The sequence below is a fragment of the Pituophis catenifer genome, unplaced genomic scaffold (genome assembly GCF_029215685.1).
Source record: "Pituophis catenifer annectens isolate HBS135680 unplaced genomic scaffold, rPitCat1.0.hap2 SCAF_2, whole genome shotgun sequence".
Lineage (NCBI taxonomy): Eukaryota > Metazoa > Chordata > Lepidosauria > Squamata > Colubridae > Pituophis > Pituophis catenifer.
In genome coordinates, this window is record NW_027256882.1 from 193,894,013 (window position 1) to 194,038,191 (window position 144,179).

The 144,179-nt window shown below is 40.2% G+C and overlaps 5 protein-coding genes and 1 non-coding gene across 6 annotated transcripts; 2 read left to right on the forward strand and 4 right to left on the reverse strand.

The window, feature by feature from the left end:
- Nucleotides 1–3,655: 3,655 nt before the first annotated feature.
- On the reverse strand, nucleotides 3,656–10,233 carry GAPDH (glyceraldehyde-3-phosphate dehydrogenase). The gene is made up of 12 exons (XM_070938437.1): nucleotides 10,168–10,233; nucleotides 9,291–9,336; nucleotides 6,780–6,879; nucleotides 6,500–6,606; nucleotides 6,316–6,406; nucleotides 5,671–5,786; nucleotides 5,474–5,555; nucleotides 5,140–5,291; nucleotides 4,966–5,044; nucleotides 4,465–4,548; nucleotides 4,058–4,155; nucleotides 3,656–3,882 (listed from the first exon to the last, which is right to left on the reverse strand). The coding sequence occupies exons 2-12, from the start codon at nucleotides 9,311–9,313 to the stop codon at nucleotides 3,813–3,815; spliced, it is 1,002 nt and encodes a 333-aa protein (XP_070794538.1). The 5' UTR covers nucleotides 9,314–9,336; nucleotides 10,168–10,233; the 3' UTR covers nucleotides 3,656–3,812.
- A 14,008-nt stretch (nucleotides 10,234–24,241) lies between these two features.
- Nucleotides 24,242–58,055, reverse strand: NCAPD2 (non-SMC condensin I complex subunit D2). Its single transcript, XM_070935366.1, has 31 exons — nucleotides 57,911–58,055; nucleotides 56,873–56,948; nucleotides 56,390–56,448; nucleotides 55,765–55,946; nucleotides 54,604–54,737; nucleotides 53,905–54,032; nucleotides 53,641–53,764; nucleotides 53,416–53,563; nucleotides 52,198–52,395; nucleotides 50,819–50,953; nucleotides 49,552–49,633; nucleotides 48,864–49,038; nucleotides 48,132–48,259; nucleotides 47,237–47,446; nucleotides 46,699–46,873; nucleotides 45,629–45,713; nucleotides 44,742–44,875; nucleotides 43,382–43,514; nucleotides 39,774–39,858; nucleotides 39,529–39,693; nucleotides 39,159–39,376; nucleotides 38,509–38,620; nucleotides 37,638–37,761; nucleotides 37,367–37,522; nucleotides 36,718–36,895; nucleotides 34,585–34,679; nucleotides 33,823–33,903; nucleotides 26,152–26,338; nucleotides 25,844–25,985; nucleotides 24,981–25,133; nucleotides 24,242–24,734 (listed from the first exon to the last, which is right to left on the reverse strand). The coding sequence occupies exons 1-31, from the start codon at nucleotides 58,053–58,055 to the stop codon at nucleotides 24,655–24,657; spliced, it is 4,227 nt and encodes a 1,408-aa protein (XP_070791467.1). The 3' UTR covers nucleotides 24,242–24,654.
- Nucleotides 56,023–56,341, reverse strand: LOC139313506 (small nucleolar RNA U85). The gene has a single exon (XR_011600113.1). It is a non-coding gene; the product is annotated as a small nucleolar RNA U85 (small nucleolar RNA).
- Nucleotides 58,056–59,492: 1,437 nt separating the features above from the next.
- MRPL51 (mitochondrial ribosomal protein L51) lies at nucleotides 59,493–62,082 on the forward strand. Its single transcript, XM_070935367.1, has 3 exons — nucleotides 59,493–59,667; nucleotides 60,965–61,072; nucleotides 61,548–62,082. Exons 1-3 carry the CDS (start codon nucleotides 59,571–59,573, stop codon nucleotides 61,742–61,744), a joined length of 402 nt encoding a protein of 133 aa, XP_070791468.1. The 5' UTR covers nucleotides 59,493–59,570; the 3' UTR covers nucleotides 61,745–62,082.
- A 6,856-nt stretch (nucleotides 62,083–68,938) lies between these two features.
- Nucleotides 68,939–75,421, forward strand: VAMP1 (vesicle associated membrane protein 1). Its single transcript, XM_070934473.1, has 5 exons — nucleotides 68,939–69,017; nucleotides 71,247–71,379; nucleotides 71,683–71,841; nucleotides 72,565–72,616; nucleotides 75,342–75,421. Coding segments are annotated over exons 1-5 (426 nt in total). The 5' UTR covers nucleotides 68,939–69,015.
- A 5,473-nt stretch (nucleotides 75,422–80,894) lies between these two features.
- Nucleotides 80,895–98,553, reverse strand: SCNN1A (sodium channel epithelial 1 subunit alpha). Its single transcript, XM_070935368.1, has 12 exons — nucleotides 98,159–98,553; nucleotides 95,724–95,961; nucleotides 92,494–92,681; nucleotides 88,246–88,346; nucleotides 86,819–86,982; nucleotides 84,803–84,901; nucleotides 84,541–84,658; nucleotides 84,341–84,419; nucleotides 83,892–83,949; nucleotides 83,182–83,237; nucleotides 82,354–82,429; nucleotides 80,895–81,215 (listed from the first exon to the last, which is right to left on the reverse strand). Exons 1-12 carry the CDS (start codon nucleotides 98,551–98,553, stop codon nucleotides 80,895–80,897), a joined length of 1,893 nt encoding a protein of 630 aa, XP_070791469.1.
- Nucleotides 98,554–144,179: the final 45,626 nt, after the last annotated feature.

The following is a 144,179-nucleotide window of genomic DNA, read 5'->3' on the forward strand; positions in this document are numbered from 1 at the left end:
AACTTCATTTTGAACAGGTTGGAAGCCATGTTGCAGATACAGATTTGCATTTGCTGAAGCAGCTAAAAGCTTTTTGCCAGATTTTTATACTAATCCAGTTTGTTACTGGGAGACCTCTCTGGTCTCCATATTTCATGAGTTAGCTTTGTTCAAGTGTCCAAATGTCAATTGTTGCTTGTGGCGCCCTGTGCCAGAAAGCACAGCTACATCTAAAATTGTTAACTTGGTTTTACTTAGGTCCCCCTCCCCCCCTGAATCATATTCAAAATATTTTTCACAATAATTAATCTTCACTGAGAATCATTGTTCTTCTTGGCCTGTTCAATGATTGAAAAAGAGAAACTAGTTCAATTCATACATCTAAGGAGTTTATTTAAAATCTTCTAATGCATCTAACTACAAGCTCTTGTGGTGTTTCTTAAAAGCAATAGAATCTGCAATTGTAAGCTTCCATTTCATACTGTACCAATCTTTACCTTACAATTGCAAGCATGCTGCAACCCCACAAATAGTGTCTGGTCATCTCGGGGTGTCCCAAAGGAGCTTTTCCAAGAAACAACTGGACTTTCTTGTTTTTTCTTTGAACACGTTTCGCTTCTCATCTCATCTCATCCAAGAAGCTTTTTCAGCTCTGACTGGATGGTGGGGAATGGAAGGATTTTAAAATGTCCTAAGATGAACCTGCATGTCCTTTCTTTGCAGCCATTTCTGCTCCACGTTTCTCCCTCTCCCAGCCAAAACTCACACAGAACTTCACACGTTCAACATTCTGCTGCAATATTCGCTGGGTCGGGAAATGCCATTGTTAGAGGCAAACCTGGTTTGTAGGCATAAATGATGGGCCTTTCCCTTATTTACGGGGTGGGGTGCAGGTGGAAATATATCTGTTTTGCAGAAAACAGAAAACCCCAGGAACACTGGATCCACCAGTCTTGCAATCACTGTCAGCATATTAAAGCATGTTTTATTGCCCTGGAGAGCCATCTAGAGGATTCTCAGCTGAAGCTAAAGGAATTAAAGGAACTTGGTGGAGTTCGGTGCTTACATTCCATTAAAAATTGTTAAATGGAGTAGAGGTGTGCTGGTTTCATAGGCTAGCATTGTGACTGCCTTCAAGGTTTGAAGCACAGTGATGATAACTTTACTGTCTCCCAAATGGGTAGCCAGTTATTCCTAACCAGTTAATTTAATAACTGTATTCATATACTGTTTTATTATGTCCCTTTTCCAAGGGGACAGATGCCTCCTACTGCTATTTATATAACATTTCTTGCATTCTTACAGTTCAATATAACTGCATTAATCTTGCAAGCAAGGACAAACAGAGGACGGAAGGGTGATATGATAAGTAATAGAATTTACCATTTTAAGTTTTTTGCTCATAGAAATTATTAGAGGTTTAATCTTCAACAAATCACAAGCTAGACAAAATGCCAGCTAAAGATCACAAGGGCTGCCATGGCTGAGAAAAAAAGGACAAGAGCAAAAAAAAAAAAATTAACTTCCATGGTAGTAGGCACATCAGTGTCATAGCTAAAATCTTCAGACGTCCTAAAGCAGTTATGTTTGGTAGTTACATATATTGCTTTAAAACAGAAATCGTAATGAAGGCCTGACGTTACTTGAAACTTATGATCAGGTTATTTACACATGTAGGTCAAGTATGATTACAAGGAAGGTGTGTTGGATATGTTTGCTACCTTGAGTTATTTGTAAAAATAATAAAGCTGGGAATAAATAAAAATATAATTCTTCATTGAAACAAAAAGGTCTTCTGAATCATGACACAACTCTTTACTAGGATTAGAAATACGGTAAGAAAAACTCAGAAATACAACAGAGGAATTGTTGATGAAAATGATAGAACTACCAGAGATGGCAAAATTCTTAAAGATTAGCTACAGTTATTAGTGACTGGAAACCTCTTCTGGACCTTTCTGCTGAAAAAAAGAAAAAAATGAATTGGAGATTTATGGATTTGATGATTAGAAAGGGGAGATCATGGAAAGGATATTACATTGTAAACTTAGAGAGGGTAAAATGTAATACCATGTAAGTGCTGTTAAGATCGGAAGCCGCTTTATTTTTTATTTTCTGTCTTTTTATTTCTTTTTTCTATTCTTCTCTTCAAATTTAAATTGCTTTTATACTATTTTATTAAATACTTATTTAATAAAAAACATGTTTAATAAAGAAATAGGAATAGGCTTCTCAGAAGACCATGACTTCCAAGAAAACTGTAGGGTCATGTCCAGGCAATAACTAGAGTCAATACAACACTGACTCAAAGCAAGATACCAGGTATGATGGGGTGAAAAAAGCTGAAGTTATTCTTCCCTTTTTTTCTTTTTGGTAGAAATGACCTCCAAGGCAATTAAATTCTGCATTAGAATGCATTCTACATTGTCAATGATTTAGTCCGCATGGACTAAAGGACGCATGGAATTTCAAAACTAACTTTCTCATGATTTTACAATGTCAGCAAATTTAACTGTTATCGAATTGATATTCATTTATTATTCATGAATAGATAACCAATCTTGTTTTTACTTCCAGACTCCAAATGCTCACTTTGTAATCCCTTTCTGGTATATGAAGGGACTGCAGATAGGCATGCAGATTTTTCTTTGTTCATCTTTATTGCCACCATCAGGATTTTACTCATGTTTGCAAGTTGCGCAGACTGGGGGAGGCCATCTCGCATGAGTAGATCAGAGGTAGCAGGGAAACCAACTCAGATTGTTCATTCTTCCAGAATAGAGGATAGCAGCAGAAATATTAACTAATTGATAACCAGCAGTTTTGTTATGTATCTGGGCAGGAAATGGGGCCAGGGCTACACTAGGAAGTTCAAGGCCCTTCTCACCACCCACCAGTATTGCAGCCCTCCTCTGGCAGGTCAAAGGGATCTCAGAATACAAAATTTCCTCCACAAGGATTTTTCTCAACAAAATGTGTCACTCTTGTTTGCATATGAAAATGTATATATCATTAAATCCACTGCTACAGGAAGTGTATAGTCATTTCAGCTTGCCCAAGTTCATGTAATATGAGTAGCATTTGCATTTTCTAATTTCATACAGTTCTGCAGGAACAGAATTCATTCATCATCCCATAAATCCCATTAGTTCAGTCCACAGTGGGAAGGAAGTGGGGAAAAATAAAAATTGACATGTTTTTGAGCTACAGGTAGTACAATAAAACCACTTAATGTATAGCTATTCAGGATTGTGGAAGGGACAAGCCTGGATAAGTTTCAGCTATTTTAATACTTTAGCTGAGTTTAAGAATCAGCAGCCTATTTCTAAAGTGGGAGATCATAATAACTATTCATATATTTTAGAGGAACTTAACACAAAAATATTGGGTAAATTTATGCAAGTTGAAAAGCAATGCTTTTTAAAATGGATTCTAGAAGGGATAAAATAAAGGCCTGTGCCAAATGTATTTCCCTAATGAAACCAAACTCCAGGATTAAAAAAGGATTCTTCATAATTGGAATACTAGGTAAGGTATTTTCAGATGGCAGCTGTACCCTGGAGCCTGCAAATGTACTGTGGGTGTATTGCAAAATGTAAGCCAGATCTTAACCTTTGGAAAATCTCCTTTTGTATTTACAACCTCAGTCCCAATATTGCTACACAAGAGAAGACAATTGTCTGAGACAGTGATTACTTTATTAAGAGGGGAGATGTTACTGAAACATTCATGTTTCTTCCAGCCTCACTACTTCCTCAGAGGCAGATGGAAAAAAGTGCCTCTAACTGCAAAATACAGAGCCAAGTTGTAAGAAAAAGAAAACTGCACAGTCTTTACTCCTTAGATGCCATATGAACCATCAGGTCTACCACACGATTGCTGTATCCATATTCATTATCATACCTAAGAAAGAAAGGAGGGGTTTTTTTAGTCTTGAGAAAAATAGCAGTAGCAAAAAAAGGCAGCATGAAGCCATTGCTTGCCACCACATATTAGAATATTAAACATTGCACCTCTATCTCTTCCCAAATCCAATAAGCCAACTAACAGCCATCATCTACCCCCTTCCATCTCTTACCAGGAGATCAGCTTGACAAAGTGATCATTGAGAGCAATGCCAGCAGCTGCATCAAAGATGGAAGAGTGGGTATCGCCATTGAAGTCAGAAGAGACCACCTGGGGGAGAAGAAGTAGATGTTATAATCCATGAAGATAAGCATTGAAGAGCGAAGTCTCAAAATTAAGCCTCCATGTATATTTATGAGACAAATCAAATGAACCTAGATTGAATGGTTGGCTGTACTAGAGGGCCACATTTTACATATTGAAGGCAGAACAGAAAAAGCATATTTTATGACTACATAGTTATTGTCTACAATACCTAAAAACTATTGTCAAATTTCTAATCACATTACCCAAAATTGTTACAAAGTGCTCCAATGGGCCCGATAGTTATTTTTGTATCATCAAAAATTTTCAGTTTACCTGGTCCTCTGTGTATCCCAGAATACCCTTCATTGGGCCTTCAGAAGCTGCCTTCACCATTTTCTTAATATCATCATACTTCGCCTAAGAAAGCAAGTGAGGGAGACAGAAGTATTAAATAATTGAATTCTGCCCAGATTTCTTACTGTGTAGCAAGCTGATGGTCAATTCATTCTCACCAATATCTGCTGCCATTCAAACAGTCTTGGCAAGAAGCATGTTCAAAATCTCAAGGACCACAAGTTCCCCACTCCTAACTTAAGTTACAAAGAACTTGATTGCAATACATTTAGAGCAGCATTTCCCAATCTGGCACCCATCCACCCCCACCACAAATTCCCTAAAACCTAGAAAAGTAAGGACCATCAGATTTGGACTGCTAAGCATTGGTTAACCATTACATGAATTTTCTGAATGTCTTTGCTGATCTAGATTTTTTAACCTTAGTTTTGTACAAGCAGTAAAGCAGTCTTAGAACTGCTTTACTGTAGGAATACTCACTGGTTTCTCTAAGCGGCATGTTAAGTCCACAACAGAAACATTTGGAGTTGGGACACGGAAAGCCATTCCTGTGAGCTTCCTGTGAATGTAGGAAAAGATTCAGGTTAAGATATACACAGTCCTTGTTTTGGCTTATGATGCAATCATTTGCACTTCGTGCTCAGGAAGGCTTACCCATTCAATTCAGGAATGACTTTGCCTACAGCCTTGGCTGCACCTGTGGATGCTGGGATGATATTCTGAGCTGCTCCTCTGCCATCTCTCCACAGCTTCCCAGAGGGGCCATCCACAGTCTTCTGTGTGGCTGTGATGGCATGAACTGTGGTCTGGAATAGGAAAAGCAGGATAGACCATTTATACCATCTAAAGTTGAATATTTATTCCAGGTACCACAGGAAGAATTTGCACACATGATCACCATCCCCGTTTAACATTTCACCATTATGCAACACAACTCTGAATTATTTTAAGTGTTGGAGAAGCAGTGGAACTTGTGCAATTCACATACCATAAGACCTTCCACAATGCCATAGTTGTCATGGATGACCTTGGCCAGTGGTGCCAGGCAGTTGGTAGTACAAGAAGCATTGCTGGAAAAAAAAAGGGAAGAAGCACTCAATGGATGGGCATGCACCATTTTAGAAAACTCATGTTATTCTGGCAATATAGCCCTCCCCCCCCCGCCTTGCTTTCCCCCATAGTCACCTGACAACTTTCAAAGACTTATCATATTTTTCATGATTGACACCCATCACAAACATGGGAGCATCAGCTGATGGGGCAGATATTATAACACGTTTAGCACCACCCTTCAAGTGAGCCTATAAGGAAAAAGAGTAACATTTTACCTTGTCTTTAAAAAGAATACAAATAATCCAAGACTGGACAGCAAGCAACAGTCTTAAGAAGAATCTAGTCACACATTGCTATGAAAATTCTTTTTTCTGGATTTCTCATATAGTATGATGGAAATGTTTTATCATTTTTTATTTATAAAATTTATTTGCCACCCATCTCACAGTTCAGGCGCCTAAGCAGATAAATAATTTAAGGTGGCCATGTCCAAATGCCAAAAATATTGTTTCACTTCATCAACGGATCTACTTCCTCCTCAGGAGATAGGTGTTTTGAGCATATGTACTTAACACATTCAATTCTAAAAAAATAAAATGGAATTTTGTTGTTCAGTTACAAAGTCGTGTCCCACTCTTCGCAACCCTCATAAAAATAGAATACAAAACACTTATGAATCCAGATGGCATTCAAATTTTCCATCAGTATCAGAAGTGTATACCTCTCTTTACAGCAGAAATTTGTACAATGCTCCTTCCTCCTGTAACAGATACTTACACTAGCTTTTTCTGTGGTGGTGAAAACCCCAGTTGATTCCACAACATAGTCGGCACCAGCCTCACCCCACTTAATGTTTGCAGGATCACGCCTGGCAAGAAGAGTGAAGGACCAGCTTAGATTCTTCAGGAAAGAAATAGACTACACAAGTAAAGAAAACTTGAATGGAGGGGATACTACTCACTCTTGGAAAACAGAGATGGCATGTCCATTGACGACAAGTTTTCCATTCTCAGCATGGACAGTGCCATGGAAGCGGCCATGAGTAGAGTCGTATTTAAACATGTACACCTGAAATTAAGACACATAACATTAAGTCAGTGTAGCTTATTGGGACAAGTTTCTAGAACATTGGAGGGGAGTGTTATTTGTTGACATGAAAGTTTCTATGATCGAGTGTAACTTGTTTTGCCTTAAAAAGCAGAAAAATTCAGGCCCCCAGAAGAACAACAGAGGGTTATTACCATGTAGTTCAGATCAATGAATGGGTCATTGATGGCGACGACTTGGACCTTACCACTGATGATTGCTGCTCTGGTGACCAGACGGCCAATACGGCCAAAACTAAAGGAAGAAAAATATAAAAAGCAACTGTTATCTCCAGAATGGGTGAAAACATGGGTGTTAAACTTGCAGCGTCACGTTGCTATCGCGTGACATATCATGATGTTTTTTCCCTTTGCAGAGCTGGGGTGGGCGTGGCCTGCACATGACGCATCTGGCCCATGGGCTGCCAGTTTGACACCCCTGGGTTAAGAGAACTAATTCAGCCCAACATGTATGTAAAAGCAGAAAAGCAGTTTGAGAAAGCATCAAGGGTCACTTTTTTGGATAGGAAAAGAAACAGACTGAAGTAACTACCTAAACAGGTGGCCTATACATATTGAGTGGCAAATATTAGACAAATTAACATGGTGTCCTGCAAAAGATCTGAACCATTAACATAGTTTATTAGCAGTGGCTATGCAAAATAAGGATGAAATTTGTATTACAAAACACTTAAGATACCCTATAACTATTTCTGGTTTATTCCCTAAATTTTCATCTAGTTCTGGGCAAAGGGAATTTATTCAGGGTAGACTTTCTGCTTTAACACTGAATGTCTATTTGAGCCTTCTCTCTGGTATTTTAAATTGTAGCAAAACTTCCCTAGAGACATATACTGGTAACTGTCACTGAAATATACAGGCCGAGTTCCATGTTTGATTTGTTCTACTCTTAGCAAATTACAGAATTCAAATGGAGACACTCACCAGGCTTATAAAGCAATCATCTACCAGTACCAGAATAAAGACTGGTAGGATACAGCTCAGAAAATTCTTCCCAGTTTCTTTGCAGAGGTAAGGGGCCAATGAGAAAATAAGAGGATGGGAGGAGGGCAGGGATGTCACTCTAAAAGACATACTTCAGAGCCTTAAAACAGTTTGTGGCTTTAGAGGATCATGTGACTGCTTTGTATTTGAAACAAAGAGCATCCTTGCAGGAAACTGAATAACTCCCCTCTATCCCCCAAACTTGTGGCCATCCTCCTTCAAACTCCACCTTTTTTCTTTTGCAAAATAATTCAGCATTAACACATATTGAAATTACCATATAGGTTGCAGTTTGGAAAGGATTTCCCTCTTAAATCAGCAAGATTGCTTTAAAACGTTTCAAAATCTTCAGATTTTTATGACTAACAAAAGAATAAAGGGGAACTGAAGCTTTTACAATTTTACACCTGCACAAGGCTGCTTTATGGAAAGTCTGTAAGAGTTATCTAACTAGAAAGAATGGTTTCTTACCTTGAGACTAGAGGGTTTTCAGGGAACACACCCAAACCTCTGCCAATAAATCTTTTAACCTGTCTGTCAAGCTCTAAAAATCAGTTCCTGTTATTTCATTATCAGTCTTTATACCAGTGGTGAAATCCAGGTTTTTTTACTACTGGTTCTGTGGGCGTGGTTTGGTGGGCATGGCAGGGGAAGGATACTGCAAAATCTCCATTCCCACCCCACTCTAGAGGCCAGCCAGAGGTAGTATTTGCCAGTTCTCTGAACTGCTCAAAATTTCTGCTACCAGTTCTCCAGAACCTGTCAGAACCTGCTGGATTTCACCCGTTTTATACACTGATAAGTGTGAAGTGTACACCTATACCATTGGGCAGAACTTGAGTTGCATCTTCCCATTTGTCTTTCCCAGGGAATGCTATTTGAAACTCCCTTCTTTATACAACCCCCACCCTTCTGCTACAGAAAGGTCAAACACTAACTTTAGAGCCAGTCCTCTCAGATACCCAGCTGGAGTTATCTGGTTACAGTTTTTGGCTGCTAAGGGGAGCTAGAAGGTCACATTCTTAATAGGCCCTTCAGATCGAAGGATATATAAACCTCTCTGCAGACATTATAAGATGCTCTGTATCTCAGCATGTAAAGGTATCAGGGGAAAAAGTATGTAGAATTAAAAGCAATATAGAGATGATCAGAGAACTATTGTAGCTTCCTGGCAGGAATGACTCAGCAATTAATGTTTAGGAAAATGAGTCAGTCTGGGGTTTCCTGTACCCATCGTGGCCACAAGCTTTGCTCCATGTGCTTCGGCTGCCCCCGAGCACATTGAAATAAAAAAAAAGCCAAAGATGGCAGCCTTAAAAATTTTATACAGGGTGCCACTTGAGCAAGAGAAAGAGTGCCAAGAAAGACACAAGCAGATCCTGTTGGGAGAGAAACAGCTGCTGGAAAGGGGGAGGGCCGGGATGACTTCTAGATGTCCTTGGAAAGGAAAGGAATGCTGGGGCTGGAAGCTCCCCTTGCTGCCTCCCAAGGTCTGCAAGAAGCTCAGGCTGGACAGCAATACTGGCCATCCCCGCACCAGAGTCCCCCTATTGGCCGAAAAAGTTATTCAAGCTCCCGTGCGAGGGTTGCCCCACCCTCCCTCCCTCCGTCCCTGCCATGCATAGGCAGACTCGCTGCACGTCCGCTCCCCGTCGGACTCACCCGTTGATACCAATTTTCACCATCTTCGCCGCTTGAATAACCGTTCCTAGAGAAAGAGGAGGCAAATTTCATCAACCGGTTCCAGAAACTTCCCCGTCTTTTCCCTCTGCCTCAAGAGTCACTTACAACAGGGGTCTCCAACTTTGGCAACTTTAAGCCTGGTGGACTTCAACCTCAACTTCCCAATTCTGGGAGTTGAAGTCCACCAGGCTTAAAGTTGCCAAGGTTGGAGACCCCTGACTTGCAGGCTTTAAACTATGGCGGAGCCGATAAACGCCCGTGCTAAAACCCCGTTTCTCGCCCTTCGCCCAACTTCCTTCCCCTCTCGCCCGCGAACACTTTTCCCCCTTCTGAGAGAGCCTCGCCGCCTCACGACCAACAGACGGTAGGCGAATTAAGAAACCTCAGACTCGGACGGACGGCCTGCGACCCCTTCCACTCCTGCGAAAGTTTGGGGCGGGGGCGCAGCTCCCTTTCCGGAATATTCCTTCTTTACCCATCCCTGTAAGTTTCCTCGAAACTTTGTTCCCGCCTTCCCCGCTCACGGGAGCCGAAAACGCCGCCCCGAGTCTTGCATCCTGGTTTCCGCGGCTGCGGCTCCGGCTCCCACACACCCTCCTTCCACCATGCAAGGTTCCAGTTCCAGTTCAGTCTCGGCCGGCACAGACTACACTCGTCTATAAACCGGCTCCCGTTTCCCAGCCGGCCCACAGCGACAAGGCCCAAGCCGGGTCTTTTGCATGGAACGGTAGTACTGTACCCATCCACCGCTCACCGCAGCGTTCTTGGCTTGCCTCTCTCGAACCACCCGCGCACCAAAGTTGCAATATCAGGAGTTCCCCCCCCCACAAATACCCCGTTCAAAGGGAGCGCTTACCAGAGAGGTCCTGACCTTACTCAGCTCCGAAGTGCAGTGAGGAGGTGAGAAGGCAGGGCCCCTCGGCTCTCCCCTTTATACAGCGCGGTATGGTAATAACGAGGCCCGACCTCCAGCGCCAACATCGAATCAGAGCGCGAGGAGGCGGCGGAGGGGAGGTTAATGGAGAGCCCCAAACCCGGCGCCATTTCCCTCCCGCCCTGCTTTCAGTCCGGCTCAGAGAAAGACTCTTTGTTCTCCCTCGCCACCGAACACCTCAGCCTTCGCTCGGTGGCCTCCACAACTCCTCAAAACGCTTGTTTGACCCTAATCGCCATGCCAAATCGATCCCTTTTGCTTATGGCGGCAGGGCAGCTGGTTTATCAATCGGTTATAATGAAAGTTTGGCACCTGCGGCGTTTTTGCAATCTCGACAAAGTACTTTGGAATCAAAGCCGCTTCCTAAACCTTGAATGTTTGCCAAGCTCACAGGACGAATCATGTTATCACCAGGTTCATGCAACCAACACATTAAGTTGTGGTTTGAGTTTAACTACGTAGTAAGTAAGTACTGTAACCCACTATTGATTGGGTTAACACGATATAGTAAGCCAAAGCCATTACAGTTTAGCTTGTTCTGTGAGTATATTCAGGAAAACTAGCATGAAAGAAATCACATTCCTTCATGCTCTGCTTGTTCAAAGATGCTTAGTCAACCATTGTTGAGAGAATGCTGGAATTAGAAAAACATTGTTCTCATGTAATAATTCCAATCCCTGTATTCGTTGTGATCATAAAACAGAACCCACATATTTAGAAGCAGTTTAATGCAGGAATCGGAATCTATCTCCCCTACAATCTACAAGATTCTTAGGAAGACCTGACTCTAAATAATTGCAGTAGTAACTAGAGTCACTTTTATGGAACATAGTTTGATATGTATTATTTTCCCCAAAATAGATTCATTAAACAAAACAAGCAATGAAATAACTCATATAGATCAAAATACTGTGAATCAATTCTGCTTGAAATCTTTAGCAGCCAAATGTTGGAGCTTCTGCCGAAACAGCTGAATCCCAGGAAAGTTTAGACAACTTGAAAGATGCAGTTGCATTGGGATTGGATGATTCAAGACCTCTTTTTTAAGTATAAGGACAGTATCTCAAAACACAGAAAGGCAGCCCATATCTAAGCCATAAACCATTTTTAGTAAAGTGTTAATGTCTATGTTCAAAGGATAGGCTTAAGCTAAATCATGTACATTTTGGCTGTTTGCTTATACAGTATAAACCTGGCTATCATTTGATTGTTCTAGACCTGAGTATTATGTGCAGAAAAATCATGAAGGATGTCCAAATTCTGATTCTGTAATTTCACCAACATAATTTAGCTCATTATTGGATCAACCATGCATAATTCTGTCAAAAGTACTTGCACTGAGATTAGTAGGAGAAACCACAAAATTACTTCAGTTGCAGCTCTTTTCCTTTTTCTCGGCCCAGCCCAAAGAGGAAATGTGTGTACCATAATTGAAATAGTAACAGAATTAGAGGTGAAACATAGCCTTCCAAGACAGACCGATTATAAATTGAAAAGCATATCCTTCCCTCCAACTCTTTCCCCTATCCCAAACAAAAGAATTGCCCTGGCTTTACAAGTCAAGGCATAATCTGTTATCAGAGGGAGCCTCTTACATCTCCACACAACCATCTCACAAGAGGAGATATATTTATAACTGTGCTAAAAATTACTTCTACACAAAGCTCTCTTAAAAAGCAGTCCAATGCAGAAGCATTGGGTAAGTGTCCTGTGTAACTGCAAAAGGGTTGCATTATTAGGCAAATTAGTGTAACAACTTGTATCAGACCATCTGTTACATTTTGTTTCATTTGTTTCTTCACATGCCTAAGGACCACTCAATCATGAAATACAAAGTTAGTGTGTTTAGAAGCAAATGTGTGTATTTGAAAGAACAACTCAACCCATATAAATCCTAGATATATTTATGAGTTGCAGATTAATTCTGGTCATTGCAACGTACTTCTACTCATGTTTATTCAGGACAACTCTCCCTCCCCCAACTGAGGCCCTTTCTCACTAGTTCTCTGCATTCCTCCCGCAAAGGCTATTCGCATTGCTCATTGACCCAACAAAGTTCCTCCCTTCTCCAGCCTTTTCTCTACTTAAGCGCAAGCAGCATGTCTAATAAGGAGAAAAAACTGAAGTTCCTCCTAGAATTCTACTGGAGGAACGTGACGGCGGAAATCCCGCCTTCTCATTACAATGGGCTGCGCGGATCAATTGAATCTGCAATCTTGCCCCCTTTGCACAATACAATTGGAGTTGGCTACAAAGGCCATGGATATTGCCTTAGCAGCCTCTGGCAGTCCACAGCCCAAGGAGGTATATTGCTGTGATAGAGATCACGCTATGCGGGGATGCAGGCATGTTTTATGTTAAGCAGGAGTAAGTGGTAGGAGTATCACTCTAGCAAATCACCAGAAATTATGCCTCAAAGCAAACAAGCAAAATGAGTAGAAGCCAAAGTTTATCCTGGTAATACATTACTTTTTATTACATTTTCATTAAAGAAAAGGAAAGAGAAAAATACACATAGTGAATAAACAGGGAATTTAGAAGCACTATAGAATTAGGTTACAATTTTCAATATTTCATTAGTTTTAGCCAAATATATTTTGAAAACTCCAGGTTGTTGTTAACAGCCAAACAATATATAAATATCTACAGTAATAACTACGGCAATATAATATAAACCTTAAAATAAGATTAAAAAATTACAATAAATTCTATTCAAGCTATTAAAGATCTACTATGATTTAACAAATATTTACTGAAGAATGTTAAGATTTATTTAAGAGAAACCCATATTTCATATATGGTGCAAGGTCATATATAGCATTGTAAATTATCAGGTTTACTTTTGAAATACAAAGTTATTTTGGACACTGAGTTGTACTTTCTACAACTTTGTTTGCCATTCTTCCTCAGATCAAATTGTATGCATAGAGTATCCTGGGAGCAGTTGCCATATGCAATGCTACTTCAAAATATTTAATATTTGTAATGTTTAATCAAATATTACTAATAATTCAAAATTAAATATTAGTAATATTTAATTTAAAAAATAGTGATACATTGCTGTTGTGAAATGAGCACAACTAAATGGGTTTACAGATTAGAGATAGGAGAAAGTAAATCTCCACCTCTGTGACCTATATATGATCTGTTTGGCCATAGTATAACTTTGATTTCAAAATGGTACTTAGCAGTTCTCAGGAAAAAAATTGAATATGATTCATCTCCAACTGCACTACTTACTTACCCTCTGGGTACTCCAATAAATGTCTGCACTGCAGATCAGATGTCACCTTAACTGTATAAGGATTACGCTATTTGATATTTACCGAGGCCAATAAGCATTGACAAAATGTGAAATGATACATTTTAGACTTGGAGCCTTTAAGATATACAGAGATAATGTTGTTCAGTGTTTATATATTTTGTGTGGATGCAATGATATCTGTGTTCATAGATCTGAATCATGGGCATTTATAACCTCTCTTTAAAGACTAAAAGAGTACTTCACTTATGTAGTAATGATTTTGCTCAGTGTTGTCTTTTGAGAATTCTAAATCATCAAATTTATCATTAAAAATAGATCAAACCTAATAGCAAGAATTAAGGCCTTCATTTTTTAAAATTTCTGGTCACATAAAATCCAGTCAATTTCTTACTTATGTGCTTATACTTTCAAATAGGATTCTGAGCAATGGGTGAATAAGATGAAAGGTCTTTTTAAAAATGATTACTTGAATATTTCAGCCATAATAATGGAAACTCAATTATTTTTTGTGCTATATGGAAAATAGAGAGAAAACAGCTGAAGAGCTGCTGAGGAGAAGCAGGTGGAGAGTAGATTCCAAGGGATTCTGGAGAAAGCTTATCTGTCTCAGGATGTAAGTTGATTCCTATCACCCAACCAGTATTCCCTGTATTACAGAACAACCAAGGGACTAAGTTTAGCCCTGGCTGAGTTTATAACCTTTATCAAAAGGTCAAATGGCTAGTTTATGATTTGATGCTCACAAAATGCCAAGGGGTTGGTGGGCCCTATTACCATAATCTGCATAAAATAATTTCTTGCATTGGAAATCACGGTTTAAGTAACCAAGCAGCACAACTTGTCACCCACCAGTCTACGTATAAGAATAATTTTATTGTCACTTTGAATGTACACTAATCGGCATACATTGAAATAAAATTTCACTGCATACAGCGCTCAAAAGGTCACAACCCCCAAAGTGGTGGGTTGCTACCGGTTTGCCCCGGTTCGGGCAAATTGGTAGCAGCAGTGGCGGGAGGCTCCGGCCACCCACGCGGATGTCATCAAATACAATCTGCACATGTGCGAAGTGGCGCGCATGTGAGTGAACCAGTAGCAAAGATAAGTGAAACATCCCTGCACCTCCAATCTACACTACATAAACATGGCAAAATAAATAAATAATAAATACAAAATTATGCATATACCCACATATATTTTATGACACAGAGAAACAACAGTCTAATCCAGATGTATACTTGTACATGGCGAGAAAAACGAATCTTGCAAGTTTACCAAACAGATGGCATAGGGAAGAAAGCTGTTCAGAATCTGGTATCCTTGCTAGAAATACTTCGAAGCCTCCTCCCAGAGCGGAGCAACAGAAACAGACCGTGAAGTGGGTGTGTGGGGTCTCTAATGCTTTGAGCTCTAAGCACATAGCACTTATAAGCAGTATCCTGAATGTCAGGAAGCCAGCTTCCTATAATCTTCTCGGCTGTCCTTACCACTCTCTGAATGGACTTTCTCTCTGAGGCACTGCAGCCACCAAACCAAACAGTGATGCAGTTTGTTAAAATGCTCTCAATCGTGTCTCTGTAAAAAATGGCCAGGACAGAAGGAGAAAGATGTGCTCTCCTCATCCGATGCAGGGAATACAGACACTGGTTTGCACACTTCACTAAGGATGACGTGTGGAGAGACCAGTTCAGATTGTTAGTTATCTGCACCCCCAGATAATACTGTTGACCACCTCTACAGCTGCATCCTTGATACTGAGTGGAGTATGACCATGTCAGCTCTTTCTAGAATCTACAATGACCTCCTTTGTTTTATTAAAATTTAGAACCAGATTACTTTTATTGCACCAATCGACCAGAGCCTTTACCTCTTCCTATAAGTATCTTCATTGTCGTCCCAGATAAGACCCACCACTGCCCTGTCATCCTCATACTTCACAATATGATTTGTAGCAGATTTGGCACAACAGTCGTGGGTCATCAAGGTGAACAGTAGTGGACTCGACACAGCTCTGTGGGGAACCTGTACTGAAGGAAATGGAGTTGGAGACTTTTCTTCCAACTCCACAAACAAAATGTACTGTGTGGCTTACCAAGCGTTTAACTTTTTTCTCAAATGGGCACCAAAGGAACTTTTCTAGATTGCATTCAGCCTTCTACTATAGAAAGGTCATGAAAAATTCACTCTGAAGCTTTTGGAGCTTTTACACAATCACTGCATTTTGTTTGATGAGCAAACAGTTGCCGACGAGGACTCTGTGCAGGGGCAGAGGACAAATAACAGAGGAACATTGAATTTTAGTATTCCATTGTTTATGCTGTCACTAGCATTAGAAAACTAACGAACTATCAGGAAGTGAATACAAAAAAAGGATAAAAACTTCTTTGGTTTGAATTTCACCCATTGATGAAAAATACAATGAAAAGAAGCTTTATACAGAATGAAACAATTGGTCAGTCCATTGATCACTGGATCCTAAATGATCTGAATGACAGGCAGTGGCTTTCCCTAAGGTTTTGGCAGATGCTTCCCAAGGCTTGGCAAATATGCCGCTTTGAGTCTGCAATTTTACATGCCAAAATTGTATGAGTAAACACTTTTCTGGACTGAAAGATAAAGCTGAACAATTTATAGTGCAAATTTACTTGTTTGTTTGTTTAAAACGTTTATATAGCTGTCCATTTTCTAACCAATTCTGAGCGGCTCCCACTCAAGTTAAAACAACATATAAAATCATACTAAAACTATAAAATTGAACAGATTGAAACCTTAAAAGCAACAAAGATCTGGTGCCAAGTCAACCTTCTAATGCAGTGGTCATCAAAATTTTGGTGGTCCGCGGAGAAATTTTCGTATTTTTGCATTTTTGCAGGTGGTGCAAAAGGAGCGCAGCCCTCACCATCCAGAATGAATGGTGCTGTTGTGGCGATGGGGGGGGGGCAGCACAAGTGGGAAGAAGCGGCATTTGGGATGGATGGAAGCTGCAAGAGCAAAGCACTACTTTCATTTGCACGGCAACAGCATTCCGCCTCGGTATATTTGCGCCAGCCAGTGGCGCAAGGCAGCCCTCGTCTCCTGCTGCTTGGGACTCAGAGCGGTAAATGGCGTCTGGTCCAGGGAGCAGCCGGATTTTGCTCTCCATTGCGGATGCCAGATTGGCCCCCTGCAAGCTCTCGTCTCTCGAGGAGCGCTCCCTGAAGCGGCGCTGGAAACTTTGGTTGGGCTCCTCGAGAGACGAGAGCTTGCAGGGGACCGATCTGGTGTCTGCAATGGAGAGCAAAATCCAGCTTCTTCTCTCTGCTGTAAGTGCAGGGAGAGAGGGGAAGGAGAGTGCCTGAAGGACCCCATCCCATCCATGGGAGTCCAGGTGCTTCAGCAAGCAGCGCGCTGGATTCGTATTAGTGGTCTGTGAAATTTAAAATTATGAACTTGGTTGTCCCTAATGTCCAAAAGGTTGGGGACCCCTGTTCTAATGAGCAATTATCTAATCTTGGGAGAAAATCCAGGTCTTCAAAGCTTTACAAAAGACCAAGAGGGTAAAGGCCTGCTGAACTTCAGGGAGTAGAGTGTTCCATAGGACAGGCTGCCAGACAACAATATTTAGGGGAAGGGACTAGGGGTGTGTGCCCATTCTATTTGACCTGGATGGATAGATGTCCTTGGAGAAAAGCAGTTTCACAGATAAGGACTAGAAGACTTCCAAGGTTCCTTTCAGCCCTATGATTCTATGACCCTACAACATGGCCCTGTGCAGGGGTGGGCTCCTAGGGGTTCAGCAGGGATCGGGCGATCCTGTAGCCAAGGATTGCTGGAGTTTGGTGAACCCCCAATGCTACACCTGGCTGGCCCCTCCCACCCTTCCCCACCCCTCCCAAGATTCTCAACACGACCCATTCATCATTCCAGGTAAGTGCAGGGGCTGCACGGAGGGTCTGGGAGGGCGAAAAATGGGCCTACTGGAGGTTCCAGAAGTCTGGAAATGGGGCTCCAGAGCCCGGGGGAAGCTGTTTTCGCCCTCCCGGAGGCTCAAAAAAAGCCTCCGCAGCTTGGGGAAGGTTAAAAATATCCCCCCCCCCCACCGTGGTGCAGGCAACCGACTAGGCCACGGTCACCATGGCCACACCCACCTAGCAACGGGGCAGCGAACCCATTGCTAAGAGAACTGAAGCCCACCCCTGGCCCTGTGCCGTATACTGAGTCTGGCCATTTGCTTTCCTTCGGTAATCCCCCTGTTACAAATCTAATACATAACAAAGATAATAATTAAATGAGATCTAAAATTTATTTATTTATAAAAAATTATATGGCTGGCCAACTGACTTGATAGATGGATAAAAATACCAAATCCAGTCTAAATATATGGTTAATTGTGTGACCAACCATAATAATTGTTAATAATAATAATTATTTAGATATATACTTCTGCCTTTAGATATATAACTGTAATGTGTGATGGATTCAAGCAGAACTAAAATCCTGGATAGGAAGACCAGAAAAATAATGACAATGATTCCTGCTCTTCATTCATGCACTAATGTTGACAAACTATACTTGCTGAGGAAAATAGATGGGCGTGGAATGTGGCATGTATACCACATAGTGGAAGAAAAAAGAAAATTGGAAGAATATTTGAATGATGGTGAAAAAGTTTCATTGAAACTAGTATCTCATGAAGGCTTACTAAATACTGGAGAGACTAAATTTGCCTACAAGAAAGACCAAATGACATCCAAAACCAGAAGAAAACCCCTAGCTCTTGACTGTGACTCTCACATCATTCCAGTAAGCAAAGCAGAATATGTCTCTCTTGCCATCTCCCTGATAAGTGTCCCAGGATTAGCCACTTGCAACACCACCAATATTAGGGGAGCCTGGTTTGCATCATTCCCAAGTGCCTGAATGTCATCTCACAAGCCCTGGCTGGGTGGCCTGAATCACGAACTCAGACAAGTTTATGATGCCACATTGGAAAATAGGGTTGCCATGGACTATCTGCTCTTAAAACACAACCATGGATGTGAGGCATTCAAAGAAATGTGTTGCTTCAACTTGTCCAATAATTCCCTATTAATTGAGGGAGATCCAAAAGTAAAAACCCTCATTTAGCAGATATTGAGACCTTGGAAAGTTTGCAGAGAAGAGCAACAAAGATGATAAAGGGTCTGGTGATCAAATCGTATGATGAACGGCTGAGAGAGCTAGGGATGACTAGGAGAGAAGGATTGGGGAGGATATGTTCACTGTCTTCCAGTATTATCACAGAGAAGAGGGGATTTACTTATTCTCCAAAGCACCAGAGGGCAGGACAAGAAATAATTGGTGGAGGCTTCTTAAAGAGAGAAGTAAGGAGAAATTTTGCGACAGAAATTTTCTGACAGTGAGATCAATTAATCTTTCGAGGTTGTGGATGCTCCATTATTAGAGATTTTTAAAAATAGGCTAGATAACCATTTGACTGGTAAAAGTGGTAAAAGAGTCCTGCCCAGTGGTGAAATCCACATTTTTTTACTACTGGTTCTGTGGGTGTGGCTTGGTGGGTATGGTGTGGCTTGGTGGGCGTGGCAGGAGGTTACTGAAAAATCTCCATTCCCACTCCACTCCAGGGGAAGAATACTGCAAAATCCCCATTCCCTCCCCACTCCTGGGGAAAGGATATTGCAAAATCTCCATTCCCACACCACTCTGGGGCCAGCCAGAGTGGTATTTGCCAGTTCTCCGAACTACTCAAAATTTCCACTACCAGTTCTCCAGAACCTGTCAGAACCTGCTGGATTTCACCCCTGGTCCTGCCTTGAGCAGGGAATTGGACTAGAACAGTGGCCCCCAACCTTTTGGAGCACCGGGGACTGGTTCTATGGAGAGAGGTTTTTCCATGGACTGGAGGGGATGTGGTTTTGTATGCTGCCTGCATCCCATGGATGGGGCTTCGCTTTTTTGCATGGCCTGGTTTCTAGCATGTCACAGCCCAGTGCCAGTCCATGGGCCAGAGGTTGGGGATCCCTGGATTAGAAGATCTCCAATGTTTCTTCCAAACCTATGATTCTATGTTCTTAAAAGTGAGCAGAATTGGAGCCAGCTACACCTTATTGTAAACTGTTGCCTGTAAGCCTACTAAAAAGCAATGGGAAACGGTAGGAAATGGCATTCCTACTTTTATAAAGCTACAGATGCTTCTTTGGGAGCCCAAAGATAACTAGCAACAACAATAATTATGTAAACATAAATTCCCGGTGATGATGTGGTCACAGTCATCTAGTTCTTTGGCAACAGTAGGAGTGTGAATTTGTAATTTTTAGATACTAAGATGTGGTTGATTTTGCTGCCATCTATTGCATGTCAGATCTAATAGCTTTTACCATTAAAGTAATTTAAAGTTTGTGGTAAGATGAACTAAAATTATAATTGAATTTGTGTGACTTCTGTAAATAAAAATGATGTTGATTTTGAAGTTGGGCAAAAAATAAAATACACTACTTACTTTTAATAATTAAATTTTAACCATCCTTATTGCTTATTTCTGTAGGAAGAAATATCCTTCTGGGTTCAGCTCCAAGTGGGGAAAAAGACACTGGAAACATGGAGACTGCTTGGAAAGATGGTTTAATGGTGGACAGGATCACATGGCTTGAGTTCCTGAACAGAAAAGGGGTGAGATACAGCGAGTCCCCGGGTTTTATGCTCTCTCTGGTTTTGAACTTCCTGGGGCCCCGAAAGAGTATCCTGATTGGTTGTCGGACTCTGAGTGGGTGGGGGTCTTAGCTAGCCTTGCTGACTGATGTAATCTTCCCAGGTGCCTTGTGGTCAGTTTCTGTTGCTAGATGGGTCCTATTGTGTTAGTTTCTGTTGCTAGATGGGTCCTATTGTGTTGCAGATGATGGTCCATTGACAAAGATGGGAGGGAATTGAGTTTCTGCCTCTGGCCCATTGACAAAGGGTGGGGGTGGGGGCAAGAAGATGGGAGTTGCTTTGTCTTTAAAACATGCTTCTCCATTTCTCATCCAGGGAAATATAATATTCTGCCTTTTTAATATTTCCTAAAATATTTAATTCTTCTAGAAAAGGGATGGGTGCTAACTTCCTACATTTCTAAATAAAATGTTTTATTTAAAAAGTGGAGAGATTCTATCATTGTTTCAATTATATCAAATCAATCAGATTTAAAATCATATTAAAATCAATGGACATTTTTAATATCATCCAGAAAATTAGAAATAAATAAGCCACATGTAAATATGTTGCAATTTAGTTCTTACAGCAAGGTGTACTTTAACATTTGTATACCTATATCAATATCAAGCCAAATGTGCTGTGTGGCACTGCCAATTGGTCTTCAAGCTCTCACGGAAAGTCAGGAGAAGCCAATCTCTCCTCAGGGGGTAAGATTTTCAAAGGGCCAAGTCTTTTACCACGTTTTTTTTTTTTTTTTGTTAATAAGCCTTTTTTGGGGGGTCACATTTAGCAATCACCATATTTCTTATTTTTCCCACTTTCACGATGCAGTCACATTTATCTTTTTTTCCCTGCTGGTTGTATGTTTGTATATCATTATTAAAAAATTTTAAATTCCCAAATAGAGATTGTAGACTGATTTCATTATTCAATTACTCCCAATTGTTACAGTCACATCTACATGGATTGGGGAAGAATCTTGAAGTCCTGACACCAAATTCTGAAAATTCAAAAAAGATTCTTTAGCGTTCTGTCCACCTCAAGTATGTAATAAAAATACACAAGCTGCTGTCCTGGGAAAGCAGATTTTTTAAAAATTGTAATCTTTGTCCCAGCAAAACCAAAGAGAGTATTTTTAGTTGGCATTGCTGGTATAAACACTTTTGAAGGTTATTCTCAGAATTGTTTAGTACACAGTGGGCAAAGTTTAGACTAGGATTAGGATTAGGGAGATGCAGGTTTAACTCCATTCACAGATTAGTTGACTTTTCATTTCAGTCTACTACTTCACAGGTTGTTGTATAAATAAAGTGCAGGGAAATCCCTATGAAAGCTGCCTTGAAATCATGAGCAAAAGTTGAATATATCTAAGAAACAAAACAAATAGCTATCTTGTTAATTTTGTGGTACAAATGAATTAAGGAGGGAAAAAAACAGTTGGAAACTAATTTGGAAGCTTCCCCCTCCCCTTCTTGTCTGATATCTAATCCAGGCTCCTTTCCCTAGATTTCCTTTTCCTGTTTTTTGTTAGCTGAATGGTGCTAAATGCTTTTATAGTGCTTGAAACACCTTCTTCCTGTGATAATCCTTTCCCCAAGGCAAAGCACTTTCCTTCCACATACTCTGACTTCTCTTTTTGACTTACTTTGGTTTATAGGTGGTTGATAGTTGCTTTGGTTCTTTTGAGGTGTATCTTTTGGGAAATAATACAGATTTCCCATGGTCAGGAAATAATTTGAGATGAACAAATAACTATCTCAGATGGTTGGCAGTTTCAGGCCAAAAGATTCTTGCTTTGACAGAGTAAAATAAATGTTTAACAGTATTTTCAAATTTAGGAGTCCATTGGCTAAAGCCATCTTAAAGTAATTGCAACAAATCTGATGTTTTGATTTGAATTTGGTTTCCCCATCATTTTAACTTTTATTTTTCTGTTTTTAAAATTTGTTTAAAAGTTTGCAAAGTTGAATATTGTACGGATGCTTATTATCAGCAGCATTAAGGATAATTCTGGATTTAGACTATTAATGTGTGAATGGAATAAAAACCTTAAGTGTATTCTTCAGTTTTTTGAATTTTATTCTAAACTGTATAATTCCAATTTAAAAACAGCTAAATTTGTTTTTAGAGAATGTGATACTAATTTGTGACTTCAAGAAACTATCACTAAAATTAAACCTATGAAACTGGGGAAGGTTCTTGGCCCAGCTTTGTAGGTTTGGTAAAAAAGAATATTTGATTTTAACTTTGATTTCTTATCAGTCTTTGAGTAAAAGTTTTGTATTATTTGGGGTTTCTCTAAAGTTCCATATTTCACAATAAAACAATTTATTCAATCCTTAAATCACAAGGGCTTGTGTAAAGGTAGGTTTTCCTTCTACTTTTAATCTAGTTTTAGAATCACTTGCTGTATTATTTGGTCCTAAATTCTTTAATTATTGAAGTAATGTGAATATGTTTTGTATTTTCCTAACCCAATTTTTATTACTATGAGTTTGGTATTTTCTGTAGTCATAATATAAATTGCAGCGAATCACTCTCAATACCTCTGGATTATAGGAGTAATTCCTTCTAGTATTCAAGATAATTGTGATACACATGAATGTAAAGTTGATTAACATTTTAAGAGGACACTTAATAGGAAATTTTTCCATACCTTTGGGCATTTATTTTAGCTTTAGAATAAGGAACTTCAAAATGCAACTTGCCTTTTGGCGTGGCCAGAATTATTATATGACCCTGCTCTAATCCATATTTGTGCAGGAATAATTTTCTGTACCTGTACTTCATGAAGTAACATAATGGAAGTAACATGAAAATATTGGACTAAATACAATTTGACACTTTCACTTATAAAAGTTTATAAATAGCAGGAAAATATATTTTCTGAGTAAAACAGGCCTCTTGTGATAGCATTATTTTGGATAAATTCAATTCTGAGGAAACTTAAAAAAAAAACCAACACTATGTAAAATTGTGGAATCGGAAGAAAGGAACTGCAAGGAGGAATAGGTGACTAGGGAGGATGCAGTGAGGGACCCTGATGCCTGCAGATTTAGGGAGAAAATTCCCTACTTTATGTCCAGAAAACCAAACCAGATGCCTTCAACACCTATGGCCATTCAAACTGAATGGAAGTTTCTAAGCAGTATAGAGCAAGTTAATACTGTAATGAAGTTGCCATAATACGAACCATGGAAGAATAAGAAAAAATTTCTTGGTGCTAGTTTCTATCACCTGATTTTAAATTTGTTTTATTGTTTTGTGGCGGTGTGCTGATACATCAATTTTTGGACTCTTTCAGTGAATTTTGGATACAATGGGCAACATTTAGTTCAGATGTCATGTTAAAATAATGGACAAAGTCTGGACAATTGACACATTTATTGTAATTTGCAGGAATTTATGAAAATGATATAAATTCAGCTGTAACAGACACCCTTTCTCCCCAGTTAGTCTGCAAAAATCAAGTTTTTATTGTATTTTCAACCGCTCTCCAATTTATAGATTAGGGTTTCCTAATCTTGGCAACTTTTAAGATATGTTGATTTCAACTCCCAAAATTCCCCAGCCAGCTGGGGATTTGAAGTCCATACAAGTTGCCAAGGTTGGGAAACCGTGTTTTATAGAGGCAAAGCCACCCAGAACTCAAATAGCCATCCCTTGCTTCTCCAGTGCAAGTTGTTTAGGGAGACTTTAATCTGGAAACTGGATCTCTTCTACAGGTTGAACGCCACTCCTATTCAAATGCATCTGTGCTGTGTTTGTGAGATAACATTTCTCCTTTTTTTTTTTAAACTCAGATCAAACCAAGAGTTCTAAATTTGTATTGTTTTATTTTTCATTACTGTTTTGTTGACTGATTCCTGTGTGATGGCTACATAGATCACTTCAAATTCATTTGAATCCAGCCAAGATGTACTAACTGCCATGAACTCCTATTTTTAAAAAGTTTTTTTGTGCATTGCATTTTACATTGGTTACAATTAGTTTTGTCTTATTTAACTTGCATTTTGCTCTATTTTGTTTCCCGATTTGATTACTTACTTCCATTTAAAAAAAAAAAAAAAGCATTTTGGTTACTGTATCCCCTAAAAGAACATTCCGATTCTCTGTCCTTTATGTATGTTAATGCATCTCTTTAATTAATGTATACATGGAAACTGGCTTATATTATATCAAGATATATTTTTATAGTTCTCAAAAATCTTCTGGTTAATATGCACATATAGGAATTTCAGTCATGCTCCTAAGTCAAAATACAAAAGTAATAATAATCACAGCATGTATTTACAGAAAGGCACATTTTAATCTATCAACCATGTGAGTAAGCAATCGTCACAATGCCAAGCCTTGAAATATAAAATAACCCTCTCATGTAACTTTATCAAATATAAAAAAGGGACCCAATTCATTCTGAAATCTTGGAAACTTTGGTTCCCATTAACCAACAGAATCCACAAAATGGCAGGTAATCATCGAGAGCGGTGAGACGAACGAGAAATAGGAGTTGTTTTGCTGGGGGTCTCCTCTGCTGTCAATTCAGCATCAAGCTCTGAAAGAAACAAGAAAACTTAGATGGCCTTCAGGGAACTGGCACAGACAGAAAATGTATGGCAACAGCTCATATTAATTTTATGAAAATATAAGCTCTCTAACATAACAAACAATCCACAGCTTAAATAGGGTTGATGAAATTAACACAAAAATTGCTCTTGCATTCTGGACTCCCCAAAAGATAAGTTCACAAATACATTTTGACTAGTCCAATATCTTAAATTCAGACAGAAAATATTTTCACCTTCATCTAGACTGTTCTCTTCATCACTGGAGAAAACAATGGTAACTTTGTGTTTGGAAGTCTTCCTCTTGGATCGAGTAATGCGGGGCTCAGGAGTGATAAAGGCGGAGTCAGTTTTTCTGTTGGCTGCCCGAAGAGGTCGCCGACAGGATCCTAAGAAACGAAACAAGACATTTAATTTTTCTTTAATAACTGAACATTCAAATAATTGCAAATCACATCTCATATTGTTCCAAAGACCCAAGTCATCAGGAGTCATGCTTAAATTTGGTGTTATTTGTAAAGAAAGTAAGATAATAGTGTTTCTGGATGATTTGAAGTGTTTAATATAAAATTAAATGTAAAAGTGGGAGTATTTCAACCAGTTTTTATCCCTTCAGTATGGGAAGTAGAACAAGTAAGTATAGCTGATAAGTATAACACTGGGGAGACACATGTAGCAATTTGCAGAAGTCATTATCCTATCAAATCATTGTGAAGTAAAATCTCCCACCTACAAGTAAAAAGACTAATAAGTTATGCTCTTATTCCTTCATAGGAAAGCTAGACATTTTTCTGCAAATCTGCAAAATTAGATGGGAGGATGGATGTGCTAGGCAGTGCTCTACAGCAATTGAAAAGCCACTTTCATTAATTCTCTGTATGTTTTGCTGGACCTTCCTTACATCTTTTGTTCAACATTTAACTTGGGTACCACTTTTCCTCATCCCATAAAAGATTAGAGCATGTTCTGTAATGTTACAAAACACTCTCAGTCAATAGTGAAAATTACTGCTTAATTTAGTGGTCAAATATAATATTTTTGCTACATATATTTTTTTAATATGTGAATTAGGAAGTGTTAGGATAAAGTGCAGACATACGTGACACTACTTTCTTTATTGGTTGCAACACAGATATATTATTGCCTTCTTGGTGTGTGGTCTCCTGTGGAGCTTCAGTGAAGGAATCCAGACCCTTGTTGTGGCACTTTTGGAGCTTCTGTTCGAATTCTTCAATAAGAGCCTGAGGAATATCACATACAGAGCAGAAATGTAAATTGTATATCATAGAATTAATTATTATATGTTCATGATCTAGCAATGAGATATTTTTAATTTTTCTTCCCTTCACACACAAAAAAAGATGGCATACATTATCTTGCTAGCTTGGGAAAAAAGATGACCCTCACCTTCATCTCTGGCTTAGTGGCCACCCTACGGACCCTGCCTAACACAGCCAGGAAGTGGTTGTAGACTGTCAAGTCCTGGAGTTTATCAGCAAAGCAGTCAAAGTTGTCTTGCATCTTACGGAGCCCTCGTTCTGTGAGAGGAAGTAAGGTAAGGCAGTATGCCAGATCATGGTGCTGGCGCTCTGTTCTAAAAAAGAGGAAGAAAAATAATGCAGCTTCAGTGGTCAAGGCCTGATTTCTCAATCAAACACAAAGAGCACATTAAATTGCAGGAGGGAGAAGCCTTGCTCCCAAAATGAACTGGAACAGAAAGTACGCCCGTGACCACATATCAGGAAGGACAAAACATACAAGAAAATACCCAAGAAGTGTCCTAAGATGTGATAATACAACAAAAGGAGATTAAATACAAAAGAACCTTTCTGAATAATGCTAAAACCGATCTAGCTTAGCATTTTGTGTCTCCTGCATAGCCCAATCAGATATTCATAGGAAGATACCCACATAGTGGCCACAGCTGTAGATGTCATGGTTTTTTAAAATTTCTGTAGAAAACTGTTTCATGTTTGATGTATATTATTCTAGAGCCCACAATTAATATATTTTATCTGTACAGAGTAAGTAGCCAGGTTTGTTGCACTTGGATCCTACTGATTTCCACTTCATCCTTGACTCAAGTTTAGATCCCTTGATTCTGGGATTACATATTTAACACGATCATTAATGGGCCTCTCTGCAAGGTTCAAAATAAATAACTGAAAATCACCCAAAGGAAACCAAGGAATCTCAGAATTATAAATCATCTGCCTTTATACAAGCTAAGTAGTGTAGCTGCTCCTTTCCTCATGAATAAGAAAATTAAGGTACTCTGACAGCTTGTTTAAGAGGAAGGGAAGAAAAAGGGCAGTGAAAGAGGAAGGTAACAACCGAAGGCGTGATGTTGCAAAATATTTGATCATGACTACTGGAATTCAAATAGAGTGTTGACAAAGATTAGATGGCAAAAAAAAAAAAAAAAAGAATGGTTGCCAAGATGACGAGGGAGATCTCTGATCACCCGTACTTCATTTCTGAATTGCTCTGTGAGGCTCAGAAAGTTTCCAATTCCATGCTTGGAAGTAACAAGGGAGGTGGTATCCTATTCTATTCTGGATTGAAGGAAGCTTATTCTGCCTATGTACCTTTTCTCTCTGGCCTGGAAGTTGGCATGAGGAAGAGATGTATTGAGCTTTGCAATAACTAACCAGACTTCAGAGTGTATTTTGAAACCAAGGTGATTCAGGCTTAATTTATTCAAGAGAACAAGCTGTTGAATAGTGGTTATTCAAGTGTGTTTTTCTATGTATACACACACATGGGAGGTTGCATCTGTGCAAATTAACCTTCTAGAACATTCTCTAACAGGCCTTTTAGGAGGATATGTCCCTCAAAGGCCCAGATCTCACTCCTTTAATTCCTAAATCACTAATATGCTCCAGTATAAGAAAGAAATATTTGCCATAAGGGAAGATTGTTTGGATTATGTGAATAATGCAATGTCAGCATGAATGACCAGTTACGTTCTTCTTATTTATCATGGATTCTATGTACATGTGATATACAGAACAAGTTCATAGGGCTGGCGTGGAAAAATGGAATATCCGAACTTTCGTTTCCTCTGGGCCAGGCATTTAAATGCAATTAACAATACATTTAGCCATTCTTATTCCTGGAAATAGTACTGGCATTATTATTATTACTAAACAATGGATGGTATTTAGAGGCATATTAACTGATTAAGGTAACATCATGAGCCATTGTGGCGCAGTGGTTAGAGTGCAGTACTGCAGGCTATTTCTGCTGACTGCTGGCTGCCTGCAATTTGGCAGATCAAATCTCACCAGGCTCAAGGTTGACTCAGCCTTCCATTCTCCCGAGGTGGGTAAAATGAGGACCCAAATTATTGGGGGCAATATGCTGAATCTGTAAATCGCTTAGAGAGGGGTGTAAAGCACTGTAAAGCGGTATATAAGTCTAAGTGCTATTGCTATCAACAGCCCAATAAATCTCCTGAGATCTATAACTTTTTAATCTCCCGCAGTAAAGCAAGGATTATTGTGCTTATTGAAGGGTTTTCAAATGATTTTACCTCCTTTATGTGTGTGTGTACATGTGCATGTGTGCACATATATGTGTACTATTAGCTAGCATCACCTTTACAGCTAGCATTCAAGAGCATGTACAAGAAAATGGAAATTTAAGAATCACCAGAAGTACATGTATAATCAAGTTTCCTGAGGAGCTCCCAAGCAAACTTCTGGAATTATTTATGGTTAAATTCTGGAAAATCTAGGCCCTTCTATGTCCTCCCTTTTGTCCCCTCCCCCCACATCGCACACACACAAAAGTCAAAACGCTTGGTGGTAATGAGAGGCAACATCTGGTTGAAGGCAAACAAAAGCTCCTAACATCTGCATTCAAAGACAAATGTAATGGAGCCCAAAACCATAATATGCTTGAGCCCAATGGTGATTCTGACCATTCCTCTCAGACCTTTCACAATATAGTTGCTCTATGCTGCAGGTTAAATAATTCAAAATTACCTCTATATTCGACAGCACCTACAAGGGATGAATACTGGACTTGTATGAATTATACAGAAAAAGAACACAGAAAGCACAGAGATCATATGAGGAAAAAGTATCTTTTTTTTTTCTAACAAGAATCTAGTCACTTATTGGAGCATACATTTGATTAGAAACTATTAGAAAAATTTACACATTTGACGGATCATCTTTGGGCAGTTGCAAACTTGAAGACTAGCATTCAATACTAATATAGCCATGAGTCAATCTGATTCAAAACAAAATAGTATGTGATGATGCTTGATGGTTCCAAGAAAATAAGCATCTTTTAAGTCCTGTGTGACAAACCAGTCTCCTGCCTGAAGAGAAAAGATGCTTGAAGTTGACACCATTTGGAATTTTTAGGTGTGTGTGTGATCAACCTACTTATTTAGCTTATCTGTAGACTAACCCAGCCATTTAAGACTTGGCAATAAACAAAGCAGGTGAAACAAAAGATAGCAATAACAATAATGAATAAGACTATAGTATGCATGCATACCCAAAATGAATACACACACAATCTAATTGGATCAAAAATATATTGGAATAGTAGGATAAAATTCATATCACAAGGATGTAGCATGAGAAACAGATTGCTATATTCCTTGGATACAATAAAGTACTTAGAGAATGGTGAACATTGACTGAGTTTATTGCTTAGCAACAGTAATTCGTCTCCCTTAATTCAGTGGCTGGATTACCTTTTCAGGGAGAGCAGAAGAAGAAAAAGTTTGGATGACAGTCAAAGGTGGAAGAATGCCAACTCTTAAAATGAGGACCCCCCCCCAATCTGAATCCACTCATTTGAAGTAACAATTTACCAATTGTCTTGACAGTGAAATAGTTTCTTCTAACCGAGTAGAATTCTGGGAAGAACATACAAAAAGGGGATAATAAACAGACAAACAAACAAACAAAGCATTTAGTCTTAGACATGTAGAAGGAAAACATTTAAATGGAGAAAAAGAGTTCACAGAGTTCTATTTCATGGACTGAGTAGCAGAATGTGGTTGGGAGCAAAGTATTCTGGCGGCAAAACAGAACTGATCTTTCTGAGGGACAGAAGCGATCACTGATATACCGTGTTTCCCCAAAAATAAGACAGGGTCTTATTTTATTTTGACCCCCCAAATAAGAGCTTGGCCTTATTATTGGGGGGGTCTTATTATTTTGGGCATGCAGGAGGCAACGAGCGTGGGACTGGATGTCGCCTCCCTGTTCTTCACGCCGGCTGAGCGGCCCAACGTGTCCCACCCCACCGGCAACAGCTGCTTCCGTTCCCCACCGTCTCTTTATCGAGAGGGGTGGCAGGTGGGGCAGGGGAGAAGCAAGACACGAGCGAGATGTGGCTCCCCTTGCCGTCTTTTCTTTCACCCCCTCGTTGGGCATGACAGGGTTCCTGCCCCTCGCTTAGCCACCAGCCCCCTTTAGGGATGCAATTTGGGGGTGGCAGTAGGGAGGGTGAGAAGGATACGGGTCTTACCTTTCCAGCTCTGTCGTGTTCCTCGCCGTTGTGTCCAGGGAAACATGTTGTAAAAGAAAACCTTCTCACGAGTTCAATCAAACTTCTCGAACTGCATCCCTAAAGGGGGCGGGTGGCTAAGCGAGGGGCAGGAGCCCTGCCATGCCCGGCGAGGGGGGGGGGGGGAAGAGAAGAGACAGCAAGGGGAGCCACATCTCGCTCCACAGGTCTTGATTCTCCCCCGCCCCACCTGCCACCCCTCGATAGAGAGATGGCGGGGAGGGGAAGCAGCCAAGTTGCTGTTGCCATTGGGGTGGGGTGGGACGTGTTGGGTCGATCAACCGGCGCAAAGAACAGGGAGGGGAGGGCATGTCACACCTCCTCCCTCAACTCATGTTGGTTGCGTGGCAAGCAACCAAAGGAAATGGCAAGACTGGCTGCGCATGCGTGTAAGTAGTTGGTGGGGGGGCTTATTATTATATATATTTTCAGCATGTGCTGAAAAGCCTGATTGGGTTTATTATCTGGACATGTCTTATTTTCGGGGAAACATGGTAGAAGTCAAAGCAAAGACAGAGAGCACTATTAGGAGAACCATCACAGATTTCATTTCCTATTTGCAATTCAAAGGGATGGGCTATCCTCTATCCACCCTATGCAACTGTACTGTTGGAATCACAAATAGAAGGAAAGATTGAGAAATTGATCCTGGATTTTGTTTTTAGCTCATATACTGGTAAGAGAACTATTTCAGAGAAGAAGTAGCCAAATTAAAAAATAAAACAGGAATGAGAGCCGAGATGCCGGTTGTAACTGCACTAAAAAAAGGACTAAGTTTTAGACAAGCCAGAATTAAGTCGATAGATTTGCTGGCCCTTTAAAAAATAAAAATAAAAAATAAACGCTGTAGCTCACTTACTTGAGTGAGCACTTGTGGCTTTCTGCAAGACAGAATAAATACTGCAAATGCCTCTTAAAGAAGAGAAACATTGCTGTAAATAATGCATTTTTAAAACATACTGTTTAGAATTTTATGCTATACAGTAGCACTGGTGTAGAGAAATAAATAAATGCTAATGCAAACATAACCAGAACTGAGGACTTCAGTCTGATCTGATTTTAGAAGGCAGGCTTTCTGCCAAAAGCTCAGCGAATGTTCCAGAATGCTAACTTGTGTAGAAATCACATGAATGCAAAGCCCAGAGATGATGAATATCTTGGTTTCTGATAGCTAGAATTATCTGAGTTTTTAGTTTGCTCCGTTTACAATTTTTAACCCAAGACAACATCCATGCTATTCTTTGATACAGTCTAGTGCAGTGCTTCTCAACTCCGGCAATTTTACAATGATTGGACTTCAACTGCCAGGATGCTGGTGGTGGTATTTAGGAAGTTGACATCCACTCATCCTACAGTGGTTGAGAAACTGGTCTAGAAAGATCAAGCACGATACAGGTTGATTACTTTGGACACAATGAAACAGAGTACAAAAGTACAGAAATGACCAGATATAAGATAATGTATCTAGATAAGGATCTTATGCTATATTTTCAATGAGAATCTGTGTAAAAAGAACATGGATCAGATCATGGAAGATCAGGTTTCAGTAAGATTTATCCTTAGAAATGGAGAATCCATGATGAAAAGGGCAAATGTTTGGTGTAAAGTAGTAAAACTCACTGTGTACATATATGTCTGAGGCTGAATTAGATTCACTTTGACAAAGAAAAGGTTACAAAACATTCTGGTCTATTGGCTGGTTGGTTGCCTTTTCGGTTTCTAGGGCAGCATTCATATTGGACAAATCATGCTTTTTAAAGAAACTGCTTTGGAAAGTCCACAAAATGGCTTAGGGACAAGGTTTTGAGACATGCATCTGTTTTAACATGCTAGTGAACAGACCACAAAAATGGTTGATTTTAAAATTAAGAAAACAAATGCCTGAATTTGCTTACACTGACATCACATTTTAAGTAGTCATTCTAAATCTTAAGAAAAGCATTCATAAAAGGGCAGGAGTGGAGATTCTAATAATTGCATAAATAACTTCCTTATAAGCAGGATAGCACGGTAGTCCTCATGCTCGATGACTGACTGTTCAAAATTGCGATGGTGCTGAAAAAGGAGACATCTTCAAAGTTGCAGCCATTGCAATGTCTGTTCAGTCAAGTGATAGTGATTTGGGCACCTGGCACACATATATGATTGTGGTGACAATCATGAACAAGTGATTGGCATTTGCAGCATTCATAGCCAGCTTCTGACAAACAAAGTCAATGGGGAAGCCCAGAAGAAATTATCATCACTTGACATTGCAATTAACAATTGCAGCCAGAACTGGTGATGTCGTGCTTAATAACTTAGCTACGTGACCGAGTTGCTGGTCCCAATAGCAATTAATGAGGGTTATTTATAGGCTAGAATTGTCATATAGCCCCGTCCCCTCTCCCCATTTACTACGTTGCTTCACTGGGGCTGGGGGAAGAATGCCCCAAGTATATGCTAAGCATATACAGATAGTCCTCATGTCATGATGGTAATTGGGACTGGAGTTTCCATTACTAAGCAATGCAATTGTAAATTTAGTTCTATGTCATAACCCCTTCACTAGCAAGGACAATCCTGCCACTTCCTGTTGCTGTTGTTAACCAAATCCCACTTGTTTTTAACTGAGGACCCATTCTGATCCAAGCCATTCCTGGCTTGATTCCTCCCTGCCCTGGGCATCTATTCTCCCAAAGCCAGACATTTCCTCCCCTTCAATTTCCCAAACCACCTATCCCCCCCTGCCCTTTGGGTTACTCTGTGCCATGCCTTGTGGGGCAGCAAGTAGCCTCACAACTGCATGGGCCTGCTTGTCACACCACAATTCAGAGGCTATTTGGTGGCTGTAAAATCTCCTGAGCCACAGCGGAGCAAGAACCCTTGGCCTCAGCTATCCCAGCCCAGTGGCATGGCATGACATTTCCCCAGGAAGCCCCTGCCACACCAGCACAGTGAACCTCTTTGGATACTGGCCACAGAGAAAAGAGGAAAAAAAGTGATTCCAATCCCTGGAGCCAGTCCAGCTAGATATGATATCAATGGTAGCAAAAACCACAGAGGGATCTAGGATGGACACCATTGGTACGTCAGCTGCACTCGTGCCCAGTTGCCTTCCGGGTGCAATCCAAGGTGCTGGTTATCAATTTTATACCTAAAGCTTTTCATGGCATAGGGCCAGATTATTTGAGAAACTGCCTCTCCCTGAGGATATCTTTTAGTCTAATAGACTGCATAGTGTGGAAATGCTCCAGGTCCCCTTCCTTAAATGTTGTCATCTGGTAGGATCTCATTCTAAACCTACATATAACAGGAAGCCACAGCCACTGTCCAACTACAATTGCTGACACACTATTTGCATCCTGCTAGACAGCAACAGACTAATTTTTGGTCTTCGTGGCTCTATATCATTTTACACCATGAGGAGAATGTATCCCTTCTCTCTAAATTTGTTCTACTGGGGTTCTCATTCCAGAGGCCAAACCTTCTCATTTCAAGTTCAAAAGGATTGACAGATCTTCTCATACAGAATGCTCCTTCCTTTAGCAATTCCTTACTCACCGAGCAGTTCGAAATCGTTGGCATAGTTTCTCTACCAGGCTCTCCGTTTGCTTATCCTTAGTGATAAAAGAAAAAAGTTGCCTGAGGGGCAGAGTGTGGAGGAAAAGGGAAGGAATACAAAAAAAGATTTTGAGTATTAATGTTCAGTATTTCAGATTGCAATTACAAGATTATGAGGTTTTCTGACATGTCAGTTTTTTGTTCTTCTCAGTATTATTTGAAACAGGAGGCAAGTTAAGGAATTTCTTGAAATTGGATTTCTTGATCTCATTTCTTGTTTGGTTAGCTCAAGAAATTCATTGCTAGGTCGTCCACAAGCAATATCCAAAGGCAATAATGCTTCTTTTATTGTTTCCTTCTCAAGAATTCCAGGCATTCGATATAATCCCAAACAAAAGTCTTTTTCAAAAGGCAACTGGACTTTCTTAGTTTTTTTCTTTGAAAATGTTTCACTTTTCATCCAAGAAGGTTAATCAGTTCAGTGAACTGAAGAAGCTTCTTGGATAAGAAGCAAAACATTTTCAAGGAAAAAAACTAAGAAAGTCCAGTTGCCTTTTGAAAACAACCTTTAGGACAACATGATTTGGATGATTGAGAATCTCCATAGACAATACCAAACAAACTTGCACTCCATAATCTGATATACCGTTTTGTCTTCCATTTTATATGCCAAGGAATTCTAGGCATTAAGGAAGTTCAGTACTTTAGATGTGACATGTAAAGGTGTGGAGGAGAAACAAAAACCTGAAATAAAAAAGCTACCTCATAATGGTATGGAAAGGCTGTTCCTCTATGCCAGAGTCTGCATCTGAGAGGCGGCTGATGATATCAGGGAGCAGGTTATAAACAGCATTATCCTGCATTGCAAAGAGAGTGGAACTTCTTAAACTCTTGAACCCATCCAGCCTTGGAGACAGGGATGGGCCTATATGAGATATTACTGGATAAAATACAGATGCTAACATCAAGACAATCCAGACCCATTTATCCTGAAGTTATACCTGGAAATAGATTCCATTCTACCTTGGGAAAAAGGCCATGCCAACTACAGAAAAAACTGGAAAAGGCTATTTTGAGAGAGGAAATCAAACAATGTCAGCCAACAGAGCTTTCATTTGGAACATTTTGTTCTTTTATGATTATGATCCTAACAGGATACTGTTACTCCCATTAATGAAATGCATATTACACTGAGGTTTTCTACTCAGTTAAGAGTGGTTGCTGGTAGATCTGCATCAAAATTCATTGGATGGTAGTTTGTTTCTAATTCATGGTTTTTGGGCAGGAAAGAAAGCTTTGTTTGGTTATGAGCAAAGAGACTCACAATATTCTCCAGATCAGCAAGGTGGAAAGGGTCAGGATTTAAGTACTGAATGGTGCTTATTTTAAGCAGGTTGCCTGCATACTAGGGGTGAGTAAAGGAACAAAAAAAAAAAAGAAAAAAAAAAGAGATCTTTCTAATGTTTGAAATTACTTGAATACCAGCCCTATTTTGCTAGTGAGAATGGTCTCTTTCAATCTGAACGCATCTCTTCAGAATGGAGATTAGAACTTCATGATATTTTGTAGTTGGTGAAAGGCAAGCAACAGGACGTTGGATTGGAAGGTATGTCCCGAGTTGAGATCCTAACTTTCACAGAACAGAATGAGGCTGCCTAAGGTAAAAGTGAACTCAGCTGTGCTTGTGATACATTTTGTGAACAGAATGAGGCTGCCATAGACATTTGTAGAGCTAAAATTAATGGAAAGTATGAAAAAGTATGCTTGACTAAATAGGAAGAGGCTGTAGTTTTAATTTTCAAATAACACAACCAAAGAGACGAGAAAAGTTCAACAGAAAAAAATAAAGGGTGTCTTGAAAGGAATTATTTTCATGAAAAAGAAGTTTACTACTTAAAGGGTTTCCAGCAAAGTATAGACAATTAAAAATAAAAGCAATGAAATTATTTGGGATAAAACTGAAGTGAGGGAATGATGGAGAATATTTTAGAATTCTGTAGGAGAATAATTGTATTATATTAAAGGGTGGGATTGTAGTGCATGCTACTAATCTTAACAATGTTAAAATGATGAAAAGAAAGTTATGAATAATATTAAGAATGTTGAAAATCACAGGTATAGATACATATTATTATAATACATATGTACTTTGGTAAGGGAGAGGCTCTCTAATTAATATATGTGCGAAGACTGCATATGTGTCTGAGGACTAGAAGAATGCCATTTTTTAAAATTGTAATTTTACTGTTATTAGAAATATTCATGATTTTACTGGATTTTATTGTTGTAAACCATTCAGAGTTGCCTCAAAGTGAGATGGGTGGCAAACAAATCTAATAAACAAACAAATAAATAATAAAATAAACTATTGCTCTCCCTAGACTAGTGTTTCTTAACTTTGGCATCTCCCAGAATTCCCCAGTCACCATATCCTAAAAGAGAACAGAATGATGGGAATATAAACACAATATGTATCGTTAGTAAGAGGTACACAAATGTGGCTGTAAAACCACACATTTTTTTCCTCTTAGTAAAAACTATGTTTATAGTTCTCTAAAATTATTTGGTGAAACAAATAACTAATTTAACAACTAGTTAAATTAAACCAAGATTGTGATTCAATTTAACATAAAAGTTCCACATTTGATACAGTATCTCTTGTGATCAAATTCCTTTTGTATTCTGACTTGCTTATCTGGTTGACTCGTCTCAAACAGTTACAGCCTACTCCATAAATATCGAGAGCATGTCAAGCTTCTATTTTGGACATTTAAATGGCAACCGTGCTGCTTCAATTTTGTAGTTTACAAAGCATCATTTGAAATTTAGCAGCATAGAAATGAAAAACATGGATTTTATATTTCTGAGAGTTTAGCACGAGGCCTCTTTCCTTACTTTGTTAGAGAGTTCAGTGAAAAAATTCCGAGCCAGATGAACAATCTCATCTTCAGGGTCAATGAGAAGAGCTGCCATCTCACTCACTTGCCCCTTCACCTTCACCATGTCTTTTAGGATCAGGTGAGTCATCACCATAGCCGCTGTCCGTCTGACATGTTGACAAGAGTCCCGCAACCTAAGAAGCAAAACCAAGTGACATCATGAGGTATTACGCCATCAGACCTTTCAGAGTATAAGACGCACCTTAGTTTTTGGGGAGGAAAATAAGAAAAAAGCTGATTGGCAGGTGGATTGGCCTCCCAGAATACCCCCAATCAGCTGTTCCCAGAGGTGAATTTTAGCAACAGGTTCCTTGGTTGTGAGCTCTGTGCCTTGCTTTTATTTCTGCTTCTGAAACTTCTGAAATAGCTTCAGAAAAAAAGCCTCTGAAGCTCTGTTTGGGGGCTTCTTTTCTGATGCTTCATCTTTTCAGCCTCTGAAACCTCCATTTGAGAAGCTGGGCAGGGCTACATTTGGAGTATAAGATGCACCCAGATTTTCACCCTCTTTTTTGGAGAAAAAAGGTGCGTCTTATACTCCGAAAAATACGGTATCTGGCTAGCATATTTCTTCACACTTTCCAGACCAGAGGCCACCAAAGAATTACCTGGCATAGAGGTGGGGTGTCCAAGGTTCAACCAAGTTGGGAAAGCGGATGGCCAGGTCTCCAGCTGCAATGATAAGGTTTGCACGTACACTGGAGAGTGTGGCTTTCTCCATCATTGTGAAGAAGAGCCGCAAATGTGAGTCACAAAATTCTGTACTGCATGGGAATGAAAAATGAGTAAATTTCAGTTCATCAGTTAGAAGACTTCCCAGCTGTAGGAAGAAACATAAAGCAAAAAGGATTTGGAAGAAATATTCCTCACAGATCTTACCTGATCATACAGAATTTTCCCAGGGCCAATGCGGCAGCTGCTGAGAGTGCTGGATCACTATAGAGTCCGGGATTGTTGCAAATCTTGAGTACAAGAGGAACAAAGGCCGAAAGCAGCTGTTTTCCTATAAAGGCAGGAAAACTGATCATTCTAGGGAACATTAAACTTGTACAGAGTACAAGTAAAAATCCTCAGGCATGCAATATATATATATATATATATATATATATATATATATATATATATATATATATATATATATATGTGTGTGTGTGTGTGTGTGTGTGTGTGTGTGTGTGTGTGTGTGTGTGTGTGTGTATGTATGTATGTATGTATGTATATATATATATATATATATATATATATATATATATATATATATAAATTTTCTTACTTCTTACTTACTCAGTAGATGTGATTCTACTGAGCTGGAGCTACAAAAAAACCTTGGCTACGTAGGGAAAACCTGGCTAGAAGAAAAACATATATACATACGTATGCATACATATACATATACATATACACATACACATACACACGTTAGGCAAGCATAAAGAAACAATTGTAATAAGGTAATTCATTTAAAGTAGCCCATGATAGGACATGCTTCAGCCGCTGACAAACATGCACAGCAGGAGAGAAATATTCAGTACACTCTGCCTCTGAAATTTTTAAATATTATTTCAGTATAAACTAACATTCCATATTCCCCTAATTGAGGCTGGTTACCTCACTGGGTTCATGGTGCAAACTAACTGAAAGCTAGGGATTTGTGGGTATAGTTCAATTTCTTACCCAGCAGACCACAAAAAACAATTACAAAATTCATCAATAAGAAGGGGGAAAAAATCTACTCAGCTTCCATATTTACCATCCAAGAGCTCTGTCTCACAAATGGTACGGATGAGCTCCATTTCTGTATCTTCAGCAGAAGCCCCAACCAAGCCTAGGTCCTCTTCCATGGTGGTGTCATTCCCAGTACACTGTGCAGAAGGAAGAAATCACTGAAAGCTAGCACTGTTCTATCTCTCAATGGAGCAAGGCAGCCTTAAGAGTAAGAAAAGGTTGAAGGCACTCGTGATTTTTCCCCCCAATGTATACCATGGAAAAAAAGAGCCGAGGTGATGCAGTGGTTAGAGTGCAGTACTGCAGGCTACTTCGGCTCACTGCTGGCTGCCTGCAATTTGGCAGACCGAATCTCACCAGGCTCAAGGCTGACTTAGCCTTTCATCCTTCTGAGGTCAATAAAATGAGGACCCAGATTGTTGGATATGCTGACTCTGTAAACAGCTTAGAGAGGGCTATAAAGCACTGTGAAGCAGTATATAAGTGCTATTGCTATACCACTATTCCTCGCAATTAGTTGGGAACCTCTGCAGAAGGATATGCACAGCAAAGATCCCTGTCCCAAATTATGGAAATCTGTAGCATTTAATAATCAGATGAATAACATGATCTGATGGCGAGCCATTGAAATAACTGAAGGCAAGTAGACATGTAAACGAGAATTCCAGCCCTCACCTTGCTATTCTGGACTTTTACAGTGCTGGCAGCCTGTTCCTTTGCGTCTCTTTCTTCCCCAAGGACACGACGCCTGCGTAGCTCATTGCTTACAGACAACTCCAGGTGTACAAGCTGCTGCAAGGCCACATCTCCCGCAAGGGAGAGCAGATGTGTTAACATAATGATATCAATCATGCTTGAATCACCAGTTGCTTCATTGGAAGAAGATCCAAACTCTGGAGAGCAGACAATTTTTTTTAATGGTACATTTATCCTCTTATCTTCTTCTCTCTTGCTGCCCTTTCTAGCCATGCCCCTTCTAAGTCACCTGCCTCAAGTATCCCAGACAGACTTTGCCAAAAGCAGAGCACACCTGTCTTCAACTCACCTGCTTCAGCTGCTGTACTAAACTCCTGCAACTTTTCCAGGGCTTGTTGGCTACAACACTGCAAGATCTGAGCACATATTTCCTCAGGTCCTTCTGCCAACAGGTAGATAAGGGCAACTGCTCTCTCAGTGAAGGGAATCCAATGTGTACTTGAATAAGTAAAACCTAGGGGGAAAAGGCCTACAATCAGACCAAATAGCATGCTTGTAGCTATGCCTACCTTCCTCTCAGTTTCACCAACTCACCCACAGTTATGGCCTCATGCAGACGCTTGAAAAGTAAGTGTGACTGCGGAAGTCGGAAGGGAGTAGTGTTTTTCCCAAGGTCAGACTGTGAGAAAAGAGAAAAATGTTAGTCATAACTAGCAGAATGTTTGGGTTTTCTTTACTAAAAAGCTAATTTGTGCTTTCTTAGTTCATTTTGAAGTTCCTCTATACCAGCGGTTCTCAACCTGGGGGTCGCGACCCCTTTGGGGGTCGAACGACCATTTCACAGGGGTCGCCAAAGCCCTCTCTCGCCCCCCCCACGCCTTCACTCACCCTCACCCTCTGCCTCTGCTGGATCGCCCGGTCGCCGTTCGCTTACCCCGCCCACTCCCAATCTATTGCTGCCTCCGGAGTCCCAGCTGGTGGCTAGAGGGAAAAAAAACTTTAAATTCTTGCCGCGGGGCTTCAAAGAGCTAGCTGCAAAGAGGTAAATTCCTGGAGCAGATTTTTTTTCCCTCTAGCTATGCTGAAAAAGGGAAATTGAAAGTAAGCAGGCTGCAACGTGACAAAAATGTCTGTAAAATATGCTTCTCCATTTCTCATCCAGGTAGGGAAATATAATATTCTGCCTTTTTAATATTTCCCAAAATATTTCATTCTTCTAGGAAAGGGGTGGGTGCTAACCTCCTACAACTGTTTAAATTTGTGAACCGGCCAAATACTCTGTTCAAAGAAAATACGTTGTATGTTTGTATGCGTGTTTCTAATTATTGCTATTTATTGCTATTTGTTCTCTTTTATTCTTTAAAGTTTAACAATTCATTCTTTATCTTAATATCTTAATATTTGTTTGGGGTTGGCTTTCTTCCCTTTCATCTTTTTTATTGTACAGCAATCTTTCTCCTCAAACCTACCACCTCTCTCTTTTCTTTCCTTCTTCCTTTCTCTTCCTCCCCCTCTTCTTCTCCTCCCTACTTCCTCTTCCTTTCTCTTTCTCCTCCTCTCTTCCTCCCTCTCTTACCTTCACTCCTACTCTAATTTCCCTTCCCTTCCTTCATCCCTCTCTATTGCTGTATCCTTTTATGCATATGGACTACTCAGAGGGCTGAAAAAGTTATTTTTGACTGGTCCTCGCACTTTTGACCAGTCTTCGAACTTATGACTGTCCTCACAATTTACGTTTTTGCGCTATCTTGTCACCATGGTGAAGAGAAGCAGTTGTGAAATGAGTGACACGGTTGTTAAGAATGGTACAATGGGCATAAATGATGACCAGTCATAACTGTGAAGACCGGTCAAAAGTGCGAGGACCGTCCGAAATCACATTTTTCAGCCCTCTGGGTAGTCCTTTTGTGCACAGGGACTACTCAGAGGGCTGAAAAAATTATTTTTGACTGGTCCTCGCACTTTTGACCAGTCCTCGAATTTATGACTGTCCTCACATTTTACGTTTTTTGCCCTATGTTATACCATGTTGAAGAGAAGCAGTTGTGAAATGAGTGACATGGTTGTTAAGAATGCTGCACAGGCATAAATGTGAGGATGGTCATAAGTGTGAGGACCAGTCAAAAGTGCGAGGACCTGTCAGAAATGACTTTTTTCAGCCCTCTGAGTAGTCCCTATACATATAGCCATGGCCACCCGGTCACATGACCAGCTAGCCACGCCCACCCGGTCACATGACCTCCAAGCCACACCCACAGAACCGGTAGTAAAAAAATTTAGAACCCACACCTGGTTGGGGGTCACCACAACATGAGGAACTGTATTAAAGGGTCGCGGCATTAGGAAGGTTGAGAACCACTGCTCTATACTGAAAGACGCTCCATCACTAATTAGAGAAGATCGTATTTTAGAACTCACAGTTCTGCCATATATACATGAATTTTTGGAAGAATATAAATTATCCCATTTTAAAAAACTGATCTTCTTGTTAACAAATGTAAAACTACAGACCAAGTTTCAAGGCAAGTACTATAAAAGTAGCCTAAAGTAATACCTTGTGCTGATCATTTTCATTAAATCAAAAGAAAGGGGAAATTATAAATAAGTTTTAGATTGTATGTGCCCACATTTTTGTATCCTTTAAATTTTCTTCAAATTTGAATTGGGAAGGAAAGTAAATAGGAAAGTCTGCCATTTCAAAGTTCAGGCTATCCTGCTAATATTTATTTATTTATTTATTTATTTATTATATTTCTATACCGCCTTTCTCCCGTAGGCCCCAAGGCGGTGTACAGTCAAGAAAAATAGATACACAAACATCATAAAATTGCTAATTAAAATTATTATAACATAGTTTGGCCCAATTAAATAGAACCTAAAATTAGATAACGTTTTAAAAACATTCACATGTAATATGAAGGCTGGTCATCCTCAAAAGCTCTTTGTTGAGATAATCCCAGAAAAGAATCTTGCCTTCTTTTCAAACAAACTCCCTAAATGTCTTCCTTAAACATTCGGCCCCAAATGACTCTATTCTATCAAATGTCTTATTCCCTCCTGCATTAGTAAAAAGGTGAAAGAGAAGTCTTTCTAACTCATTCAAGTATGTTCTCAAATCCAGTCAGCTATCCCAAAATGAATAAACACTTTTGGTATAAAGTATACCAATAAAAAAGCCTTTGCTTTCCTTTACCCTGCTAGGTTCCTCTTTAATAAAAGAAGGCAATTTTCTAGGCACGATCTTTTATAAATACAAATATTATTCAGAGAATTCTGCAGCATTACTGTATTGTATATGCTTATCGTATTTGATGCATACTTTATCCTCATAATTAAATTGGTTGGCTTTTTACTTCTCTTACACACACAGCCGAACACTGAACTTGCTTTAGTTCTTTTGTCATAGGAGCGCAGTGGCTAGGATGTTGGGCTGACAATTAACAGGCTCACGTTCGAGATTCAGTTGCTGCTGCAGAACAGGGTGAGCTCCCATCACATGCTTCAGATCCTGCCGACCTAGCAGTTTGAAAACAGGCAACTGCAAGTAGATAGATGGGTACCACTTGGGTGGGCATCTTAAAGGGGACGTGACAGGAGCTCCCAACTAGGTGTCCCCAGGCAACAGTGATGCTTCTGGCTGATCCTTTCACCAAGCGCTTTGATAATTCCAACATGGAAGTATTGTTCTTTTGTCTGTTTTTATGGCCGTTAAATTTTCTTTATAGAACTATGGGATTCTTTACCCTGAATGTGAACATTTATTTTAATGTTTGCAACAGATTTAACAGCTCCAAAGAAGGATAAACATATAGTGAAAACTCACCTTGATATGGTGCATTGAAACAGCTCACAAAATTATGTATAGTTAATATAACATTGTAAAAAACTGGCCATGTGTTTACAGCATAGGATTACAAACTATAGCCGCAGCAGTGTTCAAGGCAGATGTCAGTGAATCCTTTAAATATTTTTTTAAATATTTGTATTATCTGTATTTTATCTTGGCTGTTCACCGCCCTGAGTCCTTCGGGAGTAGGGCGGTATAGAAATTTGATTAATAAATAATAAATAAATAAATACTGAAAAAGACTCTGCCCTTGAAGTTATTCTCAGGTTGAAAAACTGGCATTTGTCTTGTCAGTTACAATTATCAGTCCATGAGATAAATAAATGAAATAAAATATTATTCTCATCACTCTGACCTTTTGGCTATTGGCGATTTTGGAGATAGCATTGCACACTTCCTGGGCAAGATGATAATCTTCCTGGACTCTCTCATCTAATCCCACAGAGATTAAAAGATCCAGATTACTTCCCACAATCTCCGGCTTCCCTCTGTTGACGGCAGAAAAATCCCTGATTAGATCCAAACATTATAGAAATCTCTAGTGACCTTAAGAAAGACCAAAGCAAAAACCTATTGTATTTGTCTTAGGGAAACAATGACCAATACTATTTTTTTTATAATGAATTATACATCAATTATTTACAGATAATGTAAATCAAGGATTTCACTGAGTTGCTGAAATTAAGAATACAACGTAAGATAACTGACATGACAAATGGTAACATTTATATTACCACAGTATTATTATTAGGCCAATAATATCCTGTAAAGTTCTCAAGAAACGTTCAACAAGCTAGACCTTTGTGGCTGGGGATGAGGCGAGTTACAAGGCTAGAAGGTATCAAAGCCATTCAGTCCGAGACTAAAAGTTGTCAAATTAGAAAGCAGCAAAAAATTATGTAACAAAATATCTAAAAACAAATGTCTTCATCACAGGGCCACAATACAATGCACAATCAACAATTAATATTGAGAATTTACTATCCCTTCTTGGGAAATTATAAAAACCAACGTGGAGAGGAAAATATTTCTCCTTCAAAAAGAAAAGCAAAAAGAAGGGATAGCCAAGTACCAGTCAACATTGTTTGATTGTTGGGCTAATGTATTTTGGAAAATGCTCAGTGACTGATTAATACACATGGAATGTTCTTGATGAAGGGGTCTTTTTCAAAATATGTCATATTGTTGAAATAAAGTAACTATGATAGGCACCTAAGCACCACTCCCACATTTTTGGAAGGTTTTTAAAAAATTTTGTGCCTGCCCTCCCTCCACCTGCCTCCAGAAAAACTGGCAGGTTGAGCTTCAGAAGGAAGGGGAAGGTTGCACAGGATCAGAACTCATTAAGTACTTGACAGCAGATTGCTAAGATTCCACTACAACCGAAAGAACATTTATAGAAGTAATCCCAATCAGGAAAATCTTATTTACTAAGAGACATTTACCTTTTCTCATATGTTTGGTTTTCAAAAAATACCAATGATCTAATTTCCTTGTGACTTTCACTTCCCACATACGTATCACCAAGTTGTAAACTGCTACTTCATAAATTGAAGGGTTGGGAGAGATCAACCAGATACCAAGTAAGAAAACTTCCTTGAAACTTCCCAGAGAGAAGCAGAGATCTAGATTCTTTAGAATATGTCACATACAAATACAATTGTTATACTGAATCTTCTAAATATATTACCATATAGAAACAGCTAACAACTCACTGTGCCATCATTCCAAGAAGCATAATAGCAGCATGGCGTTCCAATCTTGAACACTGCAATTTCTCAGTAAATTGTTCCCAGAGCAGTTGAATCACAATAGGTTTTATTTCATCCTTTTGCACAAACTCTGAGATCTAAGAAGCAACAAAGGTAGTCAGGAAATGAAACCAGGCAGATTTTAAAGCTAGTATAACAGTCAACCCCCATCCCCAAGCTCAAACCTAAAACTATCTCTGGCACTTTGCAGGCTCTCCTACTCATTTTTCAAGGTAACAAGCAGGTGGCCATAAAAGGTATTGCATCAGAATTAGTAAGACTGAGCGGAAATTTGATTTACACAGAGCATATGGAGAGCTTCATTCATGTAGGCTAAATTCACCCATTCAGCAGATGAAGGGATAGGAGTATATTGATAAAAACATATCAAGGGTTTACCAGAGAAGCAAATGTTTGCTCCTTCTTTTAAATGTTAATGTAGAAATGAGATTGAGGATGATACCTTTATTCTAACACACATGAAGTTAGGACAGCAGATGCAAATCCCAGATCAAAGATTTCTCTAGCTTATCATCCTGATCCAAACAATCACTAATACAGTCTAATAACATTTTGTATTCCAGTTTCATGTCTCCTTAAAACATTCAACTTACCATCATCAATTAAAGTAGCAATTTTCTGATTTAATTAATTCTGGAAACATTAGAAAGGCCCTAGTGACAATACCTCAGGCATTGCAAAAATATAAAGATTAAGGGGATAAAATAAAAATTTAGATAGGTAATCATGATGGCAGTTTGGGGGCAGAGGTTATGCTTCCAATATTCTTCAAATGAAGAATATCCATCGAATGCAACTAGATGGCTTTTTATAAGAGAATACATACTCACAATTTCTTCAAGGCACTTAATTGTCCCCAATGATGCATCAACTATTAGAAGAGAGAGAGAGTGAATCAAATTCTGGGCTTGAGTCCTGTGTAAAAAATAAGCAGGAAGAGGTAGAGTTAATTCTATTAATTCTGTCATCATGGCATTCTACCTAAAAGTTAGCTGGGTGTACCAGGTTCATTCCTAGGTGTACAGCATGCGGAAAATTCAGACTAGCTATTCTTCATTTGGTCTGCATGCCTTGATTTTACAGTCTATTTCTGTGCAACATATTTCAAATGAGAAAGTCAGCCAAGATAAAGCTTAGGTTTGACTATGCTGAGTAGTGAGCTTTGTAGTTAAGATTCTGTACAGGTAGTCCTTGACTTACAATAGTTCATTTAGTGACAGTTCAAAGTTACACCACTGAAAAAAGTGACTCATGACCGTTTTTCACACTTATGACCACTGCTGCATCCCCATGGTCATGTGATCAAAATTTAACTGGCTCATATTTATCATAAATATGCTACTATCCAGCAACTTGATTAATTAAATTAATTAAAAAAAATTAATAAAACTTTGTTGTTTTCATTGTGTTTGTCTTTTGCTTAAACTGTTCAATACAGTAGACTGTTGGCTTCCCAGCCAGTAGTCCTGTGGTAATGATATATATGTTGCCTTTCCTTCCTTCAAGGAATGTATAAAATACATTCGCATATTAATACAGAGGAGTCGGAGTCGGAAGTACAAAAAACTGAGGAGTCGGAGTCGGAACATTTATCTCCCGACTCCACAGCCCTGTATTTATGATAGTTGCAATGTCCCGTGGTCATGCAATCATCTGACAAGCGAAGTCAATGGGGAAGTTAGATTCATGTAACCACCATGTTACTAACTTAACAACCATAGTGATTCATTCAACACCTGTGGCAAGGAAAGTCATAAAATCAGATAAAACACACTTAACAAATGTCTCACTCAGCACCAGAAATTTTGGGCTCAATTGTGCTCATAAGTCGAGGACCATCTATATAAAATTTGTGTCCAGCCTTTTCTGCTGGGATGGAGAGAAATGGGTCATGCCAAACCTTTCAGAGCCCCCATTCTGGTTCAGATAGAGTCTCCTATAGGCATCCAAGACGGCTTCTCTGACTCCAGGTTCCTTAGACCATATCAGGGGGAGCATGCGACGGACTCCAAACACAGCCTGAGGTACGCCAAACTGAGAAACTATAACAAAGAACTCAATAGCTTCTTGGGCCACTGAAAAGAAAGAATAGGAAGGAGAAGACTGAGTATTGCAGTTTCAATTCAGACGTCATGCCACTAATCTAAAGTTAGGATAGCTATTTAATCTACCATGTTTCTCAGATATTTGGTTGTGAATTGTGTAACTAAATTCTAGTGAGTAGAATCAAGGAACTATTTTTTCCTGTGTCATGAGCTATGGATCTAGCTATTGATCTCCCTCTAAATCTCCAAAATTGTTTGAGAAATGTTCCAAATAACGAATGCTCCAAGTTTTCAGACCTATCTTATTACAGACACGAAGCCTTAACCCAAACTTTATGGCACACGACCCACATGGTAAACATAAACGAAAGAAGAGAAGATAATTATACCTACCAGATACTGATCTTTCATACATGAGCTTAGAGACGATGCTTAAGGCTTCAGTGATTTTTGCAGAAAAGTTGTAGGCATCCTCTAAGTATTGCACCAGCATCTCTTGCTTTACTAATGCTGCTGGCAGAGGGTCTTCCTCGGTTTGCTTTTCATTCCCTGAACTGTTAATATCATCTGTGGATTCTTGGACACCAACTGTAATTTTGGTATCTGCACAGCAGAAACAAGGACTGAATACATGAAATCCCAAACTCAAGGTGTGACTAACAACATAAAAGTCTATATTGCTATGAGTTAACTTTCATTCTCCTATTGCGATAAAATGTGGAGTTCTTAAGTGTTCTCTGAACTTGGTTGTTTGCTTGCAGACATTTCATTACCCAATTAGATAAGATCAAGATGTACTGATAATCTGACCTAGTTGGGTAATTAACTATCTGTAGGCAAAGAATCAAACTAAGAGCACCAAAGACTTCACAGTTCAACCGTCAGCTGTGTATTTTCTCTTCTATTATTACAATAAAAAAAAAAATAGGTGAAATAAATTGTTTCTCTAAAGGAGCATCTAGTGTGGAATGGAAGGGTTGTGCAAAATTTATCAGTCTAGGAATGTTGTTTTTTTTCAGTATTGGAAGTTTCCAAGGTAAATATTTTAAACAAGAAGTATATGTGGCATTCCAGATATAATGCTTGGATCCAATAGAGAAGAGAAAGAGGGACAATTTAGCTCTGCAAACATCAGTGCATCTTTAAAAAAAAAAAAAAAAAGATTTTCCTATCCACTTTATACATAGAGAAGAGAGGCATCAAACTAACAATTATTACTACCTTTACAACTGGAATCTTCTAGAATCAACCAAACAGTAAATTAAGTGGGGCAGCATTAGATGATTACCAAGATATAATGTTCTCAACACATCCAGAATAAAGTTTTTCTCATCATCCTTTGTTCCTGGACTGCCAGAGAAGGGCTCCAACCCTTGGAATCGGCGCACACCTTCTCGTGTCAGACAGATGGCATTCCTATGTTAGGAAATAAACACAGTAAAGCCAAACTTCATTTAGCTATTTTTTTACATATTCATCTAACTTTTGAAACCTGTAGTGTACCTCAAAAGTATTCACCTAATAACTATACAGGTAGTCCTCACATAATGACTGGTCGCTTATCAACTATTCAAAGTTACAATGGACTCAAAAGTTACTTACAACCTGTCTTCAAAGGTAGGGTTACCCAAACCCTCCTGCAGTCATATAATTGCATTTTGGGCACTTGGCTCGCATTATGACCAATTGCAGCATTCCACAGTCATGTGATCATGATTTGCAACAGGTTTTTTTTTTGCTGTTTTCCAGCAGAAGATGGGAAAAAACACCCATTGGATATGCTGGACTTGCTTAACAGTCATGCAGTTCACTTAACGACTACAGCGACTCACTTAATGACTGTCACAAAAACATAAAAATCAATTCAGGATACTTGGTGACCCATGTAATGACCGCAATGACTTACGACTAAAACTCCAGCCTCAGTTGTGGTGGTAAGTCGAGGGCTACCTGTAACAAGCGCCAAATGTTCGGTGTTACATTCAGAGCAGAAGCATCCATATCCCGGCAGTTTACTCACTTGTAATTGGATTTCCTCAGCAGCTGGACAATATCATTGATTAGCTGTGCTGGGTCATTTGTCTCAAGGTTGTGTTCCTCCTCTGCCAACTGCTCTGAGTCTAGGCAAGTCTTCAGAGTTGCCTGGAGCTCTGGTTGCATCGCTTCCCATTCCTCCTCAGGGGAGATCACGACCTCTGTGAGGTGAATGGAAGAATCAGCCACAGTTTTCCATTCCTACTGTGACCGTTAGTATTTAGAGAATGAATGCTGGAGAATCAAGAAGGATGAGGTTGAAACAATCCCAATTTAACTGCTTCCAGGCTAAAATACCTGGTTTCTAAAGCTATCTGTTCAAAGTGGCCGTGGGCTTTGCTGTCACTGAGACAAACTGATTACCATGAAATATAGGTGCCAAGCAGTCCTGAGGGAGCAAAGAGGAAGAACAGGGATTTAGGGTAGTGAGGCCATAAGGACTGATAGTTCAAGCATAGCTGTGAGGCATCCTTTTAGATACAGCAGCTTTTGGAGACAGAACTACAGGAGGTCGAACTATTGTGAATCCTATTAGCACCAGAGTAGGAGTCTGCCTTTCCTGTATCCTGCTGCAACTAATTTTAACTCTGCAATTCTTCTTCCCCTCCCTTTTAAAACAATGTCTATCCTTATCTGCTCTCCCTAGAGCTATGGCACAGGTGAAAGCACATTACCAATTGGGGTTCTGCATTTCTTCATTTCTTGGAGTTTTTGCTTCTCCTTTTCCAGAAGTTCAGTTAAGTCAGCGCAGCTCAGCTGTAAATGGGAGAGGTTTTATTAGCTTTGTTAATACTTCTATTTTCATATTCTCATGAGAGCTTATTTCTTTTATCACCAAATATATTAATGTTATGGGATGGCTGGTAGCAAATTCAGGGAAAATAGTCAACTTTTAAAAACCCATCTTAGAAGAAAACATGGTAGCTGCCTATTCCAGAGCAGCCCATACTGAATGCAGTCAGAGAAAATTAAGGCACCAATGTGAGCCAAGCTCCTCTTTTTTTATCAGCTGCTTAGAACTAAAAAGAGCCTTATTCAAGAGAGAGAGAGGGGGGGGGAAGGAAGGGGGGAGGGAGAGAGGGAGGGAGGGAGGGAGAGAGAGAGAGAGAGAGAGGAGGTGTAGGTAGTCCTTGACTTACAACCATTCATTTAATGACTGTTGAAAGCTACAATGACACTGAAAAAGCGACTTATGATCAGTTCTCATACTTACAACTGCTGCGGCATCCCTATGGTCATGTGGCCAAAACCAGCCACTTGGCAACTGGCAGGTATTTATGCATGTAGTCACCATTTGCGACCTTCCCAGTTGACTTCTGAGAAGCAAAATCAATGGGGAAAGCCAGACTCGCTGAACAACCACATAATTCACTTAACAACTGCAGTGATTCGCTTAACAACTGTGATGCAAAAGGTCGTAAAACTAGGGCACGACTCACTTAACTACTTTGCTTAGCAAAGGAAAAGTTGGGCTACCTGTATTATGGTAGAAAAAATGGCTTGATTGATGGCATGATGACTGGGGGAACTGCCAGCTAGGCTAGAGGGAGGAGTCAAGCAAGGGCTGAGCTTGGAATTGTTACTCTGCCATAAACAGCATAAGCATGACCTCCCCTAGAATCCACGAAGTCTTATTTGGTTCTTCTCAGGGGAAGAGTCTGGTGAGGTTCTTGTAACATAGATGACAAACAATAAAGTTTCAGCCTGAGGCTTTTCACAAGTGGTTCTGATTGCTTGTACCTGGCAACGACCCTTTTACTGATGCTTTGTTCTTGTTCAACACTATGTTCTGCTTTCCTGTATTCAAGATATTTTGGGCTATACTTTTTTTTTTTTAAGCAAACGAGGTGAGCAAAAATTCATTTGCAGATGAGAATAGGTGAGGAGTAATGAAAAATACTGCAGTGAAAAATTGCCAAGAATTAGGTTTATAAAGCTTACCTTACAAGAGAAAGGATTGTTGGAAAGGAAGGCAGAGAGCAGTTGAATAGCATTCTTAACCACTGTTACTGCTTTGTCCTGTAGCCGACCCACAGCAAGGCACACAACTGCTTGGAATCTAGTTAAGGGCAGAGCCTATAGCAAAAAGAGAAGATATTTGATACAACTGATGCAATCATGATAGTAAGGACATATTTCTTCTGCAGAACTAGTATCTCTTTCTAACAAGTTCTCAACTCTGCTCAGACATTTGCTGTGCTAAATATTTTCTGCCATCTGGAGATACACGGAAGACTTAGATATATAGTGCAAACTTTCATTTTCCCTAGCAGTGTAGGGAATGGTTTTGCTAGAGAAAAATATGGAAGGAACCGTTGTAATATATTTTCATTGCTAAATAATAACTGCTGGGAAGCAAGTAGTAAGTCCCCACCTGAAATTAGCCTGTTAGCCTTATATGAATTGCTTACAAAGTACGAACATATTGGATACAGAGAAAATGGAAGGCAAGCAGTCCCAAGAAAACTATAAAAAAACTTTTCAATATCATATTGTTACAATTTATAAAAAAAAGTAATAGTGTTTTGGAGTGTTTCTGACATAGGTAAGAGGAGCAAAACCAGTGCTGTCTTCCCTGGGAGTTGGAACTTCCAAAAATAATTCTGCAACAGGCCCCTTGATGCTGGAAAATGGGTGTGTTTACTCAGAAGTAAGTCTCAACTGCTTCACTGGAGCTTTTGCATAAATATGAAAAGATCTCCATCCCAGGACCATGCACTCACTGAAGGCTGAGAAGTACACCTTGCTTGCATAACAGTGATGTTACATGTGCCACCCTAGGGGCCTCCAAAACTGCCAATGCTGCTGGACTTCATTTATGTTCTTCATTTATGTTATAGGCAGATGATATATTTTTTTGTGGTAAACTGTTTTGCATTTGCAAGACATTAGTAGCATCTTAGTTACCCTAGTAAGTTCAAAAAGTATTTGTTGGGTAACAACTATCCCAAATGGGAGGAGGGCTTATTTATTGTTTATTTAGAAAATTTATATAGCCTCTACTTGCTCACAGCGAGCCTAGGTGGCTTACAAGCAATAAAAACACAGTATAAGGGAAAAAAATAATACCTCCACCCCACCCTCTTAAGGGAGGAATCAGCCTTGCTTCCCTATGTATATAGAAGAGGCTAGGTCTGACACCTTCCCCCCCACCCCCACCCTTGAATGCCTTACAGCCTTATCTAGTCTTTCCCAGAGGAAAGCTACCAGTTTGGGGAGATTCTTGTAGCTATACGAAGAGAACAATAAAGTAGCTAGTTTGAACTCTACAAGTGTCGGTCTGGTTATTTGCTCCTGATGGTATTTTCTCCAAAACTCACTTTCTGTTGCACAATTCGGGTAAAGAGCTGAAGCACACGACTGCGCACAAAGCTACTGATATCACATGTGTGTGCCTGCAAAGTATCCAAGAACTGATCCCTTGTATTTCTGGCAGCTTCCTCCAGTTGCTCTCCATTCAGCACTTGCAACAGCATCTCTGCCATAGCAGCCAAAATGGCATTACGCATTCCATAACTCTGCAGAATTAGAACACACTTTAGAATGACATCTGGGCTAGCCATTTCCAAAACTTGCAAACTAGAAGATATGCTCAGAAAGCAAAAATCCAAAAGAAGCTTTAAATTTAAAACAAACTTAAATGATTCATCTATGCAAGAATCTCAGGCCAAAAGCGCTTTACAATAGTAGCTCTCTGCTAGACTGGATTTACTGATAATGAATTGCCAAATGCTACAGAGAAAAGGCAACAAAAAGTGAAAATTTGCTGATGCTGAGTTTTTGGTGTGCCAAATATATACTTGCAATACTTGCTGAGAAAAACCTTTCTAGTGTGCCAGGGGGCACACTAGAGTGTGCCCCCTGGCACACTCTAGTGCCAGTTGTTCCACATGCAGCATCACTCCAATAGACTTGTATCTTGATTTAAATTATGTGTACTCAAAAAAAGATTCTAGAGTTCAACATTGCAAGCAAGAGACTTGCAATCAAATAAATATATAATTGAAATTGTCAGGCTTTTTCTCAAAGATATCAGGTAGAAGTATCCACCTGAGGAAGCCATGAAGGATTACAAGGGAAAAAACAGAAACCAGAGTGTTTATTTAACTTGGAAGAGAGGACAAGTTTGTGGGGGCAATAAGCTGACTTTGTATAAATATACAAAAGTATGAAGGCTATTGCTTAACGCATTGTAAGCCGCCCTGAGTCTCCGGAGAAGGGCGGCATATAAATTAAATAAAAAAAAAAAAAGTAATGGTTCTGAACCTATTAAGATACAACAGAGCCCACAGCAGAGACAAAATTGGATGTAAAAGCTTGAATTAACAAACAAATGAAAGATAGTTTCTTTAAAAAAGGAAAGCACCAGGTTCAGCTATTACGCATTCCATAACTCTGCAGAATTAGAACATGATTCAGAATAACATCTGGGCTGACCATTAAGCTTTTTTCAAGATCTTCAGCCAATAAAAATTGGAAGTTATTTATTTCATTCTCATATACTTTTTATATGGAAAATACGGTTTCTGTGAAACAACCTCTCCATCCAGGTGATGCAACAGGACACTCATGTTGGCCAAAACAATAGCTGGTGTTTGTTCAGTGAGTTCTGTCAGGAAGGCAGCATAGCCCTTCATCCCAGAAGCCTCTCGAGCCAGTTCTTGAGGGCATTTCTGTCCAATTTCCCTGAACAATGAATCAAAAGTCAGTGATTGATGCTGCTGAGAATTGTAAGAAAGAAAGACAGAAGAAACCTCTCTCACCTTAGTATCTCCCCCACAATACTCTTCATGCCATATTCCTTGACCCACACAGTTACAGCCTCCACAAATACTGAAGCTACATGTTCAAAGTGCTGAAGCATCTGTGTGACTTTCAGAGTGGCACCTATCAAAGAGAACTGTGGTAAGAGAAGACCTTCAGTAACTGTACAGATTAGGATGGCTCACATTTGCCATTTATGGCTCAGAAATTAGACCTATTTCAGTATTTGGCCTGCCCATGCTAAAAGAAAAGAATAGACTTACTGAGCATATGGTCATATCGAAATAGAGCAACACCTAGTAGATGAATCACTTTGTCTCTTGTGGGCCGATGCTTCTGGTGGCTAATAGTAGGATTTTCCAGGATACGGTAGCAACAGCCAGTTACCAAACTGAAAAGAAAGTCAAAACAGGAATTAGAGCAAGAGGATATTGCAATGCAATATTTTATGTACTACGATGTCAGCACTCCAAACTACATTCGTTCCAGTGCTGACATTGTAGTACATAAAATATTGTATCTTATCAGAGAGGTGCAGTGGCTTAAAAGACACCAGAGAAGGTCTGTGCTCCAGTGGTTCGAGTCCTATTATCACATGATGGAGTGAGCTCCTGTCACTTGCCTCAGCTCCTGCCAACCTAGCAGTTTGGAAGCATGTAAATGCAAGTAGGTAAACAGGTACATCTTTGGACAGTGCTGGCTCAATGGCCTAGAAACAGAAATAAGCACTGCCTCCTAAAATTGGCTATGACTAGCAGAGAAAAACCTGCAGGGACTCCTTTATCTTTTACAATCCTATGAAGATATACTTAGCACTTAAAAAGCAAACAAAGTTTTCTTCCTGGCTCACATGAATCATATCATTTTCTTCTCTTCCCATCTGATTGACCCTTTACTTTCCTCCAGCCCAATGAAGCTTTGTCTAAAAACAGCTTTCCAGTCAATCGTTTCCATTTCTATACCTTACAAACTCTTCTTCCACTACCAAGCCACTCCACAGCTGATGAAGATCCAACTGAAGTAATTGTGTGAGCAGTTGTATAATTGACTGCCTTTCTTCCTCCCAAGCAAAGCCTTTAGTCTGGCTTTTCTTGTTCTGTAAAACAAATCCAGAACATCAGTTCAAGAAAAGACATACATTGAAAGCTTATGTATGTGAAGATCATGTTCATAAATTACATTAGTTGCCTCTGTTGATTTCAGCTCTGGATGTATCCAGATTTGCTTATGTTAAATATTTACATATTCTCAACTGATTGCTTATAGATTCTTCCTGTTAGGCACAGCCTATTCAAAGGTCTGAGACTTGAGCTGCCAAATGTTTGGGATAGCAAAAATAAGAATGGAATATTTGACACCTCCACTCCCACAATTTAATATAGGTTTTAAAAATATTTATTAGAAGATTTATTAAGAACATAAAAACTAAAACTAATAAAGAGTAGAAGGAGCAAAGAAAGAAAGTGCAGAAAGAAAAAAATAGAAGCTTCTGATCAGGGTAGATTTGATTTAAATCGAGTTGATTTAAATCACAATTTAAATCATGATTTAAATCACTAGTAAAAAGGCTTGATTTAAATCAACTCGATTTAAATCATAATTTTTAAAGAGCAACTGTCATCTCTGCTACTCCTTTGACCCACTGTTGACTCACCGATAGTCCCAGTGTTGCAGAATATACAGCCTCATGCTACATAACTAAGCTCCATTTCATGCTGAATAAACTAAATTATTTATGTATCTTAAATAGAAAACTATCTTAAGATAGATGTTTACCCCCAAAGTTTTTTATTAAAATAAATTCGATAAAAATAAAAAAATCTGATTTAAATAAAAAAAATCCGATTTAAATTAAAAAAAAACTGATTTTTTTTATTTTTTTTAAAAAAATCATTTTTTTTATCAACCCTGCTTCTGATTATCTTTTACTCTATGAATACAAAATTATATTTTAAAAGATCACATAAATTTCAATATGGTACATAACATATCCTCTAACTGGCATTGCTGGAGTCACTCAAGAGAACAGTAAAACTAAAATTAATCAGATTTCAGGGCAACAGGTTAATGAGGAAAAAGCTGCCTAGAAGTAAACATCTAGCAAACAGATGCAAGCCACCTACCTTCCCTTTGGAATCCAATCCCACTAGATTGGTCTTGCCAGATTCTGTTTCAAATGCCTCCACTAGCCGTACTAGTATATAACAATTCATCTTTAGAGCATTAAGATGGAGAACCCGAAGGGAGGATGTGAGGTCTGAATCATTCAGGATGGCTGTCAGGGCATTGGATTGACTAGTCACAACTAAAAGGAGAAGTGGGAAGGTACCATCTTCAGACATGCTCTCAACAGATATTTGTTCTAAATGTGAATTCAGGACAGCTTTCAGATTACCAAAGACTTGTGCTCATGGTATCCTATCAGCATAACTCTGGAGCACCCAGCAACCCATTACCCAGGCACACTATGTTTATCCTGTATCCACCCCCTGACCACCTCTTGCAATACTATGCCAATGATGGATCTCTCATTCCAAAAAGATGGAAGACAGAAGGAATGGGATGTCCTGTTGGTCTGCCCTTACAGTGAACACACATTACTCTGCATTGACCACCAAGATTACAGACCATTATGCAAGGAACAGGCTGAGGGAGCAACCTGCCAATGAGGTCACATTTGCCTTGTTATCATCATTTAGCTGTAGTAAATAATTTGTATTTTCTATAGTATTAAGAGAACGTATTCACCTTTCATCATCAGTTCTAGGGCATCTTCCTTAACAGCAGTATCTACAGTCCTGAAGTAGCTGTAAAGCATGAATATTAAGTTAAAACACAAACATTTCTTTCAAAGCATCCCATGTATTCCTATTCATCTAAAGTTACCATTGTACATTCAGTTTGTATTAATTTTGGAAAGAGAACTTCTGGGAACATTTCAGAAATTTCCCATAACACGTCTACAATGTCCAAAGCTCAGCTACAAATTGTTTACATCATACATAATTTTCAGTCTCAACCCCCTCTCTCTGCCATTTAACAATGTGAGTACATGACATTAAATGGCTTCTTTAGCAAAACAACTAATTAGGACACACAGAATTCTCCTGTCATTTTCTGTTCTTTACATGTTTACTTCTTTCAGTGCTGTTACCACAATTATGAACAAGGCTTCTCAATCCTCAAACTAAAGCTCCCTCCAACAATACCAGTAGTTACATGCAGACTCACTGTAGAATACTGAAGAGAGTATCGAAATGCTGCAGGATAGCAAGTGCTCCTTGTGTGCGGAATGCTGTCTGAAATACTGCAAAAAGAAAGTCCATGTGTGAGAAATGCCAACTACAGATCAACTGGCAGAAGGTAGCTTTGAAACTATTTGCAGATTTCTAGATGATTTAAGCAAGGACATCATAATTGTAATTGATACAACAACGAACAGGGTAATTCTTTAAATAAAACTGCCAAAGTGAAAAAGCATGGAGGAAATTGGAATGGATTGTGTGCATTAATTTTTTGGTACTTAGAATTCTTGAGTTCAAACATCAAACTTCAGTTAGTGAACCATGACTTTATTAATTGAGATCTTGTATGCCTTATTCTCACTTAGGAAAATTTACTAGAACTGCTCCTTAATCTGTTTATACACTGCTGCAGTGTATGCAGTTACATTAAAAGAAAAATAAACCATAACAACTGCTTCATCATATGATTTGCATGCTTTTCGCAATGTGGACTTTGCTACTATGCCTTACTTAATAAACCTTAGCTCACATCTTTAAGGAACCTGACTAGATTTTGGTCTTTTCAATTTTCTGGAAAGTATACCTTGCTGAAGCTAAGGTGGATCTGTTTTGTCTATGCTTAGATCCTGTATATCCTGAAGCAGAATACAGATGCACTACATAACCAGAGTAATAAAATGCTGTTACATAATTTCAAAATAAACAAAAATTACATCCTAAAAGTGTGCTATTTGTTATATAACCATTAAATGCCACCCCATCTAAATAACGGAATTGGATGAAGACAGATCATTGATTTTACTTTGAACTCATTATAGCCCTACCCGATTCTGTTAACTTCGGGATACCCGATAGCACCGCTTAGAATCAGAGCTGCTTCGGGCGCTGCTTTGATGGAAAGGCACGACTCACATTAATTACCCGCCTTCTTCCTCCTTCCCATTTCCCAGTATTTTGACTTGCACACCAACACGAGGAATCTCCAGGGGATTCTCCATTTCCCCTTCCCGCTTCTCCCACCAACCTGCCAGGTGTCCCGGGAGCTGTCTGAGAGGCAGCACCTCCTGCACCACGTACTGCAGAGACCCCGCGCTGCGAAGCAAGTCGGTCGGAGACAGAGGCAAGTGGAACTCCCACGAGGGAGGCGAAAGCGAAGTCGGGTCAGCCATGATCCTTCCCGATCCGCAGCCTAACGGGAGGCAGATCGAGCCTCAAACATCCGCACTCCGAAGCTCGGCGCCGGGTAGAATTCAGAACATCGTAGATTTTGGAGCGCAGGACCGGCGGCTCCAACCTCTGGACCTGGCTCGGCGGCAGAACCGAGGGGGAAAAAAAAATCACACTTGGCCTACAACTCTCGCGCCACTTGCAGACCAATAGGGGAAGGAAAAATGACGCGCCAGGAATTCGAATAATATCCGCTCGCCCAATCAGATTGTTCTTTGATAGCTCGGCAGCCAATCGCTTTAAAGGCCCGATCGTTCTTTCGCAGGACAGGCGCGCTTCGGAAGGCGAAGAGTTATGAAAAAGGGTAGAGTTACATTGGTACAAAGACCTAGTTTTTTACAGCGCACTGACTGTATGGTTCTATTTTTATTTCTTTGGGTACAAAGTGAAAGCTCCCATCTTAAAAAAAATATCAAGATACGGTCTGAAATAAAGTGCTTAAGGTGCTTCATTTGCTTTGTAACCTGACAAAACAGCTTCTGAAATACTTTTAAATGCTCTCAATAGAAACAATGTTATTTATTTCTTAGGGGAAATGATGACGCTGGAAGTCAGAGTAGTTCACGTTAAGCTTGTCAATTGCTTCAACTAGTACAGTAGATCTCTGCAATTTACAGATTAACAGAGTTGGAAGGCACTTTATAAATCATCTAATCCAACCTCCCATCCAGACAGAAATGTAATTTCCAAATTGTAAGTATTTGTATTCTCAGTGCATGGAATGATCAGTTGCATTTGAATGAGTGAAACATCTATATATATTTTAAAAGTAAACTTTATACCATGGTGACTTCCATGGTAGATAAACTCTTCCTTCTAAGTGAACAAGCATAATTACACTTAGCCTCTTATTTTTCTCCATTGATCTCTGCAGGCAGGCATCTCGATGAAATAATAAATTATTTCAGCTTGAACCGGGTAATCTCTTTAATTAGAACAGTGAAGAATCTTGTTTCACATGGAAGATTTAGTTCAGTATTTTTGAAATTTGGGAACTTCAAGACGCGTACATTTCAACTCCCAGAATTCCCTAGCCAGCCATGAAGAGCAGAGTCTTTAAAGTTCCCAAGTTTAAAAATCACTGATTTAGTGATTCAGCCCCTGTCGGTGGAGCAGAATCCTGAGAAAATAACTGCTGTTGGGGGAGAAGGAAAAGAGGGGATGAATAATAAGAATAATAAGAATAATAAGAATTATACAGAATAGCTAAAAAGAATCAGCTATAATGATATTTAAAAAAACTGTGTACAAAAATGGAAGACATGACACTCTTGCCTTGAGCTCGACACGTCTACCTTTCATTGTTTTTATCTCTATGGTTGTGACTTTTTCCCTTCCCCTCGGCTGCGGGATCGAAAGTTGCGAGGCGCGGGGTGTTCTGGGAAGCGTCCCAGGTGGCTGCTTTGCGAGAAGGCTTTGTGCTGCCTTCTCTAGCCAAAGAGTCGGAGAGAAGCTCAATGGAAGCGGCGTGGCGGCTGATGATGGCCCCGCCGCGCTTATGGAGGGGCAGCAGCAGCCTTCTCGTCTCTACAGCTCGTCGGCTGTTCAGTACAGGTGGGTGGGTGGGTGGGTGGAAGGAGCCGGGGCTGTCGTAGGGGGGAGGAATCGACCTCAATCCTGCCTTGGCGTTTCAGCTGCTGATCGGCTCCCGGTTCCTTTGATTTGGCTCAAATTTGAATCAATTGATTAGATTCCTATGACTGTCATTAAGTGTTACACTTATGATTCTTGACGAATGTATTTTTTCTTTTATGCACACAGAGAGCGTATGCACCAAGACAAATTCCTTGTGTGTCCAATCACACTTGGCCAATAAAGAATTCAATTCTATCCTATCCTATCCCTAACCCTAGCATTCATTAATTATAGTGCCTTCCCCTTCTTTTTCAGAGGCAGCGAGAAAGGGGTGAGGTAGAAGGGGAGCTCTTTTTGCAGGGGTTGGGGGTTGGATTGGATTTCCTACATATGGGTATTGTAGAGTCTGTTCTAAATATTGAATTCCATGAGAAAGAAACACACACATACAACCATTGGCATGAATATTAAAATAATCATTGACACTGAAATTCAAGTGGCTAATAGTCCTTATTTTCAGCTTCAGTTAATACAGGATTTCTGAATAGGAGTGGCTTAGTTCATAAACTGCTACCTTGTACTTTATTGTGCTCTGTGAAAGGCCACTTGGTCCAGAAGTTGTTTATCTGCAGTCTTATTTGTAACTAATCTTCCAGTACAGGTTGTCCTCAGCTTATGACCATTCGCGTTTAAAGTTACACCAGCAGTGAAAAATGTGTTTTACAACTAGTTCTCGCACTTATGACTGTTGCATAATGGTCACATATGAATATGAATACACAGTGTGTATTTATGACACTTGCTGTCTTCCAGAATCACATGGCAGAGTCACTTGCAACTTTTCCAGCCAAGTTCCAATGGGGAAAGCCAGATTTGCTTAGAACAGTGTGATTCACTTAATGACCAGAATGAAAAGATCATGAAATTGGGTGAGACTCACTTAACAACTGCCTCGCTTAGAGCCAGAAGTTCTGTCGCAATTCTGGTTGGTAGCTGAGGACTACCTGTTCTACACTTATGATGATTGACGATATTCTTTATAAGTACAGTAATCAGTTGTTTAAGGACCAGTACATTTATTTTCTAAAACTGTCCAGTGATATTGTACCATTAGAGGGCTTTAAAAGAAAGGATTTAACTTTATATTTTATATAAAGGTTGGTCTGTAAATATGTTGCATAAAAGCTCCAACTGTTGACTTGTCATAATAAGATTTTCAAAGGCAATCTTTAAAGTGACATTGACTATATATTTTTTTCTTTTTTGTTTAAATCAGAAGCTCCTAAATCATTTCTGGTGAAAGAGCCTCCTCCTCCAAAAGTGGTTGACAGATGGAATGAGAAACGAGCACTCTTTGGTGTCTATGATAATATTGGAATTCTGGGTAAATATTAGTTTTCAGTACATAATATTGGAATTCTGGGTAAATATTAGTTTACAGTACATTATCCCTACCAGTAAGCTATCTTCCAACAACAGCATGTATAGGAGAGATACATGCAGTCTACCATCCCTTAAGCTCCCTGCAAACTTTTCTAGTGATTCTGGTAGGTGTTTAATGGATCTTCTTCTTTTTTTCTCCCTCCCCCCCTCCCCAATTTTGGAAGGAGGAAATTGTCATGGAAGTACCTAATCTGAGAAAAGTTCATGTGATTTCTTTTGATAAAAAAATTGAAGGGAAAGACATTTTTATTTGCTTAATAAATAAAGATGGCTACTTTATTTAAGAAGGGAATGCCTTTTGCAATTGAAGTTGTTAGTAGTCTGTGATTAAAAAAAAGGGCCAATTACTGGATAAACTTCCTTTTTGAAAATCGAAGTGATAGAATTCTAAAATGAATCTATTGTATTGTTCTTAGGGGATTTCAAGGCCCACCCCAAAAACCTGATTGTGGGGCCGATATGGGTACGTGGATGGAGGGGAAATGAGCTGCAGAGATGCATTCGCCAAAAGAAGATGGTGGGTGACCGAATGTTTGTTGACGATTACCATAATCTGAATAAGAGGATTAAATTCTTGTACAAGCGATATAATCGCTATAGACTGTATCGTTAAAAGAAGTTCTCTGTAACAACATTTATCCCCAAATATTGTGCATTACTGGAAGATATTTATTAGTCGCTCTAATATGCAGAAACTGATGGTTGTGTGAAGCCACCCAAACATCATTCTTGTTATTGTGTTCCGTCTTTTGAATTATTTTCTATTTCCAGTTATTTTTCTTTCACTTCATTAATTGAAATACTTTAGTATTTAGTTCTGATATGTCATTTCTTAGAAATATTATTCAAGCAATTTTGATTTCATGTATACTTCAGGATGAGATACATTATATGGTTATTTGCCAATCTGGTTAACATATAATTGCAAATAATAAATTTCATCTTTTTATATTGTATTGCCTCCTCATTGTATCTAACCATTTGTTTTTTTCCATATAGGTTTATGTAGAATGTCCACAACCCATATTTTTAGTTGTTACACTATAGTATTTGTTTCTTCTTATGAGACTGACTTCCAATTTTGTGGGTCTATTCAGTGAAATTGAAATACAAATGGTCCTCAACATGACACAAGTAGATACCTTGTACGTATTTTTCACAGTCTCTTCTGCTTTTTATTTGAAAAGATTTTCATTTAGTTATAAGATGCTAGTGTGCTGAAAACCAGAATGGCAGTTGGTAGGCCTTAAACTTGTTTGGATGCCTAGTTTTCCAGGGGAGAGTAGAAAGAGAGTCAAAGTGAGTGAGAGATGGCAACAGCTTCCAAGGAGCTGAATAGAATGATTAGGAGAAGCAGGATTGATGAAATAAGACCCATTTTTCATAGGCTTTGAAGAAATAAAAGAGTCAAAGTGGGTGTCTCACTCTTAAGGCACTCATATTCTTTAAAACTTACCCAGTTTCAAAAAATTGTATTCCCTAGTTGGCCTTTACTCACTATAGTGATAATATACTATCAATTATATTTCCAATGGTCTTTAGTCCCCTCCTAAAAATATTTTAAAAGTAAATGTGAGGTGTATGATTCTTAAGATTGCCCTCTCCCACATTATGAACTATCAATGTAGGAGAAAAATATGTTTTGTAGATAGCATAAAAAAACTGGTGTGTGTATAGTTTAAACACAGAATAGAAACATTTAAGCTAATGTTCTAAAACCAGAGAGAGGCAACTTGTATTTCATCAAAAAGAGCACATGATGTCTGGTTCCACCATTGAGAAGATCTTATCCTTGACATTTATTTTATTTTTTTTATTTTATTTTGAATTTGTATACCGCCCTTCTCCCTGAGGACTCAGGGCGGTGAACAGCCAAGTAAAAACATCAAGTACAAATATTAAAATACAGTTAAAATATACATATATAAATTTGGCCCCATTAATTAAAAACAATAAACAAAACACTTAAAAACACTTAAAAAATTAGGCCAGCCCGGCTTGCTGGAAAAGGAAGGTTTTAAGGGCACGGCGGAAGGCACCGAGGTCTTGGATTCTCCTTATCTCTGGAGGCAATTGATTCCAGAGGGTAGGTGCCCCCACAGAGAAGGCCCTCCCCCTGGGGGTCACCAGCCTGCACTGTTTGGCTGATGGCACCCCGAGGAGGCCCTCTCTGTGGGAGCGCACAGGTCGATGGGAGATCGTCGGTGGCAGCAGGCGGTCTCGAAGATAGCTAGGCCCTATGCCATGGAGCGCTTTAAAGGTGATGACCAACACCTTGAAGCGCACCCGGAAGACCACTGGGAGCCAGTGCAGCTCGCGCAGGAGCGGTGTTACATGGGAGCGCCAGGCTGCTCCCGTCACTACCCGCGCTGCTGCATTCTGGACCAGTGGGAGCCTCCGGGTGCTCCTCAAGGGGAGCCCCATGTAGAGAGCGTTGCAGTAGTCAAGGCGAGAGGTGACGAGGGCATGAGTGACTGTGCACAGGGAATCCCGATCAAGAAAGGGCCGCAACTGGTGGATCAGACGAACCTGACAAAAGGTCCCCCTGGTTACAGCCGTCAGATGTTCCTCCAAGGACAGCTGCCTATCCAGGAGGACTCCCAGATTGCGAGCCCTCTCTGTGGGGGCCAACGACTCGCCCCCAATAGTCAGTGATGGAGTCAACTGACTATATCGGGATGCCGGGAGCCACAGCCACTCAGTCTTGGAAGGGTTGAGCCTGAGCCTGTTCCTCCCCATCCAGATCCGCACAGCCTCCAGGCACTGGGACATCACTTCAAGGGCATTGTTGGGGTGGCCTGGGGTGGAGATGTACAGCTGGGTGTCATCAGCGTACTGGTGGTATCTCACCCCAAAGCCACGGATGATCTCGCCCAGCGGCTTCACATAAATGTTGAACAGGAGGGGCGAGAGGACCGACCCCTGAGGCACTCCACATATAAGAGGCATAAACTGTTTCAAATGAAAATGGGAAAAATTTATAAATATATATCTAGTCAAATGAGTTCGTTAAAATAATCTAGTGTTTAGCTTGGGGATTGGCTAATGTTCTGTAATTATGGGCTGTATTTTTTAAATGACAGTCTTTTCAGCATATACACCCAGAAGACCTGGGACAGCCTCAAAGAAGCCATATTGGAGCTGCTCTATGACTTCAAGATTCAGAGGGGTATTTTGCCTGGGAAGAATGTTAGTGATTTCCACAGATTTCATATACCCCCACACTGGTAATATCTGAAACTGAAATTCTTCCCAAAAGGATACAGTTGACTGCAGTATGAAAAACAATAGAAGCCTCAGAATTTCAAGTGCCAAAGTGTTATTTTTCATTAATAATAATAATAATAATAATAATAATAATAATAATAATAATAATAATTTTATTGTCATTGTACGTGTATACACAGTATACACTTAACACCCAAAGACCAGGTCCAACACACATTACAATCCCCAAACACACTCCCACCCACCACAAATTCCCCACCCCTAAACCACCCAAACATCCACACAAGTAATCCAGACCAAGTAATGCTATCCAACAGCTCACTAATGGTGCCCTTTAGTTCATTGTTGAGTGCAATTATAGCTCTGGGATAAAAACTATTCAGAAATTTTTTTATATGTTATATTCACACTATTTTTGGCGGTATTGTCTAGGAATGCATCTGAAATTAAGTGATGGGCTCACCCTTTATTATCTGAATTAATATATAACATAGTTGGTTTTATTGCTTAACATAGTATTTTGTGTTTATAATATATTCAGGTATAAAACATTTGAAATACTTGCTTTCTAAAACAAAGCTTTCCAAAAAGAAACATGTTTATTCAAAATTTACATTTCCCCAAGAATGAAAATATTTTGATTTCCCCAAGCATAATTGCTCAATACAATTTAACATCCTTGCAGTGGTTATTAAATTCTTAATCAAGGTATTTAAAACGAGTATGGTATTTAATAGTGAAGTTTCTGTAATTTGTTTCATTACAATATATTAAGATAAACAGGATTCTTGTAATTAATTTATAATTTCAAGTGTAGTTAGAGCCTAGATAAATATTGTATTAGTTTTAGGATTGATTATATTGTGTTGGCTGTGAAGGTGAACATATAATATGCCAATAATATAATTTGTAAAATATTTGATTTATGGGATTTCTGTGTTTGGGATCAAATAACAAATAAGGGGTCTTTAATCTCAAAACGGTTACAAGACCCTCTTGGTAGAAAAGTAGAATTTTCACCTTGTATTGACCAGTTAAAGGAGGTGGCATCTGAAAATTTTTGTTGAAATATTAGATGTATGGATTATGTGAAAATATGAGTTTTCTAAGAATTCCAGTCCCAAAATATAAATGGTTTTAAAAGTAACAAAAGTAACCTTTGGAATTAAGCTCTGCTTTCAGTCAGTTGCAATTTTTGAACTGCTTCCAAAGAATCTCTGAATAATATATTCAAATGTATGTTGGCTTTCTTCAGACCCTGGGTGTTTTTACTTCACCATCACTTTTGGCAACAACATACTGGTTACATATTTGTATAATGTGACTTGTGGCTTCAGAAAATTGGTTCAACAAATTCAGTTAATCATGAATAAGCTTATGTAATTATTAGAAAGTGAGGACACTTACTGCTCCTCTTTCAGTTTGGAACCTTAATTTGAAAAAGAACCGATCAGATGCCTTATAAAGCAATTGTATCTTAGCAATTTAGCTAATATTTTGCAGAATTTGCTGCTACTATATGTTGCTCTCAGCATAGTGGAGCTATCTATTCTGGCTAAAAGAATACAACATACAAGTAAGATAAGCCTCTCCGTTTCCAAAAATAGATACTTCATAATTTTGTTCAGTTTCCTATTGAAGTTGAAGTCCTATTTTATAACCTTTTTTGCCACGGTCAAAACATGGCAAAAAGTGAATCATTGCAATTATTAAGTGAATTGCACTATCATAAAATGAATCCTGCTTCTCCCACTGACTTTACTTGTCAGAAGTCAGGTGGGAAGGTCGCAAATGGAGATCATGTGACCTGGGGACAGCAATCATACATGCTGATTGCCAAATGTCCAAATTTTGATCATGTGACTAGGGGATGCTGCAATGGTCATAAATTGAAGGACTGGCTTATAAGTCACTTTTTTCAGTGCCACTGCAACTTGGAACGGTTGCTATACAAATGATTGTAAGTCGAAGGCTACCTGTAGTTAGATTTATACTTGTATGATTTCAAAGAAACTATATTGCAGCTGAACATTTTTGTTCAAACAAAATATGGTTGTAGCACAGCTAAAACAAGCTAGATTTGGGCAGAAGTACTGAAAACCTATTTAACTAAGCCAATAAATCAAAAACAAAAAAAAAGTAAAGTAAGTATTGTGTAGTGATTGAATTAACTCAAGAAGTCAACCTAAAATGTGTAGATTTTTAACTATGGTATGAAAACAAGGTTCTTAATAACAAATCAATGAGTTGGGGTTTTAAGTGGTATTTATTACGTAATATTTGTTAACCTGTTTTTATTTAATGCCACATTTAGATGATATTACTTGCTTTGGGACTCTTGGCTGTAAATAAAATTGCTATTTTAAGAGAGCCAGTTTGGTGTAGCAATTAAAGCATCAGGCAATTGAGAGACTGGACATGAAATCAGCTGGGTAACCCTGGGCCAGTCACTCTCTCTTAACCCTAGGAAAGAGACAATGACAATATATTTCCAAAGAACTTGGCAAGAAAATTGCATAGACTTTGCCCTGGAGTTTTTTTTTTTTAAAAAAAACTGACTCAAAGATGCACTGTATGCACACACCTTACCGTATTTTAAAAACATTTCAAGGATGAAACACTCCCAACTTCCCACCTGCCAATTCTGGAAGTGGCAACTCCAATGGAAATGCAGCTCTACCGATAAAGTGTAGTAGTAGTCATGGTTAGGTCTGAGGGTTTACAAGTACAGTATGAAACGACGATACCTCCCTGGTCTCTCAGAAAAAGGCAAAATATAAATGTAGAAAGAATGAAGGGAAGTTGGTAGAGCTCTGCTTGGAAGAATAAGGCTGCAGCATTGTCATTCCGATTTTCGATATAAACGAATAGAAGTCAATTTGGATTTTCCAACCAAATTCCCCACGCAATCTTTCTACAGCAAATATCAATCCCTTTAAATCAAGCTCGATCTCTCATTCTCACAAATGTCTCTCTTAGGCAAACACGTTGCTGTTTAAACCGCCCCCCAATAGAACTGGGGGTTTACCACTAAGCAGAAGAAAACCTCAGGATTTCTATATGATTTCCCCCCTCCAAGGAATATACTATGTCATCCCAGTCATAGCTTCAGTTCCGTTGGCTGTTCTTGCTTCCACCTGCAGAGAAGAATCTAAAATAGGTCACCAACCTTTCGGACCCCAGGGACCACTAAATTCATAATTTTAAATCCCGCGGACCACTAATATGATCTGCCTAATGACCGGCTGGGTGAGTGTGGCTAGGTGGTCATGTGACTGGGTGGGCATGGCCAACTCCTTGCCTCCCTGCCTGGGCTCCTTAGGGCCCCAACAGGAAGCAGTTGCTGGAGCTAAGCAGCCACCAGGAGAAAGAGTTGGCAAAACAGCTGGCTCAGTTCAATTTGGATCTGACCAAGGAGGCTCAGCAGAAGCACCTCACTGAGGACTATGAGCATAGACTTTCCAAGCAGAGAGAAGACCTGCTGGAGTGCAAGGCCAGGTGCTGGCGCTTGGAGGCTCAGTGGGATGAGATGGTCAGCAGTTCCAGGCCATGATGCAGTCCCACTGGAACAAGGTCCTCCAGCTCTTCACCACCAGCGGCAGTTCCTTCTAGCTTTCGTCCAAAGCAGTGGTGGGTTTCAAAATTTTTTACTACCGGTTCTGTGGGTGTGGCTTGATGGGCATGGCAGGGGAAGGATACTGCAAAATCTCCATTCCCTCCTCACTCCAGGGGAAGGATACTGTAAAGTCTCCATTCCCTCCCCAATCCACCGGAAGGTCACTGCAAAATTCCCATTTCCTCCGGATCAGCTGGAACTCGGGAGGTAGAGAATAGATGGGGACCGGGCCAGTAGGTTCTCCAGAACTGGTCAGAACCTGCTGAAATCCACCTCTGGCCCAAAGCCCCACACCAGGAGGCTGAAGCAGACCCCAAGTCAGAATTTCTGCCACCCTCCAACCCACACAAAAAGACCCCGAGGGGGGAGACTTTCTACAGCAACACAAAGGTTCATGCATGTATCCAGCCTAGGGACCGTAGTTTGAGGACTCCTGATTTAGTGCAATATAAAAAATGCAAATAATTTTTCTGCGGACCACTAAAATTTTCTCGCGGTCCATCAGTGGTCCACGGACCACCAGTTGGTGACCGCTGATCTAAAAGTTAAGGAACCGGGCAGGAGCGTATTATACAGCAGCAAACTGCTGACTGAAGTTATTGGGATTGTGGCTCGCGTGTTCCCAATTGCAGTCCCAGGATCTCGGAGAGGTTTGGAAGAGAGACGACCATGCAAATTTGGCCAACGTCGATTCGCTTATCGAACTGCAGCCCCTTGTTCGCTGAGGACTTCTTGTTAAGAGGCAGGCAACGCCGATTCGCTGGCTGAGTTTTGCCGGCAACAATCGGGGGCGTGTGAGGCTAGGAACGCGCTCTTCATTGGCTCGCTGCGTGACGAGGCGGGGCCGAAAAGACCGCCCCTCCCCTTGCATAAAACCCGGGAGCGGGGGCGAGGTTCCTGCTGCAGTAATTTTCGATAGCCTCCGGTGGAGCTCCTCTTGCGTGGTCGTTCCCACCGGCCGGCCGTCGGTCGACCCCTTGCGCTGCTTCGTGCATTTCCTCCTGAAAGGACGATAAGGGCTGCTAGAGCCGAGGCCGGCCATGTGAGTAGCAACGGGACGGACGCTTTCGTCGTTGCTTGCCTTCCTGTAATGCGCGGCCGGTTTTCCTGCACGGTTGCGGCGCTTGCCGAGTTGCGCATTGCAGCATCGCCTCCCCCCCCCCACTCTCCCTTTCTCTTTTTTCGGTTGTCCGGTGCCGAAGTGAGATGGAGCTGGGACGGATGCCTCATCCCATCTGATGGCTCCGCAGTTTTCCTTCTTGCAGCGGGTGCTTCGCCATCTCCCCGGCCCCTCGCTGAGATTCCTGCCCCCGGCCCCTGAATAGTTTCAGGCGAGAGGTGTACGATGGCCGGAGGCTCCAGCGGTAATACAGGTGGCAATGGAGGAGAGGGGTATTTTCACAGAACTCTAGAAGGCACCTTCGAAAATGCCTTTTTTTTTGCCTTGAGTACAAGCCGGGACAAAGTTTACGTACCGATATGTTAGCGCAGGAGATTGTCCCTGTATGAAGAGATAAAAACGCAGCAGGAGTTTTGTGTGACCAAACTCTACTTGATATGGGTTTCTGTTGGAGGTGTATGTGTGAACCCGGGTAATAAGGTAGCTGGTTAATTTAGTAGGTATTAAAGTTGGCCCCCTAATAATAACTCCGTTGAAAGAGCAATTTGATGATGGAGGATTCATCATTGAAAAAAGAAGCAAATACTGTTGTATGCGCAGGGCGCTTGCGTGCAAATGACTGCAGATATTTCTTTGCTTGGGCAGTAGAACAGAAAGCCTTAAGTTTTGTTCTCTTTCTTGGGTACTCCTTGCCTTTTCCATAAATTGCATTTCTCCTGTCTCCTCCTCCATCTATGACATAATGGCAAGATTGCTTATGGAAACATTGCCTGAAGCTTCTGATGGCATTTTTTGCCAGCCTGGCCATTAGTCTGTAACCTTCATGAGTTTTCACGACTGCCCCCATTGCTGTGTTGGAAAATGCATCCTTGTTTCTCTGAATTGATTTATTTGAGGGTTTCTTTGACCAATTCCTCCTGCTGCAGTAAAGCCAAATATATCTAGCAATGTTACTTATTGGTAAATGTTTCTGCCTCATGACACAGCAGTTCTTTTATGCTTGCAGACTTGCTTTTCATTTAACTGCTCAAGTTCTAATCATATCTGTTAATATTACTCAAGTAGTACATTCCATGAATTCAGCACACTTCATAATCAGTGTCTGATAATGAGTCAAATAAATAGTGTTTTATAGAAGAAGATGAGAGGGTTAAATAATCCTCTCCCCCCCATATCTTTCTAAAAAAATGGTTACTGAGGTAAGGGGAGAGTTGAGTGACTTCTTGAAACATGGCTGTGTCATCTTACTTGCATTCTCTCGGTGAGGAGACACTGTCATGACCTGAATTTAGCAGCTACAATGAGATGTCACAACTGTGCCATTGAACCTTCACTTGCCTTGCACTGGCTTTCCAATAAATTTGGCCTACGATGCTTGTTGTGGATTCTGCTTCAATTCTTTATATCCTTGAGCTCAGATGAGTCAGAGCAATGCTCCAATATATCTATCTCCTGACAATACTTCTGAATTGCAATACCTGAACTGCTCTAAGTGGCATATAAATTAAATAAATAAACAGTTGCTCTTGGGAGAGAGAGAGACTACGTCTGAAATATAGTTCTTCCTTTGATTTAATAGGTACTGAACCCATTCTCTTTTACATTCTCTAGTATTTTTCACTACTTCTTGCATTAATATCAGGCATTTGACATTTATTTGTTAGATCTAGAAAGTCACTGCTTCTAAATCCTCTTGATTAACAACTAATAAACAGTACAACAATGTAAGATAGTGTGAATTCTATTATTATACAAGAACATAATTGTTTGTTAGACCTAAGTCTTCCATGTTTATTATTTATTTATTTATTTATTGGTTCGATTTATATGCCGCCCTTCTCCGGAGACTTAGGGTGGCTTACAATGCGTTAAGCAATAGCCTTCATACTTTTGTATATACCTGCTTAGTAGGGTCCTCTTAAGGTGCTTTTACTTTAAAGATGAACAGTTCAAGGATCTGATTGGCCCATTTCTTTGGAAAATTTGAATATATTTCTCCTTGTCATTTCCATGTTGTAGTGCTTGGGTTTCTTGTGTGTTGATAATAAGCCTGCAGCTAAATTACAGTTGTATGTATTAATGTGCTGGTTTCTGGCTGAGTATTGGACATAGGCATCTGCATCATCTCTCGTACTTGACCTGTTTCCACAGGTCTGATCCAGCTCAGCAAGGTGCCCCAGGGACGGGACAGGAAGGAGGTGAAAATGCTGCGGGGGGCCCTGGTGCACCTCCAAATTTGACCAGTAATTGGCGCCTGCAGCAGACTCAAGCACAGGTGGAAGAAGTAAGTGATTAAAATGGTTCTTTGTGGTCCTCTGCTGTTGGTGAGAGACTGGCCATGGCAGGGGGAGGAGTCAAGTGGGGAATTAGTCTGGAATCCCTATGTAGGCACAAGACTGACTTCTCTTGAATGCCATTGAACCTTATCTAGTTTGGCCCAAGTATAAACTGGCAGTCTGAGAAGATTCTTGTGTTATAGGCATGAACTACAAAATAGCTAATTGAATTATTCAGGTGTGGATCTGATTGTTCATGCCTGACATCTGGTTTCTCTCTTGCTAGGAAGCTAATTACCCTTTTTCTTCAGGTGGTGGATATTATGCGTGTGAATGTGGATAAAGTTTTGGAGCGAGATCAGAAACTCTCAGAATTAGACGAACGAGCAGATGCTCTCCAAGCTGGTGCCCAAGTATTTGAAAGTAGCGCAGCAGCGCTCAAGAGAAAGTATTGGTGGAAGAATTGTAAGGTGAGTAAGAAGTGAGCAGCTTATTGAATGTATAGCTGCTGAGGCAATCCTACTTTTAAAAATATTTTTATTGTGAGAAAGTGTTACATAAGATTAAAAATATGGAAACAAGGACACTTAGAAAAAATATAAAGGAATAAAAGAAAAGTGAAAGATAACAAAAGAAAGAAAAAAGAAAGAAGCAACTTCTGATCTTCTTTTCAGCCCTTACATAGTAATTACTATTTCCACCCATCCCCCAAGTTACATATCATGGTTCCCTTCTTCCCATAAACAAATCTTTTTAATAAATCCCCAAATCCCCAATTCATTTTTTATCCATTTCAGCCAAAAATCTATTCAGGGTTTCCAGTCTATATAAAAGTAATTGTTCCTGAGCCAATCCTACTTTGTTATAATAAAACCACAGTGAATTTCCTGAACAGGGGAGAGAGACTGATAGATCAGAAATAGAGCCAATGTTTTGCATGCTTAAAGTTATAGGTTCAATTTGGAATGTTTCCAGGAAAATGCTGGCATGTCTGGGAAAGTATAGTTGGGAATCTGGAAATTAATGCCAGACAGAATAATGAGTACTGGGATCAATGAACATGAGCATGAATATGGACTTGGAATAAACAGTTTCAAGTGGTCCATTGTCCATCTTTCTTGGAGACCTTGATTTTGCCAAAGGAGATGATGTATGAGGGTTCTCTATGGGCTAATTGTAATTCTTCTCTTTAGATGATGATCATGCTGGGAGTGATCTGTGCCATTGTGGTCATTGCAATTGCACGTAAGTACTAAGGGGAATCAGAGTAGCTGAGTTTGTGAGTCACAAACATTGGCTAAACAGCAATGTTTGCTTTCCCCCTGACATGGAAATGGTACTGCTTTTGTCTCTCAGCACTGCTGAAGGCCAACAGATCAGTAACAGTTCTCCTTTCAGGATGATGAGATTTATCACTTGCTGTGTGAGAGGCAGGCAGTGTGGGTGGGAGGGGGGTTTCCTTCTACTGATGCTCAACCGTGTTTGTTAAATGTGGGATGCTTGGTGTAACATGCCCTCTTGTTTTCTCCTTTCTCTTCCTTCCGTTGCTTCTGTTCCTAGTTTACTTTTTTACCTGAGAATGTGCCCCTTCCCCCTTTCCCCACCCAGTCTATAGCCGCCTTACCCCATTTCCCTTTCCAGACCCAATTCTTCTTTCTCTTTCCTTTCTGGCTTTGTCATCGATTTTCTGTTAGTTTTGTTTGCTTCCATTCAAGACTGTAACACACTGTTACCAGATTTGAGTTGACCTCCTTCACAGCTGCTGCAGCCTCTGAGTGGACCAGCTCATTTTTGGAGGGTGGCAGTGGGCCTAAGGGGAAGAATTGTGGAGGACTGAAGAAGTTTGTTGATTACACCTGGGGTTTCACTTGCAGTCTGAGATATCCTTGAATCTTCTGAGATGTCTTCTCCTTTGAGTCTAGAGGAAAACATTTCCTTTAGCCACCAACAGTATTATTAAAAACTTCACCAGAATAGAGAGAAGAAAAGTTGGGTCTCATTATAATAGTGATACTGGTATTGTACCATGTAACCAGAATTTATGGAGTTTTCCCTTAGATTCTAATACAAACTCCTGTTGATGCTCTGGTGACCAAAACTCTGATTTTATGATGACTGCCAGCCATCCTTTACTATTTCATATCTTGGATTTGGTAGAAAAGTTACTGGTTTGATTCATTAACCTTGGCTCCAAGAACAAGTATGCCTTTATTCCCAATACTGCCAGAATTAGGGGTGAGATGAATAATATGGCACATGGGATTAGGATTATCCTAGTGTACTGCCTGAAGTCCTTGCTTTCAAGGGCTGGGTGGCTTATTTGACTGAATTAACAGTTAAGGGAGGGTCTCACTGAATTGGGAAGTCCCATATTGCGTGCACCTTAGTGAATAGGAAGTTTAGGAGCTATGTTCTGGAAACCTCTGCAGTATATTTAGAAGTGTTTCCTTCTAAAAGCAATGTGCTATAAAGTCATGAAACCCTTTCCGGTTTCATGACTTGGAAACAGCTATGCAGAATGCCAAGGATTCTGGAATAATGCGTGACTATTTGTTTTGATGTGCTGTTTCTCACCACATTTACTTTCAGGTCATCCCTTGGTAATAGTTGTCAGAATATACAGTGACACGTGTAGGTGAACTCATGCTCATTTAACCCCTGTTGAATAAGGTATAGGGCTCCAGGGTGGAAGGAGTTCAGAGAGTGTTGAATATAAGTTTAAATATGCTGAAGAACGGTAGTTTTCCTGATTCCAGTCTAAGGCCTTATAAAACGATGAGGCTTAGCTTGGTAAGAGGTCTTGTGCTTAGTGTCAGTGGTTGACCAAAGAATATTGTTGCAGGGGCTCAGACGCTGTAATGCTCTGACAGGATTTATCAACTAGTGGCCACTGGGCTTCATTTATTTTAACCTCAAACCAATTTTATCTGGCTCCTAAACATTTGTTCTGGCTGTGCTAGGAGTAACCCTATTCTCACCATAGCATGCTGCAGAGATGCTGATTTTTTTGCATGTTCACTGCAGTGCACCAGCATTTCATTTGCAGAGTCCATCTGTTTGCAAATCCCCATCTTGTTTCCCCTTTGTGGGGGGAATGATGGAGGAGAACAGGAATGGAGTTCCCAACTTCTTTGGACAATTCTCTTCCTATTTCGGTGGGACTGTGTTGATGGAAGTGCAACACCTGAAGAGGAGCCGGGGCACAAGGTGTGATGCTGCTGTCAGTATGAGAGGAAGCACAGTAAGGTGTACAGCCCCTTCTTGATTTCTTCTGGACAAGATCTTGGTTTAATCTGCTGCTGTATTGTTTTGAGAGAAGGCCACTAGGCTGCTTTCTTCTGCTTTTCTTGTCTGTTTTCATAGATGTTGTATGTTACGCCTCTTCCCTTTCTATCTCCCCACTTCTCCATCTTTATGCATGGGCAAACAGTACCCCCATTTCCCTAGGCCCTCTTTGCCTAAACCAAGGGACTACTTTCTCTATGCACAGGACTTCAGCCGCTTTCTCACACATGTGTGGTTTGTTCTTGTGAGGAATGCAGCCATAATGTTCTTCTGGCATGTGTAACTACCAGCTCATGTTAACAACCTCCGCTAACAAATACTTCTTGACCCACTAAAATGAGTGGGGATCATCTGTACTGGAGTACAGGAGGAAACAGGATTCTATTGGCAGGTAGTAAAGCAGAAGAATGTAGACTGAAATAAGAGTACTAAAACAGTATTGTCTGAATATGTGTAATCTGATGTGAGATAGATCACAAGTGGCCAACATGGCATCTAGATAGATAGATAGATGCAGGAGAGCTGGCAGGGGAGCTGGCTCTTCACTCATGTGGATTCTTGTTCATTGCTGCATAAAACAGGCTGCTCAGTAGTTGATATGTACAATTGCACAATGAATATCGTGCAGATGTTGCACTGAATATCGAGTAAATGAGCAGCATTTGTGCTTAATTTGGCCTTGTAGAATTTTTACAGAATCGGCTGCAGTTAACAGCAGAGGAAGGCAAGTTCTTTGGAAGAATCCTGATAGAGGGCAGCCTTTGACTAGGGCTTAAAAATATCCCTTTTTTGAGGGGGGGGTGTTGCCTAATCTGCCTCTCCTGTTTATCCCCCATTATACTGGCATAATGCATTTTCTATTTCTTTTGCCTAAACCAATTTAGCCAAATAGCTGTTACAAGCAGAATAAACAAATGTCAAAGAGAACAAAATGCTAACAGTGTAATATTCCTAATTAGTTCCAGTGTGGAAATAAACGGTATACAACTAACCTCTTGGATACAGTGGTCGAGAGCGCATGAGAATTTATTTGGATCCTTCTGCTTAAATACAAAGCTGCTCTGCAAAAGAGTTGTATGATGGTCTTGCTTCTGTAAAAGGAATTCATTAACTTGCTGACCCTGCATGAGAAAGTAGTGATGAAAGGCACACCACAATGTTGTCATGATAGGCTTTGTGCTGTTTGACAACAACTTGTGCCCAGTTTATGCATACAAGAGAAGCTAGAAGTAGTAGAAGTTCATTTGTACTCTCATATTCATAGTCTACTTTTCTATTATTTCTGTTCAAGTCAGAGTATAAGACCAAAAGAAACACAGTTCTCAGATGGCACTGCTTTTGTTATGTGTAGATGATATGGAAATGGTGCATTAAGATCTTGGCCAGCTGCTTATAAGACAAGTATATAGACTACAGCATCCTGAAATTAGAGCAATACTTGTCTGTCTTGCACTGTTAATATGGCACACAAGATTAGGATTGTTCTAGTGTACTTATACGGTATCTACCTTCAGTCACTGCCTGAAGTCCCATTATGTTACTTCATCTGCTGCATGCCAGATACATTTTCTCTACACTCCATCATATGCTGATTTGAATGCAGAGACAGTATTGGATTTGATACAGATGTACTGGAAAAAATTAACTGTCCTATTGTATATTAAATAATTCATCTTCATTTCCAACTGTAGCACATGGAATGGGAAGCTATAACTTGCTGACCGTGTATGTGTACACATGTACAATGTATATAAAAGTGTTGAGAGACGTGTTGTTTAATTCGGTGGTTCTCAATCTTTTCTTACCTATGAACCTCCTTTAAATACCTTTTGTGGCCACGGACCACCAAGACTTAACTCAAGATTTAAATCATAACATTTCTTAAAGCTGTGACAACATCGCAGCCCCCCAGGGGTCCGTGGACTACAGGGTGAGAACCACTGATTTAACTTATAGATATGGAGAGGATTCCAAACAGCAAGAACAAATAGCAATAATACATTTTTTAAAAAGACATCTCCAGAAGGCTACAAAGCAAAGGTATCTTAAATGAAACCTGAATGATTATAGAATGGCACTGGTACTCTGGGTTTCGGTCACAGTTATACTTCCCAATCAAAATCATAGGATTTTTTCCTCTTTCGTTTTCAGAAAACACATTTTTAATTTGATATCTCTAATGCTAAAAATGCAGAACAAAACCAAAACTTTTTTTTTTTTGCCAAAAAGAAAAAATGCCCAAAAGGGGACCCTTATATATGATAGCTACAATCATTTTATCTGGTTAAGTGAATATATTAGTAAACATTCAGAGAGTGTCCACTTTGGGGAAGGGAGAAGTAGCTTAGGCTGTCCTTATGCAGTTGAGGAAGAAGGACATCTTTAAGAATTCAGAGGGAAGCACTGCGAGCAAAACATGATGTTGATGGGATTCTTGCTTCATCGCCAATATGAAAATCTTCACTGCTGAAAGTATTTTCCATTTTTACAAGCTGTAATGTGCAAATAGCAAATATTTTGTGGAGAGAAGGGTTAAAGTTCTAATTTTGTAAAATTGTTAAATTAGAAGGGCTGAAGATCCATGCCTTTCCTTTTTTGTTGAAGATGGGCCTAGATTGATGGAACACTAGTGGAATCCTCATAAATTAATCTTTTCTTTGTGTAACATACAGTTATCATCCTATGTAGGTAAGTGGGTTTCTGCAGAACCTCTGGCATACAGACCAGGTACCTGTATTAAAACAACCGTACTTTCTAAAAATATAAATTAGAAAGTCTGACCTTCTAACGCCATCTTGGATTTTTTTTATACAATACTATTGAAAGGGATACTGATGTTCACATAACCATGTTTTGCTCGTGGAGGGGTATCATATTTGTTGAATGGGAAACAGCGACAATATGAAGCCCTTCCACCCATTTCAAGAATGAACCCAAGGCTAAGAATATACTGTTTTTGTAGCATTAGGTCCCAGGAGAACAAAGGAAGTGAGAAAGAGTTTAGGTCCTTGTTTAACGGAAGTCATTCACAGGGAGATACACAATATAGAAGTTGAATATTGAGTCTCTGAGTAGCGGAGCAAGACTTAACATCCATATTAAATGCATAATAAAGTATACAGTCTTCAAAGCTTGGATTTGATTTCAAAGGAAGAGAAGTGGATGAAAATCATTATTATAGCTTGCTTAAAGAAGCACTGATTGAAGTGTACCTTGGTAGTTGATGGACCCAGAATTAGGGATCTTTTACTTTTCAAAGTATGGAAGTTTATCCATGTATATGTACCCTGTTTCCCCAAAAATACGACCTACCCTCAAAATAAATTCTAGCCTGATTTTTCTGGGGGTGGGCCTACCCCCAAAATAAGCCCTAGTGAAGTGGGTGGGCATGGCCAGCACAGGAGGCAGCCCTTCCCTTTCCCGGTCACTTCATGGCTGCTGGGCCCCTTAACCGCGGCCCGTGGATCAGCTGATCCAGTGAAGGCTGGAGGTTCTGTCTCTCTGGGTGCCCGGAGATGTTTCCAGCGCATTCTTCCTAGCCCCAGCCCTGCACACGGTGCCAGGCAACCTTGCAGCCAAGGGCCCGTCTGTTCCACAGCTCACCTTGAGGCTATGGAGCAGGCAGTGACCACAGTTTGTGCTTTGCCAGGCCTGGAGCTCGGGTGTTGCTTAGGCTGCTGCTACGATGAGGCAGAAAGCCATGTGGCCCGTTGGAATCTGCTTCCCCCACACCTGGCTGCTGCTGCTTGAAAAAAGGACAGGCAAATGTGGAAGATTGTGGAAAGCACGTGCTTACGATAGAAGCAAAGCCCAGCCTATCCCTTTCAAGCGATCAAATGCCTCTCTGTGTGTGAGAGAATGAGAGAAAGACATAGAGGAGAGAGAAAGAAACAACGGAGGGGAGTAACAAGAATTGCAGGCAACATTGTTTGAAAGGGTTTCCTGTCTGCCGTTTTTCTTTCTTTCACTCACTCACATGCACATTTGATGAGAAATGGCGAAGGGCAACCGGATAAGGGGACTGACCCTCCCCGACTTTCAGATCGGCGCCTGCTCAGGGTGGCGCCCCGAGGCACGGCCTCTGTGTGGGTGACCCACGCATGGCCAACGTGAGAAATGGGCTCCCTCGCAGTGCCTCCTCTCTGGGCCTCGCCTGCCTCGGAAGCCAGGGATCCTGCAGGCATCCTGGCCACTTAAATGCTGCCTAAATCCCCAGATTTGGGGATGTCAAACCTCATGCTGCACCGGTATGTCAAACCTCATGCTGCAAGGCTTGTTGTGCCATTGCGCAAGAAAGAAAGAAAGAAAAGAAAGAAAGACGGACAGACAAGGGTCTCTGCTGCTTCTGCTTTTGGCTGGAAAGCAGAAGAAGCAGAGACCCTGGCTTGTTTCTTTCCCTCAAACTCCACGCGGGAGCGGCGGCACCGCCATGAGGTTTGTCATACTGGGGCAGCCTCTTGGAGCAGGACCCTGTAAAGTTTGTTGTGACATTGCACGCGTGAATGGCAGTACTGCCACGAGCTTCATCACACCACTGCAGCTGGCATCCTGCCGCTTGCGGCTGCACCAGTATGTTGAACCTTGCACTGAGGCTTGTTCCATTGTGCGTGCAAGCGGAGGCACCACCGTGAGGTTTGACATACCGGCGCAGTTGCGAGGGGCAGGATGCCAACTGCGCCAGGGTGATGAAGCTCACAGCAGTGCTGCCGTCAACGCGTGCAATGCCACAACAAACCTTTGCAGGGTGCTGCTCCAAGAGGCTGCGCCCTCGCAATGAGTCTCATTTCTGGTGGCATTTGGGGGAGAGAAAGAAAGACTTCTGCTGCTTCTTTTGCGTTGAGCCAAAAGTTCATAAGAGGATGGAAGGTGAAATGCCAAACTGAACCCGTACCCACACCTCATATATGGACCGCCCCTGAGCAGTGCCGGGGCTGGAGAGGCCATCGGAGGAACCCCACACAGTCTCCACCTGCTTCAGCTTTACCTTTTCCATGGCAGCGGGCATTAGAAGGGTGCTGTCCCAAAGGCAGAGAGGAAACCCTTTCAAACAGTGTTGCCTGCAATTCTTTTTGCTCCCCTCCATCCTCTTGTTCTCTCTCTCTCTCACACACACACACACAAACAGACATTTGATTGCTTGAAAGGGACAGGCTGGGTTTTGCTTCTATCGTAAACACGAGCTTCCTATAATCTTCCACAATTGCCTGTCCTTTTCTCAAGCAGCAGCAGCCGGGTAGAGGTGGGGGGTGGGGGGTGGGAAACCGATTCCGACAGGCCGCATGGCTTCCTGCCTCATCTTAGCAGCAGCCCAAGCAACACCCGAGCTCCAGGCCTGGCAGAGCACAAAGCGTGGTCACCACCTGTTCCATAGCCACAAGGTAAGCTGCGGAACAGAGGGGCCTTTGCCTGCAAGATTGCCTGGTGCGGTGGGCAGGGCTGGGGCTAGCAAGAGTGCGCTGGAAACATCTCCTGGCACCCGGAGAGACAGAATGCCCAACCCTCACTGGATCAGTTGATCCATGGGCTGTGGTTAAGGGGCCCATGAGGTGACCATGCTCGCCGCCTCCTGCACCTCAAAAAAAAAAAAAAAAAGAAAGACCTCCCCGAAAATAAGCCCAAGTGCTTATTTTCAAGCCTAAAAGAAAATAAGACCCGGTCTTATTTTTGGGGAAATACGGGTATTAGGATTGTTCTAATCTTAGGAAGCTTTCATATCCTCTTTAGCTGTTCTTGGTTTCCAGTGCATATTTTCATGCTGATACTTGGCTGCAATCAGCAAAGAGTTCTAGCTATCTCAAGGGATGGGAAAAATACCAAAAATCTTGTGTTTGTTTTTAACCTACAAGAAAGGGGTTAGATGTCTTTGTCTACTTGAGTTTAATTTGATCAGCAAGTGGCCTCAAAGAAAAGAAACGGAAAGTAACAACCAAGATCAAATGCAGAAACTTATTTCTCAAAATATAAGGGGGAAAAAATACACAGCAACCATCTTTTTAATTTTGTTTGGTGGTGGACAGATACAGACTTGAGAAATTGCACACACCAAGGACAAAATAGGAAAGAAAGGTGCTTTCATGTCACTGGATCTGTATCCCCAGAATTCTTTTAGATGAAATTCAGGCCTGTCTTCTCTGGGTGTGAGAATCCAGCTAACAAGTTAGTTCCAAGTGCTGAGTCTATAGTCAGCATTAATTAAAGTACATCATAATGTCATATCCAAAGCATCCTGGTCTGGATTTTATTCTGTTCTCCTGAAGAAAACTCTGTGTAAGTCTAATGTTTCTAAGGTGTTATAAGATGGCAGTGCAGCAATCCCAGTCTCAACAGGTATTTCTTGTGGAGTTTTGTGAGTTGAAAGTGCGTTGTGGAAGACAGAGTTATGTGAGCTGTTGGGTGTATAAAGGTCTGAAGATTGATATAAGTACAGCCGGCGGAAAACCAGGATGCTTGTGAGGATCAAAAAATCCAAAATCAGCTCAGCCAGTTCCACCACAGAAAGGACTGATGAACCAAACCAAAGACTCCACTGGTTCCCTAGCTGGGAAAGCAATGTTACCACCTGTACAAGGAAAACACAAAATTAAAAATGGTTCAAAAAGATCTCTGTGTCCAGCTGATATATTGATAGAGGTTGAAGAACTAACATATTTTGCTTTGGACTTGCCTAGATTTTAAGGGGTTTGTTGTTGGTTCTAGGAATTGGAAAATCTCTGGTTATACATAAGAATAAACATGCTGCTTTTGTCTCAAAAGCAGGATCAATCCTGTCAAAGTTGAAACTACATCTTGAAATTTAACCCAATGCTTAAAGATACAGTGCAAAAATAAATGGTTATCAAGCTTTGGCTATCATTTTGATTTGTTGAATGAAGCTAAGGTAAAGTTACTCGTGTCATTGTACTATCTATGAAACGTTTATTGCTTACTGTTACACATCAGCTGTGATATTCTGCTAATACTTGTCTTTTGCTATGTATCAACTGTACAATTACTGATACCTACAGTAAAAATACTGCAGGTCAAATGTCAATTACTGAGAAATGTTTGCAGAGTCAATTACTGAGAAATGTTTGTAGAGTACATTTAGAGAATTTTCACTATAAACATTTGCTTAAATGAACGGATAGATTGGGGCTAAGAAAAAATAGTTAAGTTTTTTCCCCCTGATCAACCTAATATGGGTAACCTTTCACAATAGTTGAAAATAATTTCAAATTTTCCTGCTAGGATTGAGGCATAGACTAAAAACTTCTCCATCAATTATTCTGAGATTAGTGAAAGAGAGATTGCTCTGTCAGGCTAAGATGTGCCTAAAAGTATTGCTCTAATTAGTATTACCATGTTTCCCCGAAAATAAGACCCTGTCTTATATTTTTTTGAACCTTGAAATAAGCGCTTGGCCTTATTGCCATGCGCTCAAAAGCCTGATTGGGCTTATTATCAGGGGATGTCTTATTTTGGAGGAAACAGGATAATAATTAACATTATCTGACACTGCATTCTGTCTTATCTCCTAAATAGCTCGCAAATTGAAAAAATGCAGTCTATTAAAAATGGAAGCATGGTTTAAAGGAAGATGCTGGAGAAGATCCTATAAAAGATAGTTCTAGAATTTGACCAACTAGAAGGATGTTAAAGATGGTGGCTCTGTGATATTTTAGGCTATTGGCAGCATGCAATCAAATGTGTGGACATACCGTGAAAGCCGGAGATTCTCCGTTGCTTTTATAATTCCATTCATTGAAAAATATATTTACTTTGGCAATTCCATCCCTGGCAACAGAAGAGAGAAGGAATGAGTCCAGTCTCGTTAGAAAGGTGCATCGGTGTAAGACTGCAATTCTAACCAGCCTCATTTAGAAAAAATCTTATCTCAGTAGGTCATCTTTGAGGAAGCATTTACTTAGAATAAATAAATGTCCTTTAGTTTAGTGAACCTTGCTGCTAGGCAAATATATCTGCAATAGGAGTCTTTAATACCCAAACATTCAAGGCAGAATCCTCAGATCTATACCAGCTTTAGTGCAGTTTTTAATAGCTACTTCGTGGGATGTCTAATTTTACTTTAAACTCCTGTTGTGATATGCAAATCATATAATGAGTCAGTTCAGATGCTGGGATTGCCGCTGATCTTTAATTTCTTCTGAACCACTCAGCAGTTTGTGGTTGGCAGTCTAAAAGAAACTAATATTTTGTGGAAGAATGGACTTCTGAATAGTTTTCTGCACTTGAAGATCTGTCCATAGGAAAAGCTGCACTTTTCAAGATTTACTTACCGTAATCTAATTTCTGAGCTCATAGCATCCTGAACCATTAACTAATGATATAACCAGGACTGCACAGATTGATACTTTACACTCCAATATTTCCAGCTGATCTTGAAGCAGTTAATATATTGTACTTTCACTCCATTTCCCTCATCTTTTTTTCCCCTCGGCACTGCTGTTTCACTCCGTTGGTTTGACTTTAATCAACACTTTTCCTCCCAGCTCTAATATTATTTCATCTGTAGGGGGAGCTCTTACCTTTTAGATATGACATTGTATTTATTCTGCCGGTTCAGCATGTGAAACACCCAAGACTGAAATGATAGATTTGCAATATCAGTTTAAACAGTTCAAGGACTATTAACAGCTCATGCATAAACATAACTATTCAAAAAATAATAATTGTGGGAAAAAAGATATTTTGAGCGCAAAAGAGCACTTTTTGCTTTCAGTATTTCTCTCCTCCAAGTGATAGGTTAGATCTGGTTTAGATTTCTCTCTCCACCCCATGCCTTTCACTTATAAAATGAGCATTAAAAGGAAGATGCTTTTGCATCCATTGGTGTGATGCATTCATTTGGTCCTTCGTAGCTTTCAAATATTTCTCATCCCTGAAACTTTTAGAGATAGATGGACTTCAATCCCCCAAATTCCCTAGCACCAAGAAGTCCACACACCTTAGAGTTGCTAAGATTAAGAAATACTTTTTTGCACTGCCTTCGAGTCAGGGTTGAATCCTGGCGACTGCTTGGTCTAGTCTCTACAATTTTTTTGGCAAGGTTTTTCGGAAGTGGTTTGCTGTTGCCTCCTTCCTGGGTCTAAGACTGATGATGAGTCGCCCAGTTGGCTTTGTGCCCAAGGCAGGACTAGAATTCACACTCTCCTGGTTTCTAGCCTGATGATTTAACAACTATACAAAATTGGTTCTTGTGAGAAACACTGCCCTACAGCAAAAATCAGCTTCTTACCTCAGAGACAGGCGAAGGCCATCTTGAATATCCGGCTGACAGCTGGTACCCTGTCACTCTAAAGAAAAGTAAAAAAACTTCAGATGCGTCACCCAGCACACTTGAGACAAGCTCTTTGGCTGGCATCTTCATTCAAAAGTGAACTTGCATGGTTGAGGGAAGTCCCATAGATGAACCTGCTGCCAGCATCTGAGCAACAAACATTTATTACTCTTCAGCTCAAATAAACTATGAGAATATTTAAACGGAGGTGCACCACCTCCTTTCTTTTTATTCCCCTGCTTGGGTGCTCCTCCTTTCAGCTAGAATTTGTTGGCCGGCCTGCATGGATGTCTCAAGGATAAAATCTGTTCGTTCCGTTTCCCTGAATATCTTCTATTGCTAAGCAAGCTCTGTGGAATTTGGCCAGACCCAGGAATGCAACTCCACAAGTTTTGAAGCCTACTTACTTGCAAGGTTTCCGGCATTTAGTGAAGCAGCCCAGGTGGTCTGCTTTAAATTCAGCTTGAAGTTTATAATAGCAGTAACCTAATAGGAAATAGAGAAGCATGTATTAATTGAACAATCTCTTATCAACAAAAAGAGCTGGGGGGGGGGTTACAGAGAGGTGATATGGATGGATTCCTCCTTGCCTTTTCTCTGTACTTACCCCAGGCTGTATGCTTAGCGGAGTTACAATACTCTGCTCCACGGGGTAAGGGATAGAAGTAATGGCCACAGCCACATTGTTCTACCATACTGGTCTGGAAACAGGAACGTATGCAGACCTAGGAGAGCAAAAGGAGGCCTTTGAATATTCAGCTGTGCATTCATGCTGCGAGATTTTTGGTGATGGGAATAATCCCAATGCAGGGAGAGGATTGGGCAGAGCCCAGATTGGGTAGGAGAATGATTCTGTTGAGGCAAGGTACCTGTTCTGTGTAACGGGATGGGAAGAGGTTCTTCACTGGCACATCACTTCCATCTTCTGTGCAGTCACTGTAGCTTCCCCCAAGACGCTGGGTGGTTTCCTGTCAGCCAATTTACAGCTTGTCAAATCAATGCAGTTTTTGTTTTCTTTTTTGCATCTGGGTGTCAGATCTTTTCTTTGCCTAATGGCTGAAGGTACTGCCTGACTCAAACTCAAATTAGAAATGTTGTTAATCTGAAGATTTTCTAAAAGCATCTGGTCCACTCCAGGTCATTGTTTCTCAACCTTGGCGATTTTGAGATGTGTGGACTTCAACTCTCAGAATTCCCCAGCCAGCCAGTAATAACTGTCAGACTGGTAGTCCTCAACTTACAACCATTCCATTACAACGGCACTGAAAAAGATGGCTTATGACTGGCTTTCACACGACTTTTGCAGCATCCCCATGGTCATGTGATCAAAATTTGGACATTTGGTAACTGGCATGTACTGCATTTATGATGGTTGCAGTGTCCTGGGGTCATGTGATCACATTTTGTGACCTTATGATGAGCAAAGTCAATGGGGAAGCCAGATTCACTTAACAACTGTGCTACTAACTTAACAATTGCAGTGATTCACTTGACAACTGTGGCAAGGAAGGTAGTAAAATGGAGCAAAACTTAACTGTTTTGCTTAGCAATGGAACTTTTGAGCTCAATTGTGGTCATAAGTCAAGGACTACCTATATTCTTATTATTATAACACACTAAGTCATAAAAGCTAAACCAGGAGCCTTCCTCTGTCTCATCTGACAGCATCCGTGTCCCCGTGGTTGGTGCCAGTCCTTTTTGTAATGCTAATAGCTGTGTGATGGGAGCCTGTGAAAATGATGGTAGGTACTCGATGGTGAAATCCAGGGGTGGGTTTTAAAATCCGCCGCCACCAGTTCGCGCGTCGGCACAATACTTCTGCGCATGCGTAGAAGCATCCGGGCGGGTGGATGGAGCCTCCCTTCACTGCCGCTGCCGGTTCACCCAATCCAGTGCGAACCGGTAACAACCCACCACTGGTGAAATCCCAAATTTAAATATCTCCTTGACATAACAATGGCACACTAAGTGGAAAGGAGAATGATATACTGTGAGAAGCTACGCATTGCACTGTTTTTCACAAACGTAGGATGGGGGATTGTATCTTTCGTATTTACCAAGTGATTCGAAAGGGCTATTTTATCTTCTTTAAGGTAAAGAATTATTTTCCCAATTTCATTCTGATAAGAACTCTGTGAAGTACTGTATATTAAGATCTGATAAAACAATTGACCATCAACTGCCAGTCACATTTTTTGATTAAGGAAAAACACAAACCCTTGGCTCATTTTTTTAAATCAATAAGGACCATGGGAGGCCACTCATTGGGAACTGTGACATCTTGTAATTTCACTGAATAGATTTCTATGTTTTGTAAGTAGTGAAGAAAAGGCTCATAGTTGCTTCTTACATTGTGGGATAGAAGCAAGTAAACACTTTTAAGACTAGATCAGTTTTTCTCCAGTAACTTTAAACCCAGTAACTTTAACCTATGTGGATTCAATTCCCAGAATGCTGGCTGGGGAATTCTGGGAATTGAATGTTCCCACAGCTTAACATTACTGGAATAGTGTTCTGTGCTGTTAAACTTTCTGTTTAACAGCACAGAACACTCTGCGAGAGCCAGTTCTTTCTTTTCTGTGCCTTGTTAAACTTTTAACATACACACACACACAAATACACACCCCTAGATAAGAAAATGGTAGGTTGACTTTATGACAATTCATTGTATTGATGGTTTGTTGATAGACTCTAGATTTACAGCACCATAATAGTTCATGTTTTCTTTTGGTAAACTATGAGTTCTAATAAACTCTGAACTGAATAAAACTGAACTGAACTGAGCCTGTTTTTCTTTAGCCATGTGCTTATATTTCCTTTCTTTGGAAGAGAAGTGATTCCACCCTCATGATCAAAGCAAGGCTTATCTTCCTCGCGTCTCTCACCTTTCTCATACTGATGGATGTTTCTATGCCAGGACGCACATTAAAACCCCCTTCGTCCATGAAGGCGGGTTCATTCTGATTGTGGACCATTACTCGGGCTCCTGTCACAGTGGACAATAGTGGGATAAAGTCATTTTGCTCTGTGCGAACAACGAGAGAAAGGCCTGCGGAGATAGAAACCAAGGGTGATTATCTCAAGAGATCAAGTGATTCAGGGAGGGAGATATAAAATTTAAAATAAATGTTGCCACTTTGAAGGAGTCCAAACAATGTTAGAAACAAATGAGAGAGCCATAGTAGCCTTCCAAAGCTTTGAATATGTTTCTGAGATGAAATTCTAATGTAGCAGTACAGTGGCCTTATGCCTGAATGTTCTGACTTTAAAAAAAAGTTTCTTAAATAGAATTTGCTAATCTTAAAAAGGATGTAAGACAACCTGAAGAGGGAAAAAATACTTGGTTGGAGTACAGTCAAGGTACAATTTGTGCTTTTGTCATTGAGTCATAGAGGCCGGGCCTGTGTTATATAAATAGGCAAACATCACTTCAAACTGGCAGGGAAAGTTCTATTGCTGGATACACCTTTTTACAAAATGTTCTCAGCATAGATAATAAAACCATCTAACAACTGCAGCCTAGCCATTGTGTATTATGGAAATAATGCACACAGACTGAAACTAAAGTTAAGAATATATATTTTGTAAAAAAAAAAATCTTGAGGCTGCTGCTTTGCATTAAATAACCCAAATATCAACTTTATATAAAAAAATAACATGTTGTGGTAGGACAGCCTCAGGTATTTAAGGCTCTGCAATTAAAAGTCTGTAGTTTGCTGTCCTTCATTTGGAAAACATGTCTCATAAGAACTTGAAATGCAAAAATCAAGAGTTAGAAGAAAAACACAACTGAATTGAGAAGGGAATTAAATGGTGGCAACTCTGAGAATATCACCAAACCAATATGATGCCTATGATGTAACGCAAAAAAAGATAAGTCACTTAGAAAAGAAAGGTAACAGTGCAGACTCCTTTTTTTAACATGCGTGAGTGTGAACACCCACCCACACTCACACTCTCTTTTGCCCATAATGATCAGTAGGTAGAGAAAGCCAGGTTATGTAAAGTTTAATTCTGGCCTTCATTTCCAATATGGCTATTTTTCTTCATGCAGAATTTTTCTGCATTCCTCACCAGTCAAAGGATGCTCTCTCCCTATTCTGTAGTTTTAAGAAATAACGGCAGTATCTCCTTAGTGCAATTAAGCCTATGCCCAGAGGAGCCTGGATACTGAAAATAGAACAAAAAACATAAAATCTTTTTTTCTGTTTGGCTTCCCTAGCATTATTTGTGTATACAAACAAGGGACTCAGCGGCTATTGTTATAAGAGCCTTTCCAGACATTCATTACCATTTTTTGGCATTTGCTCACCATTGTTGATCCCAGGCAAGGAGGACATCCACAAAGTGCTGCTGTTGTCGTTGAATGTGTAGCAGTTCCCATAAATAGGGTGATGAAAATGTGTATAGTTCCTGAAAGAACAAAAATAAAGATTGCAACTAACTGTACAACTGAGTCAAATAACTGACTTTGCAGCCCTTAGAGGAAAAAGGATACTATCTTTATTGGGATCCTCTTAACATAAATGTTCTCTTACTTGAAATTTTGCATGTTGGAAAAACAACATACAAAATTTGAACTAAGAGAACTTTTATGTTAAGATGGTTGTCTCTTTTGTGCCAGGCTAGGTTGAAATGGGGTTGTGTGGTTTGAGTTTCAAAACGTAAGAACACAGTACCAGCTTATTGTGAGAATCGGGCTATTACATAAACCATGCTGTGAGCATAACATGTTATTGAACACAACAGTTATGCATTATTAATCTGTGTCTACGGTTTAATGTATTGTGTGAACCCAACCAAATAATTCTACCACTATACATGCTGCACCTTGAGATTCTTTTTTGTATAGAAAGATTTAATAACATATCATGCCTCTTTTGTTCCATGTTAAGACTATCGTAGATACTTTTTTAAAAAAATCAAGCCAGACAATGTATTTTTTTCTTAAAGAAAAATTCAATGAACCAAAACCTTATTTGAGGTTGAAGAGCCTTGGTAGTACAAGGGTTTGAGGCACCCTGTTATTAAGCTGCTTAAGACCAGCTGCCTGCAATTACTGCAGGGTTCGAATCTCGCCAAGGCTCAAGGTTGACTCAGCCTTCCATCCTTTCTAAGGTAGGTTAAATGAGGACCCAGTTTGTGGGGGCAATAAGCTGACTTTGTATAAATATACAAAAGGATGAAGGCTATTGCTGAGCACATTGTAAGCCGCCCTGAGTCTTCGGAGAAGGGCGGCATATAAATCAAATTAAAATAAAATAAATAAATAAATAAATTTAGTTGAGTGTAGGAAAGATGTGCAAACTATTTGTGATTTTTGGTGGGAAATCCTGATAGATGTATAAATTGGCTTCTCTAGAGAAGATCAACTTCTAAAATGAGATGGATGAACTTCTTCATGTCATGTCACACTGCTTATGACCCCCGCATCAGGGGGTCATGCAGCTGGCATTTATCAATGGTCTTAAATATGTAGAAGGAAGCTTGGTGCCAGCAGCAGGTAAGCTTGGCTGAGGTGTGTGTGGAGTGTACACAAGTTGTGAAAGAAATTCCAGAGAAAGGTTAACTAACTAAGTCTGCAAACAATTGTTGGAACTAATGGTGGCTTGTCCAGGTGCCAGCTGGATCCAAAAGAGTTCAACTGCAGTGGGGGAAAAAAAGGCCATATTGTTCCTGAAAAGAGACCCAACCAATGTGGCTAATTCCAGTTTTAAGTGTGGTCACATAGTCATTATTTCATCACCATGACAAATGGAACCCACTAGGGATTTAATAAACTTCCTGGTTTTGCTGCTTTCTTGACACTGAAAAGTCAGAGAAAAGGAGAGGGGGTGGTTAATAAGTTCTTGGCCTTGAATAGCATGGCTAGTGGACTGTGTCAGCTTTGATGAGTCACAAGTTGTGACTCCCTCACCATTCCCTCCAAAAAATTCCTCCAAGGTATTTTGAAACCATTCTTTTTCAAATCTTGCCTACTTCCCTTTGTGGGGATGACTCCCATCAGAGTTAGTGGCTTCACAAACCTTATGATCTTAACTTGGAACCACTTTTTTTCTTATTTCATCTGTATCTTGTCTTTTGTCAATGCCACAGTTGCTCTAGGTCTTGATTATGATGTACATAAACTTGTGTGTGCTTATACACATCACTCTCTAAACATGGAGATATATATATCTATATCTCCACAGAAAGAGAGAACCGGAGATGTAAAGTGGTGGACAAACAGAAGCATTTTCAAAAGAAAGGTAAATAAAAAAAGTGAAATTAGTTGTTGGGCAGTTATTGAGAAGAAACAAATCTGTAAAACATTTATCCAGATGACTTTTGTTAAATGCTAATCTCCATGTTGTAAGCCTGTGATGGTGAGCCTATGGCACGTGTGCTAGAGGTGACACGCAGAGCCCTCTTTGTGGGCACGTGTGCTGTTGCCAGCTGGTCTTCTGGGTTCCATCATACGTATGCATGCCAGAGAACTGGTCCGGTGCGCATGTGCACCAGACCAGCTGCCCAGTGCACATGTGCACAATGGAACCCGGAAGAGCAGCTGGCTGCTGTGCACATGCGCATCGGTCAGCTGTTCTCTTTCAGATTCTGGTGCTCTGGCGCGCGCTCCAGTTTCTGCACTCACTGTCCTCGAACAGTGCTGGCTCAGTGGCCCTTGAAATGGAGATGAGCACTGCCCCCTATAGCTGGCAATGACTAGCAGAGTAAAATCTGCAGGAACTCCTTTTTTTTTTTAACCTTCCTGGAATAGGAAATGCTAAGGGGGAAAACGGGTAGTGCAATGAAAATGGGGCAAATATTATGAGAAAATGTCTTATTCTCCCCTCCCAAAATCTGTCCCGCCCTTCTTTTTGTAGTTCTTCAAAATGATCTTTGAAACACAGCACTTCTATTCTGTTGTGGCAGTGGTGGGTTGCCCCCGGTTCGGACCGGTTCGCAAGAACTGGTAGTAAAACCAGCGGGAGGCCCCGCCCACAGCTCCGGATATTGTCATCGGCGATCTGCGCATGCACAGAAGCTTCTGCGCATGCGCAGAAGGAAGGCATGTGCGTGAGCGAAGAGAACGCGCGCAATCCTGTTGCAAACCGGTAGTAAAGGTAAGTAGAACTCACCCCTGTGCTGTGGGTATATGATACTATTACATAATCTGATCTATTGGGTAATTGCATAAGGTCATAAATTTATGCTCAAATAATTTATTGATTACACAACTTCAATAGGTACATGTCAGCATGTCTTGGAAGCTATTTTTATATGTTTTTATGTTCAGTGAAGTAAGTCCATTGGAGCTCCCTGTGCTGTCAGGGAAGTAGATGTGAGATTAGTACAAAATACATAAGATGCTTAACAGGACTGGTGATTGAGAACCTAGCTTGTTAAAAGGGCTAACAAATTGGGAGCACATTTTAACCTACAAGTGCAACTCTTCTTAGCTTAGGATCTGGCACCATGGGAAAAATCTCCCATAACTACCCTCCTGCATGTCAAAAACCTTCAGGTATGAACACAGATGGCAGCAAGTAGAGGAAAACACAGAATTTCCCTCTCCAGGTAAGTGAGCCATGGTTGATACCTTTTGTTTTCCAGGATCCTTATCCAATAAGGAGCATATTATAAGTAAAGTTTTTATTTATTTTGCAAGACTTATAAGCCACTCCAAAGCAAACTCTGAGTGATATTCAATTCCATTTTCTTAATCAGAAGAGTATGTTATTCTGAGGATCATCTAGCTTTACCTTCATAAGATACTGCTATATGTATGTTGATTTGAGATATTACTAAGTAAAATTACATCTCCAAGCCCAAACTCAGATATTTATGTGTTCACTGGAAGGCCTGAAATGAACTATATTTCGGAACTCTACATACAGCCTTCTCCATAAGACTGGAAAGCTATTAAGGAGTCTTAGCCTGTGTAAAGATTCATTGTACTCACACCACTAAAGCAAATGAAATTCAGGCTTTGTGATGAATGAGTGATGTGTTGGTATAGACTATACCTGCTGGCTACTCCCATTAACAGTAATCTAATCACAAATAGCTCAAGGCATGATTTGTTTGTGTGTCATCCAAGCCTTGTCCTCTGAGGATCAGCCAGAGAAGGAGGCCAAGAAGGTGTTCAGATATACTGATCAGTTTTCCATTCCTGCTCATAAGAAAATTTATTGGATGCGGTTTTGGCTATAATGAAAACTGTCCCTTCTTGGGAAATTTAGAGTTTTCCTTTAGAAACTTAGTTTTACAGATGAAGTGGTAGATCTCTTACTTAACTGCAGACTATACTGCAGACTATAATCCAACTACCTCTTGACTAAATGGTGATTAAAAACATGTGTAGGTCATATCAGGACTTCCTTCCTCATGACCCAGACCTACCAGTTTGTTTTTTTGAAATAAATTTAAATGATAGTGTGAATCAGTAAATATCAATAATCAAATTATTGATAATAAAAAGGTGGGTTGCTGATAGTTTCAATAAAAGAAAATGGTGAGAACTAAGACCGGAATGGTAAGGACTTAAGTTGATCTATGGAGTAATCATTTTGGAACTCACGCTTTGTTACATGTCGCTTCGTTGAATCGGCAGGCATAGATGAAGCTTGTGAAGTTGGACTCCTCTAGGGCCTTAGTGTCAGGGAACTTTGCCAAAATGTTGATGTAATGAAAACTGTACCACTCCCGTATAGCATCCACACCGGAAGAATACATTTGCTGGAAACAATCTGTCTTGTTTTCGTTACACTGAAAAAGAAACCAATTCCATTAAATCCATTCTGGAACAAGAATGAACTCAGCAAGATGGGAAAACATTCCCAATTATAGAGGAATCAGTGGACAAGGGACACCATATGCTTCTATGAAAACCTCTTCTCCATCTATAGAATCAGATGTACGGTATGTCTGTATGATGTTTTTATCCACAAATCAACAAAACCCTCAATATTAATGTAATGAATTCAGCATTAAATCTCTTTATTCCTGAAAACTCTTTTATGTTCTCAAAAATCAGAAGATGAAGTAATTTTTTTCTATTTAGTCTAGATTTAATGACAAACTTAAGGACTGAATCAGTCCCATAGTGATATACAAGAATATGACATGGATCTTTTTAAAAAACATTTTTCTTCCTTTTATTTATTTTTTAAAATAATAATGCATGTAGTCTTTTAAAAATTATATTCTGTATTGATGGTGTTGTATTTGCTTACATTTCAGCAATATAAGAATGATGGTGATGATGCTATATAATGGATTCAGTAATCAATAGAACTGCCCTCAAATAACTTAATTACTTGTGTGATAAGACTGCCTTATTTAATTCAATGACTGTCCTCTGGGAATGGAACCGATACTATAACTTGTTCTATATGGGACTCCCTCAAAGACCATTAACAACTACAGCTAGTACAGGGATGCAGCAGCTCCCATCCTGATCGTTGTGCCTTGATATACCTGCATACATGATGATTTCCCCTAGTTGGGTCATGAAATATCTGCAAGCAAGCCATGAAGCTCAGGGAGCACCAAGGACACTACTTCTGCATGGTTGTTAGACTGCAGGAACTGCATTGGCTGCCAGTTTGCTTTCAGATTCATTTTACAATACTAATCCCTAAAATCCTAATTGGGTATTTATGAGGTTGCTTGCTCCAGGAAAAATCTGCCTCTCCGAGGCATGCCAACAGAGCATATTTGCTAAGAGTTTCTACCCCCTGAAGGATGAAGCAGGAGCGGACTTGGAGACCAACATTCTCTATGCAAATCTTGAGCAATCAGTTACGCCTTAGAAATAAAGTAGCATCCCCATTATTAGAATTTAGAAAACCTGTCAGTTTACGTGTTCATTCATGGGCTGAGGATGTGATAAGTAGGGATCTGGGATGTATATGGCGCTACAATATAGTGGCTTTATGAAGATGATGTTTTAATTCGGATTTAGTTGAGGCAACATTATTAATATATATTTTGTTGTTTGAGTGGCATAAAAGTACTTGTAAATAAATGAACAATCCTGTGAGAATTGTTTACTTAATTATGTGCTGCTCTTCCCTTCTCTCCCCTTCCACCAAAGCAAGATTTTTGTATTAGCTATCTTGTCTTAAAAACCATGAGTTGATGTTGTATTTTCCCCATCCCCAATTCCTGAACAGCTCCAGTGAATTTAAGAAGGGGCAGAATTATTCTTTGCTATCATCTCTTTCCATTGTGCAAAAGCCCATCAAGCTATTAGTCCATTACCCATTGTTGTGGTGAATTTAAAGGAATTGATTTGAAATCTTATGCTATAATTGTTATGAAACTTTATGCTATAATTGTTAAGAAACACGTTGTTATTCATTTTAACAGCAATATAGCTTTCTGATTAATGTCCTTGGGGAAAAGAGAAAGCACTATGGTTACTTTAATAAATTGATTTTAAAGATGTGTATTTCAAAACCATGACATTCATTTCTGTGAAATTTGCCTGGCTTCCTCTAACAATATTTTAAGTGCACTACACAAAAGTCATAGAAATCATAGAATAAAAGAGTTGGAAGGGACCTTGTAGGTCTTCTGGTCCATCTCTCTGCTTGAACAAGAGATGCTATACCAGTGATGACGAACTTTTTCGGCACCAAGTGCCCAAATCGAAATATGCATGGAATATCAGTGGTGGGTTTCAAATTTTTTTACTACCAGTTCTGTGGGTATGGCTTGATGGGCATGGAATGGCTTGGTGGGCATGGTTTGGTGGGTGAGGCAGGGGAAGGATACTGTAAAATCTCCATTCCCACCCCAATCCAGGGGAATGTTAATGTAAAATCTCCATTCCCTCCCGAACAGCTGGGACTCGAGAGGCAGAGAATAGATGGGGGCCAGTCAGAGGTGGTATTTACCGATTCTCTGAACTACTCAAAATTTCCACTGGTCAGAACCTGCTGAAACCCACCTTGGTGTGAATGCATGTGCATGTGCGTGCAGCCAGAGCGCCGGAAACCCAAAGACCAGCTGGCTGGCGCGCGCATGTTTTTTGGCTGGGTTTTTTGGCCATTTTCAGGCTGTTTTTCCAGGCCATTTTTGGGTCATTTTGGCCCGAAAACAGCCTAAAAATGGTCCAAAAAAAAAACAGAAAACGGCCCAGAAAATGGCCCCAAAACCGGTTTGTTTTTTGGGCATTTTTCTGGTCATTTTCAGATGGTTTTCCGGTGCTCCAGAGCACGTGAAGACCAGCTGGCACACCAGAAACCAGAAGAGCAGCTGGTGATAGCATGCGTGCCCACAGAGAGGGTTCTGCGTACCACCTCTGGCACATGTGCCATAGGTTTGCCATCATGGCGGTATACCATTCCAGACAAATGGTTGCCCAATCTCTTATGGAGAGCCTTCGGTGTTGGAGCACCAACAATTTTAGGAGGCAAGCCATTCCACTGATTAATTGTTGTCATAGGTCTGGAAATTTCTCCTTAATTCTAGGTTGGATCACTAATAATCTTCCACTCGTACTTCTTGCCTTGTCCTCAGGTGCTTTGGAGATTAAGTTGACTTCTCTATGACAGCCCCTCAAGTATTAGAAGACTGCTATCATGTCCCTCTTAAGCCTACTATTCATTATGCTAAACATACTTAGTTGTGTTCTCCCCCTCCCTCCTCTCTCACACACAGAAATATGATAGATACTGCGAGAACAATATATTCATGCTTTTGATTTATGGACACTTTTCAGATCCAGAAATTTGGTCATGAAGAAGATTGACACAGTTGTCTTGGCACAGCTTTTCAAGAAGAATCTAAACTCATGCTTACCAGGGTGAAACCAATGCTTGATTGTCTTTTGCCCACTTGAGGGTTGCTGTCCTCCATGGCTCGTATATCACGTTTGTGTCGATGCAATGGGTAGAGCTGGATATGATTGTATAGGCTCCTAGAGATGCGTTTCTGAGAGGATTTATGCTCCAAAGACATATTGTATTTGTACATCTGCAGAAGAGTCTGTCGGGTCAGTTCATCCAAATCTTCCATCTCTTTCCGAAAAGCACTGTACCTAAAAGATGGAAGAATTGGCTTCAGGGATAGTGTCCAATTGTTAATGAGTTGCTGATCTTCAGATGTGTGGGACAGTGGTGAAATCCAATTTTTTTTACTTCTGGTTCTGTGGGCGTGGCTTGGTGGGCGTGACAGGGGAAAGATACTGCAAAATCTCCATTCCCATCCCACTCCAGGGGAAGGATACTACAAAATCCCCATTCCCTCCTCCTCGGGGAAGGATATTGCAAAATCTCCATTCTCATCCCACTCGGGGGCTAGCCAGTTCTCTGAACTACTCAAAATTTCCGCTACCGGTTCTCCGGAACCTGTCAGAACTTGCTGGATTTCACCCCTGGTGTGAGACTATAAGCTCCAGAAATCTCTGTCAATATTGCCAAAATTCAACATATCCAAAGGCACAAGCTCAGGAAAGTTGAGCTTCACTTCCTTTTAATAATACAGTATATCAGAGGTAAACAGAAGATAAATTAGGATCCAGTTGTGCTGGGATTCTTACCAAGATTGTTGGACTGAAGGTATCATTTCTAGAACAGGGAAGATCTAACTATGGTATTTCATGTCCAAAATCACTTTTAGCTTTCTATAACATGTTAAGGGTTACTCCTGGAAATGGGCAGGGCCAGTGAAAAAGCAATTGGGGCCATCAAAACACAACAATACAATAATAATGTGTGCTCATTCATCTTAGTCTTGATCACCCCACCCCACTCTTCCAATCCTTGGCTTGGTCCTTGCATTCCCATCAACTTACATTTAGTCATTTTTTAATGAATTATTTTAAGCTTAAATTAATCCCTATTATAACAATTATAATTTATTTTACAGTACTGAACACTGAAGAACGTGCATCTATTTTTGAGATTACTCTCTGCTTGTATCCATTCTCATCAACTATTATAATATTTTGTTAAAAATCAGATACGATTATGAATAATTTTTAAAACAACCCATTTTTTTAATTTGATTTATATCAATTCCATTCCTTCAATTAAATTTAAATTAAATCCTAATAATTTCCCAGTCTTCATCATTTTTGTTATGCTTTCTAGCCCAAGCGCCACATAATTAAAATCAGTTCTAGAATTCTTGACTCTTGGAGCATGTCTCCCCTACAATAATGCTATTCATTCAGTCTTGTGTTGGAAGAAAATATGATAGCATGACACAGGTCCTTGTTGCTGACCCTTATCCATCTCAGTGATGTCTATGTCCCAGTCACTCTGAATCACATGACTTGTGTCAAAGCCTAACAGATTTCACACGCCTTGAGGAAGGATGTGGAGAAAATTACTGTCACCAGTGCAGCTAAGGACAACTTAAGCTGCTGCCTATCTCATTCAAAGGAGTGGGGATGAAATGAAGGGAAATATCAGGGAATATAAATGTAAAAAAGAATATTAGGACATGGTTATGCCACAGTAGGCACTACTGGGAAGGTATTTTGCAATAGTAGCCATGTCTCTCTAGGTAATTTCCACCCTTGAAGAAGAATTCAGCAATTCAACCTCTATAATCTGAACATCAGCAGAAATATTAAGGACAATTTCATTTAAAATTTAAATTTCTCCTGAAAATCCTGAAGCTTTGTTTGGGCACTAATGATTTGTCAGAGAAATTTCGTAGTAAGTAACAGTGCCTTGTGAAAATAATGTAAACATTGTAAGTAATCCTTTAGTTCTACACCGCTAAAATCTACAATGCTACAGCCACAGGTAGTCCACAACTTATGATGATGTTAAGTGACGCAGTCATAAAATGTGACATCACATGACCACATCTCTTAGCGATGGCAATCCTTGCTGTCTGGTTGTTGTTGTAACTCCAGACATATAGTTGTTAAGCATGATGGAGTAGTAGGCAAGAAGGCTGGAGGGCATAGGGAGGTGGGGGACGACGACGACTTAGGGCAGTTCATGTGCAAGATTGGTGTGTGTGTTGCAGTGTGGTACAAGTTAAAGGAAAGAATGTGTGTTTGTGTGAGTGTGGTTCAGGTGGAGTTGATTGCTAATACCTCCCTTATTGAAGGGAGTTCTGGGCCCTGTATTGAAGTTTTGAGGGGAAGGGTAACTATGCACTTCAACGGTCAATAGCTTCTCTTGTTTTATAAATCAAATGCCCTGATGGATCACAGTTCCCCAAATAGTAATGCCAGGAGAGCACAACACGCAGACCTGAAAGACCACCAGCCTTACCTATAAGGATTGAGAGTACATAGTGTGACAGCAGGAAAGGTAAGCCGATCAGAGTTCAGGTTCAAATTCAAGTTGACTGGAAAGCTGAAATAATCTTTATAAATGATTCCAAACTGCCAATACAAGAGGCCAAAAGTCAGGAAAAAAAGGACTGTCCAAAAGGCAGTCTTCATCTTATTTTTCTTAGAACAAACCAGCCGGATGGCACCATGGATGGTTGTATTGTTGCAAAAAAATTGGAAAAGGTCCTGGTAGGAACTGAAGAATTCAATGAGGCCTTCGCTTTCTTCCTTCTTCTCTTCTTCCATCTCAGTTTCCACCTTCACATTCTGTTGCTTTGTCTCCATTCTGGGCTGCTCCATCTTCTTGCCTTCTGACTGATTTTCAACCTTCATAGTTGAAAGCTGAAAAGGAATATTCAACAGTACTGTGAAGTTTTTGCTTCTGATTTTACCATTCATATATGAAAGTCCTGATATCAGATAAAAAGACTTGGCATTCTGAATGTGACATTGTGCCTTGGTATCTGTAATTGAATGGAGTACAGCCATATACCATGCACGCTTAAATCCTAATGAATTCAAAGCAACTAGATTTCCGGGTAACATTGCGACCAGAAACCTCTTCCATGTATCATTATGATGTTGGCAGGCATCACATGTAATTTTTCAGAATATATAAAGTTATGCAAAATATTAAAATATTATTTTAAACATTAGCTTGTCTATTATAACATAAATCTCTGGACTTAAAATATGGATTTTGGTGGACATTTAACATTAATGCTGGATATTACTTATAACAGGTTAACTATCATGTAAAAATAAATTAAATTTATTTGGTTCAGTACTTACTGAATGGCGAGCTCTGATTAACTTTTAATGATTTTATCCATTAGTCTAATTTGTGGTTTGCACAATAAAACAACAAACCATACTGTAAATAACTATGGACTGCATATTGTTAAATATGAACCTTTGTGCAGACTTTGTTCCTTCTGTTCAATGCTTAAAGTAACAGCAGAACAGAATATGAATGAATATGGACCAAAAATGGACTCAAACTGGGAAAGACATGCCAAAAATCCTTTTTTTCCCCTGAAGTCTTTTGCACCAGAGCTTACTCCTCATTATTTGTCAACTATCTGGACTCTGTTGAGGTGATAAATTGTACAGTATGAATGAGTGAATGAATGAATGAATGAATGAATGAATGAATGAATGAATGAATGAATGAATGAATGAATGAATGATGTGGGTAGAAGAGTAGTCTTCTCCTGTGCCCTTTTCTCTGTTTGTTTTTCTCTCCTTTATTATTAAACTTTAGCTCCTTGAGCCTCAGGATTTTTTCTTTTGCTTATGTCACTCTTTATGCAAAGTCCTATAGTAAGTACATCAATAAGTGGTGAAATAAATAATCAGTGAAAACCTGATGCAGCAGGCCAAGAAGGAAATTCCATTGTCAATGAATAAAAAAATTCCAAAATAATGGCCTCAAAGAAAAGACATAGCATCTGCTCATAACAAACAATACATTCACTCAAAAAAGTGAAAAACCAGTTGTCCTTGCTGTATGATGGTCCTTCCTTACCATTTATTTACAGAAAATTGCACTCAGTTATTTGTTAAACATATTATCAGGGTAGATCTGGGATTATAGGTATTAAATGAGAAAATAGACATTGCTGGTTCATATAATCTGAAAATCTGTTTGTGGTTGTCTCGTAAAGAAAACGAGAATCAGAAATAAAAACTTGCCAGCTTTGTTATTTCTTTACATAGACTTAAAAGTACTTATTCTTTAGTCTAAACTTTTGATTTAATCTCTGGACTGGATGTAGCAATTTGTGTTTTATTATTACTATAAACTGCTTTGTGAATTTCCTTATCTGAGAAGCAGTTTTTAAAAACATGTAATAAGTCTGAAACTAGTTCATTAGGGGTGCATTCATTAGCTAAAAATATACTGACATCAGGGCTGAATCTCTTTCTCTCTTTCTCTCTGTCTTTCCTCTGACATTGATAAAATGCTAAATCAGTGGAGTGCCAGATATAAACATGAAATATAGGGCATTGTCACAAGATTTTTGCTAGCTGGGCATTTCAGGCACATAATGGTCAAATATATCACTGCCATTTGATTTCTTGTCCTACTAAGGTCATGTAAGTGGAAAAGCTGAAATGAAAGTTGAGGCAGGCGGAGAATAAAATAGGTAAAGGTAAAGGTTCCATTCGCACATATGTGCTAGTTGTTCCCGACTCTAGGGGAATCAGAAGAGCCAGCGCTGTCCGAAGACGTCTTCGTGGTCATGTGGCCGGCATGACTAAACGCCAAAGGCACATGGAACGCTGCTATCTTCACACCAAAGGTGGTCCCTATATTTTTCTACTTGCATGTTTTACGTGCTTTCAAACTGCGAGGTTGGCAGAAGCTGGGACAAGTAACGGGAGCTCACCCTGTTACGTGGCACTAAGGATTCGAACCGCTGAACTGCCGACCTTTCGATTGACAAGCTCAGCATCTTAGCCACTGAGCCACCGCATCCCTTGTGAATAAAATAAGGAGGAGCAAATATGCACCACTTTTTACCCCTTAACTTTATGTTCATACCCAGGTTGAAGGTGCAGTTTTACATCAGATGCAAACTGATATTTCCCTGCTGTTTTTTTCCACAAGATATGGCAGAGGATGCGATGGGGAATCAACATAGCCACCCTCAAGCCAGTGACTAATTTTCACATGTCACAATCACAGCCTAGGATGCCTGTAAGGCTACGTACTCTGTTCCCAATCACTGCCCGTTACAAAATTCTGCCTAAGGAAGTTACATATTCCTGTAGAGAAATAAATTGCCTTCTGGCAAAGGCCAGGCATTCCGTTCCAATCATTGTCCGTGCTGATTAAACACTTGTGAGCACTTTGGCCCAGCAGGATCACAGCTTGAACAGCGTGGAGAACAAATAGTTGCATCATGACTTGAAGGTTCTGGACTGTCTTCAAGTGCATCCCCATGAAAAGAATAGTGCGGTATTCAAGCTGGAGCTTAAAAGTATTTATCAGCATGGCAAGCTCCTGATGTAGACAAAAAATAGACAAGCTTTCCAGTGAACTGAAATGGCAAAAGACACTTTCCACCAGAAGCTAGGATAGACACAGAATTAGGGCAAGACTTTTAAAGTGACTGAAACATATCACTCTAGATAGGCAAATTCCATATAATACCAGTACTCACTCACTCTGTCTGTCTTCTTCTTCTTCCCAGCTAATGATAGCCTCCAAACGTCTAGGATAAAGACAACTGTTCCCAAGTTCTGAGTTAAAATATGTATCCCTTAAAGTTATAGACCATCTCAGTCAAGAGGTTCATCTAGCATTGAATAGTACTATAGGATTGATAGTATTAACTATTTACTAGATAACACTATAGTATTGGAGAATGCTAGCACAATAGTAAAATAGTATTGATGATGACCTTTTGACTCCTGTGGAAGCTTACAGCAGAATTTCCAGAAATGAAAAAGGGTTTTTTATTCCTCTTCCTCTGAGTCCATTTTTTTTAAACAGGAAGAAACCCACAGGAGGGTTTTCCCTAAAACACCTGCCAAAATGTAAAAGCGTAATTTAAATAACTTGCCATTGTGTTGAAAGTTAACTTAAGCCCAGTGCTAGCAAAGAAGGGACTATCCTATTGTCTATTTCCAGAAAAAGTTAATCCACTAGAGTTGGTCAATGGGCTGTGCCAAAAATGTTCTTCTGCAACGCACCACTTTTTATTATGAATCTGTATTATGAGCTCCCTGCCTCATGGGGTTTTCTCTCCTCCCCTCTCTCTCCATCACCCATCCCTTGGCTGGATTCTGGCATTTAAAACTCCTTTTTCTGCCCAGTCCAGAAAAGAAGACAATGTTGAGACGGCTCATCACCTCTTAACCCTCAGCTCTCGTGATGCTGCACTTAGAACCTCTTCCCCAGATATATACACAAACTCAGCATCTTTGATTTTCAGGCAAGCCAAAAGAGAGAATTCCTGGCAGAAGACAAAGCAAGTGGGGAGCAGTGGGACAGCAAGCAAAGGAAAATTTACCCACCCCCAACTCTCCTTTGTGGATCAGCCTCTCCAAAGATGCTTTTTACTGTCATTGGAGTTTTAATGTATCCGCTTTGAGTGTCATCTCTATCTTGTTCTAAGAATAAATCAAAACCAGACTGCTATGACTTTTCCATGTTTTTTTTTAAAAAAACCATTGCACTGTTGACAGTTCATCATCGTGGCATGCGAAAAAGCACTGATTTTTTTTTAAACCCAGTAATTAAATCTCAGGAGATACAAGGCACAAGGTAAACCACAAAAGGAGCGGCTGGACAAACAATGCGATACAGGAATCGTGGCAGCGGGGGGGAATAAAGAGACATTCTGTTCTTGAATGTGCTACATACCATAATTGCATGGAAGCGAGGAAAGGTTTGATCTGGAAATGAGAGAGGGTGGCTACTGGCAGTTCACTACTTCAGCATCACAGCACACAATTCCTAAAAACAAAATATTCCCTTCACGAGAGGGAACAATGGGGTCATTCCATCAGGGATGATCGTACAAAGTTGGCTCTGGGGTGGCTTTAAAGCCTGGATCCAAGGCAAAAATCCCTATCTGATCAATCTACCTGTCATGACACACACACTCTCTCTCTATTTGCCTAGAAATCCTGTTCAGCTACATAGAATTTGAAACGATGGTACGATTTAATAGTCTACTGGAAAATCATTGGCATCCTTCTCTCTTCCTTCTCGCATGCATCTCACTTGTCCTTGATCACCTCCCAAAGATCTTTCCTCTCTCTCCCCCTGCGCTCTCTGTACCTGCAAGGCTACAGTAAACAGAGACCAACCTTATGCCTTTTCCTTGTGATGATGTTCTTGTCTTGGTGGCTTCTCCAGTGGAGGGCATCTGGGGGTGGTGGTGATGTCTCTCCTCCAGATGAGAAAGGTATCCTCTTCCTCCTCCTGCTTCTCCACTCTGATCAGAGAAGGTTGGCTTTGGCTTGCTGGCAGCTGCCTTTTCCTGATAGTTGGGATTAAACTGGTTCCTTTCCAGATCAATCTAGCAACTTGTCCTGTTCTCGCCCTCCCTGGCTCTCCCCGCCCATACAAGGGGCTGGGATGAAAGAAAAGTTTCTTGAGCTGCAGTGGCAAGCAGCAGCAGCGTCTCAATTCACTAGTTAGTAGATGAAGATAGAAACAATTGGTAAAACCAACAGAAAATACCAAGGATATAATTGCTCTACAATATGTTCTGCTTAAATCTGAGGATTTATGAGTTACTAAACTACAGTGCCTAATTTTAAACAGTACATGCATCAATAACTGTGCATCAAACCTGCTTCATCTTTAGCTCCAGTTTATGGCCACTGATGTATCATATTTTTTATGAGTTTAGGGGCAACAATTGGCTGTGAAATAAATCTGTGAAATGATCTCTCTTTCTTAATCAGGAGAGAAAAAGAGGCCAAGAAAATAGAGGGTGATGACTAAATGAATGGGAGGTGCAAGATGTACAATGCAAAAATTACAGGAGAATGGGCAAACATTGATGGGGTGCATTGCTGTCTGTGAATGGATGGAAAGAGAATTTAATCATGTTGTGTTTATGTGGCTAATGCCATGTTCTCTTTTGGCTTTAACTCACACATTATTTATTTATTTGATTCAGTTTCAGGGCCACCCAACACCAAACTGACTCATAAAAGTGTAATTTATTACTCTGGCAGTTAAAGATGCTTCCTGACCCTGCCCTGGAGTTATCTTTTTAAAATATCTCATGGAAGTTGCTTGTTATATACTTCTTCATTACAACCATACCAAAATAAGAGCGCAAAAAGGAACAAACAGCAGACAGAATGAGGTACATAAGGACATACATCATGTATCCTTCCCAAGCACAACACTCCAAACTCTTGACTTTTAGTCACACTCAAGGTTTTTTTCCCCTCCATTTGATACATAATTGAGTGAAATTCTGAATTTCTTAACTGGATTAATCCTAATCTCCCTCCCTCCCTCTGGATTTGAATAATTATGGGTTGGGTTCTAGCCACGGGTGCACGATTTTTGTTAAGTCAGAATAGCTTTTCAAGGAATTATGGAGGTTGCACCGCAAAAAGGGGCATGACCAGGGGTGAAATATACTTACCTTCCCTACTGGTTCAGAAGTGTACGTGCCGCGTGCATTACATGTGTGCGTGGACCTCTGCGCATATGCAGAAGGTAAAAATTAGGTTAGTTCCTGGTTAAAATCAGGAAGTAACGACGACCGGGTGGGTGGGCGGAGCCTCGCGCTGCCATTGCTACCAGTTCTCCGAACCACCCACCGCCATCACTACTGGTTTGGCTGAACTGGTACGAACAGGTAGCATTTCACCCCTGGGCATGACCACATGACTAGTGCATGAATTGGCAAATTTAATCAATTAAATCATTGTTTATAATTATTTTAAATAATTGTCAATGTGATTCTGTAAATTTATTGTTTGACAGTTAAATTTTGAGTATATCCAGACACATACTTAAGGATCATATATACAGACTGCCAGAGGTGTCAATTGTAAGGTCAAAAAAGTCAAAATGGCAGCCACAACTATAAGAGCAAATTGGATTGGTAAGCAATGGATTATTAAGCAAGGTATTCACATGACTGGACCTGATTTTATCACTCTTTTACCATGATCATTAAGCAAAACACCAGAGTCATTAAGCAAATTCAATTTCCCAAATGAACTTTACTTGGAAGCTGACTGGGAAGGTCACAAGCCACGATCATGTAAATGCAAGACTCTGCAACGGTCATAAAGGCAGGCTGTTTGACAAGCACCCAAATTGTGATCACATGACCATAAGGTGGTACAATACTCGGACCTTTGAGGATAAGTCTTAAGTAATTTGTTCTGAGGCCATAATAATTTCAAATTGTCGTTAAACAGTAATAAGTCAAGGATTACCTGAAAAGAAGCATGTGAGTGAAAACATACCAACACAGACACCAAGGACTTCTATGCATGGGGGCGCCAAATCAAGCCCCAGAGAAGTGGCCTCAGGTTGGGTTTGTGTGGAGGGGGTAAGGAAGATAACCTGAAGGGATCAAGGGGACTGTCTCTGACCTCTTGGTAATGGGATGTGCCCCTATACCCGTGATGGCGAACCTGTGGCATGCGTGCCAAAAGTGGCATGCGAGCCATCACCCTAGTTCAGCTCTGCCATGTGCGCCTCCTGCTGGCCAGCTGGTGTTCAGGTCTCTGCCATGCATGCGTGGGGGAGGGCAGAGCAAATGTGCGAGGCGGTGTGTGCACATGTGTGGGGGGCATGGGGAGGCACGCATACATGGAGAGTGGGGCACATGCATGGCATGTGTGCATGCGCGGGGACGCATTGCATTTTGGGGGCTCGGGTGCACGCTTTGGCACTCGGTCCGGAAAAGGTTAGCCATCACTGCCCTATACTATAGATATCAGTCCTGTAGGGTAGACCAGACTAAGAAGCCATTGCCATATAAGTCTGAAACTACTTTTAGTGAACAGCTATAGTAACGGAATCTTGCAACTCTACAAATGCTCCTGGCCCTCTTTGTGTGTATAGAGGTGTGGCTTGTCTGAGATGCTTTCTCAAATTAGTTCCTTGGAAACGACGCGAGTCCTATTTTTATGTCATCTATAGTATATACTGCCTTTGTTAGATTATGACCAGCTGGGCTTCCTTGCACAAATAAAACCAATCCCGGACTGTTTTCAGGTCTCACACCTATAATGAAACTGAGGAGGTAGAACTTTCAGTCTGGTGAACTGGATGTTTCTGGAATTGGGCAGAAAATATGTTCTACTGCTGGGCAGGAAACAACTGCCTCAGGTGATGGATATCAAAGAGCTGGGAACCTTGAAATAAAGGCTTTGGGTCAGCCAAGCAGTATCTGTATATGGAAAGTGGGTGGGGCTTGACTTTTCCCTTGTCTCAAGCAGTAAAATTATAATGGACAGCAGCTTTGAGGGCTGTATGCTATAGTGTGATTCAGATGATTTACTGCAAAGCACAGCAAAGATGGGCATATCGGTCTCCCATTTGTTCATATTCAGTTGAATCAGGTGGCTGAGAGAAGATGTGACTTCTCATGGATCCTCAATTTTTCTCTCTCCAGTTATTGACAGAAACGAACCTGGCAACTGGACAGTTGGACAACGAAAGCCACAAATTGTTGTAGACAAAGAAAAAGCAGTGGAATACCTTCATTTATGGATATATATCCTCCCTATGGTAACAAAAAAAAAAATGATATGGGGAAAAACAGCCTTGGATATACTGATTTTTAAAATGTCTGCCTTGCCCCAAAGAAGACTCTCTGACTGTTCATGTTCCTTTTCATTTTAATAATCTAAGTTGCAGCATGATTGCTGCTGAATTTTTTTTCTTTCAGCAGAGACCAAAGTCAAAAGTCAAAAAGTTGCTTTCCCATAGCTGTTCAATACAAGCTGTGATTACATCACATGCATTGCATCACCATGCAATTTAGATAAATCACATCTTCAGTATGACATCATTATGACTTCATGAGGCCTGAGACACCGCTTAATCCCATATTGCTCTCTCTGAATCTTCTCTTCACTCTGGTGACACGAACAACTTGCATAGCACTGACAAAAAAACCCAAAGACCATGTTTCCATGAGAACTATATTCCAATTATATGTAACCAAATTCCCTATTTTTTTAAACAAATACTATTAACAAATACTAAGAGCCCACTGTTAGTTCATATTGTTCTTCACAGTTGTGGATTCACTGTGGTGGATTCTTATTTATTTCACTTTTTTGGGGAGAATGGGTTACTCAGATTGCTTTGCTCTAACTTTCCTTGCAGGTCAGTTCTACTGGGCTTTTCTTCCTATTTTTCACCAAAACAGGAATTTGTGCAATAAATTTTATTGATCATCTATTTTATTCACAGTATTGATGTATTACTTGCCATTTTAAAACGGCAGTGGAGCAGAATGAAACAATAAATGAAGTGTGTCTGGAGGTCTCAGGATTTGTGTGTGTGTGTGTAGTCCTGGACTTTCTTTAAAAATCACTTCTTGGGTTTTAAATGCAAATTTATCACCTGGGTGAACAGGGCAGCCTAGAGAAACTCAGACCTCCTTGGCAGAATAAACTGCCCCCTCACCCAAGTCCAATTGAGTCCTTGCGAAATTACCGAACAATGAAATGTTCAGATTTATTCCCATCAATCAGCCTGGGCAGGACAAACAGACCTGACCACAACTGATAGCAGTGGTAGAATTTCTGTACCTCTAACAGCTCCATGCCAGACAGGTGAGATTTTCCCTGGCTATTTTATTCCTTGCTAGGTCAGTAAACAAACGATGGTGATCTTAACTGTTGACCGTTTTGTCCTATATCTTGCTTGACAGTCTTGCCTGGTATGATTGCAATCTCCTGGCCCTTTTCTGCCACCTGTAAAAGGGAGGATGGGAAGAAATACATTTTCTGCTCCAGGGTATAACTACAAGCTGCAGTAAAGAACACAATGTTCCTAGAAAGGGGGGCGGGGGTGAGGGCAGAGGCAGGGGTGGGGGACTAGCAGGTAAACAATGCTATTGCTTCAGAGTAAGTGAGGAAGGAAGGGAGGGAGGGAGGGGTGAGGGAAGGAAGGAAGGAAGGAAGGAAAGAAGGGAAAGAGGAAGGAGAAAAGGAGGGAAAGAAGGAAAGATTGAAGGAAGAGAGAGAGAGAGGGAAGGAAGGGAAGGAGGGAAGGAAGAGAGGGAGGGAGGGAGGGAGGAAGACCATTGGAGGCAAATCCTTACAGAAGGGAAAACTTCAGGCAATTGCCTATTTTTTTTTCTACTGTCCATGCTCAGGAGTTACACACTTTGCAGTGCCTGTGTCCCCCTTCAGAGTTAGAATGCAGAGGACAGTCCTTTCTTGAAGCAAGGGAGAGGGCTTCATCGTTCAATATCACCCATAAACAGTGAGCTGTTGGAGACCTACACGAGAAGGCGGATATTACAGCTAATTATATGCTTCTCACTATAGTGAAATTGATTGTATTTCTATTTATATTGCATTTCTCAATGTTCACTGAGGGCAGCAATACATCAGCACATGCAGATCATGTACAGATTCAATCTTTCTTTGGCCCTCTTTTTGAAAGTATGCTTCCTCCTTGAGGGGATCACTGAGGATATACAGGATCTGGCTGGCTTTGCCTGGGCTGGAAAGCTAAATAAGACCAGGCATGATTGGAGAGATGAGAAAACTGGGAAGTTAAACAACCACCCCAGAAAGTGGCAATGGCAAAACATTGTTGTCCAAAGCAGCCAGAAAAGTACATGGATGTATCCATGCAATCCTCAGGAATCAAACCCAAGGACAGTTTTTGTTCCATTGTTTGCCCTTTGGATTTGGTAGGAAGTCTAAACTGTCCATGTTGTCACAACATTGTGATATTGACTGCTTCAACCGTTCGTGAACCATGCCCCTTCTCTGAGAATGAATCTGAGCAGCTGCTCCTACTTTTTTGACCAGCAGCTTCTAATGTGTCAGAAAGAGGGTTGACTCTGCACAAAGATGACAGGGAGGATTTTTTCTTACTGATGCAGTTTCATTGGTCTCCTGCTTCCAAGTGTTTGTGGGAAAACAGGACTTTGAGAATGATTTATGAATTTTCTTCCCTTTCCCAAATATCTATTCATTCAGCCATTTCTGTGTCCAGCTGTCCAAGAATTCAGAAACATGTAAAATGTTAAGAAAATGAACCTGGAGCTCTTGGACAAGCCCTGCCAATGTGCAGGCGATTGGAGAGAATATGCTACAAAAGGTTCAAAAACAAGGAGTAAGCATATACAAGTTCTGCTAACACATAAAGATTGTGGAAATTCCATGGCCTGGAACGGTGTAGGTCTCTCTGAACGATCACATAACTGGGGCACAACAATACTGAATTGACATCAAGCGATGAGGTCATGTGGGAATGCTCCAAAATGTTATTGGTGAGATCCCAGTGCTATGGCAAACCCAGGAAAGGAGTATAATTGTAATGATGCCATTTGCTTATGACAATTTCTACCTATGTTTCCTTCAAGGAACTCAGAGGAACACGCACAAGCTTAAATCACAATGTATCTATGAGTGATAGCTATGCTTCATTAGCCCCAATTGCTTGGATTTATAAGTGTTAACGGTATAGCATGCACCCAAGTCCCATTTCTAATGTTTCTGTACAGCAGGGTTTCCCAGTCTTGGCAACTTTAAGATGCCTGGACTTCAACTCCCAGAATTCTGGAGATTGAAGTCCGCTCATCTTAAAGTTGCCAAGGTTGGAAAACCCTGCTGTAGAGGCGCACTTGACCTCTAGCTTTGATTCTAGGCAAATGTCCAGCATTTTAGTTAAGTTCACCTGCATGACTGGAAACTCTCGTAAGACAATACTCTCCAGGGTGGAAAGAGGCTTTGATTTCACTTGCCAACTCTATTCAGACTTCAGTGCTGATCAGCTGCAGAAATATTGGGGATAGTCTCATGCCTTCTTCAGCCCATTTTTTGGCACCAGTGCATATATGAAACTCACTGTTAATCTAGGATCTAAAGGCGGTTTGCCACTGCTTTTGTTCAATCGCCCAATATCCCAATCACTTTAACATTGCAACTCATTGTTTACATTGACTGTGGTTTAGACTTGCTGTATTTGCTGTCCTGGGAGAGCTCTTTCCCACTGTATGTCATCATTGCATTCCTCTGTATACTATTTAATTGCATTTGGACAGTTGCAACATTTCCTTTCAGAGTTACCCAAAAAGAAAGAAGGAAGGAAGGAAGGAAGAAAGGAAGGAAGGAAGGAAGGAAGGAAGGAAGGAAGGAAGGAAGGAAGGAAGGAAGGAAGACTAAAAGCATAAATAAAAATGGTTTTGCTGGTCTATGAAATTGGAACGACCCCCTCCCCATATAGTGAAAACTACTGAGGATTGATCTTGCTGCTGCTTATTTGTTCATTCAGATTTCATTGCCTCAGATGAGGTGGGTTCTCTTGTTCTACAAGTTATGCTGTAATAAATGTGTCCTAAGACTTCTTAATTTTGCTGCAATACTTTAGAGCAGTTCCTCTAAAACTGGCTGATTGCCTGTGGTTAAATTGATTCTTAATTTGTGCAATACTGCACAAAGTATTGCACTTAACTGGAAAACGATATAAAAAGACAGCAAATAACCACTAAGATTAGGATGCACACTGGAAATCAAGTGCCTTCCTTTATTATAAATTTCAGAGCTGCTAGGTAAAGATATCCAGATAAACTACTGCCACTCCTTCCATATCAGTGGAAACGTGAAGCACACTTCTCACTGACAGTCCATCCCAGAGGAGACCAAACCCTTGTGGATGATTTGTGTTGCATTCTACAATACAAATTACCAGTATCTGTTTATAGATGCCACAGTTTTATCTGAGCCAGAGATGTATTGAGCTACTGCAATGTCTGGTCTTGTTATTGGCTGTGTTTTCCAATCCGAGAATGTGAACAGGAGGCCTACCCTTTATCCATAAAGTTTTGTGTAATATTCCTGGATTAAGCTAAGAGTACTATTATCAGAAATGGTGACTGCTCATTATGTTAGAGTTGTCCCAATATGCATACAAATTGAAAGTACTTCTGAAAAAGCCAGATAGAAATGCTATGTTTTTGAAAAATCATAATCCAGTCACCAGTATACTAATTTAAACAAGAACCTGGAATAATGGAATAATTGACTCTAATGAATTACTTTTTAAGAACCACTCCAACCCAGTTTATGAGCTGGATTTTTAAATAAACTATTTTGGTTGTTTTGGTGGATAAGTTAAAGTGGGAAATTAATGGGAAGAGACTCAGGGCCGGATTTAGATGAAAAGAGGCCCTAGGCTATTCCACTTATGAGGCCCTTTCACCAGTGGTGGGATTCAATTTTTTTAACAACAGGTTCTGTGGGCGTGGCTTAGTTGGGGGTGTGGCTTGGCAATCATGTGACTGGGTGGGCGTGGCTAGCTGGTCACATGACTGTGTAGGCGTGGGTAGCTCGTCATGTGACTGGGTGGGCGTGGCTATGTGCATAGGGACTACTCAGAGGGCTGAAAAAAGTCATTTCTGACTGGGCCTTGCACTTTTGACCGGTCCTCACACTTATGACCATCCTCACATTTATGCCCGTGCAGCTTTCTTAACAACCATGTCACTCATTTCACAACTGCTTCTCTTCACCATGGTGACAAGATAGGGCAAAAACATAAAATGGACAGTCGTAAGTTCGAGGACTGGTCAAAAGTGTGAGGACCAGTCAAAAATAACTTTTTCAGCCCTCTGAGTAGTCCATATGCACAAAAGGACTACCCAGAGGGCTGAAAAAAGTGATTTCTGACAGGTCCTCGCACTTTTGACCGGTCTTCGCACTTATGATTGGTCATCATTTATGCCCATTGTAGCATTCTTAACAACCATGTCACTCATTTCACAACTGCTTCTCTTCACCATGGTGACAAGATAGGGCAAAAACGTAAAATGTGAGGACAGTCGTAAATTCGAGAACTGGTCAAAAGTGCGAGGACCCGTCAGAAATAACTTTTTCAGCCCTCTGAGTAGTCCATATGCATAAAAGGATACAGCAATAGAGAGGGATGAAGGAAGGGAAGGGAAATTAGAGTAGGAGGGAGGGTAAGAGAGGGAGGAAGAGAGGAGGAGAAGGAGAAAGGAAGAGGAAATAGGGAGGAGAAGAAGAGGGGGAGGAAGAGAAAGTAAGAAGGAAAGAAAAGAGAGAGGTGGTAGGTTTGAGGAGAAAGATTGCTGTACAATAAAAAAGATGAAAGGGAAGAAAGCCAACCCCAAACAAATATAAAGATATTAAGATAAAGAATGAATTGTTAAACTTTAAAGAATAAAAGAGAACAAATATGAATAAATAACAATAATTAGAAACACACATACAAAAATACAATGTATTTTCTTTGAACAGAGTATTTGGCCGGTTCACAAATTTAAACAGTGTTTAGTCATTTCAATTAAATTTACAATTTCTATATTTCCTTTTTGCCATATTTATTCCTCATCTATTTTTGTAAAAAACCAATATTACCCTTCATCCTCATCTCTAATCTTAATCAAATTCAATTTTTCCCTTCTATTCTATATTATACCCCTTCCCATTGTCATCTATTTTTATATCCATCCTCACATTGGTTAATTATGTAATATTAGTTTTTAATATAAATTCAACATTTTAATATAAATCAATTAGTTATATAACTACCTTTTTTGTATATTAATCAATATGAACATGAATATTCCAATTATTTCCATGCAATCCAATTTCTTACAAATCAATTAATTATATTTACCAATAATAATAAACCAAATAATTTCCCCCATATATTCCTCCAAACCACAACTTAACCATTTCTGCTTTCAGAAATATACAATTAATAGTATCTCAATTATTACAATTCCCTAGTTAAATAGAGCTTTTTTTCTTTTGTGTTTTAAAATCCTGAACTCTCCTCTTTTTCCCTAAATTTCCCATTGTTTGCACCTACCTTTTTTGGTGAGGAAAAAGAAAAGAATTCTGCCTCCCTAATTTTCCAACCTTGCAGCAACAGCAAAGCAGTTTCCGTTTCGTTTCTCATCATAGCTAGGGGAAAAAAAATCAGCACTCTTTGCAAGGAAGCAGAAGAGCCCTGAGCAAACAGCTGAGACAAATCAAATGAGAGCCGGGAGGCCAATTAGCCTATGCTGAAGCTCCGTGGGCCAATAAAATTACAAAAAAACCACCGAACCCTTTGTTAAATTGCTGGCTCCCCTCACCCACCACTATTTATTGGCAATAAATAGTGGTGCGGAGGGGCGGGGCAAGCCAGCAATTTAACAAAGAGTTCGGCTGCACCACTGGCTCTAGGGCGGCCCTTTGAAGCCCCGTGGCAAGAATTTGAAGTTTTTTTTTCCTCTAGCCATCGGAGGCAGCAATAGATTGGGAGTGGGCGGGGTAAGCAAACGGCCGGCAATCCAACAGAGCAGAGAGTGAGGGTGAGTGAAGGCGTGGAAGCTGCTTTCTCCATCCTGCTCTCTTGCATCCGGAGCCAGTGGGGAACCACGTGGCAGTCCACGTGGATCCCAGGCAGCAGAACTCAGGCTAGGGAAGGGGTGGGCAATTGTGGCTCTTTTACAACCTGTGGCCTTCAACTCCCAGAATTCCTGAGACAGCCAAGCTATCTCAGGAATTCTGGAAGTTGAAGTCCACAGGTTGTAAAAGAGCCACAATTGCCTACCCCTGGCTACGGTAGGCTGGCGCCGCGCGGGTGGGAGGCGAGGGGTGGGCGAGCCAGCAATTTAACAAAGGGTTCGGCCGAACCCCCTAGAACCCCCAGAATCCCACCACTGTGTAGGCCCCTCTTGATCTTGAGGCCCTAGGCTGAAGCCTAGTTAGCCTATAGGAAAATCCGGCCCTGGGAAGAGAACACCTCTGTTCATGGTCCTGGATCTCTGAATGTTTGATACTATTAACAAAACATTCTCCAAGTGGTAATGTAATTTCAGTCATATCTAGAGTGGTGGATTTGAAAGTAATAATGACCAAATAATATTCTGGTCCATAGACAATGAACCAAAGCCTATCTTATGTGAATCTTTTTAATATCGATATGTGAATCTTTTTAATATCTATATGTGCATTATGTTATCTGTTTGTGCATACACACAGCCATGTCCATTGTTTTATTATCTTCATCACTTGGAAAATAAAATGAAGTATTCTGAGAAGTACTGTGACCTGGAGATATGGAACCGATTCTATGTGGGATTGAATTGCCCCTATAGAGCCATGTCCACAATTTTCCTGGCCTTGTTGTTCATTATCCTTCTATAGTTTTGTCAGGAAGCACCCAATCAGGCTGTTGGAATATAATCAGAAGACATGATGAAAACTCTTTAGTTCCATAACACACATAGACAGACTTGACCATAGTTTTGACTGGGAAACTGTGAACATCCTAGACCAAGCTAAATCCAAACATTTTAGAGAATTGTCGGAAGCTTGGCACTCAGACAAATCAGCCATCAACAGGCACACAGAGAAAAACGTTTATACACTGTACCAAAGAGACAATAAAAAAGCTAAAAAGGAAACAAAAAGACAGAAATACCTCCAAGATAGCAATCAATACCCAGATAATCAGGGATTAGTATAGGGATAACACCAAACAATAAATCAGTAAACAACAACCTAATAAATGAACTAAGGAGAAACAAACACTCTCATCAACCCTGACAGGGCAAGCCACTTGTATATAAACAGAGAGCAAACCAGTAGTGAAATTGAGCCAGTTCTATCCGGCTCAGACAAACCGGTAGCACCGGGAGCAGGAGGCTCCGCCCACCTGCCCAGATGTCATCACGCCCCGTTTTTGACTCTCTGCGCATGCACAGAAGGCTCTGCGCATGCGTGGAGGAGGCGCACGCACTCACATTTGTGAACCAGTAGCGAAGGTAAGTAAATTTCACCCCTGGAAAAAACCCCACTTCTTTCTAGCACTGTAAATGTTACATAATTGGGAAATGAAACTTCAGCAAGCAAGTGATCTAGCTCAGAGAGTACCAGGGACTCCAGTTTTTTCAGTCAGCCATTGGGCCTTCTAGTTGGATTGCAGAGTTCAAATATTGCTTTCTTTGGCAGCACTCTCTATGCTTAATGGAGCTCCTTGAAATATCGCCCAATGCTTTACTCTCAGGAGCCCTTTCTCGAAGTAGGATGCTGAAGATCATGTGGGTGGATGGAAGATGGAATCCAGTTACAAAATTGCAACAACAGGCTAGATCAGGGGTGCCAAACTCGATTTCATTGAGGGCCACATCAGGGTTATGTTTGATCTTGGAGGGCTGGGGGGATCATGGCCAGGGTGAGCATGGCCAGCTTGATGTCACTCATTGAGGCTCTGTTTTCGGCTGCGACAGCCTCTTGCAGTCCTCTGCCAGCAAAAACGGCATCCTGCTGCCCTCTGCCAGTGAAAACGGAGCTCGGGGAGGCCGCACAGCCCGCATGGGCTCCATTTTTGCTGGCAGAGGCACCACGGACTGGTCTTTCACTATTTTCAGGGTAGGCCTGTGGGCCAGATATAAGCACCCTGTGGGCCGGATGCGGCCCGCGGGCCTTGAGTTTGACACCCCTGGGCTAGATGGTGGGGTATAATCTTTTCAGCTCTTCTATCTGCTGCTTGAAGTCCCAGAGTTTTGTTTTTTTTCAAAAGCGAACTGGATAAAAAGCAATTCTATCGGCATCTGATCAGGAGATCTTCAACAGAGTCAACACAGCAGTAGCTAAAGCTTACGTAAACCCTTTCTCTATTGTTTGGTTTTGCTGTGGAGCTTGATTTGAGTCCACATAGAGAAATAAAGCATCTTTAAATCAAAGCTGCCTAGCTTAGACTCTGGAATAACCAGTTTTTAGACTGATACAGGTAGTTCTTAATTTACAACCATCCGTTTAGTGAACATTCAAAGTTACAGTGACACTGAAAAAAGTGATTTATGACTGTTTTTCACACTTACAACTGTTGCAGCATCTCCATGATCATGTGATCAAAATTTGGACACTTGTACTTATGACTGCTGTAGTGTCCTGGGCCCATGTGATCACCTTTCATGACTTTCTGACAAGCAGACAATGAGGAAGCAAGATTCACTTAACAACTGCATTACCATCTTAACAATTGCCATGATTCACTTAACAACGGTGACAAGAAAGGTCATAAAATGGGGCAAAATTCACTTAACAACTGTCTTAGTAACAGAAATGTTGGATTCAATTGTGATCCCACTAAAAGTGGTAAAGGAGTCCCTATGGATTTGACTTCACTGATTGTTGCCAACTATAGCAGGCGGTGCTCATCTCCATTTCAAGGCCATTGAGCCAGCGATGTCCAAAGACATTTGCAAAGTAATGTGGCCAGCATGACATCACGGAGCACTGTTACCTCTCCACTGCATTTGCATGATTTCAAACTGCTAGGTTGGCAGCAGCTGGGACAAGGCTGGGAATTCAATCTATCATGTGGTGCTCAGGTCTCGAACCTGGGCTGCCAGCTTTCCAGCCGACAAGCCCAGCATCTTTTTCCCCCAAGTTTTTTATTTTATTTTACATATACATATCAATGCGTGAACAGTGTGGCACTGTTAGAGGGTAGAGATGGGAGAAACACCTAGACTGAATAGCCAGGATGTAGATGCAGATAGAGAGAAAGATCCAAGAGAGGAATATGGGAGGCAAGTTAAAAAAAGAATAAGAATCAAAGTTCTAAAGTGGACAAGAGATGATGGATAGAAAGAAAAGGATTGGGATTTTTTTGTTTTTTGTTTGTCTTGTTTTTTATTTTGTTTTTGTTTTTCTTTCCTTTCTTTTTTAGAATGGTGGCATGATTAGAAGTTAGGTAGAAATAAAAGAATGGGGGAATATTTGTATATATATATATTTATATAATGAAACAAAAGCAATAATATTGTGATTGGCATTGGAATAATATATTGAAACATTGAGCCATTAAATAATGAAAGAACATACCTTAATATAAACATGTGTTTTACTATCAGAATTATATAGACTTGATGAACGTAAAGAATATAATTAGAATAATCTTATATGTTTAAATAATATTGTGATTGGTATTAGAACTATGTATCGAAACATTGAATAATGAAATAATGAAGGATTGTATCTTAATACAAATAGATGTAAAGAGTGAAATATGGAAGGTAAGTTAAAAATGAACAGGATTCGAAGCAACAAAGTGGGCGAGAGATGTTGGAGAGAAAGAAACGTCTTTTAATATAAGGGTGACATGATTAAAAGTCAGAATAGAGACAGAAATAAAAGAGGGTGAATATTAGTATACACATTTTTACATAATAAAATAAAAGCAATAAGAAGAGGGAAGCTTAGAAATTAGATGGCAGCATTGTTATGTATGTTTAAACAATATGGTGATTGGCATTAGAACAATACATTGAAACATGGAATAATTTAATAAGGAAAGACTATAACTTAATATAAATGTGTATTATTATTAGAAACACATAAGTTGGATGAATGTAACAACTATGATTAATATCACTAGTTTTATCTGTATTAAAATATATGACACCCAAGCCCAGCATCTTAACCGCTGAGCTACCACACTGCCCTAAACAGTGGGTCTAGGTATTTTTTTATTTTATTTTTTATTTATTTATTTTATTTATTTATTTTTATATGCCGCCCTTCTCCGGAGACACAGGGCGGCTTACAATGTGTTAAGCAATAGCCTTCATACTTTTGTATATTTTATACAAAGTCAGCTTATTGCCCCCACAAACCGGGTCCTCATTTTACCCACCTTAGAAAGGATGGAAGGCTGAGTCGACCTTGAGCCTGGTAAGAATTGAACTCACAGTAATTGCAGGCAGCTGGATGTTAAATGTTGCCTTAGTAGGAGGCATTATCCTCCTACGCCACTCAGGCTCCTCTGAGTGGCGTAGAACCATTAAGATGGTTCTCAGATAAGTTTCTGAAAGAGAGGAAGTTCAAATCTGAGACTTTCTGAATGGTAAATCTAGCCCTCACATGAGCTCAAATTCTATTATTTTTAAATTTGGAGTTGCCATTCAGAAGAGTCTCAGCTGAAACAGGTGGTTGGAATCTCAGAATGTTTCCCCAATACAAGTTGACCTCATACTTTAGTCTCATTTTATGCGGATCTGCCAGATCTACCAGGCATTCTCATCCAGGTATGATCATATTTTATGATCATATTGGAGAAAGAATAAAATACAATTCTCCCTCAACCCGCTAGCCCACTTAACATCATGGTTCCACTCCCCCCCCCCCAAGAATGGTGGTTTTGACATTTGCAGTGATATAACTGTCCACATGAATTGTGCTTGGTTATATCTTGAAGTCTACCACAAAGCAGCCTTTTCATTTATCAGTCATTCACAAGGCACTTTAAAACCAAGGCATTTTGTCTACATTGTCCTCACTATTTGCAGATTTGAAATGCTTTTAATACCGCATTGTCTATATGCTTAGATACCTGGAGCTGGCAGAGAATGTCTTCATTCAGGTGCTGCTCACATTTTGATTGACAAGCTATTAGCAATTGTGCAGAATGCTAAGCAATTGCTATTGGCTCTTTTTTTCTTTCTAGATGACCAGCTACTAAAATGTCCTGCTCCAGAGCTTTCTGCCATGCATGAATTAATAAATCTCTATTAACCTTTCATTTACAGGGAGAAAAGCAGCCAATCTTTGAGCATTTCTAACGACATGCACAGTCTGTTTGGCATTATAGCAAATGGTATGAAGACTGATATCCCAGAATTGAATTTTCTTTAATACCGTAGCAAGGATCAAAGCAGGAAAAAAGTCTCTCTCTCTCTCTCTCTCTCTCTCTCTCTCTCTCTCTCTCTCTCTCTCTCTCCCTCCCTCCTTCCCTCCCTCTCTCCCTCCCTCCTTCCCTCCCTCTCTCTCTTCTAGGCAAAAAAGCTGAGGAATTGGGGGCATGGGTAGTTTTGCCTATAGTGGGAAACCAGATACCTATAAACACAGGATGTTTTTAAACTAGATTGCAGGTTTCATTTATTTCTGAAATGAGACAGAGACAATGGAAACAGGTTTTCCAAGGGGATGAGAAACCACAACTTTTGAAAACACACCTTGCAACAGTATTTACTTAGATTATGACATCAGCACAACCACGATGAATGAATGCCAGCCAAATTTAAGGATAAAGAATAGGGTAGAATTATTTTAGTATAATTTCAGATTGGTGCAATTGTATTACTTTTACGAGCACAAAAACAGTTATTTCACATCTTTTTTTTTTTAAAATAAACACATGAATTGCTGTGTTCATTTTGCAATGTTCAAGTGAAAAAAGGGGTTTCCTATCAATTCCCAGAACTGCAGGGCTAACTGGGGCTATTTAATCAAACTCACTGCTCAGTTTGGAATGCAGGTTAAAGCGACCTAAATATCCTATCTCACCTTTGTTTGACCATTCTGCTTCTCTGGATGAATCCCCACTGTCAAATAATTCCTATTAATGGGAAGGATTCTCTCTTCTACATTGAATTAGAAATGGTTTGTCCTCATATGACTTATATCTATATTACCATGTTTGCACATTGAGAATTATTGAGAACCTGTATGTTTGTATGTATGGAGAACTGTATGATATCCATTCAGGTATCTGAACAGTGCTATGGTATCACACCTCTCTCCTCTCCTCAGAGCTAAATGGATAATTATGGTGTCTCACATAATTTAGAGTACATTGTTAATGCAACAAAAACTGCATTTTTGGCTGACACCTATTGACTCATACACAGTTTTCAACCAACTATTGTTCCAAGCTCTTTTTCTTAAATATTGTTACCAAACCAGTTATCATCTATCTTATACATCAGTGGTCCCCAACCCCCGGTCCGCGGACCGGTGCCGGGCCGTGGAGTACCTGGCACCGGGCCGCGCAGCGGCCGGGGGACATGAACGCTGCAGCGCAAAGGCTCCTGGGCCGTGCGCAATGGGCCGTGCGCAAAAGCTCCTGGGCCGTGCCCCCACCCCTACGCGCGCTCAGCGGGCCGCGGCAATAAAAAGGTTGGGGACCACTGTTATACATGCATTTTGAGTTTTGTCTTTTCTGAGTGAATAATTGTGCTGTTTAATTTCTTTCCCAACCAGCCCACATAACTTGCTTGCTAGTTAACATAGCACGAATGAGGGACTTTATCAAATACTTTGCTATAATCAAGGCATATTCTCTCTATAGCATTTTCACAACCTGATAAGGAGACATCGCAACTACTCAATGAGATAAGATTAATCCAGCAAGACTTGCTCTTTATGAATCCTTGCTGCTTCTAATAATTATCGTATTATCTTTATGGAGCTTATAGATGAATCTTTTTCTGATCTGCTTTAATCCTCTTTAGCTTACCCATTAAAAAAATTCCATTAAATATGCTCTGCAAGGAAGCATCAAGTTACACATAAAATTTTTAGAAAGGCTTTAGATACTCTTACCACTCAAGTATGAAAAGTTAATTGTATTGCCGAGAGTAGGTTCTTACAAACAAGCAATGCCTGGATGGTGCTAGAAGCAGCCACTCAGGAAGGAAACATAATTTCAGAATTACAGGAGCAGCGAAGCCTTGCATGTGACCCCTAGGCAAAATGAGATCGTTATCTTGGCCAATGAATTTCAAACTGTTTCAAGACGAAAAGGGACGGGCAGAGCCATAAGACCAAGAAGCTCAAGAACAGGAGTTGGGTATGTGGTCTACTACTTGGATCTGTCACCTGAGGTCCAGCCTCCAGTTTGTCAGTTTCAGGTTGGCCTTTCGGGGCCGTCATTCCAGGAAGCTGTCTTAAGGTAGTGGTGGATTGCTCCCGGTTCTGTCCGGTTCTATAGAACCGGTAGTAAAATTGGTGGGAGGCTCCGCCCACTAACCCGGACGTCATAAATGACGATCTGCGCATGTGCAGTCCCGTTGTGAACTGGTAGTAAAGGTAGGTAGAACCCACCCCTGTCTTAAGGTCTAAAGATTACTCTTTTAATGTAGAGTAAGATTAAAGTATTCCATTTACTGGAATACTTTTGTAAATATGTCTTCCAGTCTGCACCTGCAGCCTACAAATTAGTTTAAGAGGCAGCAAATTGGGCATTTATCAAATGGTTTGCAGAGCTGAGGAAGAAGGGCCAAGAAGAGAAGTTTTTTGTGAATTCTCGGATGGGACAAATATTATCACAAGTGAACTTTTTAAAAAAATGTGTGGTTGGGGTTACAGACATATTTGGGGAATATATACCCTAAAGGATTCAGGGTTTCTGGACAACGAAGAAGGCTCAGGATTATGCTTAAATAAGCAGCATGTTTTCAACATGCTACCATCCTTTACCATCTCCATCAATTGTTCAAGGTAGGCTGGATCAAAAAATAGATATCACAATACCACGTTATTGTTGTAGGGCAGTGATGGCTAACCTTTTTGCCATCACGTGCCAAAAGCAGGGGGAGCGTGGGGGGTTGCGCATGCGTGTACCCAAACCCATAATTCAATGTCCCCTGCGCCTCCCCCCCGTACATGTGTGCGTGACCCCCTGCGCGCCTCCCGCTTTTGGCACACAATGGCATGGTGGGCCTGGTAGGCCCATTTTTCACACACCCCCAGACTCCAGAGGCTTTCTAGGAGCCTGGGGAGGGCGAAAATGGCCTTCCCCACCCCCCAGAGGCCCTCCGGAGGCTAGAAACAATCCATTTCCTGACTTCCGGTGGGCCCGGAAGGCCCAAAAATCAGATGGCCGGGGCACGCATGTGTGCTGGAGCTGAACTAGGGCAACACTCACATGCCCACAGATATGGCTCCACATGCCACCTGTGGCACACGTGCCATAAGTTCGCCATCACGGTTGTAGGGTGTAAAAACAGAATTTTGAAAGCCTGTCACTGCTCACTCTTATATCTTATGCCAGTGATAGTGAACCTTTTAGACACTGATTGCCCAAACTGAAAGGTGCGCACACGCATGAACACGCACATGCACAGACATGCACGTGCATGCACGGACATGCATGCATGCTCAGCAGAGACCCGAAGACCAGCTGGCCGGTGGGAGGCGGGGCATCCCAACATCAGCAGCATGGCAAGAGGTAAGATGTTTTTCTTTCCTGAGCTTCTGTTTCATCTTTTGCAGGGAAACAGAAGCTCACGAAAGAAACGCCATGGAGATCTGACCTGGGATGACGGTGCATGTGCCAGCAGAGAGGGCTCTGCATGCCACCTGTAGCATGCTTGCCATAGGTTCGCCATCACTGCCTTATGCAGTAAAATCAAGGCAAGGCTATCTTGAAACTCTTTTTGCTTTCCTTTCCCACGGTTAAGTTGTCACTTATTGTTTCTTTTATTTGCTAATGGCTCTTGTGTTCTTTCACCAACTTAATCTCCATTTTCCTTTAGACCGTCTCGCTGCCTTTGCAGGTTGCTTGGGACAGAGATATGGGCCCTCAAGCCAAATATTTAGGCCCCTGGCATGACATTGGACTCTCTCCTTTTCTTCCCAAGACCCTGACAACAGGCTTTCCGTTTTTTGTAAGAAGTTGACATATACTTGAAACACAAGAGCCTCTTCAGAAACATTACATTAGGTTACTTAGAAGCATCCAGTTTCAACCCTGCAAAAAAGAAGTTCATGTTCATAATGTTAGGTTTTGCAGTGAACTCTTAAGCATGGTTCTTATACATTCCAAAACAAGTTGTCAGGATTTTCTTATGGGTTCCAGTATTGGGGGAGACCATTTACAACTCATCGTAACAGTCTGCAGAGTCACTGAGCCAGCCTGGGTTGCCCTAGCAATAGCACTTAGACTTATATACTGCTTCCCAGTGCGTTACAGCCCTCTCTAAGCAGTTTACAGAGTCAGCATATTGCCCCCAGCAATCTGGCTCCTCATTTTACCGACCTCAAAAGGATGGAAGGCTGAGTCAACCTTGAACCGTTCAGAATCGAGCTGCTGGCAGTTGGCAGAATTAGCCTGCAATACTGCATTCTAACCACTGCACCACCACGGCTCTTAAGAATCTTTTTGTCCTGAAGATCACCCTGCTTAATTCATGTGGGCTTGGAGGTAGGGAGGTAGGGTGGGCTGACCAGCTACATGCAAAATGTCAAGATCTGCTCATTTCATATTTTTGTGCAACAGCTGTTAACCTTCCATGGATTTCCCTTTGGTTCTATACAGTGGAGACTAGACTATATGTTTGGTGGAACCCTACCTCAATCTGACCCTTAACAAAAGCCTGAACCTGGCAGAAAAGGGTTCCATGATCACTACCAGTAACCAGGAAGCAAACTTCTGTGGGTGCCAGGGAAATCTCAAGAGTCAAAGGCTTAGCTTCCTTAACAGTTCTGCCCCTTTTAATCCTTCCTCTGTGATAGAATGCATTGTTTAAATTAGGTCCAGGTACAATGTGAGAAGCTGCAAAAGTACATGACACCTGGTGTTTTATCTACTGTTTTGAAAACATGCTGAATTATTGAGAAGAAAGCATTGCACAGGATATGCTATTGTATTATATGCATTTGCCAAGGAAAAGTCTCATTGAATGCAAAAGGGTACCTTCTGAAAGTCTTGATTCATTGGACTAGTTTTTTCTTCTTTTTCTTTTAATTCTATTTACAAATTACAAGAAAAGTTCATCAAAACACTAAAACTCATGCAGTGAAGCAGCATTTATACAGAAAAAAAATCGAAACAAAAACAGAAAAACCCCAAATAAATTAAGAGAGAAAAAGAAAAAAAAATTACATTACCTTATATATTATCAGTAGTCATTGGTTTACTAATATGTACATACACTATTATAATATGATTAGTATAAAAATTTATTGTAAAATATTACCAAATCTTTGCCATACCGTGTTTTCCCGAAAATAAGACAGGGTCTTGTTTTCTTTTGAACCCTGAAATAAGAGCTTGGTGAGCAAGATGCTGGGCAGCCACGCCGAGGGCAGCCCCGACAGACACAGCTCGGCCGGCCCAGCCACGGCCAACGCTCCTCGCCTGCGGCAGACCTTGGCCGCAGGGGGCTTCTGGGTCTCCGCAGGTGGCGGCAGCGGCAGCAGCAACACCTGCAGCGCCTCAGCCATCCCTGCTGAAACCCACGCCCAGCTGCAGGATGTGCCAGGCCTGCCATTGTAGTCCTCCACAACTGCCCGCCACGCATTGAGGCCTCTCTGCCATTGGTGACTGCCCTGCCAAGGAAGCTCCGGGACGGCGATGCTTGCACTGGGGCTGCTATGGCAGGCACTCGGTAGCGTGGGCTATGCGGACGCGGTGCCTGGGCCCGGGGTTGAGAGCAGATGGACCACCACCATGGGGCAGGAGCAGGAGCAGGCGCTCGAGGTCTATGATGGGTGCTGTGGGAGGCGAATGGGACGGGGCGTGGCGCAGAAGTTCGCAGGGATGTGGCTGCCTTAGGAGGTTGTGGGGGTGAGGGACCTATATGTGTGTGTGTGTGTGAGAGAGAGGGGGGGCTTATTTTGGGGGGAGGGCATATATTTAGGCCCACCCCAAAAATCAGTCTTGGCCTTATTTTCAGGACATGTCCTATTTTTGGGGAAACATATTAGTAACACATATTGCTTGAGCCTTTGATTATTAGGAAATATTGCTTTTTTCAAATAGATACAGTACATTTCGCATTTCTGGAAGCTAGTCCTTAACATCACTTTTATGATTTTTCAGTATGATTTTCCTAGCCGTTTACCTGCTCACCTGCCACCATAATTCTTGATAAACAGTCAGATTCCAACACTTAAGTATATAGGTCAACATGACATTGACATCTTCAATATTTAAAGATTTTCCCTATAAATTCCCCATATATATTAACACACTATTCCCAAAAGTTATATGATCATATTTGATGATGATGATGATGACGACGTTATCCATTCAATCATGTTAAATTCTTGGCCATTCTATGGGCCAGGTCTCTCCACATGTTCAGCCTTTATAACTTTCTACATGCTGAATAGAAGAGGACAATTATCATATGAGTAGAGAACCACTTTTTAAAAGTGTAGGTTTATGATGATGGCAGCTCCAAAGCAGGGGTGAAATGCTATTGGTTCACTCCGGTTCTGCCAAACCGGTAGCAGCGGTGGCGTGTGGTTTGGCAAACCGGTAGTGGTGGCAGCGCAAGGGTCCGCCCACCCACCTGGACGTCATTACTTCCTGGTTTTAACCAGGAAGTAACCTATTTTTGACCCTCTGTGCATGCGCAGAAGGCTTTGGCCTTGCGTAGAGGGTCCAAAATCAGACGTGACAATGGCACGCAAGCAAGCGGAGCAAGTGAGCGAGCGCGGCGCACGCACTTCCAAACCGGTAGGGAAGGTAAGTAGATTTCACCCCTGCTCCAAAGGCTGGAAAGCCCTGTGGGTGGCAGGAGATCCAATGCTTAGGAGAGGCTGGTGATCAGATTTTCTTTGGACTGTCCAGCCTGGGATTAGATCAGTGATGGGTTTCAAATTTTTTTACTACTGGTTCTGTGGGCGTGGCTTGGTGGGTGTGGCATGGTTTGGTGGGCATGGCAGGGGAAGGATCCTGCAAAATCTCCATTCCCACCCCACTCCAGGGGAAGAATACTGCAAAATCTCCATTCCCATCCCACTCCAGGGGAAGGATACTGCAAAATCCCCATTCCCTCCCCATTCCTGGGGAAAGGATATTGCAAAATCTCCATTCCCACCCCACTCTGTGGTCCACCAGAAGTGGTATTTACTGGTTCTCTGAACTACTCAAAATTTCTGCTACCGGTTTTCCAGAACCTGTCAGAACCTGCTGAATAGCACCCCTGTATTAGATGGATTATCCAGCTCTTCCCGTTAGACTTATTATATCATGAGAGAGCAAAATACATTTCCTAGCCAATGCAAACACTGCTTCTAGAGTTGTAGGTGTTTTGTTTTGTTTTGTTTTTGTCATGCCCTTTTTAAAACAGTAGGAAAAGTGGAATGCACTTGAGTCTTCAAGGAGTACAAACTTGGCTTTGCAAGTCATCTGGCAAATGTAAACATCTCCTCTTAGTATTATCCTTCTTCATATGCGTCAGGTGTGCTATCCATTTCAAAATAAGAATCTTTTATTTAGATATAAGCTGAGCTTTCACTTTGCCCTGTAATATTCAAAAAATATTTGCTGATACGAAGAGAATGTATTGTTTTCCCAAAGAATTATCCTTGAATTGTATGGCTGCATGTATGGAGATGGAGATGATTTCATATCTTTACTACCTAGTATAGGAAGTTAGCGCCTGCCCCTCTCCTAGAAGAATGAAATATTTTAGGAAATATTAAAAAGGCAGAATATATTTCCCTGGATGAGAAATGGAGAAACATGTTTTAAAGACAAAGCAGCTCCCACCTTCCTGCCTCCCCCCCCTTTTGTCAATGGGCCAGAGGCAGAAACCCAATTCCCTCCCATCTTTGTCAATGGACTATCATCTGCAACACAATAGGACCCATCTAGCAACAGAAACTCATCACATGGCACCTGGGAAGATTACATCAGTCAGCAAGGCTAGCTAAGACCCCCACCCCCTGGGAGTCTGACAACCAATCAGGATACTCTTCCTGTGCTCCAGGAAGTTCAAAGCACAGAGAGTGCATAAAATCAAGGCACACTCAGCATCTCAGCCCTTTTCTGTTCAGGAACTCAAGCCATGTGATCCTGTTCACCATTAAACCATCTTTCCAAGCAGTCTCCATGTTTCCAGTGTTTTTTCCCCCACTTGAAGCTGAACCCAGAAGGATATTTCTTCCAACACTAGGATGATAGTGTATTTTAAAGGGTGCTGATTTTAATTAGGCCTCATTTTAATCAATATCATTTATTTTTGAACAAGCCCCGAATACATATACATTAGTATATTACATTTACACTTTTATGGGAGGGCCAGAATCTTCATTTGAATTTGGCAACCCCCGATAGGCAAAGTGCAGAGTTTGGGCACTACCCTTCTGTCTGTGTTGGCAATAGTTTTCTGCCTCTTCTTTCTTTGGAGGGAGGTTTGCCTTAAATTCAAGGTGTTTTCTTTTAGGGAAAAATGATGAGGAAAAGAAGTGATGAAACTGATCAAGGAAAGGATAATAAGATATACTGGTGATACAAAGGTGTTTGTCAAGCTACTATACAATAATAACTGCAAAATTAAGAATTTAGAAGAATGGGAAAAAAAGTTTGATTAGCTTCAGATATTGAACTAACCCATGGTTTGTTTAATCATGGTTGTTTTGCAACTTGCAATTGGTTGGGGTGCCCATTAACCATTTGGTTTTGAAAACCAAAATGGCTCATAACATGGAAAGGCAAAAATAGGGGTCTCCATGTGGGTGGAGGAATAAGATGGTAGCTGTGACTGTCTGACTGAACCCCACTCCTTTGTATATGTGTACTGTACAGCAGTGGTGGGTTGCCCCCGGTTCGCACCAGTTCTATGGAACCGGTAGTAAAACTGGTGGGAGGCCCCGCCCACCAACCCCGACGTCATCCAAACACTTCTGTGTATGTGCAGAAGAGCGCGCGCACGCGAAGCAAGCATATGTGTGCGGCTAGGTTGCAAATCAGTAGTAAAGGTAAGTAGAACCCACCCCTGCTGTACAGTGTCAATACATGTACAAAGGGATGAAACTTTGAAAATATGGCCAATCTGCCTCCATTTGGTCTCTTTCCCTGTCCCAAATCCAACAAGGAACCATGGCTTAATGCATTAGACAAAGTTGCCCTTGTATGTGTTAAGATTGTCCTTTAACCTGCCCAAAACAAAGCAAAGAAAATGAAATGCAAAAAGAAAAAAAATGAGATGCAAACTGCGCAGAGAATTTTTTGGGCTGCACATGAATGCCCACCCCTAATTATAAAAAACTCATATTTCTTATAATTGTATCAGAGAGAAATTGTGATAGAGGCCCACCATTTCTGAGATCCTCAGAGTGATGCCTAGATGTGGTTGCAAGGTCTTTTGAGGTCCCTGTAAGTCTGTGCCATGTAATCCTTTCCACCATACAGTACTCTTTCCTAGGCTCTGGGAAGTCCATAACATCAACCCAACAAGAAGCAGTTGAAGCCTTTCTAAGATCTCCATCACCAGCAGAACGTCTGCAGACCTCTAAGCAGCAACCTGGAGTTATCAAGATTCTGGAGGTTTTTTCCCCTACACATCTCCCTGTCATGTGTGGTTTGGGTGTTTCTGTTCCTTGAAATGTTCTGTGCATATGTGTTCATTGAATTTCTAAGTATTCATTTATTATGTTTATAGAAGATTTTTTAAAATATATTTTAGGAACAACATCTCAGGTCTATGCATCATAGTTCCACAGTGCAGCTCTACTGGGAGCCATTATTGTGGCCAGTGTTGTGAGTTTGACTGTCATCTAATATACTTGGGATTTACATAATGAAAATGGCTAAATTTCAGTTGTGGAGTGACTCCTAGTAGAGCAGTAATGAGAAATAGGAAATGTAGGTTTCAAACCTAATGCTACTTAATATAAGGTGACCAGATTTTAACATTGGTAAAGAGGGACATTGTGGGCGTGGCTTATTTTGTGGGCGTGGCTAGCTGGTCATGTGACTGGGTGGGCGTGGCTAGCCGGTCATGTGACCGGGTGGCCATGGCTATGTGTATAGGGACTACTCAGAGGGCTGAAAAGTCACTTCTGACAGGTCCTCACACTTTTGACTGGTCCTCACACTTATGACCATCCTCACATTTATGCCCGTGCAGCATTCTTAACAACCATGTCACTCATTTCACAACTGCTTCTCTTCACCATGGTGACAAGATAGGGCAAAAACGTAAAATGTGAGGACAGTCGTAAGTTCGAGGACTGGTCAAAAGTGCGAGGACCAGTCAAAAATAACTTTTTCAGCCCTCCGAGTAGTCCATATGCACAAAAGGACTAACCAGAGGGCTGAAAAAAGTCATTTCTGACAGGTCCTCGCACTTTTGACTGGTCCTCACACTTATGACCATCCTCACATTTATGCCCGTGCAGCATTCTTAACAACCATGTCACTCATTTCACAACTGCTTCTCTTCACCATGATGACAAGATAGGGCAAAAATGTAAAATGTGAGGACAGTCGTAAGTTCGAGGACTGGTCAAAAGTGTGAGGACCAGTCAAAAATAACTTTTTCAGCCCTCTGAGTAGTCCATATGCATAAAAGGATACAGTAATAGAGAAGGATGAAGGAAGGGAAGGGAAATTAGAGTAGGAGTGACGGTAAGAGAGGGAGGAAGAGAGGAGGAGAAGGAGAAAGGAAGAGGAAGTAGGGAGGAGAAGGGGGGAAGAGAAAGTAAGAAGGAAAGAAAAGAGAGAGGTGGTAGGTTTGAGGAGAAAGATTGCTGTACAATAAAAAAGATGAAAGGGAAGAAAGCCAACCCCAAACAAATATGAAGATATTAAGATAAAGAATGTTCTTTAAACTTTAAAGAATAAAAGAGAACAAATATGAATAAATAGCAATAATTAGAAACACACATACAAACATACAATGTATTTTCTTTGAACAGAATATTTGGCTGGTTCACAAATTTAAACAGTGTTTAGTCATTTCAATTAAATTTACAATTTCTATATTTCCTTTTTGCCATATTTATTCCTCATCTATTTTTTAAAAAAACCAATATTACCCTTCATCCTCATCTCTAATCTTAATCAAATTCAATTTTCCCTTCTATTCTATATTATACCCCTTCCCATTGTCATCTATTTTTATATCCATCCTCACATTGGTTAATTATGTAATTATGTAATACAGTTGTTTAATACAAATTCAACATTTTAATATAAATCAATTAGTTATATAACTATCTTTTTTGTATATTAATCAATATGAACATGAATATTCCAATTATTTCCATGCAATCCAATTTCTTACAAATCAATTAATTATATTTACCAATAATAATAAACCAAATAATTTCCCCCATATATTCCTCCAAACCACAACTTAACCATTTCTGCTTTCAACACAGTATACAATTAATAGTATCTCAATTATTACAATTCCCTAGTTAAATAGAGCTTTTTTTCTTTTGTGTTTTAAAATCTTGAACTCTCCTCTTTTGCCCTAAATAATTTCCCATTGTTTACACCTACCTTTTTTGGTGAGGAAAAGGAAAATAAATCTGCTGCCTAACTTTCCAACGTTGCAAGCAAGCAGCAAAGCCAACAGCCTGTTTTACTTTCAGTTTCGTTTTGAGCTTGGTTTGCACAAAGAGAAAAAAAAAACTGCTGAGCAATTTAGCAAGAGCAGAGCCCTGCGCAAATCAGCTGAGAGTGGGGAAGCCGAGCTAATCAACATAGGGCGGCCCTTTGAAGCCCCCCCGGCAAGAGTTTAAACAGGTTTTTTCCCTCTAGCCATCAGCTGGGACTCAGGAGGCAGCCGGGACTCAGGAGGCAGAATGAAAAATCGGGACTTTTTTAAAACGCCGCGGGACGCGGGACAAATTGCTCAAAAGAGGGACTGTCCCGCCAAAAGCGGGACGTCTGGTCACCTTAACTTAATACTGTATATCCATTTCTCCCTATAGTTCTATAGCTGGAATGTCACCTGTGGGATATAATAACTTTAGGGTTTTTTTTCCTCCTTCAATTCAGTTAACTGAACAAGCAGAAAGAGCTGGCTCACATTTTGTGGGATGAGTTTATTTCTTTCCAACTGAATTCTATTACTATTTCCCTACAGACAGGGTGTTCTTAGCAAGGTTTTTCTGGAAATATCACAGTTTTTGAAGGCCTGTAGAAGACCCTTGGTTCTCTAGCTACCTGGTGTTCATGAGAAGGAGCCATTGCTAGGAAACTGTGCCCAGGAGTCATTTCTAATTACATAAGGGCCATGTTCAAATATAAAGTTTACTTAGTATTTTTTCAACAAGAGGTTTTTTTGTTTTTTTAAAAAGGGCTTGCTTAATCTTTTATTTTCAGGATCTTATGCTCTCATGGTGACAAAAGTTTCCCAAGCACTGCAACCTTTCAACTCAACAGGAAAGAACATGCAGTATTTTTCCTTTCCTTAAGATAACTAATATTTATGCATATTGCCATCATGTCCTACACAATTTTTTAAAGTCTAACGATCTCTCCTCCCAAACATACAGACAGACCCACAGACACAGACACCCCTCTTATTTTGCTTGCTAGAATCTCAGCAGTGGCATACAACCACATTTAACTAATTGCTTCTCATGAGCATTTCTAGATGAGAGCCAACAGAAAAATAGGACTGTTGCAGTAACAGTATTCCTTTCCAAATTCTAGAGCAGTGACAGTGCAATGATTTGGATGCTACCAGTGGTGAAATCCAAATTTTTTTACTACTGGTTCTGTGGGCATGGCTTGGTGGGCATGGTTTGGCTTGGTGGGTGTGGCTTGGTGGGTGTGGCAGGGGTAGGATACTGCAAAATCTCCATTCCCCCCTCACTTTAGGGGAAGGATACTGCAAAATCTCCTTTCCCACCCCACTCTGGGGCCAGCCAGAGGTGGTATTTGCCGGTTCTCTGAACTACTCAAAATTTCCTCTACTGGTTCTCCGAACTGCTCAAATTTTCCACTACCAGTTCTCCAGTACCTGTCAGAACCTGCTGGATTTCACCCCTGGATGCTACCCTAAATCATCATAAGCTAGATGAAAGAAAATATGAAGCAATATACCAGAAGAATGCCTGAGATATGCGGATGGAAAACTTTTCCTTTTGTGAAATGACCTAACATTTATTTAGCCTAAAACTTTGGTTGGGTACTAATTGCCATCAGGTTTACTGGATCCATAGCAATAATTGGCATGACATGTTACTGTAAATTAGTTGTTTCAATCTTTAGTCTCTCCCTGCAAATGTATTAATGTTAGTCTCCTATTAAATGCTTCAATAGGCAGGAATAGAGTGCTAGGGTATCCAATCAAGAATATTCTTTTGGCTTTAACAACATATTTCTAACAGCCCAAAGCTTAGTTTTGGTTTTCAGATTCTTACTAATATATTGGCTAATATTGGCAGGAGGATGTGGTTATAAAGTATCAGTTCCTTAGATTATGTCTAGGTATCTGCAGGAAATTTTGGACAATGTTTTGGGGTAGCCCAAATATTAGTTATAGGGTGCATTGATTCCTTATTTATATGTACCATTGGTTGTAATGACATATTAAAAGCATTACATAAAAACATCACTTTTAATTGGAAAACATCACTGCTTATCTTGAAGAAGACAATCTCCCAGTGGTGAAAGTGTAGGATGTGGGATAGCACATTGTGTTTTCTGGGGGAAAGGACATGTCAACTTCTGTTCCTTGAGTCTGTTTATTCAGTGCTGATATGAATCTTCAGAGGAATAAGGAAGAAGGAACCGAGAAGCATGTTCAACCATGTATCTTTCCTGGAAATTAGGTTGACCCATTTGGGTGCTCTGGATAAGCCAAAGAACTGAAAGTGAGTTATTTCTTCCATGAATTATGTCTTGGAGAGTACCTGTTCATGTCTTGAGACATCCAGTGTCTGCACTGGACTAGAAATTGGGCAACTATGAATTCTAGTACTACTTTAGGCAGAAAGCCAGTTGGGTGACCGTGGGCCAGTCCCTCTCTCTCAGCCCTGGGAGAAAAGATGCAAGGGCAAGCCTCTTTCAAAAAAAATTGCCAAAAACCCCTGCAGCATGTCTAGGCAGCTGCCAGGAGTCAAGAATGACTTGAAGACAATTCCAATTGTTTTACCATAATAATGATATATTGAAATAAATTTAGCCATTTTTGTAATTCTTAGGAAACATGTTCTCTGGAGTGCCTTGATAAAACTCTACTGCCTGGATTTTTAATAATTTAATATCAAGAAAGATCCAGCTATAAATCCAGTTTCTATCTTCTTGCAGTGAACTTTATCTTGGGCATAACCCATTAACCCAATTTTGTGGTACATTTTTTCTCATGCTTCCATTCACTTTATGGAGCTGGTACAAGAGAACAAGATGCAGAGCTACTTTTGTGGCTTTTGAATGTGTCTCTCCCTCCCCAAACTACCAGGAGAAATCCCTTCTTTATGTTTAGTTTACAGCATATATTTGTGGGCGAACACCATGCATGGCTATGTCAAAGAGGAACATATATCCTGTTTCCCCCAAAATAAGACATCCCCTGATAATAAACCCAATAGGGCTTATTTTTGAGCACATGGCAATAAGGCCAAGCGCTTATTTCAGGGTTCAAAAAAATATAAGACAGGATCTTATTTTTGGGGAAACACCAGTGGTGGGTTTCTCCCTGTTCACAACGGTTCGCAAGAACCAGTAGTAAAAATTTGTAGTAGTTCAGAGAACCGTTAATAACATTGGCTGGCCATGCCACGAACCGGTCCCCGGTCCGGTCGCCGCTCGCTTACCCCGCCCACCTTATCAGAGGCTTTTTTAAAAAAACTTTTAAAAGCATTTTTTTTATAACCTCTTTGGCCGAAAAAATGCTTTTAAAAGTAAAAAAAAAAAGCCTCTGATGATCGCGTGGCTCAGCTGGGATCATCAGAGGCTTCTGAAAGCATTTTTTTCTGCAACCTCTTCGGCCGAAGAGGTTGTGGGGAAAAAATGCATTTAAAAGCCTCTGGCGATCCCAGCTGAGTTGCCTGATTGTCAGAGGCTCCTGAGAGCATTTTTTTCTGCAACCTCTTAAGGTTGTAGAAAAAATGCTTTCAAAAGTAAAAAAAAAAAAAAGTTGGCCATGCCCACCCAGTCACATTACCCCACCACCAAGCCATGCCCACAAAATAAGCCATGCCCACAGAACCGGTAGTAAAAAATTTTAGAACCCACCCCTGGGAAACACGGTATCTTTCTGGCATAGTCAGCTTCATAGTCATCTTCATAGTCACGGCATAGTCATCTTCATTATTTATTTTTTATTCATCAGATTTATATAGTCTCCCATTTCCCAAATTTTACTCTGAGTGTTGTAGAATAATAGTCAGTTAAAAACAATTAGACAGAAATAGAAATAAAAATAGAATAGAAAAACCAAAAGTGCAGGAGAGTGGACTAGAGTCCTGCATGCAAGATAAGCATTTCACAGGTTCCCCATTTCTCTGGAATCCTCATGCTTGCTGAAATAAACAGGTTTTCAGAGATTTCCTTAATTTGTCTTCTGTTTTATAAGCAAAACTAAAATATCAACAGTTGCTTGTTTTGGAAAGCCAATCAGATGCCATGAGTACAATGCAAAAGGAAGAAGGGGAGACTGGATTTCAATTCCCTTCTAGCCATTAGGGCAGCTCGTTCATCATTCAGTCAATGCCTGTGGTGAGAATAAAATTATGAGTGGTACCATGATCTTCTTGGAAGAAAAGTGAGATATTCATATTCTAAAAAGTATTGAACCTAAGAATATATAATGATTACATACAGGGAAGGACATTCTTCTTCTTCTTCTTCCAAACAGCTTCAGTAGTGTTTTGTTTTATATTCTTGTAATTCTATCATAAAATTTAGGAAAATATTTTGTGAGCAACCACTTAAATAGCATAAAGTCTTAGCATCCACATTTCATATGTTAAAAACTCTGCATTATTATTTGTATATGAATAACACTGGATGTAGACATTTTGGAGAAGACATGTGCCTTATTAACTTGTATTCATAGAGGTTTGAGTGAGGGTTAGACTTCCTTCCTTCCTTCCTTCCACCTAATGGTGCTTCAAGGGAAGCTATAATACAAAAATAAGATCCTGGAGTATCTTATACAGAAAATGTATTGAAATGCTTGGGAGAAGGAGAGCTGAATGAGGTGCCATTATAAAGAAAGCACCAACCTACATTCTTCATGATGGAAGAATTTGGAAGAGGGTATCCTATGATAATCTCAGTGACAGGCACTGATTGGTGTGGGAGATTTTGTGTAATATAAGCATCAGTTCTGTTTTTAAAGTAGTGGTGAGAATTATTTCTAGTTGCTGATTGAAAAAATATAGGCTCAAAATGGCAACAGCACCTCCTAGTGAGAATTAATGAAGTTAATGATAAAATGTATATTGAATTCCAAGTGTTGTGGCATATTAAAGACAACAATTTTTTTAATGGATCCATGTCTTACCCGTCATAGATAATAACTTCAGCAGCTGCATGCAATATTGTTTTGTGTCAGAAATATCATATATACTATTAGCTATTGCAAGGAAAGGAAATAGAAGAGAAAGGGGGAAAATGCCATTCTCAATTTAAGCATACAGTATTTATATTCTTAACTATTTAAACATAACAAAACCAGTGGTGAAATCCAATTTTTTTTACTACTGGTTCTGTGGGCGTGGCTTGGTGGGCATGGCAGGGGAAGGATACTGCAAAATCTCCATTCCCACCCCACTCCAGGGGAAGGATACTGCAAAATCTCCTTTCCCACCCCACTCTGGGGCCAGCCAGAGGTGGTATTTGCCAGTTCTCTGAACTACTCAAAATTTTCGCTACCGGTTCTCCGAACTGCTCAAAATTTCCACTACAGGTTCTACAGAACCTGTCAGAACCTGCTGGATTTCACCCCTGAACAAAACGTCATACATACTACTTCAGGGAATGTTCAAAGTTCTAAGGTGGTTTTCAGGTTCAATTGACGTTAGAAGCTTTGATTGATCAATGATGTGCCATCAAATAAGTGTTGACTTTTAGTGATCACATCAATGACTTCTTTTTCTTTTTGTCATGATAATCTGTTCCTAACCTAGTCTTTCAGGTCTCCCAACAGTGCACTGATTGCCACTGTAACTAAGTCCATCCACTTTGTTTCTGGTCATTCTCTTCATCTCTTACCTGCCATCCCAGCATTTAGAGCCTTCTCTACCAACCGCTTTTCTGTAGCACCCTTCTTGATTGCTTGTTCCTAGATCCTAAAAGGAATAAGTTATCTACCACTCTGATATCTTCATTGTCAATTCTAAGGCTGGTTGTTGTATCTGTTGTCATTAGTTTGGTTGTCTTCACATTTGATTTTATTCCCACTTTTTTTTTTTCATTATGCTTGACTTTTATTACTAAGGCTTGCAAATCCCTTGCAATTTTGTCTATCATCAACCTAGTGCAGCTTATTGATGTTTTTTTCCCTCCAGTTTTAAAACAACACTCATCTTCTTCCAGTTCAGCTTTCCTTAAATTCCCTATATTCAGTTTATAACCTCAATAAACAAGGAGAGAATATATAGCCTTGTCTCACTCTTTTGTCAAGCTGACACAAGACTGTTTCATCATGCAGGAACTTTAAGAAAAGGGAAAAATGTTCTGAGGTATAGATGTTTTCTCATCAGCCAATAATTCCAATGCAAAGGCCACAATGACCCGCCTTTGCATTCTGAAAGAAAAGCTAAAGACCTTGAGTTAGAAGAAATTTGACAATGAGCTTCCAGACATTTTGGAAGAAGATGCTTTGCCTAGGGCTGAGAGAGAGTGACTGGCCCAAGGTCACCCAACTAGTATTGGGTCAAAAATAATTTATTTCTTGCTCTGAATTTAAAAAAAAACTTGATGTAGTTGTTAACATTCATTGTTATCATACTAATCTTTCACATTATTTGTAAAGCAAATAATGGGGTGGTATATAAGTCTAGGTCGATGATGGCGAACCTATGGCATGCGTGCCACAGGTGGCATGCGTAGTCATATCAGTGCACACCAGTTGATTTTCGGGCCTTCTGGGCCCACCAGAAGTAGGGAAACAGGCTGTTTCCTGCCTCTGGAGGGCCTGGGGGTGGGTGGGAAAGGCCCGTTTTTGCCCTCCCCAGACTCATAGAGAGGATCTGGAGCCAGGTAAGACAGAAAAATGGGCCTACTGGGCCATACGTGCCAGGAGGGGGGGAGGGGGGTCACGTGCGCATGTGCAGGGACAGGGCACATAGAATTATGGGTGTGGGCACGCACGCATGCAACCCCCATCACAACCCCCTTTCTAGGGGTGGTGAAGTAAAGAGAGGTGCCCTGCAGGTCGCAGAGAGCCACAATTCTCCCGCTTAACCCAGGGCTTCTTGTCTCTCATCCACAACGAGGAGACGAGGCAGCCATCATGGCTGCCATGAAGCTGGGACAGCCAAGGCAACAAAGAAATGTGCCGGAGCGGTGTACATGAACAGTGACTGGAGCTTGGTGAGAAGATTCCATTTTTATTTAGACCCTAACTTTAAAAAAAAAGAGAGAATGGAAAATCCAGGAAAAGAGACTCTTAGAATTATTTCTTAAAGCAGCGAACTATCATAGAGAGAAAAATCCTAGACCCGAAAGAAAGGAACTAAAGGGAAAAAAGCTAAAGACCTTTTAAAACATAGAAAATTGGATTTTTAAACTGGGTAGGCGTTGTTTTGGAAAGGCATTATAAAATCCTGAAACTATCTACTTGAATCTACTTGAATAGCCGACTTGGACTACTTAAATTGAACTGATTAATAATCCTGAGATGTAAAGAATTATGATTATTGAACTTTCTGAGGAACAACATTGGACTTTTTTTTAAAAAAAAAAATGATTTATATGCCGCCCTTCTCCAGAGACTCAGGGCAGCTTACAATGTGTTAAGCAATAGCCTTCATACTTTTGTATATTTATACAAAGTCAGTTTATTGCCCCCATAATCTGGGTCCTCATTTTACCTACCTTAGTGAGCCAGGCTAAGATCCAATATTGGGACAAAATTCAAATATTATAATTCTAAATCTTTGGTCAAGACAGAAGTGCCTCTTCCGTGCCAAGGTGCTAAGCTGGCAAAAGGTATTTGACATAGGTACAGAATTGTAAAAGGGCAAACTGACCCTAAACAGATACATCCTGTTGTTTAATGTTTATTGCATCCCAAATGTCATGCATATCCCTGGATAAGGGGTGCTGCTTCCTTTATTGCCCTTGAGGTGTCTCCTAGCCTCTTATCTCCTTTTGTTATGTCTTGAGCTCCGGAGCAGAGAACCTGAGTATGTGAGAAGAAGATTGTTATTTCCTTTCCCAGAGATAGATGAAAGGGCAGCTTCTACATGTGAAATGTATCACTCTCTGTAATAATTTTGCCTTTAAACTATATAAATACATGGCCAGAAGAAGCCATCGGCGTTCAGACTTTTTGTTTGCCTTTGGGCTGTTTGAACCGTGCACAATAAACTTTTTCCTGCATTGAAGAGCTTGGCCTAGTCCCGTTTCTTTTCCTGCAACATTAGAAAGGATGGAAGGCTGAGTCAACCTTGTGCCTGGTGAGATTTGAACTTGCAGTAATTGCAGGCAGCAGATGTAAGTGGATGTTAATAACAGTGCTTTAGTCTGCTGAGCCACCAGAGCTCCTTAAATATATTGTTTTTGGCCTTGAGCAAGAGCGGGACTTACTAAAATAAGACAAGATGCTCCATCAGGGGGAAATGAGTGAGATTTCAAGAGAAATGGCGTTGATGTTTCAAAGCATTAGGGGTACTATGACAAAAGAATCACAGAGAGATAAAGAACCTAATGCAAGACATAAATGGGAAAATTTATGGGGGGCTTTTTGTCAGGTTCGCCTGATATGCCAGTTGCGCCCCTTTCTGGACCGGGACTCCCTCCGCACGGTCACCCAAGCACTCGTCACTTCTCGTCTGGACTATTGTAACACTCTCTACATGGGGCTCCCCTTGGGGTACACCCGGAGGCTCCAACTGGTGCAGAATGCGGCTGCGCGGGGGATTATGGGAGCGACGGGGCGCTCCCATGTGACTCCTCTCCTGCGCGAGCTGCATTGGCTTCCGGTGGACTTCCGGGTGCGCGTCAAGGTGTTGGTGATCACCTTTAAAGCGCTCCATGGCTTAGGGCCAGGGTACTTACGGGACCGCCTTCTGCCACCAATAGCCTCCCACCGGCCGGTTCGCTCCCACAGAGAGGGCCTCCTCAGGGTGCCGTCGGCCAGACAATGCCGGCTGACGACCCCCAGGAGGAGAGCCTTCTCTGTGGCGGCACCTACCCTATGGAACAATCTACCCCCAGAGATACGAGTGATCTCCGACCTCCGGATTTTTCGTTGGGCCCTAAAAACTTATTTTTTTCAGCTAGCCGGTCTGTCCTGATTTTAGGGTTAGTTTTAAAAATTTTAATATTTATTTTAATTGACAAGTTTTAAATTATGGGCCAAATTTATAAATTATTTTAACTTTATTTTTTAACTGTGATGTTTGTATAGATGTTTTTTATCTGGTTGTTCACCGCCCTGAGTCCGAAAGGAGAAGGGCGGTATAGAAATTCGAATAAATGAAAAAATGAAATGAAATGAAAATAGAAAATATGCTACAACTGATAATAAATGAAGATGAAAGAGCCCAGAAAAGAGAGGTGACAGCAGAAAGAATGGAGGAAAAGATAGAATAGACAAACCAGCAAACAAAGCAAGAAGATGAGAAGGAGAAGACAATAAAGATAATAATGACTGATGAAATAAACAAAGGGAAAAGGACTTTAAGAGGTTTAAAAATGGAATAGGATAACCTGGAAGATACTTTTGAAAGGGAGATAAGGGTTTGGGAGGACACTCTGAAGACCTGGCAGCTTAGGAGGATAGAGATGGGAGAAGTATTCGGACTGAATAGTGAAGGCACAGATGCTGATAGAGACAAAGATCCAAGAGAGGAGTATGGGAGGCAAGCCAAAAAATGAATAAACATTTAAGTATTAAAACAGGCAAGAGATGATGGATAGCAAGGAATTATTACTACTTTTCTTCTTTTTTCTAATATAATGATGGCCTGATTAAAAACTAGAATAGAGGTAGAAATAAGAATACATACCTTTATATAAAGCAATAGTTAGATGGAAAGATTAGAGATTGAAAGATGGTATTACTATGTATGTTTAATAATATCATTGGCATTAAAATGGAACATTGCAATATTGAATAACTACTCTAAAACAATCATGTATATCAATACCAGGATTATATAAATCTGATTAATGTAACAACTATTATTGTTATTATCCCTGCTGTTTGTATCAAAATGAATTATACCGAGAGGCCACACTGTTCATGTATTGATATTGATGTATATTTAAAAATAAAAAACCAATAAAACTTTTTTAAAAAGATATCTCTTTCTTTGTACACATTTTAAATATTGGGTAAGTAACTTTCAGAATATTTTATATAGACCATATTATCATAATCCAGTGCATTATAAGGCATGTTTCTGAGTTAGATTCTCCCCCACCCACCCCCATTCTATGAAGAGTAGAGGAATTCACATCTACTGTAGGCCCCAGTTGTTAATATCCTTTCACATGTCTAGTGACAGGGTCTCCCAAAGCTATACTGAAGATAAGAACACAAAGGCACTTTAAAAAAACATATTAATTAGCCACAATGGATTTCAGTGGTTAAACACGCTATCTATAGACAACATTGTTCATTTTTAGTAATAAGATCCATTGCAACTCCTTGTTATGATTGATAAGGCTGGATTATACTATGGGGGGAAACTCTGGTTCCTTAATTAAATCCACCGTGAGCTTACCACAAACAGTAACATTGCTGAAATTAATGAAGATTTCTGTATATCAGAAAGTGCAATCAAAATAGTGAAAACTAAATTCAGGATTATGTACGTGGGAGTCAGGCTTAACCTATTTTCACTCACGTGTTCTGAATGATCGTGTCTGTGCTATCTTTAGTTGTGTTTCTGTGAAATATTTTTTGAAGTGTAATTCCAGCCTGCATTTCTTGCAGTTGAAAGAAGGCTAGGGATTAAAATAGAAACAGCTGAAAAACAGAATAATTTATAAAATTAAGTTGCAGTTCCCTAGGCAATGATGATGACAACGACGATGACAATGGCACCATTGATGATGGCTGCTGGAAGCTAAGACTGAACTCTTCTAGACAGCATTGGCGATCCGATTGTTCCTCATCATTATTATGCTTTATGTTGTTACTATTACTGTGGTTTTTAAGTATAAGAATTGTTTTCTTTTTTCATGTTATTAAGGCTGTAGGTCACATTTATTACATTTGCCTTTTCTTTACCATGGAAGTTTTGTTACATTTTATTTTGCTATAAGCCACTGGGAGTCTGAATAATCTTCATGATAATGATGTAACATATTTATGTACCTGTCTGTATCTGATGATGATTGATGCAGCTACAGACAGGTACATCATTAATGTACTACAATGTGCTACAGATAGGTACATTGTTGATGTACCTGTCTGCACCTGTCTATAGTACATTGTTCATCAAACATTTCAAGGCAAAGAATTTCTTTTTCATAGGACTCAATATTTCTAGTTTCCAATATTGACAATTACTGTTACACTATTTGTCCATTAATTGACATTTTGGATGTGCATTCTAACAAACCTGAAATGGATAGGAGGTGGTGTTGCTGAATGTAAAAAAAAACCTTTGATACAGTGCATTTTTTGCCAAATATGGATTTCCCACTTTTTTATTAATTGGATTAAAGTATGGTATTAAAAGGATTGTTACAAATGGAATTATTTCCTTATATATTAACTGGTCTTATGGAACGTATCAAGGATGGTTTTTATCTCTTCCCACATTTAATTTGACAAAAGAAACATTGACCTCTTTTGTCAAGCAAGCAAGACTATTCTGGATATAAATGTAGCTGGACTCCTACATAAATTGTTATTATATGCTGATATTGTATTAAATGTTGTTCAAATATGCCAATCCTGAAGATCCAGTTTACTGTTAGTCACTGATGTACTATAATTTCCTACTAAGTTGGTAAACATCTTTTATAAGGATTACACCCAGATATTTGAAACCTGAAAATATTAAGAATCAATCTGGATGGACTACTCAACCTTTGTTGAATATGAATTGGAATATTTTTTATATTAAATCTGATTGATTGTATTTGACCCTCAATTCAAATGCTTTTTTAAAAAAGAGACATAATGTATTTAAGTATGGGTAGGAATTGTTTTCTTTCGGGAGTAAAAACACCAACATCATATGAGGTTATTTACTCTTAGCTATTGTTGATAGAAACTCTCTTTGAAATCCACTAACTGATGGCTTCCACGAAGCCAGATTGATCTGGCATATAGGAGTCATGAATCCATCATATTTATTGGCCAATATGGATGAGAATAATTTTATATCTTGTTTAAAACACGATATGACCGGAGATGGTAACTGAGTTATGCATGGCCATAACCGCAAGCCTGAAACAATGGATTGCATCTTTCTAATCAGGATAATATTGAGTGATACCATGCTGCCCAATGGGGACTCTGCTGTAAAACTAGCCATTCTTAGGGGGTTTCCCAAATTAATTTATATTTTCCTTCTCTACTCCCACATCTCCTTGTTAGAAATTGAGGCTGAATACATGAAGGAATGAGCTTATATGTTTTAAGTTAATTTTATTAAAAACTGTATTAAACCTACATGTGTTAGGACTGAAGGAATTGTAAATTGGGAAGAAAAAATGAAACGATTACAGAATATTTCCAAATACCGGAGTATCAATGGCAAAAATACCGGATTTTGCTTGAATTGAAATAACATACATATTGTACTTTTTTTTCCCAAAGTGCCTTAACTAGCATCTTGTTGCAATATTTTCAGGATCAGACTCAATAAATCTAGTAAGAGTTAAAGGTTCAAATATATCTCCTTTTATTCACATTAGGCATTCTATATTCACTGAATATTCACAGATAGAAGCAAGGAATGGGTGCGTGCAGCTCCTTATATATACAATGGGTGGAGCTAGGTGTGGGAGTGGTAAAGTATGAATACATTAAGAAGTGAAGAATAAATTAACCCCTGATACCCCGTTCATATACTATTTACATATTAGAGAATAAGGCATTTACATGTGACAAATCCCCCTCTAAATGCCGATTCGGTATGCTACACCAATTACATTCAGATTCAGGACAATACAAAACATATAACTTGGAAGTCAAGTATTTATGCTGCTTAGAAGGTAAAGGCTTTGTCAATATGTCAGCTAATTGTTCTGATGTCTCACAATGCACTGCTTTAATAAATCCATCCTGAGATAAATGTCTCACATGTTTAAATTTTATGTCTATATGTCTGGACCTTTGTCCAATGGCGTCAGATCTAGATATTTCGATAGCCGCTTTATTGTCTTCATGCATGACAAAAGGTAAGGCAGGTTTTTTCCAAACATCAGAAATTAAATCATTAAACCATACAAGGTTATTTGCAGCTTTAGATAAACAAACATATTCTGCTTCTGTCGTTGAAGTGGCCACTAATTCTTGTTTGCCAGTGTACCAGTAAACTGGACAATCATTTAGGAGGAATACATAACCGGATGTACTTTTTCTGCATGAAGTGTCTCCAGCCCAATCCGCATCTGCATAACATGTGAGGTTTGGTTCCTTAACATTATTAGGTTCTAATATCAAACAAAAATCTAAGGTATTTTTTAAATATCTTAATATCCTTTTAACAGCTTCCCAATGGTACATTGTTGGTTTGCTGACATGTCTGGACAATAAATTGAGGGGTAAAGCGATATCAGGTCTTGTCCAATTAGAAATGTAAAGAAGTGAACCTATGACTGATCTATAGAACGTGTTATCTTTGAATTCAGGGGATGATTCATCAGCGTTTCTTAGGAAGTCAGTCTGCATAGAAGTGTCACAGGGTTTGGCATCACTTAGATTGCATTTGTTCAAGAGCTCTATGATCTTATCTCTCTGAGTAAGTTTGAATCCTCTTTTAGTCTTATTAATTTGAACACCAAGATACTTATTTACTTTGCCTAAAGATTTCAATGAGAAATGTTCATTTAGCTTAGTTACAAATGTTTCTCTTCTTTCTTTATGTTTACCTATGTACAAAATGTCATCCACATAGATCAATACAAATTCTATGTAATCATCACCTTTTTTAACAAAGAAACAGTTATCAGCAGTAGTAGCATTGAAATCCATAGTTTTAAGTACTTTTACTAAACAATCATACCATCGTTTACCAGATTGTTTTAACCCGTATAAACTCTTGTTTAATAACCAAGTCTCATTCTTGTTTGTGTATTGACTGTGAGGTGCTCTTACATATATTTCCTTATCTAGTTTTGCGTGTAGATACGCAGTCTGTATGTCATATTGGAATACATCGAGATTGAGTGCTGATGCTACTACTAGAGCTGTTTTGACACTCTCAGTTCTTACTGTGGGGGAGTATGTGTCAGTATAGTCCTCCGGATATTTCTGTGCATAACCCTGTGCAACTAATCTAGCTTTGTATAGAGTATTGCCTCCCTCTAAATTTTTAATTTTATATATCCACCTAGTACCAATAATGGTTTTGTCTTTTGGTGCAATTGCAGGTGTAAATACATTTAATCCTTGTAAACTTTCCATCTCTTTTTTCATTGCTAATTCCCATTTTTCTTTTTCTTTACGAGGAAGTTTTAA

Bases quoted from the DNA above. Each gene is read 5' to 3' on its own strand.
- GAPDH (XM_070938437.1), bottom strand. From the start codon at position 9,313: ATGGTGAAAATTGGTATCAACGG. The intron at 6,407-6,499 runs GTGAGTAGTATC...TCTTCTTGCCAG, and splicing joins GCCATCTCTGTTTTCCAAGA to GCGTGATCCTGCAAACATTA. The intron at 5,787-6,315 runs GTAAGTATCTGT...TTTTCCTTATAG, and splicing joins CCACCACAGAAAAAGCTAGT to GCTCACTTGAAGGGTGGTGC.
- NCAPD2 (XM_070935366.1), bottom strand. From the start codon at position 58,055: ATGGCTGACCCGACTTCGCTTTCGCCTCCCTCGTGGGAGTTCCACTTG. The intron at 56,449-56,872 runs GTGAGTCTGCAT...CATGCTTTACAG, and splicing joins ACTCTCTTCAGTATTCTACA to CTACTTCAGGACTGTAGATA. The intron at 25,986-26,151 runs GTGAGGGTCATC...GATATTCCTCAG, and splicing joins CCACTAAGCCAGAGATGAAG to GCTCTTATTGAAGAATTCGA.
- MRPL51 (XM_070935367.1), top strand. From the start codon at position 59,571: ATGGAAGCGGCGTGGCGGCTGATGATGGCCCCGCCGCGCTTATGGAGG. The intron at 59,668-60,964 runs GTGGGTGGGTGG...TGTTTAAATCAG, and splicing joins TCGTCGGCTGTTCAGTACAG to AAGCTCCTAAATCATTTCTG. The intron at 61,073-61,547 runs GTAAATATTAGT...TATTGTTCTTAG, and splicing joins TGATAATATTGGAATTCTGG to GGGATTTCAAGGCCCACCCC.
- VAMP1 (XM_070934473.1), top strand. The intron at 71,380-71,682 runs GTAAGTGATTAA...CTTTTTCTTCAG, and splicing joins CTCAAGCACAGGTGGAAGAA to GTGGTGGATATTATGCGTGT. The intron at 71,842-72,564 runs GTGAGTAAGAAG...TCTTCTCTTTAG, and splicing joins ATTGGTGGAAGAATTGTAAG to ATGATGATCATGCTGGGAGT.
- SCNN1A (XM_070935368.1), bottom strand. From the start codon at position 98,553: ATGAAGGTTGAAAATCAGTCAGAAGGCAAGAAGATGGAGCAGCCCAGA. The intron at 92,682-95,723 runs GTAAGCATGAGT...TTTCTTTTTCAG, and splicing joins CAAGCATTGGTTTCACCCTG to TGTAACGAAAACAAGACAGA. The intron at 86,983-88,245 runs GTGAGCAAATGC...CTATCTCCGCAG, and splicing joins CTTGCCTGGGATCAACAATG to GCCTTTCTCTCGTTGTTCGC.